At 43.5% G+C, this 144,179-nt stretch overlaps 2 protein-coding genes across 3 annotated transcripts; both read left to right on the plus strand.

Moving 5' to 3' along the window:
- Positions 1-26,654: 26,654 nt before the first annotated feature.
- On the plus strand, positions 26,655-53,042 carry LOC141273136 (gastrula zinc finger protein XlCGF66.1-like). Its single transcript, XM_073684580.1, has 7 exons — positions 26,655-26,887; positions 37,455-37,562; positions 41,105-41,296; positions 43,611-43,710; positions 45,543-45,664; positions 45,779-45,887; positions 50,263-53,042. The coding sequence occupies exons 2-7, from the start codon at positions 37,485-37,487 to the stop codon at positions 51,147-51,149; spliced, it is 1,488 nt and encodes a 495-aa protein (XP_073540681.1). The 5' UTR covers positions 26,655-26,887; positions 37,455-37,484; the 3' UTR covers positions 51,150-53,042.
- Positions 53,043-57,568: 4,526 nt separating this feature from the next.
- On the plus strand, positions 57,569-114,618 carry LOC141273135 (uncharacterized). Of its 2 annotated transcripts, none has more exons than XM_073684578.1 (7): positions 57,569-57,697; positions 75,306-75,451; positions 92,159-92,347; positions 101,762-101,873; positions 108,158-108,252; positions 108,425-108,536; positions 111,036-114,618. In XM_073684578.1, exons 2-7 carry the CDS (start codon positions 75,344-75,346, stop codon positions 111,908-111,910), a joined length of 1,491 nt encoding a protein of 496 aa, XP_073540679.1. In that variant the 5' UTR covers positions 57,569-57,697; positions 75,306-75,343; the 3' UTR covers positions 111,911-114,618. The 2 variants fall into 2 exon arrangements, with proteins under 2 accessions (XP_073540679.1, XP_073540680.1); XM_073684579.1 differs by lacking the exon at positions 57,569-57,697 and adding an exon at positions 57,717-57,854.
- The last annotated feature ends 29,561 nt before the right edge of the window (positions 114,619-144,179 follow it).

The raw sequence follows: 144,179 nt of genomic DNA on the forward strand, positions 1-144,179 counted from the left end.
AGAGACAGAAGTGTAGTTTTGCTGTTCCACGGTAAAAAAATCTCTATTACCCTGCTTTTGGCATTTTTTGCCGTAAAAAAAAAAATTAATAGTGTCTCCCTGATTTTTCAGACACAAATATATCTGTTGAAAATAGTCTGGTGTAGGCCAAAGAGACAGAAGTGTGGTTTTGCTGTTCCACGGCAAAAAATCTCTATTACCCTGCTTTTGGCATTTTTTGCCGTAAAAAAAAAAACTAATAGTGTCTCCCTGATTTTTCAGACACAAATATATCTGTTGAAAATAGTCTGGTGTAGGCCCGAGAAATAGAAGTGTGGCTTTGCAGTTCCACGGGTCAAATCTCTGTATTATCCTGCTTTTGGCATTTTTGCCGTAAAGAAAAACTAATAGTGTCTCCCTGATTTTTCAGACACAAATATATCTGTTGCAAATAGTCTGGTGTAGGCCCGAGAAATAGAAGTGTGGTTTTGCAGTTCCACGGATCAAATCTCTGCATTATGCTGCTTTTGGCATTTTTTGCCGTAAAGAAAAACTAATAGTGTCTCCCTGATTTTTGAGACACAAATATATCTGTTGAAAATAGTCTGGTGTAGGCCCGAGAAATATAAGTGTGGTTTTGCAGTTCCACGGGTCAAATCTCTGTATTATCCTGCTTTTGGCATTTTTTGCCGTAAAGAAAAACAGTAATAGTGTCTCCTGATTGTTCAGACACAAATATATCTGTTGAAAATAGTCTGGTGTAGGCTCGAGAAATAGGAGTGTGGTTTTGCAGTTCCACGGGTCAAATCTCTGTATTATCCTGCTTTTGGCACTTTTTGCCGTAAAGAAAAATAGTGTCTCCCTGGTTTTTGAGACACAAATATATCTGTTGAAAATAGTCTGGTATAGGCCCGAGAAATAGAAGTGTGGTTTTGCAGTTCCACGGGTCTAATCTCTGTATTATGCTGCTTTTGGCATTTTTTGCCGTAAAGAAAAACTAATAGTGTCTCCCTGATTTTTGAGACACAAATATATCTGTTGAAATAGTCTGGTGTAGGCCCGAGAAATAGAATGTGGTTTTGTAGTTCCACGGGTCAAATCTCTGTATTATCCTGCTTTTGGCATTTTTTGCCGTAAAGAAAAACAGTAATAGTGTCTCCTGATTGTTCAGACACAAATATATCTGTTGAAAATAGTCTGGTGTAGGCCTGAGAAATAGAATGTGGTTTTGCAGTTCCACGGGTCAAATCTCTGCATTATCCTGCATTTGGCATTTTTTGCCGTAAAGAAAAACAGTAATAGTGTCTCCTGATTGTTCAGACACAAATATATCTGTTGAAAATAGTCTGGTGTAGGCTCGAGAAATAGAAGTGTGGTTTTGCAGTTCCACGGGTCAAATCTCTGTATTATCCTGCTTTTGGCATTTTTTGCCGTAAAGAAAAACTAATAGTGTCTCCCTGATTTTTCAGACACAAATATATCTGTTGAAAATAGTCTGGTGTAGGCCCGAGAAATAGAATGTGGTTTTGCAGTTCGACGGGTCAAATCTCTGTATTATCCTTCTTTTGGCATTTTTTGCCGTAAAGAAAAACAGTAATAGTGTCTCCTGATTGTTCAGACACAAATATATCTGTTGAAAATAGTCTGGTGTAGGCCCGAGAAATAGAAGTGTGGTTTTGCAGTTCCACGGGTCAAATCTCTGTATTATCCACTTTTGGGCCATTTGTATCTAAAAAAAAACAGTCTGAGTGTGTCGCTCACTGTTCAGCCGCAAATATATCTATTTAAAATTGTCTGGTATACCCCAGTAAACAATAACTGTGGTTTTGCCATTCCACGGTAAAAAAATCTCTATTATTCAGCTTTTGGTATTTTTTCCGTAAAGAAAAACAGTAATAGTTGCTCCCTGATTTTTCAGATTGTTTAAAAGAGTCGGGTATAGGCCAGAGAAATAGAACTGTGGTTTTCCTCTTCCACGGTTCTAATCTACTTTCTATTACCCTTTTTCCATTGATAGTGCGAGTGTAAGCTATTTTACTTCCTTTACAATGGGCAAGGCGAGTGGCATGGGACGTGGAACTGGACGTTCTCGTGATGGTGCGTGCAGAGGACGGGGCTGAGGCCAAGGTGAAAATGTGCCACAACCAACAGCCACATCTTCTCGCTCCCACTTCTTGACCGAATTACTAGGGAAGCACAGAACAACACCAGTATTGCGAACTGATCAGTGTGAACAGGTTATTAATTGGATAGCAGATAATACTTCCAGTTACCTGGGCACCACCACCTCCGGTCTGTCTTCCACACGGTCAACTCTTAGTAGCCGTGAGTCTCGACCACATACTCCTCCTCACACTGATGCTCCTTCCTCCCACCATGCCGAGTGTCGTCAGACAGCAACTGATCCCACACTTGGACACTCTGAAGAGCTGTTCACTGGTCCATTTCCAGATTTGTGCCCCTCGCCTGCTCCGCTTGAAGTGGTGGAAGAGGAGATCCCATGTAGCGATGCCCAAATATTTGAACAGCCATGGCCACAGGAAGTCGACGCTGGCAATTTGTCACAAGAGGTGGACGATGACGAGACCCAATTGCCAGGAAGTGAGAAGGAGGATTGTGGTGCGGAAGTTGAAGAGCGAGGAGGTGGCGGATGATCTAGTAACTGACCCAGTGTGGCAGGAGGACATGCAGAGCGAGGCCAGCAGCACACAGGGTGAGGGAGGCAGAGTACCCCAACAGGCAGGAAGAAGCAGTGAGGTGGCTGCACACAGAAGACAGGCAACAGTTCCCCGTAACACCAACACGAGGGACGTTGCCAGTACAACCTGTAGGTCTTCCAGAGTCTGGAATTTTTTTAAAGACTCTGCTGATAACCCCAAAAAGGCCATTTGTACCACCTGCCATGCCAGCATCAGCAGATGTGACAAAACTACCAGCCTGACCACCACCAGCATGATCAGGCACATGGCAGCAAAGCACCCGACTTTGTGGGGTGAACCCCAGGGTCCATGACCAGTGTCAGCGGGTGTCACCACTGCTTCTTCCGCTGTTGTGCGTGCAATAGAACCCCCTGTTGTGTGTGCAAGGCAATCCCCTGTCCATACTGCATGCAAAGATGCCCCCTCCTCTCAGTCTTCACTTGTTATGGCAGTTTCTCAAGAAACAGCATCAACGTCCACGTCCCACCGCAGCGTTCAATTGTCCATATCCCAGACCTTTGAACGAAAGCGGAAATTTGCAGCCAGCGCCCCACAGGCCACAGTCCTAAATTTGCACATTTCACGACTGCTTGCGTTGGAAATGCTGCCTTTTAGACTGGTGGAGACGGAATCCTTCCGCAACCTTATGGCGGTGGCAGTCCCTCGGTACTCGATCCCCAGCCGACACTATTTTGCCCGGTGTGCCATCCCCGCACTACACAAGCACGTGTCCCAAAACATCTGCCGTGCCCTCAACAACGCCGTTACTGGGAGAGTCCACCTGACAATGGACACGTGGACAAGTGCTTGTGGCCAGGGACGGTACATCTCCCTGACGGCACACTGGGTAAACATAGTGGAAGCCGGGACCCAGTCGGACCTTGGGACGGAACACATCCTCCCCACACCGAGGATTGCGGGCCCTATGTCAGTCAGAGTTGCCCCCACAGTGTACAGCTCCTGCGCATCATCCTCCTCCTCCTCCTCATGTTCAGCCTCCATCTCAGATATCACCACATCAGTTACAAGCTGGAAGCACTGCAGTAATGCCTCCGCCAAGCGGCAACAGGCTGTGCTGAAACTCATAAGCTTAGGTGAGAAACCTCACACTGCTTGTGAGTTGTGGACAGCTGTGAAAGAGCAGGCAGATCTGTGGCTGAGACCTCTGAACTTACATCCAGGCATGGTGGTGTGTGACAATGGCCGTAACCTGGTGGCAGCTCTGAGGCGAGATCGCACACGTACCATGCCTGGCTCATGTGCTTAACCTCGTGGTTCAGTGGTTTCTTAAATCGTACCCCGAGTTGCCAGATCTGCTCGTCAAAGTACGCCGCCTGTCAGTTCATTTTCGCAAGTCGGCTACAGCTTCCACCGCCCTTGCAGTGTTGCAGCAGCGTTTGCAGCTTCCATCACACCGACTGGTGTGTGATGTCCCAACACGTTGGAACTCTACCCTCCACATGTTGCAAAGGATTTGTGAGCAGAAGAGAGCAGTTGTGGAGTACCAGCTGCAACAAGGCCGTCGATATTCAGGTCAGACTCCACACATAAGACCTCAGAAGTGGACCTGGATGTCTGACATATGTACCATCTTGACAAACTTTGAGGAGTTCACCAAGATGGTGAGTGGCGATGACGCCATCATTAGCGTCAGCATTCCACTTATCTGTCTTTTGCAACGCTCTCTGCAGAGAATTAAAGAGGAGGCATTGCAGCCAGAGTATGATGAGATGGATCAAGAAGCCATAGCGGTCGATTACACACAGCCCAGCCTCATCTCATCCCAACGTGCATTGGGGGACAATGAGGGAGAGGAGGAGGAGGAGGAAGAACAGGAGCTTGTATCATGCACTGTAGACAGTAGTACCTGTACAACTGTCATACCGTCGGTTCAGCGTGGGTGGCCTGAGGACAGGGGGGAGGAGGAGGAGGAGGAGGAGAGCATGGTCAGTCGTCATCTTGGTGAGGACACGGAAGTCTTGCCCGTTACCAGTCTGGCACGCATGGCTGACTTTATGTTACCGTCTTGTTAAGCTACTGGGACCTCCACGTCTCTTCTGAGGGGCATTAAAAGCGTCTTGTTAAGCTACTGGGACCTCCACATTTCTTCTGAGGGGCATTAAAAGCATCTTGTTAAGCTACTGCGACCTCCACCACTTTTCCGAGGGGCATTAAAACCGTCTTGTTAAGCTACTGGGACCTCCGCGTCTCTTCTGAGGGGCATTAAAAGCGTCTTGTTAAGCTACTGCGACCTCCACCACTTTTCCGAGGGGCATTAAAACCGTCTTGTTAAGCTACTGGGACCTCCACGTCTCTTCCAAGGGGCATTCAAACTGTCTTCTTAAGCTACTGGGACCTCCACGTCTCTTCCAAGGGGCATTCAAACCGTCTTGTTAAGCTACTGCGACCTCCACCACTTTTTCAAGGTGCATTCAAACCGTCTTGTTAAGCTACTGTGACCTCCACCACTTTTCCAAGGGGCATTAAAACCGTCTTGTTAAGCTCCTGGGACCTCCACGTCTCTTCCGAGGGGCATTAAAACCGTCTTGTTAAGCTAATGTGACCTCCACGTCTCTTCAAAGGGGCATTAAAAGCATCTTCTTAAGCCACTCTGAACTCCACAGCTCTTCCAAGGGGCATTGAAATGTTGTTTTTAATTACCTATAACCTCCACGACTCTTCCAACGGGCATTGCATTTCCTCCTAATTTTAGTCAGCTTTTGCTTTTGAATGCAAAGGTGAAAACTAAGGGAGACCCACTCCCCAATAATGGGTAGAAGGTTTTTAGTATGCTGTAATCCACGTCTGTTTCAAGGGGCATTGCAGTTCCTCATAATTTTTGGAAAGCCTTCCATTCACTGCTTAGGCCAACAGTGTACAGGAGACCCAGTTGCTATAAATGGAAAAAACGGTTTAGTTAAGGCCCTCTGACCTCCATGTCATTACCAAGGGGCATTGGAGTGCCTCGAAATTTTTGGTAGGCATTGCACTCACTGTATGCCCTATAACTGTGTAGCCGAACCGCTCCTTTTGTTACAGAAACATATGCTACAAGACATATGTGGTTGACTGGCCTGATATTGATGTGAATGGTCCCTGTTCCTACTGCTCTTTCTCCTTTGCCACCACCTCATCCATCATTTATCACCTGAAGCTTTGTTTTAACGGGAGTCATAGAACTGGGATAGTAGCAGGAAAACATCCAGCAAACATCCAGCGCCAAAACGCTGACCACCTCATTCCTAGCCGCTACTACATACATGCGCTTGCATTCCAAGAAAATAAAGCAGATGCTAACTTCTATCATCATCATCATGCTCCTCACCTTGGCACTCTCAACTCCCCTGATGGAGAAGCCAGGGCCCACCGGAGGAGTCTGGTTCTCTGGTGGGCTCGTCCAATGCTGCCCTAAAGCAGGCGAGGCTAAGAAAAGTGTGTGGGGGGAAGTTGACAGGAGAAATAGGGGCGGCTGGGGACTGTTCATGCACACCCGGCTGCCCCCAGGCGGCTGGGGACTGAGTATGGATACCAGGCCGCCAACGCAGCCATGACGTGGTGGTCAGATTCCGCCTCCACATGCCTAAAAGGCCAATTTTAAGTGCAAGCAAGCAGTATGGTATTGCAGCCTGGGGGTGGGTGGGTGGCAGGCTGCATACTTGCGCTTGTATTGCAAGGAATGGGAGAGGTACAATTGAACACTGCCCTGGGACAAGGACTTGAACGGGGATAGTTGCAAGTCTGCAACGACAGGTGCAGGGTGGGAGGCATCTTCGCATGTACCATGAACAGGGGTTTGGCATGCACACACTACAGTGGAATAGGCTGTCCTTCCCACTAAATGCACTGGGGAGGGCACAGGTAATGTTTTGGTATGCGCGCTTAATCTTATGTATAAGGCACACCGGGACAAGTAGGGGCTGCTGGGGACTGAGTATGGATACCTCGCTGCCGAAGCAGCCATGAAGTAGTGGCCAGCTTCGGCCTCCTCCAAACTAAAAGGCCCCATTTCAAGTGCAAGCTAGCAGTATGGTATTGCAGCCTGGGGGTGGGTGGGTGGCAGGCTGCACACTTACTCTTGCATTCCAGGAAAACAAAGCAGATGCTAGCTTCTATCATCATCATCATGCTCCTCACCTTGGCACTCTCAACTCCCCTTATGGAGAAGCCAGGGACTACCGGAGGAGTCTGGTTCTCTGGTGGGCTCGTCCAATGCTGCCCTAAAGCAGGCAAGGCTAAGAAAAGTGTGTGGGAAGGTGACAGGAGAAATAGGGGCGGCTGGGGACCGTTTATGGACTGGGGACCGTGTGTGGACACCCGGCCGCCGGGCGGCTGGTGACTGAGTATGGATACCAGGCCGCCAACGCAGCCATGACGTGGTGGCCAGATTCCACCTCCACATGACTAAAAGGCCCAATTTCAAGTGCAAGCAAGCAGTATGATATTGCAGCCTGGGGGTGGGTGGGTGGCAGGCTGCATACTTGCGCTTGTATTGCAAGGAATGGGGGAGGTACATTTGAACACTGCTCTGGGACAAGGACTTGCACAGGGATAGTTGCAAGTCTGCATCTTCTAATGCGGCAAGGATGACTTCTGATGGGCACACTTTTAGGCAGTGACCTGGGTGTCAGAGATGCTTCCAGGGGTCTTCCCCATGCTGTTCCCATGTCTTTTCAGCACTGTATGCATGAGTCACACAGCACATGGCCAGATAAGGTTGTAAAATGTTAAAATTATATTTCCCAGTGAATGCATTTGTCACGGTTGAAAGCAATACAAAAGTGCAAAAACGCTTAAAAAATGCTACTTGTGAACATAGCCCAAGGTGTGGAGGAGTATTTTTTTTTTGATTATTTATTTTACCTTATACACAAGTCTTTACCCTGGAAAGGAACTTCCTTAACATATTTCACAGGAAAGCAGTTTCAGTTTTGTTTTTGAACGTTTTATTGTGAGCCCTTAAAAGTGGCTTAATACCTCTGACCACGTTGTTGACAGCAGTGACCTGGGGGTCAGAAATGCTTCCTGGGGTGATCCCCATGCTGTTCCCATGTCATTTGAGCACTGTCACTATCGTTTTGGGAACTTGTTAGATTTTTAAAAGACTGCCAGGGGTGCCACCGCAAAAATGCTCGGGTCTCCCATAGACTAACATTGGGCTTGTTGCTCGGGTCGAGCACCCGAGTATCACGGCGAGCTCGGCCCGAGCTTCGAGCACCCGAGCATTTTAGTGCTCGCTCAACACTAATCTCCACATTATTTTGAACACCCCCTTTTCAATTAATTATTCAAATAGACAGACTCAAAAACATGCAGATCATGAATGCTGAGTCTGTTGGTTTTCTTAGAATCTACTGCACCAACTAGTAAATTGTTTGACATGTGGTAATATAATTTATACCAAAAACAGTGATTAATCTTATTAGTCATATTGGACTGCTATTACTTTGAACACTACTGTACCACCAGAAATACCTTTTTATTTTCTCCCGCGCTCTCTGTACCGTATTTTTCTAACTATAAGAGGCACCTAGGTTTTAGAAGAGGAAAACAGAAAAAAAAATTGAAGCAAAAAATGTGGTCATGATGCCCTGTTAAGGGGGGAGGAGGTCTGTTGCTGACACTGTTATAGGGGTAATGTCCCCTAATTCTGTTAATATCCCCCACCCTGGTATATATGGCCCTCTCCTTCCTGTTATACGTGGCCCTCATCCCCAATCCACCATCATGGTATGCATGGTACCCCAATCCACCATCCTGATATGCATGGCCCCCTTCATCCTGTTATGTATGGTCCCCCTCACACCCATCCTGGTATGTATGGCACCTTCATCCCTCTTCCTGGTATGTATGGCCTCCTTCATCCCTGTATGTATAGATCCGCTCATCCCTGTATGTATGGCTTCCTTCATCCCTGTATGTATGGCTCCCTTCATCCCTGTATGTATGGCCCCCTTCATCCCTCATCCCTGTATGTATGTGTGGCGCCCTGCTGTGCATTGGTGCCACAGAACCCTGAAGGGTGCATGGATGGACTTCTCCACAAGAGGCCCTCACACATTCACACACCTCCACCCTACCACCTCAGACCAGCAGAGGGAGCCCGTTAGGGACATATATAGGGAGGGTGGAGCCAGGCAGCACAGATTAGTTCCTGCTGAGACACAGAGAGGGACAGAACTCAGAGTGAGCTGAGTGTGTGCTGATGCTCTGAGAGCAGTGAAGAAAGCAGCAAGCTGGCTGCTGTGCTTAGGCGAGCCAAGGCCTACAGCACGTGTGGAAGCCTAGTGAGGGCCTTGAGTGGGCCGAAGGCGAGAGGAGAAGGAAGAAGTAGTGAGGGGGCAGAGGAGCATACCAGGCTCACCCCGATATATATACCGGACACCGGGTCCGCGCCTACAGTGACTATTTATACCCAGTAGGAACCACCGGAACCCCTGGAGGACTACATGTCCCAGGTTCACCAAATGCTGATTGTAGTACCAGGGCTAGGAGTCACGGAGGCCCCAGCATCCAGGGAGAGTGATCTCCAAAGAGAAGGCCCTACCACCAAGTCAGCAGGTGCAAGGAGAGACAGTAACCAAGCTAGACCTAGTTCCAGGCAGGCCAGAAGCTTAGAGAGTAAAGCTCACTGGGAAGAGTCCAAAAGTGTGCCCTTCACCTGGAGTACCCTGGACCGTGCCTGCAGCATCACCAGTAAAGGTACTGAAGCTTACCCCCGTGTGAGTGTCCGTCTTTCCTCCGGAACGGTCCTGCCGTCTCTCCCCTGCACCACCATCCAGTACATCTCCCACGCTGCCCTGAGGCCCGCTCCACCTGTGGGGAGCCATTCCATCACAAGCTGCCCTACCATCTGCCTCAGAGGACAGCTCCGCAGCGGCGGCACCCCGTACCCACATTCCACAGGTGGCGTCACGAATAATCCCAAAAAACCCATATAATAGAAGTTCCCGTTTTCACTGACCGCCCTGGGTCACGGACCGGGCCAGCCACCGTGATATCCCCCGGCAACCAGAGGCCCGGCTGCCGAGTACCCAACGGCTCTGGGGGCGCGTCATATGGCCCCCTCATCCAGGTATGCTTGGCATCCCCTGATCCCCGTCACGCTGCACAGAAAAAAAATAAACAATCATACTCACCTCCTCTCTCCTCCAGCGCTGTGTCACGCTCTGTGGCGGAATAGTCACTGCTCCCCACGCCGGGACAGCATGCGTGGGGGGCAGTGACCATTCATTCTCCCTAATAGCGCGCACGCTGTAGCCGCAGCGTGGCTCCTGCTGCGCTCGGCTGTCAGCGTGCCCGCTATTAAAGGCCATGAATATTCACCACACCCATGGGAGTGGTGAATATTCATGGCCTTTAATAGCGGGCACAGCGCTGGAGGAGAGAGGAAGTGAGTATGAAAGTTTTTTTTTTTTCTGTGCAGCGTGACAGGGATCAGGGGGTGCCAAGCATACCTGGATGAGGGGGCCATACATACAAGGATGAGGGGGGGCCATACATACAGGGTATATAAAGAAGGTGAAATCCGGTGCCACATGCGATAAATCCTTTAATTCCAAAAATAAAAATCACAACATGTCCCTAAGAGGGGAACAACTGGACGCGTTTCGAGGACATAGCCCCTTGACTGACGATTAAGGGGCTGTGTCCTCGAAACGCGTCCAGTTGTTCCCCTCCTAGGGACATGTTGTGATTTTTATTTTTGGAATAAAAGGATTTATCGCATGTGGCACTGGATTTCACCTTCTTTATATATCCTTGCAAGTGTATGCTGGACACTAATCCGTGAGCCTGGGATTCCTGTGAGTATCAGGTGATATGAGCTAATTATCTTTTTTCGGTCTATACATACAGGGTGCCATACTTACCAGGAGGCACAGTGTGCTGGTTATTAAGGAAAATTAATATTCACTGCTCCCCACGCCCATGATCGTGGGGAGCAGTGAATATTCATTTTCTTTCGTATCGGGCACAGTGTAGGTTGCAGCAGTCCTTCCTGACTCCACATACGGCAATCAGATTAGTTCCCTGGATCAACACCCTATCAAGGAATCTAGTATATATAATCTGTAATATTATACGTTTCAAGAAAGGCACCCAGGCCCTTCTTAAATTTTATTAGTGAATCACTCATTACAACATTATGCGGCAGAGAGTTCCATAGTCTCACTGCTCTTACAGTAAAGAATCTGCGTCTGTGATTATGATTAAACCTTCTTTCCTCCAGACGTAGAAGATGCCCCCTTGTCCCCGTCTCAGGCCTCAGAGTAAAAAGATCAGTAGAAAGGTCTTTGTACTGTCCCTTCATATACTTGTACATAGTAATAAGATCACCCCTAAGCCTTCATTTTTCCAAACTAAATAACCCCAAGTGTAATAACCTGTCTTGCTATTGCAACCCCCCAGTCCTCTAGTAACCTTGGTCGCTCTTCTCTGCTCTCGCTCTAGTTCAGTTCTCTCTTATACACCAGAGACCAGAACTGTACAAGGTATTCTAAGTGTGGTCGCACTAATGACTTGTATAGAGGTAAAATTATGTTCTCCTCATGAGCATCTATGCCTCTTTTAATGCATCCTATTATTTTATTTGCCTTTGCAGCAGCTGCCTGACACTGGCCACCAAACGTGAGCTTGTCGTCCACCAATACACCCAGGTCTTTTTCAGGGACAGTTTTGCTCAGTGTTTTACAATTAAGCATATAATTATACATTTTATTTCCTCTGCCCAAATGCATTAACCGTACATTTATCCCCATAAAGCTCATTTGCCATTCATCAGCCCAAGCTTCTAGTTTACATAGATCCTCCTGTAATATAAAATTGTCCTCCTCTGTATTGATACCCTGCAGAGTTTAGTGTCATCTGCAAATACTTAAATACTACTCTGTATGCCCCCTACAAGGTCATTAATAAGTATGTTAAAAAGAAGTGGGCCCAATACTGACCCCTGTGGTACCCCACAGTTAACTGAGACCCAGTCTGAGTGTGTTCCATTAATAACCACCCTTTGTTGCCTATCACTGAGCCAGTTCTTAACCCATTTACATATATTTTCCCCTATCCCCAATTGTTCCCATTTTATGTATCAACCTTTTGTGTGAAACCGTATCAAAAGCTTTTGAAAAGTTCATATACACATCATCCACTGCATTTCCTTAGTCCAGTCCTGAACTTACCTCTTCAGGCTATATGCCCACGATGCAGAAATGCTCTGGATTTTTCCTGAGCGTTTCTGCATCTCCCTGGCAGAAAAAACGCATGCGGATTGTACATGCGGATTGTACATGCGGATTGTACATGCGTTTTTCCTGCCAGGGACAAGCGGATGTGAAGCGTTCTTCACATGCATTTCTGCATGCGGGTTGACAAGAGCTTTCCAAGCGATTTTAGCATCACTTGGAAAGTGCTTGACAACTTGGTCACACTATATAAATCCATGCAAACGGCATGGAGTTATATAGTGTGACCGAAAGAATGGTAATAAATAAATATATACTTACCTTCTGATGGCCCCCGGAGTCCTTGTCTCTGCTTGCTGGCAGCTCGTGGTACATTTAAGGACCTGCCGACGTCAGCGGTCACGTGACCCGTCACATGGCTAAATGACGTCAGTGCAGGTCCTTTAGTCTACCGCGAGCTGCCGGCAAGCAGAGACAAGGACTCTGGGGCCCATCAGAAGGTAAATATAATATTTATTTTTTATTTTATTCTTTTTTTTACAGGTTCTATGGTACCTGGGTCCGGAAGAGAGTCTCCTCTTCTTCAAACCCTTGTACCATCCGCACATTGAAACGCATGGATTCCGCATGTACAGATGCAGTGATGCGGATTCCATGCGTTCCAATGCAAGTCAATGGTGGTGAAAACGCAGCGCTTCCGCAAAATAATTGGTAGTGCTGCATATTTTTCCGCAATGATAATCCGCAGCGGAAATTTCCGCAGCATGTGCACAGCACATGCGGATTATCATTGGGGAACATGGCAGACCTTCAACCAAGCATTTTTTAAGCGTTTCTGCAGCGGAATTGCCACTGCGGAAACGCTTAAAAAACGCATAGTGGGCACACAGCCTCATAAAAGCTGATCAGATTAGTTTTACAGGAACGGTCCCTCGTAAACCCATGTTGATATTGGGTCATGAGGTTATTTTTCTTCAGATACTCTAGTATAGCATCTCTTAGGAAACCCTCCAGGATTTTACCCACAGTAGAGGTTAAGCTTACTGGCCTATAATTTCCAAGTTCGGTTTTTGTCCCCTTTTTGAATATTGGCACCACATTTGCTATACGCCAGTCCTGTGGTATAGACCCTGTTATTATGGAATCTTAAAGATTATAAATAATGATCTATCTATGACGTTACTTAATTACTGCAATACTCGCGGGTGTATCCCATCCGGGCCCGGGGATTTGTCAGGTTTAGTGATTTTTAGACGCCGCAGTCTGCTGGGTTAAGCAAGTGACATTTAATGGAGAATTTTTGTTATCACTGATCATGTTTTCTGTCATGCAATTTTCTTGTGTAAATACTGTTGAAAAAAAATCATTTAGCATATTGGCTTTTTCCTCATCCTCATCCACCATTTCACCCAGACTATTTTTTGGGGGCCAACACTATCATTTTTTAGTTTCTTACTATTTATGTAGTTAAATAATATTTTGTGATTATTTTTACTTTCTCTGGCAATGATTCTCTCTGTCTCAATCTTTGCTGCCTTGATTTGGTTTTTACAGAATTTATTAAATTTTCTGTATTTATTTAATGCCTCATCACTACCTATTTGCTTTAGTTCTCTAAATGCTTTATTTTTGTCACTTATTGCGCTCTTTACAGCTCTGTTTAGCCATAGTGGTTTCCTCCTATTTCTAGCATGTTTATTCCCATAGGGTATATATTGTGCACAGGTCCTATTCAGGATGCTAATAAATGTCTCCCATTTGCTTTGTGTAGTTTTATGTCTCAGGATATCGTCTAAGTTTATTGCACTAAGATCCTCTCTCAACTGTTGGAAATTTGCCTTCCTGAAGTTTAGTGTCCTTGTAACCCCTCTACTACACATCTTATTGAAGGATATGTGATGAAAGCCGGCCGGTGGGTGCAGCTCTCTGGCGCCCCCTTACCTCTCAGGTCAGTCAAGGTACTGCACCTAGAGAAAGTAGTGCCAGGTAGCTGCAACCAGCGCAGGGAACACGGTAGAGTGTTATCCCTTCAACGTCACTAAACCGTAACGTCACTACACAGCACAACTCGCTAGCGCCCTCTTAGCCTCAGGTCAGTCAAGGAACTGCACCTAGGATAAGCGGTCGCCAGGGAGACTGTCCTGTAACCTACTGGGTATCGGGGCCCTCTGTAGTGAGGGCGGTATATATATCTTCCTTGGCCGCGCCAGGAATATATATATCTGAACCTCCGACCGTCACTACCAGCCTTCCCCAATCCCCAGTTGGTATGCTGCCACCAGTCCCTATTTTAGATATACGCCCAGTCCGTGAATGGGCCTATATCGGGTCAGGAACCAACCCTGGGTAGCGTTTTTGGCTTGAGCCGAGCTCACACGGACGTGCGTTCGTTATGCAGAATAAAAGGCAGGCCCACAATTACTTGAGGTAATTGATTATAATAATACACTAGATACACGATATACAACTAAATATACACAGGTATAAGGTCAGGCTAAACTATACAACAATGGAATACAACACACAGAATCACCACAGCATATCAGTTACCGGTTTCTTGATTTTCTTGTGACGCAGGGAGAGGATTCTGCGGTCACAGGCACGGTCCTTTGTTACAGGCTGAGGCCTACCACCGCATGGTCAAACTGCTCCTCCCCTTGGTGGCCTCAGCTGGTGCTCAGATGTTCAGCACCCCACTCTTGGGTCAAGACTGAGGGATCTCTTGTCTGTCCTGCTATCTTACCTGCCCCGTCCCGCCCACTGCTGGTGAGGTCAGCTGGCTCAGTCTCCACCCTCAGGTCTAACTTCGATCAGAAGCCCAAATTCTAAGGAACCCAATAACTTCTTCTGGGATGGTCTCATGATACCCCCAGGGGTTCCCATGGATTCGGGCCGCCGTAACCGACCTTTTGATATCAATTATGATACCATACGGTCCTCAGGAATGGCTCAGCGCTATATCTTGGCTTCCAGAGCACGTACAAACGTCTACCGCGGAGGCTTGTGTGCGCAATGGCTCCGGGACGCCGTGATATTTTTTATTGGCCCATCCCACGCAACATGCGTGTACTATTCATGTTTCTATATCTTATGCCTCCATGCTTGTGACAGACAAAGAAACTAGTCCTATGGGACAAATGGTCAGAGTTACAGATGGACGAAGCACCCCCCCTGCTAGCTGTGTTTCCTCTCGAAGTCTTTGAAGCTCCTAGCATTCAAGTGTTAAGTAGGCCCTGGGGCTTCTTATCTTACAGGAGCCTGGATGGGGGGAAACTATCTAGTTGACGTTTTAACAGAAGGTCCCAAGGGTGGGGGCTGCTGAAGTGTGGCCATCCCTGGATATGATTTATCATTACCAAGATGGCGGCTACGGGTTCATCACAGGATACATGAAAACTTATTATTTTGTGATCACTATTATCCAAGTGCCCCCCAACTCGTATATTTGATATGCGGTCTGGCCTGTTGGTTAATATTAGGTCTAGCAGTGCCCCCCTTCTTGTTGGGTGCTGAACCAGTTGTGAAAGGTAATTGTCTCTCATAGTTGTCAAAACCTATTACCTTTGCTTGAACTACAGGTTTCTGTTCCCCAATGTATTTCAGGGTAGTTGAAGTCCCCCATAATAATGACTTCTCCTTGAGTCACTGCTTCATCTATTTGCTTTATGAGGATATTCTCCGCTGCTTCCATTATTTTTGGAGACTTATAACAAACCCCTATCAGTAATTTGTTATTTTTCCCCCTCCCCTTATCTCCACCCACAGGGACTCTACATTTTCATTAGATTCACATATATTCTCACGCAAGATGGATTTTAAGGATGATTTTACATATAAACACACACCCCCTCGCTTGTTTGTACGGTCATTTCTGAACAGACTATAGCCCTGTAAATTAACTGCCCAGTCATGGCTCTCGTCCAGCCACGTCTCAGATATCCTCACCATGTCATAATTATTTTCCAACAAAATTAAAGCGGTATTCCCATCTCCAGGATCCTATCCCAATATGTAGTAGGTGTAATGATAAAAATATTAGCAAATACCTCCAATTAGAATTGTAGTATAGATTTTCTGATTCGCTATGTCTCTTTCCTCATATGCAGACATTGCAGGACCTTAGGTATCCATGGTTACGATCACTGATAAAGTGACAGTTATCTAGCTGCTAGTGGTCATAACCATGGATACCTAAGGTCCTGCAATGCCTGCACATGAGGAAAGAGACATAGCAAATCAAAAATACTATACTACAATTCTAATTGGAGGTATTTGCTAATATTTTTATCATTACACCTACTACATATTGGGATAGGATCTTGGAGATGGGAATACCCCTTTAATTTTAATTCCTCCATTTTGTTGGTGAGGCTTCTGGCATTAGTGTACATACATTTTATGTATCTCTCTGTACCTCTATTCCTTCTTACTATATTGACTTTTCTAACCTCACGCCCAATTTCTTTATTTGTGCCCAGGTCACTATCTGCACTATCCCTAGTCCCTAGCGTAGAACCTGTAGCCAACTGAGAAGTCGGCCCTGTTCTCCAGGAACCCAAACCCCTCCTTCCTACACCAATTCCTGAGCCACTTATTTATCTCCCTAATCTCCCTTTGCCTCTCTGGTGTGGCACGTGGTACAGGCATTATTTCAGAGAATACATCCTTGGAGGTCCTTGCTTTAAGCTTGCAGCCTAATTCCCTGAAATCATCTTTAAGGACCTTTCACCTACCTCTAACTTTGTCATTTGTGCCAATGTGCACCATGACCGCTGGGTTCTCACCAGCCCCTCCCAGTAATCTGTCAACTCGATCAGCGATGTGCCAGACTCTAGCGCCAGGTAGGCAGCACACTGTTCGACGATCTCTGTCTTTGTGACAGATTGCCCTATCTGTTCCCCTAATAATTGAGACCCCCACTACCAGCACCTGCCTCACATCTCACACAACAGTATGCACCCATGACTGGCAGTTCAAGGATTGCATACATGTGGCAAGATGTACACTGGATAGCATTGTCAATAATGGAGCTCATTTCCTAATGGGGATTGCACTAGACAGAAATGTTAAGTAAACAGAAATGTAAAGAATTAATAAAATACAGACAGCAATTCAATCCAAATTCCTCCCTTCCAAACTCCCTGAATCCAAAGTCACTGAAAAACAAGTCACACACTTACTTCCGTTTGCACTTACACTCCGGTCACACTCAGCTCGTTCACATTTGCTAAGGAAGAAGATTTAAAGAGTTTTTTCCCTTTGGCAGCAATCCAGCCTACAGCTCAATGCACTTCCAAAGGTGGAGGCATTGATTCACACATTAAAAAATTAATGACCCATAAATTGTCTTTCATGCATTTGAAAAGACATAAAGATCAAGCCTGTAAAAATGTAGAAATGGATCATTTGATTTGACTTACAGTTGGCATGACAGGAGATGGCACCCTAGTTAAGTCAAACTTACTACCTCACAAAAGAAGATCGGTGTGCTGAGAGATGGGGGTTATAAAGGCGTGGAGATATAAGCCCGGCCTGAGAAGCGTGCAAGGCCAAACATCATCAAACGTTTGACCGTTGAAAACAGGTGTGTTCAGGTGCTTACTAAGAGTAGCTATCTCCATATATAACTAACAAAGTAGCACTCTGTAGCGCTATAGAATGCAAACATGAAATATCTGAAATTTCAACTGCATAACTGCTCTAGAAAATAGAAATAAATGAAAATGTTTAGTGCATAAATTGGCCAATTCATGAGATGGGTTCCCAGCAACGAGAGTCGCCTACCGTGGCTACCAGGTACACATGAATTGGCCAATTTATGCGCTAAGAATTCTCATTTATTTCTATTTTCTAGAGCAGTAATGCTATTCAAATTTCATGTTTACATACAGGCCCGGACTGGGCAGATGCCCGCTGGGCTGCAGCACTGAACTAAGGAGGGGGCCATCAGCCCCATTTTTAGGCTACGGGCTCTTTAAATCTCGATCGCCGACCCTTTAAGACCCCTGCACGCAGGCAGTGTGTGCGCTGCGCGTTCACTTGCTGCGCGCAGGGATAATGCAAAGTGTGACGCTGACCTGTACCTGCATATGAATATGTCTCTGTGGGCGGAGTTTGCGCCCAACGCCGGTGTGCATCCCCGGCTTGCGACTCTATCGTGTGGCTCCGGCGTGCGTCCATGGCTTGCAACTCCAGCATCAGCGTGTGTCTCCGGTGTGTGTCCCCGTGGGATCTGCTGCTCCTCTGCGCGCCCCGCTGGGGACAATATTGCTGCCTCCGGCGTGGGTCCCCATTGGATCTGCTCCTCTGCGCGCCCAGCTCTGCAACCGCTGAAGCCTATCATCTTCCCTCATCTCCAGGATCTGGGTGCGTCCTGGCTACATGGAACCCTTAGTGTTTGCTGCAGTCACATACATCATATACATATATAGGGGCTATGACTGCAATGTATACATCATATAGACCTATACGCTGCAGTCAGCCCCCTATAAGCCGCAGTCAGCCCCCTACACACCGTATATGCAGCAGTCAGCCCCCTATATGCCGTATACGCAGCAGTCAGCCCCTATATGCTGTATACCCCGCAGTCAGCCCCCTATATGCTGTATATGCTGCAGTCAGCCCCCTATATGCTGTATATGCTGCAGTCAGCCCCCTATATGCCGTAAACGCCACAGTCAGCCCCCTATATGACGTAGTCAGCCCCCTATACGCCGCAGTCAGCCCCCTATACGCCGCAGTCAGCCCCCTATACGCTGCAGTCAGCCCCAATATGCCGTCAGCCCGCTATATGCTGCAGTAAGCCCCCTACACGCCGCAGTCAGCCCCCTATACACCGCAGTCAGCCCCCTATACGCCGTATACGCCGCAGTCAGGACCCTATACACCGCGGTCAGTCCCCTATACGTCGTATACACCGCAGTCAGCCCCCTATACCCCGTATACGCCGCAGTCAGCCCCGTATACGCCGCAATCAGCCCCGTATACGCCGCAGTCAGCCCCGTATACGCGGTATATGACGCACCCCCTGGGCCGTGACCCAGGGCGGTCAATCCAAGGGAAATTATATGTATAGGTTTTATTAAAGAGTCCAACTACGCCACCTGTGGAATGCGGCTAAAGGGGGGGGGCCGCCGCTGCGGAACAGTGCTCTGAAGCTGGTGGTATTGCAGCAAGGATGTTATGACTCCCCACAGGAAGAGTTAGCTTCAGGGCAGGGTGTGGATGTTGGTGGTTGTGCAGGGTGTCGTAGTGCAGTAATAACCACAGAGTCAGTATAGTGCAGTCCCAGGTCTTTACTGATGACAATTAGGCAAGCCTGGATTGGGGTACTGGGAGGGGTAAGAGTCCGGTCAGCCTGGAAGCAAACATTGAGTCCTCCTTGCCAGGTCAAGTTGTAGGCCTCCCCTTCTCACTATACTCTTTGGCTTTGCTGCTTGTAGAGGTGCTATAGCCTACGTCCCTGAGTGTAACGTTCTGTGCTCACCCGTATGGCTTGCAGCTCGGGCCTTACTCATGTGTTGCTCCAACGTAGCGGTGCTGGTCCCTCTGTGCTGCTGAGCCTCCGGGCTTCTGATGGGGCCAGGAGACCTTCAATCTCCTGCCCTACGGTATCTGCTGCTGGGCCTTCAGTGCCCCACAGCCTCGGACTCCGGTGTCCGGTCCTCTGTGTTTCTCTAGCTAGGACGAGCTACCTCAGCTCCAGACCCTAGCTCTTGTCTCCTCGACGTCCTAAACTCAACTCCTCACTAAGACTAACTAACCCCGCCCCCAGATCCCAGTTGCCAAGGGGAGTGGACTCCCCTTGCTGGTCTGGAGCCAGGAAAGTGTTGCATGTATCCCTGACTAGGGGACCCCTTTTTGCTTCCAGGCATGGCATTACCTCTTTTTAGGGAGGCAAAGCCACTGTGGCAACCGGACCCCTGGGGTGCCACATTCCCTCCTAGTTAATTTCAGTACTCCCGGACTGAGAATATTTTTCAAAAGTAACAGATAATAATTTTCTGTGTGCCTTGTTATTGTTAACATTACAGTCTTTAACAGGTTACAGTATAATCTGTAACCAGGTGTCCATTCCACTGAGCAAGGTGCAACTTGAACATGAGGGACCCGTCCGCAAACCCTCAACGTAGGCCCTGGGCGTGGCTGCAGGGCATAGATGATCCAGGTGTTGGACCACATCTTCAGCCACGCCAAACAGGTTTTTATTCTGAGGTCATTTGTTATAATCATAAAACCAATAAGGGGACACTCTAATAAGTGCAACTATTTACAATGGAAAGTTCTTTGGTTATTCACCGTCCATAACCTACAAGTCTTTATACCCTTACCGGGTAACTAAATGCACACATGACCAACTTTTGCAATTCACTTTGAAAACACAACTTTTCTGCTTTACCCTTATGGGTAACTATTTACAGTATACATTTTAGTTTCTCCAACAGGCAGGGAGCTGACCTTTTGTACTCCTGGTCGATCTACGTAGTACACTGGTGGTCACTGCTCTACCCTGGTCCCTTGTGTCTACCCCTGGTGTGGTGGGCTCAGTGTGACCTACTCTACGGGTAGTCTCAGGAAGCGCTCTGTCACAGCCCAGACTACGGCGAGGAACTCCAACTTGAAGGAACTGTAGTTATCGGGGTTCCTTTCCGTGGGCCGGAGCTTCCTGCTGGCATAGGCAATTACTCTCTCTCTGCCCTGCTGTATCTGGGACAGCACCGCTCCTAACCCCACGTTGCTCGCGTCCGTATGGAGTATGAAGGGTTGGCCATAGTTGGGGAAGGCCAGGACTTCGTCTCCCGTGAGGGCCATCTTTAGTCGGGTGAAGTATTCGTCTTCTGGCTTATCCCATTTGAACGGAGGCTTCGGGGTTTGGCCTTCCTGGACTGGCCTACTAGGAGGTCCTGCATGGGTGCCGCTATCTTGGTGAAGCCTTTGATAAACCTTCGGTAGTAGCCTACCAACCCGAGGAACTGTCGCACTTCCTTAATAGTGGAGGGTCTTGGCCAGTCCTTGATTAAGGTGACCTTTTCAGGGTCTGGTGCTACACCTTCGGCGCTTACCACATGACCTAGGTACTGTACCTTGGGCTTCAACAGGTGGCATTTGGACGGCTACACCTTCAGGCCAAACTCAGCTAGGGCTTCAAACACCTCTGCCAGGTGCTTCAGGTGGTCTTCATAGGACTTGGAGTAGACAATGACGTCATCCAGGTACAGCAGGACAGTCTCGAAGTTCTTGTGTCCCAGACAGCACTCCATCGACCGCTGGAAGGTTCCTGGGGCGTTGCAGAGCCCGAATGGCATGCAGTTGAACTCGCTGAGGCCCATCGGCGTTGTAAATGAGGTCTTTTCTTTATCCGCCTCTGCTACAGGAACCTGCCAATACCCACTGGTGAGATCCAAAGTAGAGAAATAATTAGCAGATCTTAATGCAGCTAGGGACTCTTCAATTCTGGGTAACGGGTAGGCATCCTTATGAGTAATGCGGTTAATTTGCCTGTAGTCAACACACATTCTCATTGTACCATCCTTTTTCCTGACGAGAACTAATGGAGCTGCCCAGGGGCTACAACTATCTCTTATCACCCCAGCCTCCTTCATCTCCCGTAACATACTTTTGGCACATTGATAGTGAGCTGGGGGTACAGGCCGGTACCGCTCTTTAATGGGTGGATGATCTCCCTTGGGGATATGGTGTTGTACCCCTTTTACCTGCCCAAAATCTAGTGGGTGTTTGCTGAAGATCCGCTCATACTCCTGGACCACCCGGTATACTCCATGTTTTTGGTGCTGAGGGGTGGAGTCAGTGCCCACGTGTAGCTTCTGACACCAATCCTCCATCTGTCCCTTAGAGCCATTATCCTCCGCCGGTTTGGATGGAGGCAAGGGTTCCACTGCCTTTATAGAGTTGTTACTAACTGTGAATAATTTAGCAAGGGTAGCATACCGGGGTAGATGGACCTCTTCCTCCCCACAATTCAGGATGCGGACTGGCACTCTCCCATTGCGGACATCAACCACCCCACTGGCTGTCAAAATGGTGGGCCTACTGTCAGAGTATACGGGCTCTACCAGGGCCTGGTAATCTCGACCCCTGAGACCGATTGCTGCCCGACACCATATCAACATTTCACTTCTGGGGGGCATGGCAATGGGGAATGGGTCACTCATTCTGACACTGCCAATTTCACCACCAGACAGTTCTACCTGTTGTCTTCTCATCAGGGCTCTGATTTCTCTCTGCAGAACCCGCTGCTGACTGGAACTGGCAGTCTCCACGACCTGCTGTAACAAGACAATAATTTCTGCAAGACAATTTTCTATAACATTAGTGCCTAATCATGGGATGACTTTCTCGGCGATCAATATCAACAATTATCATTCCTTGCAATGGCAACTCTACCTTGCCGACTTTTATGGTCACCTCTTTATACCCCACCTGAGGCAAGGGCTGACCATTGCTGGCATAGATGCTCAGATGCTCATCTGGACGGCGGGTAATGTCCGAATCAGTCCAGTATCGTTTATAAAGAATGTATGGCATAGTGGTCACCTGGGATCCAGTGTCCAGCAACGCGCTCATTGGGATGCCATCAAGCACAACGGGTAGGACCAGCCGTCCTCCCACGTACTTGTCTTGCCAGCTTTGTGGGCCTGGTCGTGTTACTCCTGGGGGTTGGCCCTCTGCCCCAGGTGTTGCCCGATTAAATTGCAGAATCTTGTGTAGTGTGCCGCCTTTTGACAGCGGCGGCAGATGGGTTGTCTGTCCTGGTCGTAGCGATCGCTGTTCCTCCCTCTGATCGGTGGAATCCTTTTCTGTCGTCGCCACGGGACGTCATCTGGACTGGAAGCCAGCTCGATCTTTTCCTGGGGAGACACTTGCAGGGCCTGCACGGTTTTGCTTAACGCGGCCACGCTTTTGGTCAGCTCTTGGACCTGAAGGAGTAAGTCTGCAGACGGGTCATTGTCCAGCGTCTGCGCGTCAGCCTCCACAGGTGTTGGAGAAAAGGATGCCACCTCCTGGTTGTAGGTGATAGCAGGGCGCCGGTGGGATGCAGCGCCTCCTGGTGTTGATTCCCGCAGCACCCTGATGGCTCTATCTTTAAATTGTGCAAAGTCCAGATCAGGTTTTTGCAGAGCCATAATGCGCAGCTGCGTCCTGTGAGCACTGGACAGGAGTCTCTCAATAAACTGTTCAGTTAGCAATCTGTTCTCATCATGCACACTGTCAGGGTCTACCTGTTTGATGGCCCGCAGCGCCTCCTGCATGTTAAGAGCATAATCCCGTACACTGTTCTGTACTCTTTGTTTGCACCCGTAAAACTTCATTTTAATTTCCGCTGCAGTGCGGGTGTCAAAGGTATCCTTCAACCGGGCCAGTATTTCTTTTACAGTGCCTTTGTCTCTGCCCGGCCAGGACTTCACCTCTCTCTGGGCTGCACCGATTAGCAGGCCTATGAGGATGCTGACTTTTTGTTCCTCAGACAGGGGGTATACTTTAAACAAACTGCGCAATCTTTCCTCAAAGTCATTCAGGGTGTGCAACTCTCCTGAGCACTGGGGCAACCATGCCGCCCCCGGTATGTATGGCATTGATAACGGCATTACAGTGGCAGCGGCCGCGCCTGCGGCTGAACCCTCTTCCATGTTGGGCATCTTCCTCCCCCCTAGTGAACCGTGGCCTTCCTTCCTGCTTGTTGAGCCGGCTGCAGTCCCTCGGACGAGAAGAGGAGAACTGCTCGACTAGCAGTTCTCGGTGCAGGACCTGGCGTCTCCTTGCGTCTGACGTCAGGGCCTTCGCTTCCTGGCACAGCGACCTCCTTCCAGGACCTGACGCTGCGTCAGTGCGTGAGGCGGGGCTTGGGCTTCGCGCGCTTCCAGCGGTTACGCCCCTCTTCTTCCCGCGCGGCAACTCGGAAATGGCGGGAAACAGCGGTAATTGGCGCGAAACTTCACCACGGTATGCGACACAGTTTGTTAAGGCGCACAGTACCCGGTGGCAACGGGCACGAAATCCTGCTGACTACGCCAAAGTTGACACGCCCCCTGGGCCGTGGGGTACCCGGTGCCAGGCCGGTAGATGCTGGGGGTTGTAGTCACAGGGGCTGTGACCCGGTCCGTGACCCAGGGCGGTCAATCCAAGGGAAATTATATGTATAGGTTTTATTAAAGAGTCCGACTACGCCACCTGTGGAATGCGGCTAAAGGGGGGGGACCACCGCTGCGGAACAGTCCTCTGAAGCTGGTGGTATTGCAGCAAGGATGTTATGACTCCCCACAGGAAGAGTTAGCTTCAGGGCAGGGTGTGGATGTTGGTGATTGTGCAGGGTGTCGTAGTGCAGTAATAACCACAGAGTCAGTATAGTGCAGTCCCAGGGTCTTTACTGATAACAATTAGGCAAACCTGGATTGGGGTACTAGCTAGAGGTAAGAGTCCGGTCAGCCTGGAAGCAAACATTGAGTCCTCCTTGCCAGGTCAAGTTGTAGTCCTCCCCTTCTCACTATACTCTTTGGCTTTGCTGCTTGTAGCGGTGCTATAGCCCACGTCCCTGAGTGTAACGTTCTGTGCTCACCCGTATGGCTTGCAGCTCGGGCCTTACTCATGCGTTGCTCCCACGTAGCGGTGCTGGTCCCTCTGTGCTGCTGAGACTCCAGGCGTCTGATGGGGCCAGGAGACCTTCAATCTCCTGCCCTACGGTATCTGCTGCTGGGCCTTAAGTGCCCCACAGCCTCGGACTCCGGTGTCCAGTCCTCTGTGTTTCTCTAGCTAGGACGAGCTACCTCAGCTCCAGACCCTAGCTCTTGTCTCCTCGAAGTCCTAAACTCAACTCCTGACACTAAGACTCACTAATCCCGCCCCCAGATCCCAGTTGCCAAGGGGAGGGGACCCCCTTGCTTGTCTGGAGCCAGGAAAGTGTTGCATGGTTAGTATCCCTGACTAGGGGACCCCTGCTTGCTTCCAGGCATGGCATTACCTCTTTTTAGGGAGGCAAAGCCACTGTGGCAACCGGACCCCTGGGGTGCCACATATACACTGCAGTCAGCCCCCTATACGCTGCAGTCAGCCCCCTATACGCCGCAGTCAGCCCCCTATATGCCGTATACGCCGCAGTCAGCCCCCTATACGCCGCAGTCAGCCCCCTATACGCCGTATAAGCCGCAGTTAGCCCCCTATACGCTGCAGTCAGCTCCATAAGGGTTCACTCACACTGCCATATAACACGGCCAACTGATATCTGATGTTTTATCTGATGGCACTTGGCCCATTGTTACACTATGGTGCAGTGCAGATCTGTGATTATTTTTTCATGCCGAATCGGCATAAGAAAACAGTCGCAGCATGCTGCGAGTGCATCTAAGAATCGAATCACATGCACCCATAGACTCACATGCACTCATACAAGTCTGTGGGTGCAAGTGAAACTTCAGACCGCACTCTGATGTCATCCGAGTGCAGTCCAATGTACGCGCCAGAGACAATGGAGAAATTAAGTTCCCTGTCTTCTCCGCACCTGTGATATGATCCTCACATGCGAGAGAATCACAGCACAGTAAGGTTACACTCGGCCCAAACTCTGACAGAGTTTGAGTCGAGTGTCATTAGCATGTGCGGTGAGAACTTTCCCACGGCGCGCCCGCTGACGTCATTGAGGTGAACAGAGTTCATTTGATATGAACTCTGATGACCTTTCTGCTGGCACCGAGAGCGTGAGCAGCTCCTTGTCTCTGCAGGATGGCAGGCTGTGGGGGTCACTTTTGGTAGATAATACTGTGTTGGTGTCACCATTCTTTTCCGGGGGAATTGAGGGGTGGGATACTGTAGGGACATCATACTGTGTGTCTGTGTGGAGGGTAAAGTAGAGGAATTCATTGTGGAGGTATCTTACAGTGTTTGTGGGGCACTTTTGTTGACGTCATACTTTGGAATATTACTTTCAAAGGTTCCAAAGTTGTGAGATATGCTCCTCTGCGACCCCACCAAATTTTTTTTTTCTTTTGGGAGTGGGGGAGTGGAAGGGCTCAATTAGACACCTCTGTTCGGGAGCATCACTATAGGCCTATTATTTTCTAATATAAAAAATGTTGGAAAACCTGTTTAAATTGGTTGTCCCAAGTTTGGATGTTATCCAATCACTGGTGATCTGACCGCTGGGAACCTCACGTTCTTGAGAACTGGAGTAGTGAAGTGCACCATGTAAGTGGAGCTGTGGTGGATCATGCACTACTGCTGCGCCATGCACATGTGGCTCTTGAAATAACTCCTTTAAGAGATCGATGAAGGGCACGAGACAGTATAGGAAAATTCATTGATTGGGGTGGGGAGTGTTATGGTATATGGGCTGGTAGGGTTTGTGTGCCAGGGCGGCCTTTTACGCCCCAGTATGGCCCTGTTTGCATGCTATAGCACTACAGAGTGCTACTTTATTTGTTGGTTTGCATAGCGCTGCATGGACGCCCATTACTGTGCTGAACACATAGGTCTGCTCGGTAAAGCTTTCCTCAGAGTTTGACAAGTGTTTGTTTGTTTTTTGAGTGGGTCTCCATTTGGTATGAACTAGTGTAGGAGAAGGTAAAGTGGACAAACAAAACCAGAGAAAATGTCTGGACCAGTAATCCTATGGTGACTAACCCACTGTGGCACTTTCTCTGTATGGTGTGACAGCTATGCTGGTGGCTTCTACTAAAGCCCATGCATATCCACCTTAATAATGAATGCAGCTTCTTATGAAGAAAAACATTAGGAGGAAACAATAACCGAACACGTTTAGCAGGAGATGAGCGTAGTTCGTGAACCCCCTTAGACAAGAGACCGGAAGCCACAACAAAATGGCGCTGCACACTACACTGTGGTCCTCAGTGTCTTCCTCCTAGAATTATTATTATCCGCGTTGATCTTCTGAGACGTTGCGGCCATATTACTTTCGGTAAAATCTCTCTTAGTCAATGGAGCGGCCCAGGATTTACATATAGCAAGTCACGTGATGCCCAGCGCGCCGGGGTGAGCGCTATAGGGCGTGAAGTGATACCGGTGAGTAGGTGGCCGCTTACTGTGTGCCCTCATAACATCCTGTGTCCTCACCTGCTCCCCAAGTACCAGGCACCTGCTGCAGCAATGTGGTATGGACGCTGTCTGCTGTAGGTGTGTACACAGATGTGCCGGCAGTGTGAACGCGCAGGACGCTGCCCTGTATGCGGAATGTCTGCTGATCACAGTGCTATATGTAGGACTGTGCCCCCCCCCTCCTGTATGCAGGGCCGTGTCCCTGTATACAGCTCCTCCATTCACCCACCCATATAGGATTATATCCTTCCATGTGTCTTCTATATATATAATAATGTAAGACTATATATGTGTCTTCTGACCTCCCCCATATATAAGGCTGTATTCCTTTTTTAGAACACACATGTCAAACCCTGGCCTATAGGCCAATTATATTTGACCTGCAGCGCCATATGGAGGACTATGTGGAGCCCATAATACTGTACGGAGGACTGTGTGGGGCCCATTATTCTGTACGGAGACCACGTGGGGCCCATTGTTGTGTACGGAGGACTATGTGGAGCCCATTATTGTGTACGGAGGACTATGTGGAGACCATTATTCTGTACGGAGGACTGTGTGGGGCCCATTATTCTGTACGGAGGACCGCGTGGGGCCCATTGTTGTGTACGGAGGACTATGTGGAGCCCATAATACTGTACGGAGGACTGTGTGGGGCCCATTATTCTGTACGGAGACCGCGTGGGGCCCATTGTTGTGTACGGAGGACTATGTGGAGCCCATTATACTGTATGGAGGACTATGTGGAGCCCATTATACTGTATGGAGGACTATGTGGAGCCCAATATACTGTATGGAGGACTATGTGGAGCCCATTATACTGTATGGAGGACTGTGTGGAGCCCATTATACTGTATGGAGGACTGTGTGGAGCCCATTATACTGTATGGAGGACTGTGTGGAGCCCATTATACTGTATGGAGGACTGTGTGGAGCCCATTATACTGTATGGAGGACTGTGTGGAGCCCATTATACTGTATGGAGGACTGTGTGGAGCCCATTATACTGTATGGAGGACTGTGTGGAGCCCATTATACTGTATGGAGGACTGTGGGGAGCCCATTATACTGTATGGAGGACTGTGGGGAGCCCATTATACTGTATGGAGGACTGTGGGGAGCCCATTATACTGTATGGAGGACTGTGGGGAGCCCATTATACTGTATGGAGGACTGTGGGGAGCCCATTATACTGTATGGAGGACTGTGGGGAGCCCATTATACTGTATGGAGGACTGTGGGGAGCCCATTATACTGTATGGAGGACTGTGGGGAGCCCATTATACTGTATGGAGGACTGTGGGGAGCCCATTATACTGTATGGAGGACTGTGGGGAGCCCATTATACTGTATGGAGGATTGTGGGGAGCCCATTATACTGTATGGAGGACTGTGGGGAGCCCATTATACTGTATGGAGGACTGTGGGGAGCCCATTATACTGTATGGAGGACTGTGGGGAGCCCATTATACTGTATGGAGGACTGTGGGGAGCCCATTATACTGTATGGAGGACTGTGGGGAGCCCATTATACTGTATGGAGGACTGTGGGGAGCCCATTATACTGTATGGAGGACTGTGGGGAGCCCATTATACTGTATGGAGGACTGTGGGGAGCCCATTATACTGTATGGAGGACTGTGGGGAGCCCATTATACTGTATGGAGGACTGTGGGGAGCCCATTATACTGTATGGAGGACTGTGGGGAGCCCATTATACTGTATGGAGGACTGTGGGGAGCCCATTATACTGTATGGAGGACTGTGGGGAGCCCATTATACTGTATGGAGGACTGTGGGGAGCCCATTATACTGTATGGAGGACTGTGGGGAGCCCATTATACTGTATGGAGGACTGTGGGGAGCCCATTATACTGTAAGGAGGACTGTGGGGAGCCCATTATACTGTATGGAGGACTGTGGGGAGCCCATTATACTGTATGGAGGACTGTGGGGAGCCCATTATACTGTATGGAGGACTGTGGGGAGCCCATTATACTGTATGGAGGACTGTGGGGAGCCCATTATACTGTATGGAGGACTGTGGGGAGCCCATTATACTGTATGGAGGACTGTGGGGAGCCCATTATACTGTATGGAGGACTGTGGGGAGCCCATTATACTGTATGGAGGACTGTGGGGAGCCCATTATACTGTATGGAGGACTGTGGGGAGCCCATTATACTGTATGGAGGACTGTGGGGAGCCCATTATACTGTATGGAGGACTGTGGGGAGCCCATTATACTGTATGGAGGACTGTGGGGAGCCCATTATACTGTATGGAGGACTGTGGGGAGCCCATTATACTGTATGGAGGACTGTGGGGAGCCCATTATACTGTATGGAGGACCGCGGGGAGCCCATTATACTGTGCGGAGGACCGCGTGGAGCCCATTATACTGTGCGGAGGACCGCGTGGAGCCCATTATTCTGTGCGGAGGACCGCGTGGGGCCCATTATTCTGTGCGGGGGACCGCGTGGGGCCCATTATTCTGTGCGGGGGACCGCGTGGGGCCCATTATTCTGTACGGGGGACCGCGTGGGGCCCATTATTCTGTACGGGGGACCGCGTGGGGCCCATTATTCTGTACGGGGGACCGCGTGGGGCCCATTATTCTGTACGGGGGACCGCGTGGGGCCCATTATTCTGTGTTGGGGTCGCCATACTTTGTGAGGGGGGGCTACAGTAGAATCATCTTACCGTACTCTAAGGGTATCATCCTGTTTGAAGGGCACTTTTGTTGACACCATACTTTATGGGGGCAATCTAGGGGATTCTGTAAGGGCTGCAAAGGTGTGAGATATGTCCTTATGTGACCCCACTGAATATTAAAGGGAATCTGTCACCCCGCTGGCACTTATCTGACCTCTAATATGGGCATACAGGTGATAGAAATGTGAATCTATACTTACCTGTATGCCTCATATTAGAGGTCTTGTTGCATTTAAATTAAGAAATTTAGGGTTATAGTGACGTTTTTGTATATACTAGTGCTTCTCAAAACTTTATAACATTGGGACATAAAAATGAAACATTTTAACAAGATGTAATCGGAAGAAATGGACCCCGCCATTTCTTCCAAGTACAACCGTACCCTACATGTGGTCAGAAACTATTGTTATGTGCATACGGCAGGGCTCGAAAGGGGCAAATTGCTGTTTTGCTTGGAGCACAAAGTTGCCAGTTATAATTTGCTGGCTCCCCTTCTAGAAACCTCCCACCCAAAGTGACCCTATTTTGGAAATTACATTGTTTTATGCTATTCACTATGCAAGAAATAATTTTTATTTCTATAGCGCCGACTTATTCCGCAGCACTTTACACTTAACAATAATCACATAAATCATCAAATACCAGGTGGAGTGAGGGCCCTGCTCGCAAGCTTACAATCTATGATGAAATAGGGGGGACATGAAAGGTGGATGGTAACAATTGCTTCTATTGGTACGGTCACCCATCAATGTAATAAATAGGGTAATCACATAATGCTGAATGAACCAGTCACCAACCAGTATGTCGACAAGTACACAACATAAGACGACCCTATTCTTTGTCTGTACAATTACAGCGACACCAGGGCTACATAGTATTTTTATAATTTGCTACTTTATAAAAAGTATTTGTTTTTGCCTCACCATCGGAGAGCTTTAGCTTTTTTTTTTTTTCTAGCCGTCAGACATGTATAACTTTTTTTTTTTTTTTGTGGGATGAGTTGTCGTCTTTTGCTACCATTTTGGACTACTTTTTATTGCTATTTATTTTTAGGTGGCTGAGTGAAGAAAAATCAGCAATTCATGAATTATTTTTTTTAGTTTTTATTATCTATCGCCATGATTTGCGGATTTTTTTTCCAGCAAAGCCATGTGAGGACTTGTTTTTTGTGGGACAAAATTATTTTTTTTTCAGTGATAAAAATTGTATTTATATATGACTTTTTAAATCATTTTTTATTTCATTATTTCTGCATCAGTATGATGAAAAAAGCTAATGTGATCTTTTTTTTGTTTTTGTTTTTTTTTTAGATCAGGTCGTTTCAAACGCAGCTATGCCAATTATTTGTACTTTTTGTTTTGTTTTTAGTGGTGCTAGTACTGATCGCGATCAATGATTTATAGCTGCACCCATTGATGATTTTATCGGTTTTGCATGTGTGCCAAAATCATTGCCCCAGACTAGTATGGTGGGTGTTGGAAAGGGGATAAAATTAGACAGATTTATGAAAGAACATGAACATCTATGGTAAAACTAGTGCTTTTTGAGGCTGTCTAGTTGGTGTGCACAGTCTAAGAATTAGAGGGCATTGATAAATCTGCCTCGATGTCTCTTGTGTGTATAAGATACTTCAACCGTCCCTGTGTATGCCGACGTCTCACTTGCTCTTCTGTATGCAGAATGCTTTTTCTGCCGCCCTATATACTGGTAGCCTCTACTGTCTCCCCATATGTACAATGGCCTGGAAAACACCAATCCCCTGCAGGTAAATGGCGTTACAATGCTTCCTGGCCAGCAACTGACACTGAGGTTCAGTTGCTGCTATTAACCCCTTAAATGTGGATGTCAGATTGCTAGCTAGTTTAAGGGTTGTGGTCTGGAAGTTGCACCATTCTGTGTACACATAGATGCAATCGTGGGGTGCTGATGGATTTCCATTTCAGTTGGGGGCCTGCTTTGTACTTTTGTACTTTATATACTTCAATACTTGTATATTGCAGGATACAGAACAATCAATCAAATTATTACAGGTTCAAGTCCTTTAAAAAATAAAATAAATTACTCTCCATCCCCACCTCCCAATAAAGATCCAATTTATCAAAATACAAAATTATTTAAGCCATAAATGCCATAAAGCAAAAAAATCTAACCACCAGAGTTGCTGATTTTCAGTCGTTACGATATTCGCGGTATCGGAGTTCCGATATTTTTACAATATCGGATACTAGAATCGGAAGTTCCCATAATGCCTGCGCTCTGCAGTGTCTCTGAAGGATGACAAGCTGGATGGCAGCGCTCAGCTGCGATCCAGCCTGTCATCTCAATGCCATCCCAGCGTGGGAGAATTCTCCTGATTTGTTTAAAAGCCGGTGGCTTTTTACCGCCCGCCGGCTTTTAAACAATCACTCAGCCCCATACTGCTTCCCCGCAGCCTCCCACCCCGATCCTCCGCTCCCCTCGCCACCTCCCATCCCGATCGTAAGTTAGGACCGGGCGGGGAGCACAGCACCAAGGAGCGGGGAGCGAAGGACCCGGGCGGGGAAGCCGGCAATGAAAAGACTTCACCGCCAGCTTTCCCGTTCTGTGCTGCGCTTTCCCGCCTGTTATTTCAAATGAACAGCTGAGGTATCAGGTGATGCCGATCAGCTGTTCATTTGAAGTAGCCGCGGTGCCCTCAGAGGGTTCATGTGAGTTCATGCTTGACTGCATTGCATGAACTCACATGAACTTTCCCACGGCCGCACAGGTCAGCCTCACCTCCCAGACCATCAGCCCGTCATGATTGTTGTGTGCGTGCAGGCAGACATAGGCCGATGTGACACTACTACTCCCATCGGCCTATGTCTGTCCCCCGTCCACTCGTGCCAGCAGGATCAGCTCGATGGGAGCAGCAGTTCCCATCAGCCTGATCCTGCTATTTAAATTGCCCTACTGTCTCCCCAATAAATGTTAAATACATTTCATTGGTGGCCAGTGGTTACCTAAAATAAATTAGTTTATACATTACCTGTCCCCGCCGATCGCCACCTAAAATAAAGTAAAAAATAAAAAACTACACCTATACTCACCTAGACACCTAATTCCCCGAAGCCATCGATCTCCTGTAATAAAATATAAAATAATAAACCACAACCTTATCCTTACCCCTCCGTAGTAGTCCACGAGTGTCCCACGATGATCTCCAGTTTAGAGCAGCCACATAGAATGTGACCGCTCTGAACCGCTGCCGCCGCTAGAATGACGGGACCGTAAAGCAGCCCCGTCATTGCATAAGCGGGTTCACCGGAGTTCAGGCAGCGCTGCTTTGGTCAGCTCCTTTACCGCCCTGCTGTACCGTGAGAAATTCCCACGGTACAGCAGTGCCGTAAAGGAGGTCTCCGGAGCTGCGCTGACTGAATGCACTCCGGTGACCTCAGTCAGTGGCTCCCGCTGCCGGGAGCAGACGTGTTCCCGGCAGTGTGAGCTTACAGCAGCCATGCACAGCTGTCACCATCTCCAGATGTGACAGCTGTGCATGGGAGATCAGCGCAGGAACGTGGACAGGTAACTATTTTTTTTAGTAAACTAAGAATTAAATAAAATGGTGTGTTTTATTTCAAATAAATTATTTTTTTCTGGGTGTAGTGTGTGTTTTTTCTTTTTAACACTTTGTAGGTTAGTAATGGGGGTGTCTTATAGATGCCCATCATTACTAACCTGGGCTTCATGGCAGCTGGCGCTGACATGAACTCCACCACTATTTTTACGCCCTGCCACCGCACCAGGGCAGTGGGAAGAGCGAGGCTAAGTGCCAGAATTGGCACATCCTATGGATGCGCCATTTCTGGGGCGGCTGACGGCTGGTGTTTCTAGCCTGGGAGGGGGCCAATATTCATGGCACCCTTCCTGGGCTATTAATATCAGCCCCCAGCTGTCTGCCTAGCCTTTGCTAGCTATTAAAATAGGGGGGACCCCACGTCATTTTTTGGGGTAGGTCCCCCATTTTAATAGCTAGGTATTCAGCTGGGGGCTGATATTAGTAGCCTGGGAAGCTCCGTGGGTATTACCCCCTTCCCAGGCTTCAAACATCTGCCCCAGCTGTCTGTTTAACCTCCGCTAGAGACTAAAATTATGGGGGATCCCACTCCAATTTTTTTAAAATAAATCCTTTATTTTAACACTAAATGACACTTGAGGGGTTAATAAAGATGCAGTCCCTAAATTATTATTTATTTTTTAATTAATTTTTCCCAAAAATTTTGACGTGGGCTTTGCCATATTTTTGTATGCCAGCCAGGTACAGAATCCAGGAACGGGCTGCCCCCAACTCCCAGCTGCCTATTTGTACCTGGCCGGACACAACAATATAGGGAAGCCCTTTTTTTTTTAATTATTTCATGAAATAAGTTTAAAAAAAAAAAAAAAATACGTGGGGCTTCGCCCTATTTTTGTGTCCAGCCAGGTACAACTAAGCAGCTGGGGGCTGGAATCCACAGCGCAGGGTGGCCCAAGCTTTGTGGGGCCCCCCTGCTGTGAATTGCAGTCCGCAGCCACCCCAGAAAATGTTGCGTTCATAGAAGCGCCATCTTCTGGCGCTATATCCAGCTCATCCAGGGCCCTGGTGCGGTGGCTCACTGGGTAATAAAGGGGTTAGGGCCAACTTTGTATTATCCGCTGGCCCTAAACCTGAAATTCATGGGGTCACGCCAATATTAGACATGACTGCCATGAATTTCTAGTAAAGTATTTTAAAAAAACACAACACCCAGAATAAAGTCCTTTAATTGAAATAAACACACAATTCTTTATTGTTCTAAATTAAACTCTACTTACCGTCACGCCCATTCCAGCTGAAGCCAACGATCTCCTGCAATAAAAGTAAAATAATAAAGCAACTTCATCCTTACCTTTCCATGGTTCCCAGGACAGCTTCAGCTCTGCTACATCGAGATGACAGGCTGGATCGCAGCAGAAAGCTGCCATCCAGCCTGTCATCCCGCAGACACTGAGAAGCGCAGGCATGCTTGCGCTCCTCAGTGTCAGGCTGTGACGGCATCCCGATGAGCCGAGTCTCTCACGCTCACCGCATGCGCAGGAGAATTCTCCCACGCTGTCAGTGACGTGCATGAGGTGAGCCGAGTTCATTGGACATGACCTCGGCTCATCTGGATGCCGTCACAGCCAGACACTGAGGAGCGCAAGCATGGTGGTTTAATTTAGAACAATAAAGAATTGTCTTTATTTCAATTAAAGGACTTTATTCTGGGTGTTTGTGTTTTTTTTTTTTAACTTTGACTATGGGGTTAGTAATGGGGGTGTCTTATAGACGCCTCTCCATTACTAACCTGGGCTTGATGTCAGCTGGCATTATAAGCTGACATGAACCCCAGCCCTATTACCCCCTGCCACCGCTACAGGGCAGTGGGAAGAGCGAGGCTAAGTGCCTGAATTGGCGCATCCTATGGATGCGCCATTTCTGGGGCGGCTGACTGCTGGTGTTTCTAGCCTGGGAGGGGGCCAATATTCATGGCACCCTTCCTGGGCTATTAATATCAGCCCCCAGCTGTCTGCTAGCTATTAAAATAGGGGGGACCCCACGTCATTTTTTTGGGGGGGTCCCCCATTTTAATAGCTAGTAAAGGCTAGGTATTCAGCTGGGGGCTGATATTAGTAGCCTGGGAAGCTCCGTGGGTATTACCCCCCTTCCCAGGCTTCAAACATCTGCCCCAGCCGTCTGCTTAACCTCTGCTAGAGACTAAAATTACGGGGAACCCCACGCCAATTTTTTTTTTTTAATAAATCCTTTATTTTAACACTAAATGACAAGTACAGTAACCAACACTGTACTTATATATGTGATTGACATGTTTCTATCTATCTAATCTATGTGTGATGCTCTATCTTTCTGTTATAAATTGTCGGGTACCGCTGCTGAATTGCCGGCCGGCTTTTTTAAAGAGACGGTGCATGAAAACACTATTATTTTTTTAAATAAATCCTTTACACTAAATGACAAGTACAGTAACCAACACTGTCACTGTACTTCATATATATGTGATTAACATGTTTCTATCTATCTAATCTATGTGTGAAGCTCTATTCTGTCTGTTCTAAATTGTCGGGTACCGGTGTATGCCGCTGCTGAATTGCCGGCTTTCCATGTTTCACTGTGAGCACTGTTCCCATCGATTTGGGCAACCACCTCCCCCAATACATTCTACATTATTTTTAGTTGTTTTCCTTCATGTAGAATTAACCTACAAGGAAAGAAAGGGTTTATTTTCATTCCGATATTTGTGTCCCATTGACTTGCATTGGTTTCCGGTATCGGAATCGGCGATATCCGATAATTTTTGGGTATCGGCCCGATCCAATCCGATCCGATATTTCCTGATATCGGAAGGTATCGCTCAACACTAGTCGTTACACTTCTGCAAAAATAGTAATGCCCTAAAGTGATATAAATAAAAATATCAACTTGCCTCGCAACAGCCCAGTGAACTAAAAAATAAGTGTTACAGACTTCAGAAAAAGGTGATGCTAACCAAAATATTTTTTTTCTTTTACTCACTTCTGAGTTTTTTTTTTTTTTTTACACTATAAAGGTAAAAAAAGCAAAACAAATCTTTTTATAAGTTTGGAGTCCCAACAATTGTGCTGACCTGATGAATCATGTTTCCAGGTAACTTTTACAACACAATGCTGTAAAAAGAAAACCCAAAAAAACAATTCTGGAATTACAATTCTACAACTAGGAATTTTTTTTCTTTTCCAGTATATTTTATGGTAAAAAAATAAAATAAATGGCGTCATTCAAAACTACAGTTAGTCCCGCAAAACTAAACCCTCAAATTGCTATGTCGATGAGAGAATAAAAGTTATACCTCTTGGAAGAAAGGAACAAAAATCACAAAAAAAAAAAAAAAAATGGCTGTAGTAAGAAGTGGTCAATAACATACCATATTTTTTGGACTAGAAGATGCACTTTTCAGCAAGAAAAGATCTTGCTAATAAAAAAAAAACCGTGTGTGTCCTATAACATGGAGGCAGCAGCCTATGATGGAGGATAACACTGACCCAGCATCCTTCCCGATCACTGAGAACTATACAGAGGCACAATTCTCTCTCCTTCAGCCCGACCGTGATAGTCTGATCGGTGCAGGGCAGGAAAATGGCTACAAGGACCTGTACATCACTAAACCAGCTCGGATGCTGCAGGTGAAGAACCTTTCAGTTCATGTGATCAGTCAGGTGCCATGAGCAACTTCAAAATATGGCAGTGTATACACTCAGTGTGTGCTTTGATGATTTAGTTGAGCTGTGTGTATATATACAACAGTGCTGAGTGTGCATGTACTGTACATTCAGTAGTGTTGTGTAGTATATATTGATTAGTAGGAAATGGTTTTCCTATTTTCTGCTGTGTAAACCTGGGGTGTGATTTACAGTCCAAAAAGATATGGTATTATGAAAGCTGGGGTCCATTTCTTCTGCCTATTACTCCTACAACACAGCCCTGGCCTCTTTCCCTCTATATGCAGGATGTCTTCCCTGCTCTCTGTAAGCAGGCAGCAAGTACCACCCCTCTGCAGGACATTGTAGTGTCCCCCTACATACAGGACATGTTGGATGCCTTTAATGCTCCCTTTGCCAAAGAGCTTACATCTTCAAAGCATGTAATATGGGAAGATAGCAGAATAATACTGCATGAAAATGTGTACATGTTACTATTTAGTAATGTTTCCTATATATGATAATTGGATGGAGGGCAGTAGTTACAGTAGCCCCCATCCTGCTTGTGATCCTAAAATTCATGCCACCTTCTTCCATTTCATTAAAGGATCAGGCCTCCTGCACTGATTTACCAGGCATGGATGTAGACGGAAAAGAAATAGCTGAGAGGATCTTAAACTTCACCCTGGAGATCATCTACCTGCTGACTGGAGAGGTGAGGGAACCTGTAACATGACATCACACTTGTCTCTGCTAAATCCTTCCTACATCGCAGCCTTAAAGGAGTATTCCCATCTCCAAGATCCTATCCTAATGTGTAGAATGTGTAATAATAATAATTTTAGCAAATACCTTCAATTAGAAATGTAGTATAGTTTTTCTGATTTGCTATGTCTCTTTCCTCATGTGCAGACATTGCAGGACCTTAGGTATCCATGGTTACGACCACTGATATAGTGACAGTTAGTTAGCTAGGTGCTAGTGGTCGTAACCATGGATACCTAAGGTCCTGCAATGCCTGTACGTGAGGAAAGAGACATGGCGAATCAGGAAAGCAACTAGATTTCTAATTGGAGATATTTGCTATTATTATTATTATTATTATTATTACATCTACTACATATTGGGTTAGGATCTTGGAGATGGAAATACTCCTTTAAGGCATCATGTCTACCTGCCTATAAATTTGTGGGTGTGATTTCATTTTGCTGTGTGTGACTTTTGGGTGTCCTATCATTTCTTGTCTTCCATGTCTGTACTTTTTATGTATGCATCCTGTGAATGGTAGAAGCCACCGTACTGAAAATCAATATTTTGTGGTGCCAGTAGAGAAAGAAGGAAGATGTGCCAACCAAATGTGGACAGGGAATAAGTGCATTTAGTAAGGACTCATTTAGATGCACATGTTTCACACACATGTGTTTCATAGAAAAATAGTATATGCAAATTGCCTCTTCAGAGAAAAAGAGGACTTGAACTGTATAGCGCGACCTATTGGAAGTAGCAATCCTACAAGTCACAATCAACCCTTTAACGAGTCGTGCAATATGACTTAGGATAAAAGCCAAATCAGAATCTCCGTTTGCAGACACGATGTTTCGGGCTGTTAGCCATCGTCAGTGCAAAGTATGAGATCTGATTTGGCTAGATGAGGCTCTGGACTGGATAGAAAAATAGAACACTTTCCCATCTTATTTTGCAAAAAAACAGTTCTTACAGACCATAGCACAGTCAAGATCTACCATAATTCTTCAGCCTCATTTTCCTAGCAATTCAAACACTAATTTCTCAGTAAAAGAGGAATGAACTGTCCATGTAAAGGTATTGCTGGACTTGTCTTTGAAAGCTACGTAAGCTAAGATAGAAGCAATATGAACATACAGTACAGACCAAAAGTTTGGTCTGTACAGACCTCATTTAAAGATTTTTCTGTATTTTCGTGACTATGAAAATTGTACATTCACACTGAAGGCATCAAAACTATGAATTAACACATGTGGAATTATATACTTAACAAAAAAGTGTGAAACAACTGAAAATATGTCTTATATTCTAGGTTCTTCAAAGTAGCCACCTTTTGCTTTGATGACTGCTTTGCACACTCTTGGCATTCTCTTGATGAGTATATAATTCCACATGTGTTAATTCATAGTTTTGATGCCTTCAGTGTGTATGTACAATTTTCATAGTCATGAAAATACAGAAAAATCTTTAAATAAGGTGTGTCCAAACTTTTGGTCTGTACTGTATACCCAGCTATATGTAAGTAAAAGGCAATAATGCATATACATCACATGGGGTACTTGGTAAACACTGTTTTTTATTAAAAAATAGCGTAAAAGCCATCCCACCAGAGCCAAGATGTACCCAATCGGGACAATTCTAACCTTTAGTATTAAAACCTTACCATGTGTCAAAAATGACCTCAATGTGTCTGTTTAATGGTCAGTGTGAACATGCCCCTATACATTGCATGTACAGTGGGTACGGAAAGTATTCAGACCCCTTTAAATTTTTCACTCTTTGTTTCATTGCAGCCATTTGCAGTGTGTAGCAGAAATGCTCATCTGCTATGAACACCGACCGCTGGGCGGTGCTCATAGCAGATCGGCTAAGACAACCAGGGGTCTTTTGCAGACGCTAGGTTGTCATGCCAACCCATTGGCGTCCCGCGATCATGTGACGGGCGGGTTTTATGACGCTCTTCCTGTGCGGCCATGTTGAGTGCCGCTTTCGGAGATTGATAACGGCATTTAACATGTTAACAGCCACGGGTGGCTCACGATTCCACTCGCGGCTGTTATGTCATGTGCCTGAAACGATGCAACCTCAGCGCCGGAGCCCGCATGAAGGAGAGGGGACATTTGACTTGTGTGTGTGTGTGTGTGTGTATATATATATATATATATATATATATATATATATATATATATATATATATATATATATATATATATCATATGTCATGAAAGAGTTAAAATGCCAATACCGAGGAATCATGCTAACCCTAATGCCCAAGGGCTCGTATACATGACCACTTATATTGGATGAGTGCTATCCGTGGTTATTTATTATTATAGCGCTATTAATTCCATGGTGCTTTACATGTTTAAAAGGGGTATACATAGCAAACAACAAGTACAATAATTTGAACAAAAACGAGTCACCGAATGGCACAGGAGGAGCGAGGAGGACCCTTTCCGCGAGGGCTCACAATCTACAGGGGATGGGTGAGGATACAGTAGGTGAGGGTGGAGCTGGTCGTACAGCGGTATGGTGGAGCGAGGGTTACTGCAGGTTGTAGGCTTGTCAGAAGAGGTGGGTCTTCTGGTTCCTTTTGAAGATTTCCACGGTAGGCGAGAGTCTGATGCTTTGGGGTAGAGAGTTCCGGAGTAGGGGGGATGCACAGGAGAAATCTGAGATGAAGACATAATTAAGGTCGTGATCCGCAGATTTTGCATATTTCCCGGACAGCCCGAATCCCCTCAGCCGTGCATATATGAGTTGTGGATTTTCATTTAATATGACCTCAGGTCCGATACCCAAACTTTCCATCACGCCGTGTCGGAAAGGCTCAATGACGACGTCGGACTGCTTACATAACATCTTCAGGACGCCGATCCCTTCAGGGGTCTTCAGATTTAAAGCTATAGAAATTTTACCCTGCGTCGTTGTGTTGTCCTTATCCACCTGGATAACGGTTTTCACGGATAGCACTCGTACCCATATTCTATGAGGCCTGTGCATATGTTTGACTTTGAGTGTTGGATCAAAATCTGCAGTGCAAGTCTTTGGGCCCGTGGAATACATCAGACCGTGCTTGGATAACATTCAAGTGCAGTCTGATTTTCATGGGCTGACAAAATGGAGAGGATGGAGAAACCTTTCTTTTTTTTTTTTTTTTCTCTCCACCTCCGAGAAAAACTGATTCCACTCTGATCTGAAAAATTGGACTGTTTCTCGGAAGGAGAGAAAACTGTCACAAGCACCCACCCTATCACTGAATGTTGCTGCTGAGGATTGTGTACTGTGTACATACAGTACCCATAGAAGTCAGCTATGCATCTACATACTGAAAACAGGTAACTCGTGACTGTTGTTTTCTTATGTGTAAACTCATACTCCAATATTATTATTATTTTTTTCTAACAGGGCTTCCAGGTATGTGAATTAGGGCCTGTAAAGAGTGTAATGCACCAACTAGTCTAAATAGATAATGGAAATATATATACAGTGATGTTCACTCTTCACACACAGGATTACATAGTAGTGAAGAAGACGGCAGGTAACAGTGTTACCCCAGGCAGTCATCGTCACATCTCAAGAGGATGGAACAAAACTCAAAGACTCGACTTGGAACCTCCTTCTCTTTCCCTTATGCACGAGAAAAACAATGATGAGAAGATCCTAGACCTCACCAACAAGATCATTGAGCTGCTGACTGGAGAGGTGAGCGCTGCTGGGAGTACTGGGACATTATATGGTAATGCAAGGGATCATAAGGGAATTTATTAACCCCTTCCCAAAATCCACCATACATGTGCGCCGCAAATCGGGAGCAGGTGTATGGAGCAGGCAGTTCATGGTTGTTGCAGCCAGGATCTGGCTCTTAACAGCTGTGGGTAGCATAGTTCTCTGCCCATGACTGTTAACCTGTTAGATGCTGTTGTCAATCTCTGACAGTGACATTAACGGCAAGCCGACATTAGGGTGCATCATTTTATGTGCCTATCGGGGCGCCGATAGGTTGTTACGACAAACAATTTCCGTTCAAGACCTCTGTGACTACCGTCACAGAGCTCCATTGAAACCCAGCCTGTGGGTGGGCTGCAAACTAGACTGTGATTTTCACTATATACAGCAATATTGTGTTGTATTGCTGTATATAGAACAAACGATCAGATGCTCACAGGTTCAAGTTTGAATCGCCCCATCTTTTCCCCCATTAAAAATAAAGATATTAAAAGTCTGATCTATCAAAATATATTGTGTAAAATCAATTAACCCAATCAATAAATGCTGTAGAACAGAAAAATTAAAAGCTACAAAATTGTGGGGGTTTTTTGGTCACCACCACACCACAAAAACTTGCAGTATAAAGCAATCAAAATGTATCTGCTGCCCCAAAATGGTGTCAGATAAAAATATTGGCTCGTCTCGCAAAAATAAGCTCTCAAAAAATGTCCACACAATCAGATATTTTTTAATTTTTTTTACAAGATTACGATTTTTCTCTCACCACTAAAATTATAATGAAAAAAAAATGGACAAATTTGGTATTGCCTTAATCGTAATGTAAGATTATTTTTACCGCACAATGTACATCCTAAAAACAATTCCACCAAAAATGTCAAAATTGCATTATTTTTTGCAATTATGCTGCAATTGTAATTATTTCTCCTTTTCTGCAGTACATTATATGGTGAAATGAATTGTGTCATTCCAAAGTACAACTCGTCCCACAAAAAACAAGCCCTCATACTTCTATGTGGACGAAAACATAGAAAAGTTCTGGGTCTTGGAAGAAGAGAAGGACAAAAATGTAAATTGGCCATATCTGGAAGGGGTTAATCGAAACCAGTCATGTCTAAAAACTCTATCTATCTCCATGTATAAGGGTAATCTGCAGGTAAATGGCATTACAATCCTACCTGGCTGCCTTACTGGAGCAATGGCTACAGGGAGAAAAATGCTTGCTTCCAGTCCTAGGGGCGGTGCAAGGAAGGGATACAGTCACTACACACACACTGAGCACTGCTGTCATTACTCTTGGGCAATTTAACTGCCTGCTATGAATCGTGTGTGTGCAGAGCGGACTGTCAAAGTATCGGAAAGTGTTTTACAGCACGCTCGTTGTGTAATGACTAAAAGCACCATGCACCGCCCCGATGACTGGAAGTTAATAGCTAGAGGGAGGATATATGTTAATGTTCTCCCTGTAAATGCTGCTCCGAGAAAGGAGCCAGACAAGATTTTAACACTTTTTTTACCTGCAGGTTAACCCTGTATCTGCAGGTAAAAAAAACAAACATTTTGGACATAATAGGTTCACTTTGAAGTCTTTGCGCCACTTACATTGCGTATTTAAAAAGAAAAAAAAAAAAGTAGTAAATTTTGGTTCAGGCTTTTTTGTATAATGTGTGACACAAGGACAATGCAGCCTGTCTCTATGCTATAGAAAGATGAATTGTGAGAGTCAACGAAGCTTAAATCGCACCAGTTCCTGGCGGGTGTCGGCTGTACAACACAGCTGGAAACTAACTGCCTTTTATAGCTCCTTTTTGAGCTCACTCCATACAACTCAGTTATTATTCGGATGTCAGAGGGTTAAATCATTTCCCTTTTGTGTAAAGTATAAAATAAACAAATCTCTTTTTATAAGCCCACCCATACAAATTAGGTTGAAGCTGGCCAACCCCACAAGGATTAGATGACAATGTAACATGTATGGCGGACTCCCAATTCTTCCCTGATGGATTTGGGGGGGCATGAGGGTGGGGGGTTAGAATTTAAACACCCGACCCTTTCATTGCCTGGGTCACCAGAGATGTCTGCCAGAGACTTTTTCTACTCTTACAAATGCACATGCATTTCATCGGTATGTGGGAGTCTGGAGAGATAGCTGTCAACCAAATGACTGACATCTATCGCTTGTGGCCAGCTTTAGATTATATAATGCCAATGAACATTTGGACATCCAAGCATATGAGCATTCTTTATAAGGCTTCTGCTCTCCCAACTTTTTGTTGACATATTTCCTTAGGGTGAAGATTTGTCAAGTGTCAAAGTTGAGGTAATATCAGAAGAAGAAGATGAGACTCCGCTGTGTAAGGAGGAGGAAATTCCTATAGATATCAGTCCAGGTAGGTAAAATTCTGTTTATGTTCTTCTTTACACTTCATGTAGACATAACGGGTTAAATATACTGAGGAGACATGCCCTTTAAATCCATGTTTACACTGACTGTCTCCAGGTCAGCTTCAGTACCTGTTAGCTGACTGACACTGACAGCTCTCATCTTAGAAGTGAATACAGATTCTAGATCAGGAGCAGCACAGAATTCTCCCTGATACTTTGCTGCCGCGTACACTTTAGGAGGTGAGGTTGTCTCACAGAGCATTGCCTAGCCTAAAGATGACTGTATCCTTCACACTGGTCTTGATAAGTGCTGAGACTCTCGTGAATCAGGAGCACTGACGAGTGGTGCACATCTCTCTGTGCCCCTCACCACAAATTCTACCCCAGCCCATGCAAGAAATTGCAAAATTTAGACACCGGTCCAAATTGCGCCTAAATTTTGCGACTTTTCAAAGCTTTGAATTCTGCCATAAAAGCTTTGTTGCATCAGGCCCTTAAATTTTAAACTACAATTTTAAATATTTTTTTTAATAAGTGGTAGGCACAGAAATGCTTTTTAAGTCGTTTGGGGTCTGGGACATGAGATTTCAGGTACAGACGTTGAGCTCAGGAGGCAGAAGCAGGCTGCTCTTGTATGGGCACAAGCACTGAGCGGTGTAGCGGCTCATAAATCCTACAAGAGAAGTAGAGCTGTACCAGGATGCTGTGGTTAAGGGTATGTGCACACGATGCAGAAATGAAGCAGAAAATTTCTGCATCATTTCAGCATCTCCCTGGCAGAAAAAACGCATGCAGATTGTACATACGTTTTTCCTGCGGAATACATGCGGATCCACATGCGGATTCACATGCGTTTCCGCATGCGGATTGGCAAGTGCTTTCCAGGCGATTTTAGCATCACTTGGAAAATGCTTGTGACAACTAGGTCACACTATATAAATCCATGCAAACAGCATGGATTTATATAGTGTTACCCGAGAGAGTGGTAAAAATAAAAAATAATGTATACTTTACCCTCTGATGGCCCCCGGTGTCCTGCTTTACACTCCGTTCTCCCTTGCCAGCAACATTGAATTGAAAGACCTGCCGACGTCAGCGTCACGTGACCCGTCACGTGACTCTGACGTCAGCGCAGGTCCTTCAACTCACTGCAAAGTGCCGGGAACCAAGCAGGAGCAGTGCGCGGGCCGACAGAAGGTAAGTATACATTTATTTTTTATTTTATTCTTTTTTTACAGATTTTTTAATGGTACCTGAGTGTGGATGAGAGTCTCATCTCCTCCACACCCGGGTACCATCCGCACATTAGAACGCGCCAATAACGCAAGTACAGATGCAGTCTTGCGGAATTGGCGAGTTCTAATGCAAGTCAATGGCGGCGAAAACGCCACGTTTACACAAAATTAATTGACATGCTGCGGATTTTTGAGCGCAGCGTTTACGCTGCGGAAAAATCCGCATCATGGGCACAGCACATGCGGATTTCAATTGGGGAACATTGCTGCCCTTCTACCATGCGTTTTTAATGCGTTTCCGCAGCTGCAAAAACGCCGCGGAAACGAATTAAAATCGCATCGTGTGAACTCAGCCTCAGAAATCCCTCCCTTTGTATTGTTTCCACCATCTTAATAGAAATGTGTTCTTTCTTTTTCTGTTGTGTTATTTACATGGAACTGGAAAATGTATTTGAAGACATTTATTCAATACTAAAATTTGAAATAAAAAAAATCCCCAAACCCTTAAATTTCCTGGGAGCAGTTTTGAAGGTCACTCAGACACCTTTCATCACATTGACAGACATCATTCATCAGGTTAAATATATGTGTGATTCCTACAGATGGACCATGTGAGACCAGTACATCAGAGAGAGGCTCAAGTCCTATATATTCCCAACGTTGTGAAGAGGAAAGTAGCAGTACCTCACAGGATGGAGCTGACTTCTTACCAGATACTGGCTATGTGGGTCTCCTGTTTGAGAATTTTTTTTTCATCTTGTTTTGTTTTTTACTTTTTTTATTGGTTTTTCATTGCTAATTGTGTTTAGATTTTGTTTTTTTTCAATTCTAAATCTAGGGTGAAGATATAGCTGAACCGAAGATTGAGGCTATACAATTTGAAGAGGCCTATATGAGGGATGATCAGCAGTGCAAAGATGAACAAATTCTTGTAGGTTCCAGACCAGGTGAGTAATGATCACTAAACACCAAATAGTCTTAAAGGGAACGATCACATTGTTCCTGCTGAATGGGAGACTGTTTCCTACATTACAAACTTGTTGTACAACAATTTGAATGCAGCTGGGCGCAAGGTGACTAGTCCAAGAGGTGTGCCCTCGCCCGCTCACTCAGGTCTCTCCCTATAGAGACAAATGGAGAAGCTTGTCAGTCTAGTTGAGTTGGCAGGGACATGCCTCTTGGACTAGTTACCTTGGCCCTGGGTGTGTTAACAACTGTTTCTCCCTAATACTCCTCAGCGTGTCAGAGTAGGACATATATGTTTGTAATCTGGGAGTCCGTCTCTGATTCATGTTGCCTTTGGTTCCAGCCGCAGGAAGCAGCTGACAGGTCCCCTTTATAGGACCTGTGTCCAGTCCTTTAAAACAACCTCTCTTCCCTATGATATTCACATAAAATATATTGAAACATTTACGTGTTAAAAACCTGATTTTGTACTCAATATGTAAAAGCCATATACGAGTATTCTGTGTATTAGAAGTTGGAACAGCAGCCAAAGTAAACCCATTTTCTCTTATTCAACAATCCTTGGATTTTATATCTTTATTTCCTTGAGAGGAAATTGCATGACAATTTCATTAAAGGCTAGGTCACGAGAACTGTTTTACTTGGTAAAGAAGCACTCCTGGGAAACTTTGTGACAACTAGTTCTAACTCGGTAGCAATATTCCCGCTGTGTGATTTGCTTCACCCCAGCTCAGTGGCATCCATACGTTCTGAACCCTTCCATTATCAACAGCTGTGTCATATGATCAGACCAGCAGTCCAGTGCTTTCTTTTCTGCACAAACTGTGAGCTAGAATTCCATCAACATCTATCATATCCATCCTGGCAGCTCTTTAAAGGGGATATCCGGAACTTTGTGAAAAACAAAAAATGTGCCTAAACACTAACAGGCAGGTAGTTGCTACTTCACTGCCTGTTGTGCACAGTGCCAGTGCTTCCCCTGCAGAAAGAGGTCACAGACCGCTTTTTCTAGCAATTCAACTTCCTCTGCTGACATCACATCGACAGAGCGGCGGCTTCTTTTCCGCTCTGCTCTGTCGACAAGGCAGGACTTCCAACATCATTCTGATTGACAGCCGGATTCCCGCTGCCTTTACTGGTGGAGCAGACTCTCAATCAGAATGACATTGGAAGTCACACCCCAACGACAGCGGAAAAGAAGCCGCGGCTTTGTCGACGTGACTTTAGCAAAGGCAGCTGAATCGCTAGCAAGAGCGTTCTGTGACCGCTATGAGACTGGAAAGAACGGCGCTCTGCACAACAGGCAGCTAAGTAGCAACTACCTGCCTGTTGGTGCTTAGTCACATTTTTTGTTTTTCACAAAGTCCCTGATAATACTCTTTAAATACACTCCACTCCACCCTCCTTGTTTTGCTGAATGTCTCCCTAAGGGCTCTTTCACACGTCAGTGTGTCCGGTATGTGTGGTGACAGTTTCCACACGTACTGGAGACACTGACACACGCAGACCCATTCAAATCTATGGGTCTGTGCACATGTCAGTGTGTTTCCACAGACCATGCGTCTGTGGGCAAAACACGCTGACGTTTTTTTACACACTGCACGGTCCAGCAAAATGCCTTACGCTGAACATACGTGGATGACATCCATGTGTCATCAGTGTGCCTGGGAATCCGTTTACAGTTAGCGCTGTTCCCAAGCGTCGGGTGTTGAACGCTGCCCTCATCATTGCCCCTTGCTCGCGCTGTGATCAGCACAAGCAAGGGACAATGTTGGGAGTAGTAGTCTGCTCTCGCAGTGGCCATGTGTAAAAATAAGAATAAAATTCTTAGGTCATGGCTCCACTATCAGTATTTGTTCAGTATGCGGTCAGTATTTTTTCTCAGGAGTGGGAGCCAAAACCAGGTGAGGAACAATCAGAGAAAAGATATAATAGAAACAAGTCACCAATTCTGCATTTATCAACCCCTTTAAATATAAACTAAAGCAGGAATAGTAGTGTGCAAAAGTTTTAGGTAGGTGTTCGGGGGGGGAATTGCCGAGCAAGAATTTTTCAAAAATAGAACTGTGGGTATAGTTTTATTTTTATCAATTAAAGGGAATTTGTCAGCAGATTTTTGCTACCTTGAGAACAGCATGATATAGGCAAAGAGAAACTGAATCCAATGATGTATCACTTAGAGAACTGGGTGCAGCAGTTCTGACACAAACAGGAGCTTTTAGATTTATAATGAAGCAGAGCTGAGAAAGCTGTCTTCACCCACACCAGGCTCTGTATATGCAATGTCTATAGACAATGACCTGCTTATCACAGGAGGGGGTGTTGCCAGACTAACTTAGTGAAAAATCCTTCACAGTTAGTAAATAGTATGCACTTTGACAAGTGACACATCCCTGAATTGTGTCTCAGCCTCTATTTCCTGCTGTCTGCCGATTGCATAACAAAAACCTGCTGACTGATTCCCTTTAATTCAACCCCAGGTTAATTATGAAAAGTGAAATTTAAATTAAATCATTAATTGGTGTGACTACCCTTTGCCAAAAAAAATCAGTTCTAGGTACACATGCATGCCGTTTTTGAAGGGACTCTGCAGGGAGGTTGTTCCAAATATCACAGAGCACTAACCCCAGACCTGTAGATGTAGGCTTGTGCAAATCCTCCTGTCTCTTCAAGAAATTACAGACAGATACGATGTTGAGATCAGTATTCAATTATCACTTCCAAGACTCCTTGTTCTTCTTTCTGCTGAAGATATTTTTTTAATGATATTGGCCATATATTTGGAGTCATTGTCCTGCTACAGAATTAATTTTGAGCCACTCGGGTGCTTCACTAATGGTATTGAATGACGGATGAGTAACTGCCTGCATTTCTTAGTATTAATGATACCATTAATCTTGACCAAATCCTTAACTCCATTTGCTGAAATACAGCCACAAACTTGCAAGGACCCTCCACCATGCTTCACGGTCACCTGCAGACACTCATTATTGTACCACTCTCTAGTCTTTCACATTTTGACTTCAGTCCAGAGCACCTGAGCACCAAGAGTGTGCAAAGCAGTCATCAAAGCAAAAGATGGCTACTTTGAATAACCTAGAATATAAGACATATTTTCAGTTGTTTCACACTTTTTTGTTAAGTATATAATTCCACATGTGTTAATTCATAGTTTTGAAGCCTTCAGTGTGAATGTACAATTTTCATAGTCATGAAAATACAGAAAAATCTTTAAATGAGAAGGTGTGTCCAAACTTTTGGTCTGTACTGTATCTGCACCAGGTTCCTATATCTTCATGCATAGCTGAATCACTTGGCCTTGATGTTGAAGGTATGGCTTTTTGGCCACAATTCTTCCATGAAGACCAGACTTCTCTGAACAGTATATGGGTGTAGCTGGGTCCCATTGATTTCTGACAGTTCTGAGTTGATGACACCGCTGCACATCTTCCAATTTCAAAAGGATGTGTGCATCTGGAGCACTAAGTTTCCTTGCCGCCCAATGAGTCTGTGGTCCTCAATGTTGCCTATTACTTGGTGTCCCCAATATAAAGGCAGATACTCCAAGTTGCCTTGTTCTATTGTTCTTTCTCCACTATATCTCACTCACAGCACCTGCCACCAACAGCTGCTAGTTAAAATTCATTCTCCTTTACATCTCTGTTGCGATTAGACTTGATAGCGCCAACAAATTCAGCTACCCCTTTGCTGCACTTGACATACTTCTAAACAACTTAAAAGATTGGCCCTTTAGGTTGCCTTAAATGGAGACTGTAGCACAAAATGACTGTTATGCCAAGGGTGCACCTAGCGTTTGTGCTTGGTTTGATCAAATAGGTCAGTGCACCTTCCTTCCCACTTGTTTTGCGTCTATCTCTGTTCCTCTCTTCCTTGATCAACAGCTCTGGCTTTACAGGATTCAGAGAACACCACAGATCTATAGAATAGGAGTAGGTGGGAAAGGTGCACTGAACTGTTTGCTCATGCACCATGCTCTTGTGCTCAGTTTGAACAGACATTTTGTTCCAACAGACTAACGTTAATTTATTGTATCTGTTACAATGATACCATCCTGTATAGAGTTAATGCTTTTATTCACTGCAAGTACGTTTTCAGTTATGGTCATATATGATAAATGATTGCAGATGAGCATTTTTATATTTACTTAAACCTACATATTGCTGACAAGCTGCCTTTATAGTATGTGATTATTTTTGTGAAGGTCTTATGATAGAATCTCTGTGGTAATATAAACTTCATGAATGACATTTGTGACGTTTTGTAGTACAATTGTAAAAAAAAATGTTATTCGTAGTTTGGTGGAAAAAAAGAAAACTAATGAATTATTTTCACCAGCTAACTGCATCAGGAACGCAGAACACGCTTTATATACAGATAAAGGAGCTGAAGATATCGCACCAAATAAATGTGGAGTACACCTTGCCTATGCCAAAAAATACCCAGCCTGTAACAGCAGAGAACAGTCATCTGATGCTTTCCATCCCAAGGAACATTTACCTGTCCCATCACAGGTTAATGAAAGCACTGATAAAATATTTGCTTGTTCTGATTGTGGGAAACATTTTAAAAAGAACTTGAGTCTTTCTATGCACAAGAGAATTCACAATGATGAGCGGCCATTTTCCTGTTCAGAATGTGGGAAGTGCTTTACTAAGAAATCTGTTCTTGTGGAACATCAGAGAATTCACACAGGGGAGAAGCCGTTCTCATGTTCAGAGTGTGGGAAGTGTTTTACCCAGAAATCATCCCTTGTTGAACATCAGAGAATTCACACAGGGCAGAAGCCATTTTCATGTCTAGAATGTGGGAAATGTTTTATTCAGAAGTCAGTTCTTGTGAAACATCAAAGAAGTCATACAGGGCAGAAGCCGTTCTCATGTTCAGAGTGTGGGAAATGTTTTACACAGAATTCAGACCTTGTTAAACATCAGGTTACTCACACAGGGCAGAAGCCATACTCCTGTTTGGATTGTGGGAAATGTTTTGCACGAAAAGATTACCTTGAGAGACATCAGAGAACTCATAAATTTAAGAAGCCATTTGGATGCTCAGTATGTGGGGAGTGTTTCCCACAGGTATCAGATCTTGTTGACCACCACAGAATTCACACTTGGGAGGGGTCATTTTCATGCTCCGAATGTGGGGAATGTTTTACTCAGATCTCAGAACTTGTTGACCATTACACAATTCACACAGAGAAGTCATTTTCAAGTTCGGACTGATGGATATCAGTTCTCATTGGATATAGGAAAAGTCCCACTGCAATGACACCATTTCCATATTCTGTTGGTCACCTCTTGTTGTATGTCAGAATACTCACATAACAAAAGGCTATTGTTCAAATTGTGACAAAAAATATGAACACACAATCAGACTTTACACTTGATACAACTCCCCTATACAGCAACTGTTAAAGTGTTTTTTTTGCATGTTTTGGCTTAAATTATTGCAAAATGATGTAATATGCATTTGTACGGTAAAAGTTTTCTTCTTATAATGCATAATGTAGTCCCTACCAGGGCTGTGGAGTCGGTATAAAACTGACCGACTCCGACTCCTAAAATATATAATAAATTGGGTACAGTAGTTCAATGCAGTTTGTGGGGAATATTTTTTTCATAAGAATTTGGGAAAGTTATGAAATGTCCTATAAATGTCTGTCCTATTCCTGATCTCAGGTTCTAGACTTTTAGCTGAGATGAATCTGTGCTACAGTAAATTTATCACTTAAACATGAGCTGTGTATGAGGGAGTCGGAGTTGGAGTCGGTGTCATGGAAATTGAGGAGTCGGAGGTTTGGCTTACCGACTCCACCGCAACGGTCCCTACAAGGTTTGTCATGCAGTCAAAAATGACAAATCTTTATTAGGAGGTGTTCAGACTTCAGCTCTTATTTTTCAGAGGTATTTTTACAAATTTAAAGTAACAATCTGATTGGTTGTTACATGCAACACTCGCTTTTCCTTTGCACTAAACTTGATTCCCTACACTCCGCATTAGCTTGTCCCTTTTATTACAAGACATCTAGTGAGAGGAAGGCACTATTTTACCACTCCATGAAGCATTGATGCAGCTGTATTTTGATTTTTTTGGGCATCTGCAAAAAAATATTGGAGTGGAACAGGAAAAAAGTTCAGAGAAGGGAAATTAAATTTAATGAGGGGTTATGGGAGAACCAAAATATATTTGCTGTAGAGAAAGCATGCATAAAGAACAGAAGCCGGAGCCTTTCACCCCTTGAGAATCAATTTAGTTTCACTACCAAAGGATGGAAAAAGTGGAAATGAGTTGAACGATTAAAGGAGAGTAATGAACGAATGGGATGTGGCTAGACGCCAGAGAGAGCAGAAAAACCGAGGGCAGTATAGAAACCCCAAACCAACTAGAGGCAGCCACAGCATCTTATTATTAATCACCTGTCCTTGCTCCAGTGCCTGTGTATGAGTCTTCATTCCCTGGCAGTCAGCTCTCCTCTCTAACAGTCCTAAGTCTTTTAAGGCCAGCTAATGTGCCTGCACACCATCCGTGTATTCAAGTACTAAGCGCACATTGCTATCATGTGCCTATAGCAATGCTTGGCTATGCTATGCCTAGATAACTGCCTACCAGCTCAGTGCTGCTGTTCCAAGATGTTGTCTGTACACTCTCCTCTAAAATCTCAAGTTGCCTGACTACCCACTCAGTTCTACTACATTAAGATGCTTGTCTACCAACACTGTTTTGCTGTTCCAAGGTTCCTTACTACTTAAAAGGCCCTGATGCTCCAAGGTGCTGTGCATACATTTAGCTCTGCTAAATCAAGGTGCCTGTCTACCACCTTGGCTCTATTCCATGGTGCTGACGGCAGAATCAACTCTGCTGCATCAAGGTACCTCTCCGTCCATATGGCTTTGCTGTTCCACAAACTTTGCTTTGCTGTACCAAGGTGCCTGACTACATACACAGCCCTAGAAATAGAAAAAACTGACCGGCACTTCCAAAACAAGAAATAGGTGTGAACAGGTGCTTACTAGGAGCAGCTGCCTCCATATGCAACTAACAAACAAAGTAGCACTCTGTAACGCTAAGAATGCAAACATGAAATATATTAAATATGAATAGCATTACTTCTGTAGAAAATAGAAATGAATGAGAAATCTTAGCGCATAAATTGGCCAATTCATGTGTACCTGGTAGCCACGGTAAGGCATCTCAAAATACCAGGACCCTATCAATGTGAATACCTCACTAAGGGACATCAGTATATGGTATTTTGAGAGACTCCTTATCGTGGCTACCAGGTACACATGAATTGGCCAATTTATGCGCTAAGATTTCTCATTTCTATTTTCTACAGCAGTAATGCTATTCATATTTCATATATTTCATGTTCACATACTTAACGTTACTTTTCCCAAGGTAATACGAATACCAGATACCTCTTTTTCTTTTTTTACCTTTTCCTGAAAATAAAGGGTTCTTTGATTTATGTTCAGATTTTAAGTAGAGTGCAAATGGTTTGCTTGACCTACTATAAATTCACATTTATTTCCTATGACCCTCCAATCTTTCCCCAACCATATTCCCTTGCCTTCCCTTTCCTACTGACCTTGTTACTTGCGTGTTTTTAATCCCATCATGTGTATTATATTCTCCCCATTAAAAAAAACAATAAAGATAATTTGAAGAAATACTGTAAGGACAATTATACACTAAGTGGAAAAGAATTGGTAAATAAAAAGATTATACAGAGATCAACAACGTAAGGATGAGATTTCTAGAGCCAACATTTAAATACTTAATAAATGCCAACAAAATGCTTCAGCATGAAATTAATGACTACATGAACGCCACTATTGCTGCCCGCACAAATGTGAGGTACTTCATTTAAGTTTAACATAATGGAGTGTGAGCGGTAATGGGGAGATTAGTACATAGGTGTTTGGGGAGAAGCTCATAGTAGAAAGCCATGTGGAACAGAGTAATGTGTGTCCCCGCATCCCCAACACGCGTTTCACCCTTTTTTTTTCATCAGGGAGTATAAGAGAGAGAAGTCAGGAGGGCTAGGGTCCATCCATGAGGTACACCTTGGCGTGGTTGGGTGGCTGATACATTTTTTTTTTTTTTATCAAAAACGGTTTCTATGTGACAATGAGGAAAAAATTGAAATGCATTGACAGTATCAATGGAAAAAAACCTTCTGTCTATAATCTTTTTTAAAGTATGAGAATAAATGATCAAACATATAAATAATTATATTTAGTACTGTCCTAATGCCCTGAATAAAAAATTGAACATTCTATTTGGCCAGTAGTAATGAATGTTGTAGAAAAACAAAATTGAAAACATTTAATAATTGTAAATGCTTTAGTTTTTCCATCTTTGCTTTTCAAAAGCAAGCAACTTTGTTTTTCATTGTGGTTTGGTCCTGATGTTTGAAAACCTTAAAACGCGTTGACATAATAAACCGCATTCATGCGTCATCTTTGTGTGTGATTGTACCTTTGAACCTTGGGCAGCGCAGACATTGAACCACCATATTCCTCATTTATCGCAACGTATCCCATTGGATGTCCTGCAGCAGCCTTTACATGCTTCTATAGGAGTTGTGACTGTGACAGCCCCATCAGGTGAGCGTACCTACCTATAACATTTTATACCACTTGGTTATCAGATAAGACCCTATTTGTGCTTTTTGTCTTTCCAGTTCTACCATTTGTTCAACTTTTTTTGTCACCGACATAGCTATGGGTTTTTTTTGCAGGCCAACTGTTATTTTGTAATGATTGGTACTTGTTACGGACAAATAATTTGCCTTTCTAAAGGACCATTAAAAATGGGTTATTTAGGGTTAACTGCTGCTGGCTTTATGGCCATCAATGCTGGAAACTTGGGGGTGATCGTTTCACTTAGGAAAGGTATGAAAAGAAGCAGATTGGTAGGCAACTGTACACAGGTGGTCAGCCGCCTTTTATTTAATATTTATGGGAGCCTTAAATAAAGAAATGGGTCGGTCTAAGGCTTGAATACTGTTTTTTTTTTCTTTTTACAGAGCACTAGTGTAGGTGGTGCACATGTGTGTCTTATGACTGCTGAAGCGGGTGCTAACTTGTCTAATGATAGACAAGTTTCTCCTCTAATGGCTGGGGTCAGAAGAACATCATTTATCTGCCGTTAAACCCCATAGCTGACTTGGTCTATACTGATCTCAGCACCTAAGCGGTTTATAGAGGTAGTAAGTACCATCTTGAGTATTTGGTCAATATTTTATCTCAGTATTTGTGAGCCAAAACCAGGAGAGGAACAATCAGAGGAAAAGTATAATAGAAACAAGTCACCACTTCTGGATTTATCACCCACTCCTGGATTTGGCTTCCAAATACTGAGGTAAAATACTGACCAAATATGCAACGTGGGACGTGGCCTCAGGCATGTACACTACCGTACTCATGTCGGGGCATCATACGATGTGCGGGGGAATTTATTTTGGGTGCATCATATTGTGTCTGAGTGCCTGTTGGTTTATCATACTGTGTGTGAGCAGCTCTAGAGGGTCTCCTACTCTGTGAATGACTGTGTGGGGGCTTAATACTCATGGTGAGCTGTGGGAATAATGCTGTGTGTAGGATACACTTGTGGCATCTTATGTGTGGCTGGCTGTGGAGGCATACTACTGTGTGTGGGGGGAAATGTACTGGGAGGGCATCATTTTGTGTGGGTTGCTGCTGGGATACCATATGATGTATGAGTAGCATCATACTGTTTTTGGGTGGCTGTAGGGGCTTCACACTCTGAGTGGCTGTGGGTAATGTACAGTGTGGGCATCATATAGTATAGAGGGCACTGCGGGGACATCATACTGTGTGTGTGGGGGGCGATTGGCATCATATGGTATAGTGGACACTGGAGATATCATACAGTGGGGGGGATGGAAGAATGTACAGTGTGGCTGTGGCACCCTGCTATTACAGGTACCATAGGACCCAAAAGGGTGCATGGACGGACTTCTCCACAAGAGGCCCTCATTCCATAACAGACACCTCCACCCTTCTACCTCATACCAACAGAGGGAGCCCTGGTAGGGATATATATACTGGAGGGTGGAGATAGGCAGTCAGAGAGTGTGCTGGCACTGGAGATCAGTGAAGAAGCAGCATGTGAGCTGCTGTGGTGAGGGCCAGCCAGGGCCTAAAGCACGTGCTGAAGCCTCAGGGCCGGAGGCAAGGAGAAGAGTGAGAGGAGTTATGGGGGCAGAGGAGCATCTGAAGCTCACCCCAGAACACAAGCCGGACCCCGGGTCCGCGCCTACAGGGTCCTCTACGCCCAGTAGGAATAACCGGTATACCAGGAGCATTCTAAACCCCTGGTCAACCTGAAGCTACAATCATTTAAAGAACTAGGAACCATGAAGGCCCCAGCGTCCAGGGATAGTGGTAGCCAGGAGAAAGTTCTTACCACCAAGCATGCAGGTGAGGAGAGTGAAAGAGTACAGAAACTAGGCCTAGTTTCAGGCTGGTCTAAAGCTTCAGAGAGAGAGAGGAAGAAACGGATCAGGAGGCCTTATACCTGCTCACTGGGGAGAGTCCAGAAGTGCACCCTTCCTATCAAGTACCCTGGACTGTACCTGTCGTCTACACCAGTAAAGGTACTGAAGCGAACCCCCTGTGTGCGTGTCTGTTATTCTACCCTGGCCTGACTGAGCCACCTCTCACCTGCATCCCTTCCATCAACCCTGCCCCGGGGGCCCGCTCTGCCTGTGGGAGCAGAAACATCTCAGCTGCCATCCCATCACCACCGGAGGTCTGCAGCAGCGCTGATACCCATTACTGGGAACCACAGGTGGCGTCACGAGACAAACTGTTAATAAACCCCCTTTTAAAGAGTGACCCCAGAGTACAGGCCCAGGAGCCGACTGCCGTGACATCCCAAGGAGGTAAAGGCCCGAGTACCGAGTCTCTCCCATATCCCCCTGGGCGAGTCATGGGCACTGTGGGGACATCATACCATCTTTGGAGGTGTCTGTGGCAGCCACAAGTGATACTTTGTGGGAATATTTCTGTGAGGACACATAAAGAAACTGGGTGAGATTAGGGTCATGGTTTAGTGTAAAATAAATATTGCCGTGTATCCCCCTTCTCCTCTATCGTGGTTGGGAATCATGGGGTCACACGTTACATGGTTTCTGCCAAAGCTAATATGTGATGGGTTGTGGCAGCATGTGCACCCCTGCTGCTGATTGTGCCTGCTGGGACCTGAATGTAACGGATGCCGCTTGGTGTAGGCATTCAGGCGTTGTGGCTCTTAACAGCTATAGAGATCACGGAGATAAAGGGGTGCAAGGCTCTATCGGGGGTTACTTATCACTGGGGTAAGCTTAGAGGAAGCCACCGAACAGAGCGCAGTGGTACAAGGACTTATACCACACAGGGACATTAATTGGCCTAAACCCCCTCCCTTTAACCTTTTATATTGTATATTATATTTGAGCGCTATTTTGCCAAATAAAGGCATAAGGATCCTAATGCTGCCTACTGCTTCTTCCTTAGAAACGGAGACCTCGACGTCTCCAAAATGGCCGCTGCACATACTACAGGACTACAAAACAATGGCGGCGATCACCTTAGCAAGCAGTGCAGTGGTCATGGCAACAACTTTACCACCTTGTGGGACTCGTAGTGCTCGGCAGAGGGCGCGATTCTTAATCACATAGCAAGTCACGTGGGTTCTAGAGCGCACTTCGGCTCGGGGGAAGCACAGAGAAGACGGACTAATTACTTCCGGCGGCGGCTCAGTGAGTGCTCAGTGTGTATTGCGACTTGTGTGCTTGTGCTGGGAGAGAGACTACAGACGTCCGCCATAACATCCCGTCTCCTCCCGCCTTGTGCAGTATCTGGTGGAGCCGCCATGGATGCCCGACACCTCCTGCTGCTCGTAGCGGCTGCTCTATGGTAGATGGAGAGTGTTACAGAATCTGCCCACAGCCATCTGTCACAGAGACTCCTGTGTACTGGAGGCGTCTGCTGGCATCAGCCACGATACCCCTACAAGTAGGACCCCTCTAGCAACACCCATGTATCACACTATGTAAAGAGATGCCTCCTCTACCTCTGCCCCACATCTATAGACAGGAGGGCTCCATTATACTGGCTACCTCTGCTGTCATCACCAACCATTTCCCAGTGAAAGGACGACCGCTCTATCGTCACCCTTATATACCACCTCTGCCTTCTATAAAGAGCTAACACTCAAGATACCTGTTCTGTTTTCTCCCTACATCTATAAACAGGAGGGCTCCACTGACCCCATAATACTGGAGGCCTCTGCTGGCATCAGCCATGATACCCCTACAAGTAGGACCCCTATATCATCACCATTATCTAACGCATCCTCTGCTCTATATAAAGAGATTCCCCATTCTATTCAAGATGCCTAATCTGCCCCCACCCCTCACCTATAATCAGGGTGGCATGTCTTCGCTGCCACCTATATAAAGAGATAGGAGCACCCAGCCATAAACCTGTAGCAGATCCCCTCTATATAGCTGTAGCAGTTCACCTCTGTATACCTGTAGCAGATCACCTCTATAAATCTAGCAAATCACCTCTATATGCCTGTAGCAGATCACCTCTATATGCCTGTAGCAGATCACCTCTATATACCTGTAGCAGATCACCTCTATATACCTGTAGCAGATCACCTCTATATACCTGTAGCAGATCACCTCTATATACCTGTAGCAGATCACCTCTATAAACCTGTAGCAGATCACCTCTATAAACCTGTAGAAGGTCGCCTTTAAATCTGTAGCAGATCACCTCTGTAAACCTGTAGCAGATCACCTCTGTAAACCTGTAGCAGATCCCCTCTATATACCTGTAGCAGATCCCCTCTATATACCTGTAGCAGATCCCCTCTGTATACCTGTAGCAGATCCCCTCTATAAACCTGTAGCAGATCACCTCTATACCTCTATATACCTGTTGCAGATCACCTCTATACCTCTATATACCTGTAGCAGATCCCCTCTGTATACCTGTAGCAGATCCCCTCTGTATACCTGTAGCAGATCCCCTCTGTATACCTGTAGCAGATCCCCTCTGTATACCTGTAGCAGATCACCTCTATAAACCTGTAGCAGATCACCCCTATAAACCTGTAGCAGATCACCCCTATAAACCTGTAGCAGATCACCTCTATACCTCTATATACCTTTAGCAGATCACCTGTATAAATCTGTAGCAGATCACCTCTGTAAACCTGTAGCAGATCACCTCTGTAAACCTGTAGCAGATCCCCTCTATATACCTGTAGCAGATCCCCTCTGTATACCTGTAGCAGATCCCCTCTATAAACCTGTAGCAGATCACCTCTATACCTCTATATACCTGTTGCAGATCACCTCTATACCTCTATATACCTGTAGCAGATCCCCTCTGTATACCTGTAGCAGATCCCCTCTGTATACCTGTAGCAGATCACCTCTATAAACCTGTAGCAGATCACCTCTATAAACCTGTAGCAGATCACCTCTGTATACCTGTAGCAGATCACCTCTATACCTCTATATACCTGTAGCAGATCCCCTCTATATACCTGTAGCAGATCCCCTCTATATACCTGTAGCAGATCCCCTCTATATACCTGTAGCAGATTACCCCTATAAACCTGTAGCAGATCACCTCTATACCTCTATATACCTGTAGCAGATCACCTCTATAAATCTGTAGCAGATCACCTCTATACCTCTATATACCTGTAGCAGATCACTTCTATATACCTGTAGCAGATCACCTCTATATACCTGTAGCAGATCACCTCTATACCTCTGTATACCTGTAGCAAATCCCCTCTATATACCTGTAGCAGATCCCCTCTATATACCTGTAGCAGATTACCCCTATAAACCTGTAGCAGATCACCTCTATATACCTGTAGCAGATCACCTCTATAAATCTGTAGCAGATCACCTCTGTACCTCTATATACCTGTAGCAGATCACCTCTATAAATTTGTAGCAGATCACCTCTATAAACCTGTAGCAGATCCCCTCTATATACCTGTAGCAGATCACCTCTATATACCTGTAGCAGATCACCTCTATACCTCTATATACCTTTAGCAGATCACCTCTGTAAATCTGTAGCAGATCACTTCTATAAACCTGTAGCAGATCACCTCTATAAATCTGTAGCAAATCACCCCTATAAGCCCTATATATGTGTATATATACTTGTAGCAGATCCCCTCTATTTTCCTGTAGCAGATCACCTCTATAAATCTGTAGCAGATCACCTCTATACCTCTATATACCTTTAACAGATCACCTCTATAAACCTGTAGCAGATCCCCTCTATATACCTGTAGCAGATTACCCCAATAAACCTGTAGCAGATCACCTCTATATACCTGTAGCAGATCCCCTCTATAAACCTGTAGCAGATCACCTCTATATACCTGTAGCAGATCCCCTCTATAAACCTGTAGCAGATCCGCTCTATATACCTGTAGCAGATCCCCTCTATATACCTGTAGCAGATCACCTCTATATACCTTTAGCAGATCACCTCTATATACCTTTAGCAGATCACCTCTATAAACCTGTAGCAGATCACTTCTATAAACCTGTAGCAGATCCCCTCTATATACCTGTAGCAGATCCCCTCTATTTTCCTGTAGCAGATCACCTCTATACCTCTATATACCTGTAGCAGATCACCTCTATACAGTGCTGGCCAAAAGTATTGGCACCCCTGCAATTCTGTCAGATAATACTCAGTTTCTTCCTGAAAATGATTGCAATCACAAATTCTTTGGTCTTATTCTCTTCATTTAATTTGCTTGCAAGGAAAAAACACAAAAGAGAATGAAGCAAAAATCAAATCATTGATCATTTCACACAAAACTCCAAAAATGGGCCAGACAAAAGTATTGGCACCCTCAGCCTAATACTTGGTTGCACAACCTTTAGCCAAAATAACTGCGAATAACCGCTTCCGGTAACCATCAATGAGTTTCTTACAATGCTCTGCTGGAATTGTAGACCATTCTTCTTTGGCAAACTGCTCCAGGTCCCTGATATTTGAAGGGTGCCTTCTCCAAGCTGCCATTTTGAGATCTCTCCACAGGTGTTCTCTGGGATTCAGGTCTGGACTCATTGGTGGCCACCTTAGAAGTCTCCAGTGCTTTCTCTAAAACCATTTTATAGTGCTTTTGGAAGTGTGTTTTGGGTCATTGTCCTGCTGGAAGACCCATGACCTCTGAGGGAGACCCAGCTTTCTCACACTGGGCCCTACATTATGCTGCAAAATTTGTTGGTAGTCCTCAGACTTCATAATGCCATGCACACGGTAAAGCAGTCTAGTGCCAGAGGCAGCAAAGCAACCCCAAAACATCAGGGAACCTCCGCCATGTTTGACTGTAGGGACCGTGTTCTTTTCTTTGAATGCCTCTTTTTTTTTCCTGTACACTCTATGTTGATGCTTTTTCCCAAAAAACTCTACTTTTGTCTCATCTGACCAGAGAACATTCTTCCAAAACGTTTGAGGCTTTCTCAGGTAAGTTTTGGCAAACTCCAGCCTGGCTTTTTTATGTCTCGGGGTAAGAAGTGGGGTCTTCCTGGGTATCCTACCATACAGTCCCTTTTCATTCAGACGTCGACGGATAGTACGGGTTGACACTGTTGCACCCTCGGACTGCAGGGCAGCTTGAACTTGTTTGGATGTTAGTCGAGGTTCTTTATCCACCATCTGCACAATCTTGCGTTGAAATCTCTCACAATTTTTCTTTTCTGTCCACATCTAGGGAGGTTAGCCACAGTGCCATGGGCTTTACACTTCTTGATGACACTGCGCACGGAAGACACAGGAACATTCAGGTCTTTGGAGATGGACTTGTAGCCTTGAGATTGCTCATGCTTCCTCACAATTTGGTTTCTGAAGTCCTCAGACAGTTCTTTGGTCTTCTTTCTTTTCTCCATGCTTAATGTGGTACACACAAGGTCACAGGACAGAGGTTGAGTCAACTTTAATCCATGTTAACTGGCTGCAAGTGTGATTTAGTTATTGCTAACACCTGTTAGGTGCCACAGGTAAGTTACAGGTGCTGTTAATTACACCAATTAGAGAAGCATCACATGATTTTTCAAACAGTGCCAATACTTTTGTCCACCCCCTTTTTTAGGTTTGGTGTGGAATTATATCCAATTTGGCTTTAGGACAATTCTTTTTGTGTTTTTTTCATTGAAGACAAATTAAATGAAGAGAATAATACCAAAGAATTTGTGATTGCAATCATTTTCAGGAAGAAACTGAGTATTATCTGACAGAATTGCAGGGGTGCCAATACTTTTGGCCAGCACTGTACCTCTATATACCTGTAGCAGATCACCTCTATAAACCTGTAGCAGATCACCTCTATACCTCTATATTCCTGTAGCAGATCCCCTCTATAAACCTGTAGCAGATCACCTCTATATACCTGTAGCAGATCCCCTCTATATACCTGTAGCAGATCACCTCTATACCTCTATATACCTTTAGATCACCTCTGTAAATCTGTAGCAGATCACTTCTATAAACCTGTAGCAGATCACCTCTGTAAACCTGTAGCAGATCACTTCTATAAACCTGTAGCAGATCACTTCTATAAACCTGTAGCAGATCACCTCTATAAATCTGTAGCAAATCACCTCTATAAACCCTATATATGTGTATATATACTTGTAGCAGATCCCCTCTATTTTCCTGTAGCAGATCACCTCTATAAACCTGTAGCAGATCACCTGTATATACCTGTTTCAGATCACCTCTATAAATCTGTAGCAGATCAGCTCTATAAACCTGTAGATCACCTCTATATACCTTTAGCAGATCACCTCTGTAAACCTGTAGCAGATCACCTCTATATACCTTTAGCAGATCACCTCTGTAAATCTGTAGCAGATCACCTCTATAAACCTGTAGCAGATCACCTCTATAAATCTGTAGCAGATCACCTCTATAAACCCTATAACTATATATATAATCGTCTTATCCCGTCTGTCTGTCCAGGAAATCCCGCGTCGCTCATTGGTCCGGCCGCTGTCTGTCCAGGAAATCCCGCGTCGCTCATTGGTCCGGCCGCGGCCAATCAGCGACGCGGGATTTCAGAAAAAAGATGGCGGACGTTAGCGGCTGATCTGCCGGATGGAGGTCAGCGGCAATGCAGCCGGGAGATGAGCGGTGCTAGCAGCAAAACTACCCCGACCTGCAGCGCCGCTGACCTCCATGCGGCTAACGTCGGGAGATCAGCGGCTAGGACCGCTGATCTCCCTACGGCAAGTGTGAACGGAGGACCGGGGAGCGGCGCTGCCAGTCGGGATGCTTCTGCTGCCAGCAGCCGCTCATCTCCCAGCTGCTCGCAGCGGAAGTACCCGCACAGGCAGCGCCGCTCCCCGGTCCTCGCTAATACGACGCTGATTGGTCGCAGCCGCCGGACGCGACCAGTCAGCGATATGGGCGGCAAATTTAAATGCCGCTCGGCTGATTGGTCGCGGCCGCCACCTGCATCCAATCAGCGATTTGGGCACTAAATTTAAACTCGCTCTCCAGTACTCACTAACACGGTTCGCTGATTGGTCGCGGCCGCGACCAATCAGCGATATGGGTGGCAAATTTAAATGCAGCTCTGCTGATTGGTCGCGGCCGCGACCAGTCAGCGAGATTGGCGCCAATTTTAAACAACGCTATGCTGATTGCGCCCGGTCGGCCGCATACATATTCTAGAATACCCGATGCGTTAGAATCGGGCCACCATCTAGTATGTGTATATATATTTACAGCCCACTATAAGCCATACCATTAAACCACACACCTAATATTTTATATTCTCCTTCTGTTTCTACATGAATTTGTGCAGTAAAGAGGAACTGGGCCCCTGGGATCTCCTCTCTAGTAACTTGTGGGGCCCCCTATGATCAAATACTATCTATTCTGTGCTTGAGTGATGCACGTCTATTGTAGGAGAATCTTATACTGCTATTAGTGTAATGGAGTTATTTTGGATATTCTTTTCTACTATATCACATATATACTGGATTGAATTGAGGTTTGGGGAATTTGTAGACCTTGACAACGCCTTAATCTCTTTTCAGTGTTCACACATTCTGTATTTGGTCAGTATTTTATCTCAGTGTTTGTAAGCCCAAACCAGGAGAGGAACAATCAGAGGAAAAGTATAATAGAAACACGTCACCACTTCTGGATTTATCACCCACTCCTGGTTTTGGCTTATAATACTGATGTAAAATACTGACCAAATACTCAGTGTGAACATGGTCTTAGGATATGTTCACACTGTGTCTCTTTACATGGACCCTACGCCAAAATAAAACTATAAAACGCTCAAAAGAATGAACAAATTAATTTCTATGTAAAAATGACTTGCTCTTTACATCTTCAGGCTTTTGAGTTTCCACTAGGAGGAATATGATCACTATACTTTCCACTACAAGTCAATGGGAAGACTAAGAAGACCTCTGGAACACACCTTGGCATCTATTTGCCCCTTTTTTCAGCATTTCTTCCACAAAAAAAGCTGCCATTTTTCAATTTTTTTATGGATATAAAAAAAATGTGCAAAAAAAGCCAAAGATGCTACAAGCTTGCAAATTTCCAGAGAAAAGAGTTTACAGATGTGTCTTCTATTTGAAAAATCAATGTCTTTGATAGCCTGAAAAAGACGCAGTGTGAACATACCCTTAAGCTTCAGTTAGTCGCGCGCACCTTGCTGTAGCACGTGTACTCGACGGCGCGTCTCGCATTTCACTGAGGACGGAGTGGTGCCTGAGCTGGGAAGCTACCGAAACGGACAGTTATCTACCATCCATACTTGTGGAAATATGACTAAAACAAACCTGCTTGGGGTCCAGTGGACCCCATGTGACTAATTAAAGAGGGGTTTTCCATGATCAAGAGTTCTGTTCCCATATTGTCTTATACTTCTAAAATATCAAACACAGATTTTTACTCTCCCAGGGTTCAGCCTTTCTTCAATATTTTACTGGCTGTAGTGCTGGCTTCCATACTATAGTGCACATCTGCTCTGCAGCCAATCACTGGGCCGTCTACATTAGCAGAGCTGCTGAGCTTAGTGATTGGCTGCAGCGGTGATGTCCACTGTAGTCATGAAGATACCAAAGACTGGAGCAGCAACACAGAGGCCCCACTGGACTCCTATAAATAATTTGTTACCAGTTTTTGCATTATGGCTGTGCAATATCCTGCTGGAAGAGGCCACTGCCATGATGGGGTGTAATTGGTCTGTGCAATGTTTAGGTTTTGGGTAGTGCCCATATAAATGCCAGCTCCCAGGGTTTTTCCACAGCCAAATGCTGAACTTCTATTTGATTGTCTATGTGTTGTACTAGTAAACTGGACCCAGGTCTGTTGAGGGCGACTAAGATGATTTTTTTTCCAAATGCCACTTAAGGCCACATTCACATGTTCAGTATTTGGTCAGTATTTTACATCAGTATTTGTAAACCAAAATCAGGAGTGGAACAATGAGGCTACGTCCACACTATCCGGAGCAGACTGCGGCCCCGAGCCTGCGGACGATCCGCCTCCGGCTTCCGCTCATTATGTAAATGCGCGGCGGCCGTTTTTTTTTTTTCTCACAAGCGGGCTTTCCCCATAGAGATTAGGTCTATGGGGAAAGCACGCATGTGCACCCACAGGAGAAATTGACATGCTGCGGTCTGGAAAGACTCGCCACATGCCAGAGTCTGCGGGTGATCCGCAGACGTATAGTGGGCATGGAATTTGTATAAATCCCATCCACTATGCTGTAACATCTGGTCACTGCGGATTGCACGTGCGCTGCGTTCAATCCACAGTGAACACTGATCGTGTGCACATACCCTCAGAGGAAAAGTATATCAATAAAGTTCAGTGAAATCAAAATACAATTAAGTTTCAAAAACAACGCAGCTTTATTTAAAGAATGACACCCCAAAAAGAGACAAAAATCGCAAAAAAATGATAAAAAAACGCAATGAAAAAACGTAAGTGACCTAATTTAAATAGGTGTAGAAATGGTGCAGAATTTCTGCAACATCAAAAACTCACCGTGGGAACGTAGCCTAGTAAAGCATAAAAAACCTATATAAATTTGTTATCACTGTGATCGTGCAGAACCAAAGAATAAAGCTGTCTTATCACTTTTATCGCACAGCAAATAGTGTAAAAAGAAAAACAGTTCCTGATTTTCTGTTTTTTGTTCTTTCTATGTCCGAAAAATCTGTATAAAATCAAAGACTGTTATGTTCTCCAAAAATGGTATCAATACAAACTTCAACTTATTCTTCAAAACAAGCTGTTTGCCCCAAAAAAATAAGTTTTAGCTGTTAGAATATAGAGATGAAAACTTTTTTTTTTCCACAAATTGTTTTTAGAGTGTAAAAGTAGCAATACCTTTTAAAAGGGGGGAAAAACCCTGAGTAAATCTGGCATCGCTGTAATTGTACTGACCAAAAGAATACAGCTGTTTTATCACTTATACCGCATGGAGAGCGACAAAACCATGAAACCAATTCTTGACCTGCTGTTGATTTGTTCATTCTGCCTCCCAAAGATCAATATAAGGCTCGGTCCACATTTATCTTGCTCCCTACGCTGAGGACTTACATCTAGGTTTCTTTCTGAATCCTCAAAAATCATAATTTAGACGATCTCCCTGAATGAACAATTTACTATAAGGGGTAGATGGAGACTCTGGCCTCTATGCCAGTGGTGTCCATCTTTTTAGTACACGAAAGTGGTCACATAAACATGTGGATGTAAATAAAAAATGGGACACCACTGAAATAGAGGACAGATGGCTCAGTGTCATTATAGTGAGTGGTTTTCTCAGAATATCATTTTTTGGAGGGATTAGATGGAAACCCTGACGTAAGTGCTTCTGCATTGAGCACAAAATAAATGTGAACCAAGACTTTAAATAGATCCAAAAATGTTATGTTCTACAAAATGTCACCAATAAAAACTTCAACTCATCCTGTAAAGAACAAGTCCCTACTCGGGACAGTCATGTCAACGGAAAAATATTTTTTTCCATATTACTGGAGAAGGCTGAAATGCTCTGAGAAAGTGCTATGCTACCCCTCCTTCCCCAGTGAAATCTGTGCTCCTAAATCCAATTGCCCCCCTCCCTGCGGAGCTCCACAATGTGCCACAGTTAGCATCCATAAGTATGGCAGTGTTGTAGTAGGAAAGACCCACTTAAAGTAGCACTCCACTTATTTTAGCGCTTGAGTGGTGCTACTAACAAGAGTTCCCTGACCCTAGTCTTATACTTAAAAGCTGCTGTCTTCAGCTACTCCTGGCGCCGCTCATATTCCGCACTGCAATCTTGACTGACTGTATGTCAGAGGTAACGGTCACAAGCTCTCAGTGTAAGTCTATGAGAACCACGTCCTGGCTTTTGTAGACTTACATTGAGTTGTGACTTTCGGATCACCCATCAAACACTGAAATGATCCAGCAGGTCACAACGTGCAGAAGGCGACCGGAGCGGCACTGATAACAGTGTCTGGTAAGTATATTACAAGGTATATTACAAGGGGCTGGGAATTTAAATTAGTGGCACCACTCCAGTATTGCAATAAAAATACTGGAGTGGAGCTTTAAAGCGCACCTGTCAGCAGGATTGTGCTCCGTAATCTACATACACTGCCATGTGGGCGACATTACACTGATTAATACGATACCTTGGTTGATGAAATCTGTCCTGTGGTCTTGTGTAATCTTTACTTTCAGTTTGGAGATAATAATATGCTCGTGCTTTGGGGCGGCCTGGGGGGGGGGCGCTCTACTTACATATTCATCTGTATGGTCTTATGACAGCTCACTGTGCCTTCACTGACCTGCCTCCTATTTTACCTAGCCCTGCACTACTAGATGCATTATGTAAAATAGGAGGCAGGTCACTGAACAATCATTGAGGTGTCATAAGAGCATACAGATGAATATGTAAGCAGAGCACAAGATAGAGCGCCGCCCCGGAGCACGAGCATATCATTATCTCCAAACTGAAAGTAAAGATTACACATGAACCACCGGATCAATTTCATCAACCAAGGTATCATATAAATCAGTGTAATGTTGCCCTCCTGACAGTGTATGTAGTTTACTGAGCACAATCCTGCTGACAGGTGTTCTTTAATTTACAGGGCACGTGACTACAGAAGAAAAGCTCGGCACAATGTATTGGCATATTTGCAATTTTCACTCTGCTAAATCCAATGTGTTCATCCTATAAAAAGCCTCATGAATATAGACGGCACTTCCCTATGAACAATAACATCCTATAATTCACTGGAAGCAAAAGCCAATTTGATAAAGAACTCAGATTAAAAAAATATTATTAAAAAACAATAAATACAAGGGGAAAAATACTAGTTGAAAGTTCAAAAACTGCTGACCCCAGCTGTTCATCTACCCAGGTCATATCTGTTGCTCTCCTTACTTCACTCTATGCATTTTATATTCTTTTGATACAATGACTGATTATTTGAGATTTCATGCACTGGCACTATATTAAATTATTGGTTGCTTTATGCACTTTATGTTTAGTGCTTTCATTATGAATAGCATGTATATGCACTTTGCTAAATACTCTATGCCCTCTTATGCATCTCTCCTCACACGTACACCATTAAATAAACAACTCTCTTCTCAAGAATTGAACTCATGGCCTCCATGTTCACAAGCAGCAGCTCTAGCTATGAGGCACAGACCACAATGATAAACATAGGAGAATTTAGTAATCTTGAGCTGTATTGCAGGCAGTAAACCCAGAAACATATTATACAAGTGTATAGAGATACAGCTGTACATAGCAGTGCATTTCTATGTCCCTGTATTTTAGAGGTGAAGAATAAGTCAGATTTTTTTTCCCTATACAACTACTAAAAAAATAATTAGAAACAATTACAAAAATGTTGTTTTCTCTTTTTCTTTGTAAGTCTCTGTTATGCACACGCCCGGACTGACTGGCGTGTGCGGGTGTTGTGGTTCCACTGGACCATGGACCGGAGAGTGCCTGGAGGGGCGTGACTAAGTATCTGGCCGATCCGACCAAGGTGGCACGACGGCATACGACGCCAGTGCACCAGGGAGAAACCGGGCAGAGGGACCAGGTGCTACTCCAGGTCAAACTCCGGACACGGGGGTTGACCCACGCTGGGATTACTGGAACAGGCAGGTTAGGCTGGCACAGACTGGTGGATGTAAGCAAACACGGCAGGTATGCAGATGGGTGGATACAGGCGAGTATGCAGGCAGGGAGGTACTGGCCGAAAGGACGGGCTGGAGCACAGAGAGGTTAAGACCCAGTACAGACTGGGTCACAGAACCGCAGATGCGGTAGACAACCACAGCAGAGAGGGAACGCCCGAAGCGGTGGGCAAGAACAGAGCAGGACGGGGCTGCAGGAGCAGCGAGCACAAGCAGGGCAGGACAGGACTGCCGGAGCAGCGGGCAGAAGCAGGGCAGGGTGGAAACCGCAGAAGCAGTAAGCAAGATAAGAGCAGAGCAGAAACCGCAGGAGCGGCAAGCAAGGCAAGAGCAGAGTGAAAACCGCAAGAGTGGCAAGCTAAGCAGGAGCAGAGCGGACACCGCAGAGCTGTAAACAAGGCAGGAGCAGAGCAGAAACCGCAAGAGCGGCAAGCTAAGCAGGAGCAGAGTGGACACCGCAGAGCGGTAAACAAGGCAGGAGCAGAGCAGAAACCGCAAGAGCGGCAAGCTAAGCAGGAGCAGAGCGGTAAACAAGGCAAGGGGATAGGACTCTGTTCACAAAGAACAGACGGAGAAGGAAAGGCAGAACCAGAAGCACGCACAGTACTTACATAGAAGTAGCGAGCGTACACTAAATTCACAACAGAGGTACAGAGACGACGAGAAGGAATTTAGGAGCGAGTTCAGACTCTGCAGAAAGACGCAGAAAACAGACATAGAGGGAAAAGGGAGACAAGGTTAAAGTAGAAACGAGGCACAGACAACAGGGAACAGAGGAACGGGAACAGAGACAGCAAGGCAGGAACACAAACAGGACTCTGTTCAGACGGGAACAGATACCGCAAGGCAGGGACACAAACAGGACTCTGTTCAGACGGGAACAGATACCGCAAGGCAGGGACACAAACAGGACTCTGTTCAGACGGGAACAGATACCGCAAGGCAGGGACACAAACAGGACTCTGTTCAGACGGGAACAGATACCGCAAGGCAGGGACACAAACAGGACTCTGTTCAGACGGGAACAGATACCGCAAGGCAGGGACACAAACAGGACTCTGTTCAGACGGGAACAGATACCGCAAGGCAGGGACACAAACAGGACTCTGTTCAGACGGGAACAGATACCGCAAGGCAGGGACACAAACAGGACTCTGTTCAGACGGGAACAGATACCGCAAGGCAGGGACACAAACAGGACTCTGTTCAGACGGGAACAGATACCGCAAGGCAGGGACACAAACAGGACTCTGTTCAGACGGGAACAGATACCGCAAGGCAGAGACACAAACAGGACTCTGTTCAGACGGGAACAGATACCGAAAGGCAGAGACACAAACAGGACTCTGTTCAGACGGGAACAGATACCGAAAGGCAGAGACACAAACAGGACTCTGTTCAGACGGGAACAGATACCGCAAGGCACAGACAGGCAGATCTAGGAATACGGCCCCTAGAAGGCGAAAGAACAGGCAAGAAGCGTGTTCACAAGAACAGACCACAGTTCAGACACAGAACTGGAAAACAGGCAGGAAAACAGGATAGGACCTGGCATGTCAGAGACAAAAAGCCAACTGACAAGAAGCAATGCTCAGGCACCATCTTGAGGAAGAAGGTGGTATAAATACCCAAAGATGGACAGCAATAGGCTGAAGGTGCAACAGGGGCGTGTCCGCAGCAGGTACAAGAAACAGAAAGTTCAGCGGGCGTCGCCCTATGCAGCCAAAACAGACAAACAGACAGCAAGGAGGGAAGCCAGAGAGACATTCTGGACTGGAGATCAAGTGCGCGCTCTTGCACAGTGGGAGATGGACCACCATGCAAGGACGCCGCCAGGTATGTTACAGTCTCCTTTGGGACTTGAACCCACAACCTCTATAATCGCTAACAGCTAAAGCATTGAGCCACAGGCTCCAGTGATGTCACTGGGAGAGTTTTGTTTACATTTGTTTGCAATCCACTTCTAGAGTGCTTGTTTTGCCAATCAAACACTAACTCCACAGGCAAATTACGCAGTGTATTGCTATGTCTCTGCATTCTAGAGAGAGAATGAAGGAGAGATTTTTTTTTCTCCCTATAAAATTAATAAAAACTAATAAAAAAAACAGTTACAATAATGTCATTTTTAATGCGCTTTTTTTTTTTTTTTTTTTTTAAAAATGACAAAAATCTGCAAATAATAGACATATTTGGTATCCCTGTAATCGTAACGACCCGCACAACATTGCAGTATGATCATTTATGGTGATCTGTACATGGTGTAAAAAATGACGCTCTTGTTTTTTTTCTGTATTATAGCCATAACTGTGAAGCAATGTTCACACGTAGTGTAAATGCTGCATTTTTTTTTACTGCTTTTTTTCTGCACGTTTTCTCCAGGTGTCTGCACGACATGACGCATTAAGAATATTCTTTTGATTATTCCATGTTTGCTGTGTTTCTTTTATGCATTTTCCACCATATTTGACGCTATTCGGTGCAGATGTGAATCCGCTTTTTAATACTATAGAAAAGCATTCATTCTGCGCTTAAAAATGCAGCAGTATTTTTTTTTTTTTTTTTACATGCGTTTCTTTCAGGCGCTACATAGAAGCTTATAGAGAAAAAAAGCACCAAAACTGCACAGTTTTGCAATGGAAACCAAGCTAATAATAATAATAATAATAATATATAATCTATATTTAACTTTAGACAAACATTTAACAAAAAATATTAAAAAAGGAGGGTGGACCAGAATGTCCCCATTTCCCCAAAGAAGATATTGACTCACAGATGTTGCACAGATATGGATATAATGCTATACCACCATAGGACAAAAAATCTATATATGACCACCTATTTAATATTGATAATGTGGGCAATTAAGTCCTAAATGCAGTTACTATAGTGTCTATATAAATGCTACTAGAAAATAATTAAAAAAGGTCCACCCTCCTTTTTTAATATGTTTTTTTAAATGTTTGTGTAAACATGAACAGAGATTATATATTATTATTATTATTATTAGCTTGGGTTCTATTGCTTCAATTTTTTTCAGATTTGTTGGCTAGTTGGGAGTTACCCCTCCATAATATAGAATTATTTTGGGCGTTTATTCAAATATTTATGTTCACATGTAGCATAAATGCTGCATTTTTTCTGCTGCTTTTTTCACAGAAATTCTGCTGTGTTTAACTGTCCAAGCAAAGTAGATGTGATTCCATGAAATCTGCGCCCCCTGTGGTCTAAAGACGCTGCTGAACTGTGCAGTTTTGCTGCTTTTTTTTCCTCTAGAGGTTTTTTACTATATGGAGCATAAAAAAGCATGTAAAATACTGCAGTTACTTTTTTAAGTGCAGAATCAAAGCTTTTCTGTACTATAAAACACACTTAAAAATGCTGCTCCACATCTGCACAAAAAATGCATCAAATAAGGGGGAAAAGGCAGCAAAAATGCAACAACCAGAGAAGATTGTCATTGTGTAGTTTGGTCCGGACTCGTGCAGAAAACAAAAAACACAGCATTTATGCAATATGTGAACACGACCTTACAGACTCAAAAAAGCCAGATGTCATATAGTAAAGCTAAAGTGGGGAAAATAAGTACTTGATACACTGCCGATTTTGCAAATTTTCCCACCTACAAAGAATGGAGAGGTCTGTAATTTTTGTCGTAGGTACACTTCATCTGTGAGAGACAGAATCTAAAAAAAAAAATCCAGAAAATCACATTGCATGATTTTTGCATAATTAATTAGCATTTTATTGCATGAAATAAGTATTTGATACAATAGAAAAATAGAACTTAATATTTGGTACAAACACGGTGAGTGGAGTTGATACCAAAAAGTTCTATTTTGATCTCATCTGACCACATGACCTTCTCCCATGCCTCCTCTGGATTATCCAGATGGTCATGGACATGTGCCTGGACATGTGCTGTGTGCCCTGCAGGATTTTAATCCATGACGTCATAGTGTGTTACTAACGATACTGTTAGAGACTGTGGTCCCAGCTCTCTTCAGGTCATTGACCTGGTCCTCCCGTGTAGTTCTGCGCTGATTCCTGACCTTTCTCAGAATCATCCTTACCCCACGAGGTGAGATCTTGCATGGAGCCCCAGACCGAGTAAGATTGACAGTCATCTTGTGTTTCTTCCATTTTCTAATAATTGTGTCAACAGTTGTGGCCTTCTCACCAAGTTGCTTATCTATTATCCCAGCCTTGTGCAGGTCTACAGTTTTGTCCCTGGTGTCCTTAGACAGCTTTTTGGTTTTGGCCATGGTGGAGAGGTTGGAGTGTGATTGATTGAATGTGTGGACCGGTGTCTTTTATACAGGTAACGAGTTCAAACGGTTGCAATTAATACAGGTAATGAGTACAGAGTAGGAGGGCTTCTTAAAGAAGAACTAACAGGTCTGTGAAAGACAGAATTCTTGCTGGTTGCTAGGTGATCAAATACTTATGTAGTGGAATGCAAATATTAATTATTGTAAAGTCATGCAATGTGATTTTCTGGATTTTTTTTTAAGATTCTGTCTCTCACAGGTGAAGTGTACGTATGATAAAAATTACAGACCTCGCCATTCTTTGTAGGTGGAAAAACTTGCAAAATCAGCAGTGTATCAAATACTAATTTTCTCCACTGTACATAAAGATGAGAAAGTTCTGTCTGCTCCGACTATGAATGAATGATCAAAAAATAAATCCATAAGTCCCAACTAGAGATGAGCAGGACACACAGATGACGTCACACCTGCCCTGGCAAATCAAAAGCCGGAAGGTAAGAGGGAGGGCGAGGGACGCCGGAAGGTAAGAGATTCGCAGCCTCCCATTCAGTCACCAGGTACTACTGATCTGGACACCGTACCAGAGTCCCGTGAGTCGATCCGATCATCTCTAGTCCCAAACATCCTTGATACAGCGGAGAGTCCAGGATTTGAGTCTACGTCCTGCAGTCTCAGCTGTCTACTGAATGTCCCTCACTGCCAGCGACCCTCTGACATCTCCTTTTGCCAGTGTAGAAAGAAATGGTAAATAGGGTTGGCTAAGGGTATGGTCAAAATTTGCAACGGAGCGCATAGCATTTGTGTGTATAGTAGTATTATTTGTGTGCACAATAGTCATTTCTTTTTCCTTAGAGGGCACTAATATAGCAACTATATTCTAATCTATAGACTAGTCTTTATAACGGTAATATTTTTTTTGTACTTAAGAGGCAGTATTATAGGAGCTGTACAATAACATCTCTGCTAGACCCACTGTTGCCTCAAGTGTGTAGCACTGTGATTCTTCAGACCAGACCACCTTCTTCCATTGCTCTGTGCTGTGCTGATGCTCATGTGCCCATTGAATGTGCTCTTGGAGGTGACCACTCTGTGGCTACACAAGCCCATAGTCAGCAAGTCGCAATTTGTGCCTCAGTAGCTAATAAGGATAGGACAACACATGCTACCCTTCACTTCACATGTGCATCCATAAACCTTGGAAGCCCATGACCATTTCCTTCATTCTTTGACTTTCTTTGGTAGGTTCTAACTACTGAACCCTTACTGCAAAATACCTGCCAATTTGGAGATGCCCTGACCCAGTTGTCCAGTCGTCATGGTCAGGGCTGTGGAGTCGGTAAGCCAAACCTCCGACTCCAATTTCCATGCTACCGACTCCACGACTCCGACTCCTCATACATGGCTTATGTTTAAGTGATAAATTTACTGAAGCACAGATTCATCTCAGCTAAAAGTCTAGACCCTTAGATCAGGAATAGGACAGACATTTATAGGACATTTCATAACTTTCCCAAATTCTTATGAAAAAAATATTCCCCACAAACTGCATTGAATTACTGAACCCAATTTATTATATATTTTAGGAGTCGGTACATTTTATACCGACTCCGATTCCGACTCCACAGCCCTGGGCATGGCCCTTGTCAAAGTTTCCCATATCTTTACACTTGAGCCTTTTTCATGCTTTTTTATATAAATTTCAAGACTGCCCCATATATCCTACTCTTCTATAAGTGGCTTTGTCACAGAATAATCAGTGTTTTCTTTACGCTTCATGTTATGGCTGATCAAAGCATGTAAGTCTTATATCAATCAGAATATTCAACTTAATATGAAAAATCTATTTTTGTCTCTTCAGTAAAAGATTTGATCTGCTGAAGTCCCCTCTACGAGATAATGGTCCTTTTCCTGTCTGATCGACTGAGGATGGACAAGGACAGAAAAGAACTAGCTGACAGGGTGTTAAACCTCACCCTGGAGATCATCTACCTGCTGACTGGAGAGGTGAGCGAGTCTGGACATTGTCACATAACATCACAAAGCCCTTACTGTACCACATGCATCTGTGATCATCATCAGTACAGCCCACTGGCAAGGGCAGATAATTTTTTCTGGAATTATTGTTGGCAGCACATTTTCTGTTTCCTAGGGGGTAAATACTGCCCACAATGATGATGCTAATGTCCGCATCAAGTATGTATTTAAAGGGAACCTGTCACAAGAATCATGCTGCCCGAATACATCCAGCATAGCTCAGAGCCTGGCAGCACGATTGCAGCCTGGAATGTTTTACTCTGAAACTGAGGAAGCATAGTTTGAAAAGCAAGCTGGCTCCTCCCCGGCCCGCTCCCTAGGTACACGCATGGGACATACAGTGGTGCTTGAAAGTTTGAGAACCCTTTAGAATTTTTACATTCTTCATAAATTAGACCTAAAACTTCATCAGATTTTCACACAAGTCCTAAAAGTAGTTAAAGAGGACCAAACTTAAAAAATGAGTCAAAAATATTTGGCTTTGTAATTTTTTAAATGAGTATGATGACCTAATATCACATGTCTGTGAACCTTTCAGTATCTGGTGTGCCTCCCTTGTACAGCAATAACTGTATCTAAATTTTTATCCAGTAATTATTGATTAGTCTGCACAGGGACTTGGAGGAATTTTAGCCTATTCCTCCTTACAAAACAGCTGCAACTCTGTTATGTTGGTAGGTTTCTCCTATCAACTGATCGCTTCAGGACCTAAAATAATAAAAGGATGAAGAACTTTAATAAGGTGGGGGGGACAGGAAAGTTAGGGGAGGAAAGAAAATCAAGGGGAATAAACTGTTAAAAAAGGTGAAAAAACAAGTGTACATTAACCCCTTTACAACCCAAGGTGGTTTGCACATTAATGACCAGGCCAATTTTTACAATTCTGACCACTGTCACTTTATGAGGTAATTACTCTGGAACGCTTCAACGGATTCCCCTGACTCTGAGAATGTTTTTTCGTGACATATTGTACTTCATGATAGTGGTAACATTTCTTCGATATCACTTGCGTTTATTTGTGAAATCAGAGAGATATGTCACACAAAATAGTTAATAAATAACATTTCCCACATGTCTACTTTACATCAGCACAATTTTGGAACCAACATTTTTTTTGTTAGGGAGCTATAAGGGTTAAAAGTTGACCAGCGATTTCTCATTTTTCCAACAAAATTTACAAAACCGTTTTTTTTAGGCATCACATTTGAAGTCACTTTGAGGGGTCTTTATGACAGAAAATACCCAAAAGTGACACCATTCAAAAACTGCACCCCTCAAGGTCCTCAAAACCACATTCAAGAAGTTTATTAACCCTTCAGGTGTTTCACTGGAATTTTTGGAATGTGGAAGAAAAAAATTTACATTTAACTTCTTTCACAAAAATGTTAATTTAGACCCAATTTTTTTATTTTCGCAGGGGTAACAGGAAAAAATGGACCCCAAAATTTGTTGTACAGTTTCCCCTGAGCACGCAGATACCCCATATGTGGGGAAAAACCACTGTTTGGGCGCACGGCAGGGTTCGAAAGGATAGGAGCGCCATTTGACTTTTTGAATGTAAAATTTTCTTGAATAATTAGCGGACGCCATGTTGCGTTTGGAGAGCCCTTGATGTGCCTAAACAGTGGAAACCCCCCACAAGTGACACCATTTTGGGAACTTATTTTGATGTGTGGTGAGCACCTTGAACCCCTAGGTGCTTCACAGAAGTTTATAACATTGAGCCATAAAAATAAAATTTTCACATTTTTCCCAGAAAAATGTTTTTCAGCCTCCAATTTTGCATTTTCATAAGGGTAACAAGGAGAAATTGCACCATGCAGTTTGTTGTGCAATTTCTCCTGAGTAAGGAGATACCCCATATATGGGGGCAAACCACTGCTTAGGCATACGGCAGGGTCCGGAAGGGAAGGAGCACCATTTGACTTTTTGAATGTAAAATTAGCTTGAATAATTAGCGGATGTGCCCCTGATGTGCCTAAACAGTGGAAACCCCCCACAAGTGACACCATTTTGGAAACTAGACCCCTCAGGGAACTTATCTAGCTGTGTGGTGAGCACCCTGAACCCCCAAGTGCTTTACAGAAGTTTATAACATGAAGCCGTGAAAATAAAAAAATCAAACTTTTTCCACAAAAATGATGTTTTAGCCCCAATTTTTTTATTTTCACAAGGGTAAGAGGAGAAAATGGAACCAAAAAACTTTTGTCAAATTTCTCCTGAGTACGCCAATACCCCATATGTGGGGAAAATTCAGGGTTTGGGCGCACGGCAGAGTTCAGAAGGGAAGGAGCACTGTGTGACTTTTTTTTGTCCGCGAGACTCGAGCACCCGTGATACTCAATGCATACCCGAGCACCCGATGCAAACTCAAGTAGCGAGCACTTGCGCTCAACACTAGTTGCCATATCGTCATCTTTTTTTTTTTTTACTTTTGAAAAAAATCCCAACCCTAACCCCAAACCCAACCCTAACCCCAACCCTAGCCCAACCCTAACCCTAGCCCAACCCTAACCTCAACCTTAACCCTAGCCCAACCCTAACCCGAGAGTTTATTTTTTACGCCGATTCTCGTGCGGTATAAGTGATTAGACGACTTTATTGTTCGGGTCGGTGAGATTACAGTGATACCAGAATCATATCGGGTTTTTATGATTGACAGCTGTCACACACTAAAAGACGCATTTTTTGTAAAATCTAGTTTTTGCATTGCCATATTTTGAAAGCTATAATTTTTCCATATTTTGGCCGACAGTCATGTGACGGCTTGTTTTTTGCGGGATGAGTTAACGTTTTTATTGGTGCCATTTTCAGGCACGTGATATTTTTTGATCGCTTTCTATTCCTATTTTTGGGAGGCTGAATAAACAAAAACCAACAATTCAGGAATAGGTTTTATGTTTTTTTTTTATGCTGTTCCACGTGTGGTAAAATTGATAAGGTAGCTTTATTCTTCGGGTCAGTACGTTTACAGCGGTACCATATTTATATAGTTTTTTATGTTTTGGCGCTTTTACACAATAAAAGATATTTTATCGAAAAAATTTATTTTTTGCATCGCTTTATCCTGAGAGCTATAACTTTTTTACTTTTCGGATGATAGAGCTGTATGGCGACTGTTTTTTGCGGGACAAGATGGTGTTTTCACGGGTCCCATTTTTATTTATATTCGTCTTTTTGATCTCGTGTTATTCCATTTTTTGTTTGGCGGTATGATGATAAAGCATTGTTTTTTGTTTCGTTTTTTTTTTTTTTTTTTTTACCGTGTTCACTAAAGGGGTTAACTAGTAAGACAGTTTTATAGGTCAGGTCGTTCCGGACGAGACGATACCAATTATGTGTACTTCTATTGTTTATTTTTTTTTTTTTTTTCATAATAATATTTATTGATGGGTACATTATATTTTTATTTTTGGTGGATTCTTTTTTTTACTTTCACTTTTTTTTATTCTGATTGCCTGTATAGCACAGGGATGGAGCACCATCCCTGTGCTATACAGGCTGTCACCGCTGCAGATGCAGAAGATACTTTGGTCATGCACTGCGCATGACCAAAATATCTTCCTGCTGTCTGGTGACCTGGATCTTGTCATGACGACATCGGGTCGTCATGGCAACATCCGGGAAGCTGCAGCAGACAGCGCTGGAGGCCGGCAGGAGAGGTCAGGATCCCGATCACCTCCCCTTGCCCCCGCAATGCTGCGATCGACTTCGATCGCAGCATTGCTGAGGTTAATGTGCCGGGAGCGGTGCGGGACTGCTCCCTGCACAGAGCACCGGGTGTCAGCTGTGACAATCAGCTGACACCCAGCGGCGATCACGCCCGCACAGCGTGTGTGCGGGCGCGATCGCAAAGACGTACTAATACGTATCAGGCTCTTAATGTTATGATCTGCAACAAGTACTAAGGAAAGAATGGGAAAAGCTGTCCCTACAGTATGACTAAGCTGAATCCCTACGATGTAGTGGGCTGCCTGTTCCTTGCGAACAGACCTGCCTTAGTCCTCGGCTAGTCTGAACAAAGACCTATAGCATAAAAGGAAGGGGTCCCTAATAGAACTAAGGACTGGAAGAAAAATGGGACACCTCCTGAACAGAGAAGGTTGTTGCAGAAAACAAAAAGATAAATTGACAAAAAGGTACTAGAGGTCCCAGAAGGACCAAGCGAACTAGCAAAACAGTCAAACAACACTGAAGTCCAGCACTGCCAAAAGGGCGGAGCTGGAATATAAAGGCAGATGGTCACATGACCGCAAAACACAAGATGGAAAAAACAAACAGGAGGGTTCTAACAGTACCCCTTATTTTATGAGGATCCTCCAGGCCTATCTGGAAATCTCTTGTGGAAAGCTCTAACAGGCCTAGGAGCAGAGACATCATCCGCCCTTACCCAGGAGTTATCTTCGGGACCGAAACCCTTCCAGGAGACGAGATACTGTAATCTCCCTCTGTGCCATCTAGAATTCAAGATACGAGAAATTTCATATTCGCCGTCTTCCACTACAGGAGGAACTGTGACAGTGGCGTCCCTATCAGATACATCAGCCTTTTTCAACAAGGAAACATGAAACACCGGATTAATCTTCCAGGAAGTAGGGATATCCAACCTAACCGCAGATGGGTTAACAACCTGAAGCACTTTAAATGGACCCACAAACTTAGGACCCAGTTTTTTAGAGGGAATCCTCAACCGCAAGTTCCTTGAGGACAACCAAACCATGTCACCGACAGTAAACAAAACCTCCTTACGTTTCCTGTCAAACTACTTCTTGGACTTCTTGTTAGCCTCTTGAAGGTTGCAACGCACATTAGTCCAAACTCTCTCCAAATCACCGGAAAAATTCTCCTCCCCCGGCACCACCGACCCCAATTTGGAGAACGAACCAAAAGGTGGATGTCTCCCACTACAACAAAAAAAAGGAGAACACCCAGCTGAGGAGGATGTATGATTGTTAAGAGCAAATTCTGCACAGTGAACTCACATTTCTCCAGCTTAGCAAAGAGTGAATTATCACTCAATAACTGCAAAACTTCATGTACACTCTGCCAATGGGACTCCAGATCTGGCGAATAAATCAAAATGTCATCTAAATACACAACCACATTCTTACCAATCAAAGGTCTCAGGATGTCATTAATAAGGTTCTGAAAAAATGCAGGTGCATTGGTAAGACCAAAAGGCATCACCAGATTCTCAAAATGACCTACCGGAGTGTTAAAAGCAGTTTTCCATTCATCACCCTCCTTCACTCGTAACAAATTGTATGCCCCCGGAGATCAATCTTAGAGAACCACTTGGCCCCCACTAACTGGTTAAACAAGTCAGGAATTAACGGCAATGGGTAGGAATTGCGTATGGTAATCTTATTAATTTCACGAAAATCCAGACATGGACGTAAACCCCCGTCCTTTTTTTTAACAATGAAAATCCAACTGCCACAGGCGACTTAGAAGGTCTAATGTGACCAGGAGCCAGGCTAGTCTCTATGTACTCCTCCAAGGCCTTTCTTTCAGGGATAGTTAGATTAAACAAGTGACTCTTGGGAAGAGTAGCTCCCGGAACAAACTCAGTGGCACAATCATAATCCCTATGAGGAGGTAAAACTTGCGACTCCTCCTCCGAAAAAACCCTCCAAAAATCTTGACTAGGTACAGGTAATTTTTTCACAGCCGCAATGCGACCATTACAACATTTATCATAGCACTTCAGACTCCAAGACTTAATCTCATTAGTAGACCAGTCCAATAAAGGATTGTGCAGTTTTAACCAAGGCAATCCTAGAACAACTGGAGAGGGTAAATTATCCAAAACAACCAAGTCCAAAATTTCATGGTGAACTCCATTGATAGTGAGGGGAAATGCAGCAACCTTGTGAGTAATACATTTCAAGGGAGTGTTATCAATTGCAATCACAGAAAAAGGTGATGACAAAATCAATCAAATTTTCCTGCAAAGTAGTACTCCCTGAAAGAAATACTCCTGCAGAGCGTAAACAAGTATACGGGCATACCTGACCTTTCTTTTTTCTTTACTTAAACGAAGCTCACAATACTTAATCAAATGGTCAGCTTTACCACAATAAAGACACAATCCCTCGGCGAACCTCCGGTCTCTTTCCTGAGAGCGGAGCGACATTGCCCCAACCTCCATCGGTTCTCCTCCGTCTGAGCAGATTTTCTGGGGACTAGGACCTGGCATTACAGGAGTCTTTACCTCAATCTGCCTAGATCTCAGCCTCCTATCCACACGAACAGCTAATTGCATGGCATCCTGCAAAGTCTCAGATGCGGGAAATGCAATTAGCAAATCCTTAACCCTTTCACTCAGACCAGCAAGAAATAGACATTTCAGAGCAGGATCATTCCATTTGACTTCTGAAGCCCATCTTCTAACGTGTGTGCAATAATTTTCAACATCACCTGACCCCTGATTCAAACGCCTGAGTTCTGCCTCAGCAAATGAGATTCGATCAGGATCGTCATATAATAGACCCATAGCAGAAAAAAATTCCTCCACCGACCTTAAGCATGGATCATTAGGTTGGAGAGAAAAGGCCCACCCTTGTGGTTCATTGCGCAAAAGTGACATAATAAAACCAATGCGCTGTGATTCATTCCCAGAGGACCTTGGTCTCAAACGAAAATATAACAAACAAGCATTTTTAAAGGAAAAAAAATCTTGCTGTTTACCATAAAAAACATCAGGCAGACCTACCTTGGGTTCCACAAAATGCGCTCCAGAACAGCTACGCACGTGTTCCTGGAGCTCGGCCACCTCCAGAGACAATCCCTGCAAGTGTTGAGCCAAATCCTGGACGGAAGCCATACTGATCCCCGAATTTCTTTCCTTTTAGTTTATTTGGACTGGACTTACTGTTATGATCTGCAACAAATACTAAGGAAAGAAAGTGGAAAGCTATCCCTACAGTATGACTAAGCTGAATCCCTACGATGTAGCGGGCTGCCTGTTTCTTGCGAACAGACCCACCTTAGTCCTCGGCTAGTCTGAACGAAGACCTATAGCATAAAGGGAAGGGGTCCCTAAAAGAACTAAGGACTGGGACAAAAATGGGACACCTCCTGAACAGAGAAGGTTGTTGCAGAAAACAAAAAAATAAACTGACAAACAGGTACTAGAGGTCCCAGAAGGACCAAGCGAACTGACAGAGAAGCACCTGGCTAGCAAAACAGTCAAACAACACTGAAGTCCAGCACAGCCAAAAGGGTGGAGCTGGAATGTAAAGGCAGATGATCACGTGACCGCAAAACACAAGATGGAAAAAACAAACAGGAGGGTTCTAACACTTAAAGCCCAGGGCGCAGATACGTATTAGTACATTTTGGGCTTTAAAGGGGTTAAGGTTAAGTGCCCACGATGCAGAAATACTCCGGATTTTTCCTGAGCGTTTCTGCATCTCCCTGGCAGAAAAAACGCATGCGGATTTTACATGCGTTTTTCCTGCCAGGGACTAGCGTAAGTGAAGCGTTGTTCACATGCATTTCCGCATGCGGGTTGTCAAGCGCTTTCCAAGCGATTTTCGCATCACTTGGAAAGTGCTTGACAACTTGATCATGCAACTGGCATGGATTTGTATAGTGTGACCAAGTTAATAGTTGAAAAAAAGATTAAAAATGGTAAAACAACAAACAAAAAACATTATACTTACTTTCTGATGGCCCCCGGTCTTTTCTCCGCTGCGTCCGGTCTCTTGTACAGCTTGCGGTGGTGTGAAAGGACCTTCCATGACTTCATTTAGTCATGTGACAGGTTACGCGACCGCCGACGTCAGGGGTCGTGTGACCCATTACATGACTAAATGACGTCATGGCAGGTCCTTTTAGACCATCGCGAGCCGTACAAGAGACCGGACGCAGCGGAGAAAAGACCGGGGGGCCATCAGAAGGTAATTATAATGTATTTTTTTATTTTAATTCTTTTTTTTTTTTACAGGTACCATGGTACCCAGGTGTGGAGGAGAGTCTCCTCTTCACCAGACCCGGGTACCATCCGCACATTGAAAAGCTTCATATCCGCATGTGCACATGTAGTCATGCGGATATTATGCGATTCAATGCAAGTCAGTGGCGGCGAAAAAGCTGCCAGTACGCAAAATAATTGGTAGTGCTGCGTTTTTTTCCGCAATGATAATCTGCAGCAGAAATTTCCACAGCATGTGCACAGCACATGCGGATTATCATTGGGGAACATGGCAGACCTTCTACCATGCATTTTTTAAGCGTTTCTGCAGCGGAATAGCCGCTGCGGAAACGCTTAAAAAAACGCATAGTGGGCACACAGCCTTATAGTATCCTAACTCACAAGTGTAGCATGGTCAACTGAAAATAAATCATTGTCTATGTAAGGTAATATATGAATACAGGAGGAAAAAGGTTAGTAAAGAAAATACAGCAAAATCAGTGTATTTGTTGCTTATGTATTCTTGCCAAGGTCGAGATGTTACAATTTTGACCTTGGGGGGGGGGTAAAGGTTTAGTATTTCCGTAGATCTTGAAGTGAGTCTCCGTGTAGATCGATTCATGTTGCAATCAATGTTTATAAGATGTCCTAAAGGTTTGACTTAAAAGTAGCGATAGCAGAAGAAAGGTTAGTCACATATACAGTAGAGACCAAAAGTTTTGCATTTTTTTTAAAGTGTAATTGCTTCTGGCTGGTTGTTGTGATGCCATTTTCCTGGTGATGAATTGAAAGTGCCTGAAGTTGTCATCATGCAAGACCTTAATTTTAACCAAAATGCTTTTGATTATAGGTATGGCTCACAACATAGAGAGTAATTAATTGTTTACAATGCCATAACTTAGTATTTTGTAGCATAACCTCTTGCTTTAATTAATGCACCACACCGACGGGGCACTGAAACAACTAGGGTATTCAAGACATCTTGAGGGATCTTGCTCCATTCCATTTGCAAATCTCTAAACAATTCATCTTTATTGCTATGGGTACGAGCCCCAACTCTTCGCCCCAACTCGTCGCCCTAACTCATCCCAAAGGTGCTCTATAGGGTTAAATCAGGTGATTGGCATGACCATTGCAACAGGAGAACATTTTTCTTTGCTAACCAATTTTTGACTAAATTGGATGTGTACTTAGGATCATTGTCTTGCTGTAATTTCCATCCCCTGCCTACTTTGGTTTTACCATGTGGCAGCATTACATTATCCAGTATATCCTTGTACATGGTAGCATTCATATTTCCATCAGTTCTATGCAGAGGGTCAATGGCAGATGCAGAAAAGCAGCCCCAAACCATGACATTGCCACCACCATGTTTCACTGTAGGTGTTTGGTACCTTACATCATTCCTTTTGGCGGTATGTATAGTGCTTGCCATCACTACAAAACAGATTGAAGTTGGATTCATCCTACCACAACACCTTAGACCAATCTGTCTCTTTCCATTGGCTGTGTTCTTTGGCAAACTCAAGTCGGACCTTCTGGTTCTTTGCAGAGATGAAAGTCTTCTTGACTCATGCATTCAACCCTACTGCTATTACCCATCGCACCACAGTTTATCGACTCACTTTGACTCCATATTCTTCGTTCATTTCGTGCAAAATCTGTACAGCACTTTTATGGACAATAGATACTGACTTTTTCTTAATAATGTGATCAACTCTGGGGGAAGTTTTCGGTGGTCGTCCACTTCTAGGTTTGACAGCTGTTCCATAACCTTCTTTTTCTTTCTTTAATATACACTACCGTTCAAAAGTTTGGGGTCATTTTGAAATTTCATTACTTTTGAAAGAAACGCACATTTTTTTTCAATGAAGCTAACATTGAATGAATCAGAAATATACTCTATACATTGTTAATGTGGTAAATGACTATTCTAGCTGCAAACGTCTTGTTTTTATTGCAATATCTACAGATGTATAGAGGCCCATTTCCAACAATCACCACCCCAGTGTTTTAATGGTACATTGTGTTAGCTAACTGTGTAAGAAGGCTAATGGATGTTTAGAAAACTCTAGAAAACCCTTGCACAAGTATGTTAGCCCAGCTGAAAACGGTTTGGCTGATTTGAGAAACTATAAATTTCACCTTCCTTTGACCTAGTTGAGAATCTGGAGCATTACATTTGTTTGTTCTATGAAACTATCAAAATGGCCCGAAAAAAGAGAACTTTCATGTGAAACTCGACTGTCTATTCTTGTTCTTAGAAATGAAGGCTATTCCATGCGAGAAATTGCCAAGAAACTGAAGATTTCCTACAACGGTGTGTACTACTCCCTTCAGAGGAGAGCACAAACAGGCTCTAACCAGAGTAGGAAGAGAAGTGGGAGGCCCCGCTGCACAACTGAGCAACTAGACAAGTACATTAGAGTCTCGATGCCTCACAGCTCCTCAACTGGGGGCTTCATTAAATAGTACACGCAAACTGCCAGTGTCAACGTCTACAGTGAAGAGGCGACTCCGGGATGCTGGCCTTCAGGGCAAAGTGGCAAAGAAAAAGTCTTATCTGAGACTGGCTAATAAAAGGAAAAGATTAATATGGGCAAAAGAACACAGACATTGGACAGAGGAAGATTGGAAAAAAGTTTTATGGACAGACAAATCAAAGTTTGAGGTGTTTGGATCACACACAAGAACATTTGTGAGACACGGAACAACTGAAAAGATGCTGGAAGAGTGCCTGACACCATCTGTCAAGCATGGTGGAGGTAATGTGATGGTCTGGGGTTGCATTGGTGCCGGTAAAGTGGGAGATTTGTACAAGGTAAATGGGATTTTGAATAAGGAAGGCTATCACTCCATTTTGCAACGCCATGCCATACCCTGTGGACAGCGCTTGATTGGAGCCAATTTCATCCTACAACAGGACAATGACCCAATGCACACCTTCAAATTATGCATGAACTATTTAGGGAAGAAGCAGGCAGCTGGTATTCTACCTGTAATGGAGTGGCCAGCGCAGTCACCAGATCTCAACCCCATTGAGCTGTTGTGGGAGCAGCTTGACCATATGGTGCGCAAAAAGTGCCCATCAAGCCAATCCAACTTGTGGGAGGGGCTTCAGGAAGCATGGGGTGAAATTTCTCAAGATTACCTCCTCAAATTAACAGCTATAATGCCAAAGATCTGTAATGCTGGAATTGCTGCAAAGGAGCATTCTGTGACGAAAGCAAAGTTTGAAGGAGAAAATTATTCTTTCTAATAGAAATCTTTATTTCTAACCTTGTTAATGTCTGGACTATATTTTCTAATCATTTTGCAACTCATTTGATAAATAAAAGTATAAGTTTTCTTGGAAAACACAATTGTCTGGGTGACCCCAAACTTTTGAACGGTAGTGTACGTGAAACTTGACTCTGAAAACAGTTGAATTCCATAGCTCCTCTTTTTGGCTTTTGCCTGACTTCATTCTCAGAATAATAAGCTTCTTGACATCTGGTGTTAAATTTGACTTTGTCTTTGCCATGTTTTAACCTCAAACACATGCAAAAAAGTAAAACATTTTAGGCAAAATTTGTCTACCCATGACAAAATATGTAAAACATTTGGCCCAGCAAACATTGAAAACTAACACATAAAGGGATAAAACAATGTCGAACACAATTTTATTCTTTATATCTGACAACCATTTGCTTCCAGTTTACTAAAATCACCAGGAAAATGACATCACAACAACCAGACAGAAGTGATCACACTTTTTTAAAAAAAATGCAAAACTTTTGGTCGCTACTGTAGTCATGCCGGCAATTGTAATCCGATAAGGTAAGTAGGGTGCCTTGTCTCTCTTTAGCTTATTTAAGTTTTAATTGCTCTAGTAGTCCGAGTCCTTGGTGATGTATTGGAAAAGGTTTTGTTTCCCTGAATAATTTTAGCTGAATGAATCCAATGGTATATTATTACTGCATGTTGGAGAACTTTGGTGGCATCGTAGAAAGACCTTCTTGATCGCATAGTGGCCTTAGATATGTCCTTAAGAAGAAGAATATTGTCATGGGGAGCAGAGGGTTTTTTTTGCATTCCTTGTCATAGCTAGATGTTTGTTCCTTATTAGTGAGGATTGGAAGGGTATTATTGTATCTCTTGGAATTTTGGGAGCTATGTAAATTTGTTTTGGAATTTGGATGCTTTTATAACCAAATTGTCCGTGGAAAAGTCAAGTATGATGTCGGTTGTCATTTTTGATCTATAGTTTTTTAGTTGAGGGGAGTTATTGATTCAGGTAACGCCCTTATCTTTAACATATTACTCCTTTAGAATGTCTTCATAACTAGCAATTTGCAATTTAAGGGGCGTTATTTCTTTTTGTATTGTGTTAAAGGAGTTGGACATAGCTTTTTGGTTCCGCTGCATATCTGCGAGGTCACTTTCGTGTTGCTCTATTCTTGATTTTGTAGTTGTGATTGTTGATGAAATAGTGGCAATTTGAGATTTGAGTAGCTGCTGAATTGATAACCCCATTCCATCTATTGTTCTTTTGATGAACATCTCTGAGGCTGGTGCATTGAACTGAAGGATATTGTTGGTTATAGTCTTCTCTTGATCATACTTTCATTGTTCAGGGTTTTGTAACGCTAGCCATGAGAGGAATTACACTTTTATCATCCTTTAAACATCTTTTTTACAAACTACAGGAGCATTGATTCCATCATAATCACAATTAGTTATCTAGCTGTTTGACTTAGAGTTTTTTAAAATTAGTATTATTAAATTGTTCTTTCCTACCCTTGATGAAGTTCGTAGTAGGAGGCTCCCAATGAGTAGAAAGGGTGTTCTGAAACTTTTCCTGCTGCTCCATGACATTAGTATTGTCAGCACTGAAGTTCTCCATGTCCAGGGATAAGCCTACCCTGAGTGTAAATCCTTATGAGTAAAGAGTGAGTATAAAACTTAGAGAAGGATTATTCCCATCTTGTATATTCAGTGCTGGACCCGTAGGAGTTGTAGTGCAGGCTTGTTCTTCATCTATGCTTGTATTGGAGTCGGTGAGCGACTGAGTCTTATTTGTCATGTAACATACAGGAATTTTCCTTTTGATGATGAGCTGGCTTCTCCATATCTAATGGTCGCTGGATCAGGATATAAGCTGTTCTCCTGCATCGTCTTTTCAATGGGGATGACAGAGACGGAGACCGAAGCATCATATGGTCACCTGTTCTTTTTAATGTCGGCTTCTGTGTCATAGCAAGCGAGTGGCACGGTCCTCAGAGTAGTGCAGCGGATCGCTCCTCTTCTCTGACTCTTCGATGTCAGGGACTTATCAGTCTACAGTGAAGTCTTCTGATAATAATTTTGGTTTGATTTGGTGACAGCTGAGATCACGGCTGCAGAAACCACAGTCCTCCGCTTCTGATAAGGAGCAAAGCCTCCTTTGCAATGTTTTTCTTCTGTTTGGAACTCGCTGAGCCTCAGGGATGTCACTCCTTGGATTCTATCATCTTGATTCCTTTGAGGCGCGATGGTCTGTACAGGTAACCGCGTTTTCAGTGAAGAACAAAGGTTATTCTTCTGCTTCATTGATGTCGCAGTTTGTTTAGCAGTGTTCAGGCTTGCGCTGTTGGGCCACTTCCCAGGCTGGATGGTTAAAGGCAAATATTTCTTGTTGCCATCGATTTTCTTCTTGAAGTTTGTCCAGGCATGATCCTGATGTTCTTTTGTAGCAAATGTGTGGAAATAGTCCACATACAAGTAGATAAAAGTAGCTTTTTAGAAGGATAGCTGAGAAGTTCTGTAAAATGTAGCCGCTCCCGTCCTACAACAAACCACGTACCCCACTTTCTTCTTGTTTAACCATTGTTGTGTAGCACAAGGTTTTTACGTTTTAATGTAGTGTTTCTCTCTCTAAAAAAAATAACGCTTCTTGTTTCATCCAAAAAGCTCTGGTCTCATCCGTCCTCTGAACCTTTTTGGCGTGTCCAGGTGATCTACAGCAAACTGCAGACTGGCAGCAATGTTCTTTTTGGAGAGCAAGGGGTTTCTCCTTGCAGTGCTGTCATGTCCACAATTGTTGTTCAGTGTCTTCCTGATTGTGGTAACATGAACATTAGTTAATGTGAGAGAGGACTTTAGTTTCTTAGGGGTTACAATGGGTTCTTTTGTGACCTTGCAGACTACTATACACCTTGATTTCTCTGCTTGGGAGGGTAATAATGGTCTTGCGTTTTCTCGATTTTTACACAATCTGTCTGACTTTGGTTTGTTGGAGTTCGAAGTCTTATGAATGGTTTTGTAACCTTTTCCAGCCTGATGAGCATCCGCAACTCTTATTCTGAGGTCTTCAGAAATCTCCTTTGTTTGTGCCATAATACACGATCACAAACGTGTTGTGAAGATCAAGACTTTGATAGATCACTGTTCTTTAGGTTAGGGCTACTCAGTGATTTTGGCCGTGACAGCCATTGTACGACCATAGTTCACTCAGTGCCACTGCTACATCATGACACTTTAATTTGGGACAAATATCAAAAGACTGACCGTCACTTCCAAAAACAGGTGTGTTCAGGTGCTTACTAAGAGTAGCCATCTCGATATATAACTAACAAAGTAGCACTCTGTAGCGCTGTAGTATGCAAACATGAAATATCTGAAATTTTAATTGCATAACTGCTCTAGAAAATAGAAATAAGTGAGAAATCTTAGTGCATAAATTGGCCAATTCATGTGTACCTGGTAATTCATATATACCCATGTGTACTTTAATTTGGGAGGCCTCAGGCTGTTGGATCACTTGAGCTTGGCAGTTCTGCTCTATCCTGTTTTATTTGGATTAGGTGTCTACTCTTTCCTCAGCATTAAAATAATGACTGTCAGCTAGGGGCAGAATGTGGCAAAGCATGTACGGAAAAGTCATCATAAATTATACTACTAAAGTGGCATCAATTGCAGGTGCTGGTGAAAACTTCTGGAGAAGATGCAGGGCAGTTGTAAGCGGGGCTAGGCGATTAATTCATTTAATTCGCCATTGGAGATCAGCTTGATTGTGAGGAACCCGGCAGCACTGTCTCTTCTCATTAGTGGAGCGCTGCCCTGCGGAGCTTAGAGAGCGGAGCAGCTGAAGCTCGAGTGGGAGCTGTGCAGGGAGAGCAGCAGGAGAAGCTGTTTGATCATGGAGGGACACCAAAGAAAATGGCCAGGAGTTGAGGCCAAAGGCATGCTCAGCTCTCTAGGTTGCAAAGACATTGCTTGCATTAACCCCTAACAGCCAGAGCATAGCTCAGAAAGCTTTTTAAATATCTGGAGTGCAGCAAGTGAGAACTGTAGTTGTTGCATCACTCTCTCTGTTCTCCTTCTGTATGTAAGAGGGTTAACCCCTTCCTTCCCTCTTTTATCCATCTTGTTTTTTTGTGTTGTCTGTCTTGTGCAGGGGAGGAGGTAAGGGATAACCCCCACACATGTGCCCCATTCTGTATCTCTTGCCCTGTGTCTTATTAGCTACACACCTTGTCTTCCATAAACTGCAACAAAGTGGATTTCTGACCCTTGGCGTTCCTCTCCATTCCCATTTACACTGTGGAACTTATTGATCAGTCCCAACAACCCCTTCACCACCACCCCTTCAAAAGCAAAAAGTAGTATGATGTGTCATTAATTTTAGGCAGAATCACCAAACCCTAGTTGTAAGATGCTTCTCATCATTTAGTAAGGGGCATAATTCAGTAAGAGGTGCATTCCCATCTTACTCCAGTGCTGCATTCATTAAGACTGGAGAGCCAGATTAAATGCATCAGGGCTTATGTTTTCTCTGAAATACCATGGTGTTTCACAGGGCTGTGGAGTCGGAGTCGGAGCCCATTTTGGCGGAGTCGGTATAAAACTGACCGACTCAGACTCCTAAAATATATAATAAATTGGGTACAGTAGTTCAATGCAGTTTGTGGGGAATATTTTTTCATAAGAATTTGGGAAAGTTATGAAATGTCCTATAAATGTCTGTCTTATTCCTGATCTAGGGGTCTAGACTTTTAGCTGAGATGAATCTGTGCTACAGTAAATTTATCACTTAAACATGAGCCGTGTATGAGGGAGTCGGAGTCAGAGTCTTGGAGTCGGTGACATGGATATTGAGGAGTCAAAGTCAGAGGTTTGGCTTACCGACTCCACAGCCCTGTTTCACGGTGAAACATATCTAGCTGTAGTCACACTGCCAGGATCTGATTCATGCGCTTTATTCAGGCAGTCTGAATCTAGTAACAGATTCCTTTCAAATGGAAAATGTCAGCAGGTTTTGCAATATAATCCAAGAACAGCATAAAATTTGGGCAGAGAGCCTGATTCGAGCAATGTATCACTTACTGCGCTGTTTGCTGTAGTTTTGCTAGAATCCTTGTTTTCTTTGCTGTAGATGTAGCAGTGTCAGAATGCTGAGCTGTGTATAACCCCGCCCACACTCCACATAGGCAGCTTCCTGTGTACACTGTCAGCAAGCTGCCAATCAGTGGTGGGGGCGGGGTTATACAGATTAGCATGCTTGTGAGACCTAGTCATGTAGTGATAATCTCCTGCTGATAAAATACTGATTGTATTGAAAATACAACACACAGCCTAATAAGTGACACATCACTGGAGTCAGGGTCTCAACGCCTACATTATTTACTCTCAGATTTAATAGCAAAAATCTGCTTCCTTTTAATAACACAAGTATATTACTGGAGGGATTCTGGGAATATATATAGTGATGTTCTATAATATTCTTCCTCATTACACAGGACTACTCAGTAGTGAAGAAGACATCTGGAGAGGGTGTTACCTCCAGAAACTATCCTCATGTGACAGAAGGACGGAGTATTACTCAGACCCCCATCACAGGGCCTATATCTAACTCACTGATACATGAGGACAATGACCAGAGGATCCTAGAACTCGCCCACAAATTCATTGAGCTGCTGACTGGAGAGGTGAGCGCTGCTGGGATGTTATAAGCCATGGGATAATCGCTGAGAGTTAATGAATCTAGTGAAAAGCAGTCTTCTTGCTCCAATCTCAATTAATATTCTCTAATATGTATCTTGTATCTGTGTTGTTTTGAAATGTGTGGTTTGACTGTTCCAAAGTGTATGTATTACTGGACATGGTAAGAAGGGGTTAAGCACATGACAAACTTAGATGCAGCCTGTCTGAGCTCAAAGAAACATTATTGTGGTAGACTTATTGTATGGTGACCAAGCGCTGGAAATTTACAGCCCTGGTTCTTTGGCTTTAACCCCATACGGTTGTAAATTTACAGCATGAGGTTAAAGCTCCTGCAATTTAGTAGCAGCAGGTCTGGAGTTTGACAGTCAGTCGCTCTGGGGAGAAGACAGAAGTGGTTTATTACCGCTTCTGTCTTTTCTTTGGCCAATTACATAGCTCTTAGTGAACGCTATGCAGCGCACAGAAGCATCAGCATTGCCAATGGTCTTGGAGGACCTGGTGATCGACCACTAGGTTTTTGCCAGCACAGCAGAACTGCTGGGTCCTATGAGACCCCGATCAACTCTTCCAGCTACGCCAGGCACAGCAGGGTCTGTTTTCTGTTTTAGGTCCCTCAGTTATAGTGGGCGGGAAATGAACAATACAAAAAAATGTTCCCCAGAGATTTGTATGATCTATTGCGAGACAAATTATGCTAGAGATAAAACATGTACAAAATAATAATAAATGGAAAGTCTCCTTGACAATAAATAGAGAAAACAGACATTAATTTATATACTCCAAAACAGCGCTACAAGATATTACAATTAGTCACATCAGTGAAAAAGTAGTAGAGCAAAAACAAAAAGAGCTCATTCATAGTGGGTTTCTAAAGGGCTAACACAACATTTTAGACAACGAGAATTTCCATTTTCAAGAAACAACATGGTACAGGCATGTAATGCATTAAACTAGTCCTTACATTGGACTTACTGGTATTATATAGAACGGGCTCAGAAGCTGAGCCCGCCCCATACCTGGCCGCTGATAACTGTTGGCTCTGGTCACTGCTGTTAGATGCAGAAGCTGGCTAAGCTGCAATCGCTGCTGTTAACACCTTAAATGCCACTGTCAGTCTATATTAGCAGCATTTTAGGTGCACGGTCCTGGAAGGAGGGGGAGCACAATTTCATGCACACATCAAGATGTGATTGCGGAGTGTCGTTTGGTTCCATTGGCTGCTGGGTGCCTGACTAAGGCCCTGTACCTACTGTGTTGATAATCCTGTGAAGCCCAGCGACAGTCCAGGCTTCCTAGGAGTCTGAGATTGTTTAAATGCTGCATTTTACTGTCCTAGCAAAGTGAATGAGATTTCTGAAATCTTATGCACATGCTGCTTATTCTTTTTTCAAATCTGCAGCATGTCAATTCTTTCAGCATTTTTGTAGCGTTTTTCACCCATTCTAATGAATGGGGAAAAAATCATTAAAATAATGCCAAAAAACATATTTTTGAAGCAGAAATGTCTGCAGCAAATACTTAACGTGTGGTCATACCCTTATGTGGTCATTCGTGGAGTTGGAGTCTGTGTCCTTTTTGGTGGAGTCGGTATAAAATGGACCGACTCCAACTCCTAAAATATATAATAAATTGGGTACAGTAGTTCAATGCAGTTTGTGGGGAATATTTTTTCATAAGAATTTGGGAAAGTTCTGAAATGTCCTATAAATGTCTGTCCTATTCCTGATCTAGGGGTCTAGACTTTTAGCTGAGATGAATCTGTGCTACAGTAAAATAATCACTTAAACATGAGCTATGTAGGAGCTAGTCGTGGAGTCGGAGTCGGTGTTATGGAAATTGAGGAGTCGGAGGTGTGGCTTACTGACTCCACAGCCCTAGGTAAAAGTCGTAAAGATCAAAAAATCAAAACCCCAGAATTGTGATTTCTTTGCTTTTTGGAACTCCACCAAAAAATGCAATAAGTACAGTCAGTTTACCACACAACTTAGGTTATTTTTACAGCACAACCCCCCCCCCCCAAAAAAAAAAAAATATTAGTGGAATTGCTTTTTTGTTCTACTTTCACAATTTCACTGCACTTGGATTTTTTCCCTTTTTTCAACTATATTGTATGGCAAATTAAATGGTGTTATTCAAAATTACAACAAATCCTACAAAAAAAAGTAAACCTCTTACAGCTATGTCAATGGAAAAAATAAAATGACTATTAGAGCAAAGGGAGAAAAAACGTAAGCACAGAAAAAAGTGGAAAAACAACTGGTAATGAAGGAGCTAAAACAGGGGTGGGGAACCTCTGCCCCCCCGGGCCATAAACGTCCTTTTCTCCAGGTCCTGGGTAGATTTCCAGAGACCACAATGCTCAGACCTGCAAGACGGTAAAATGCTTGCCCTTTTGCCCCCAGCGTCTCTTATGATGTATATGCCTCCAGCCCCTCCTGTGATGTATTTGCCTGTCATCTCATGTAATCTATGTGTCTCGAGCCCCTTCTGTGATGTACGTGCCCCAACATCTCATGTGATGTACAGTGGTGTGAAAAAGTGTTTGCCCCCTTCCTGTTTTCTTATTCTTTCGCATGTTTGTCACACTTAAATGTTTCAGATCACAAAACAAATTTAAAAATATTAGACAAAGATAACACAAGTAGACACAAAATGCAGTTTTTAAATTAAGGTCTTTATTCTTTAGGGAAAAATAAATCCAAACCTACAGGGCCCTGTGTGAAAAGGTGAATGTTCCCGCCTCTTAAAATGTAAATTAACTGTGGTTTATCACATCTTTGGGAAGCTGAGTTCAATTTCCCTATCCACACACAGGTCTGATTACTGCTACGCCTGTTCTCAGTCAAGAAATCACTTAAATAGGATCTGTCTAACAAAGTGAAGTAGACCAAAAGATCCTCCAATGCTAGACATCATGCTCCTATCCAAAGAAATTCAGGAACAAATGAAAAACAACGTAATTGAGATTTATCAGTCTGGAAAAGGTTTTAAAGCCATTTCTAAAGCTTTGGGACACCAGCGAACCACAGTGAGAGCCATTATCCACAAATGGCAAAAACATGGAACAGTGGTGAACCTTCCCAGAAGTGACCTGCCAACCAAAGTTACCCCAAGAGCTCAGCAAAGAGGTCACAAAAGACCCCACAACAACATCCAAAGTACTGTAGGCCTCAGTTAAGGTCAGTGTTCATGACTCCACCATAAGAAAGAGACTGGGCAAAAATGGCATGCATGAGTTCCAAGATGAAAACCACTGTTTAGCTTAAAGAACGTAAAGGCTCGTTTCAATTGTGCCAGAAAACATCTTGATGATCGCCAAGACTTTTGGGAGAATACTCTATGAACTGACCAGACAAAAGTTGAACTTTTTGGGAGGTGTATGTCCCATTACAGCTGGCGTAGGAAGTAACACAGCATTCCAGAAAAGGAACATCAAAGCAACAGTAAAATATGGTGGTGGTAATGTGATGGTCTGAGTCTGTTTTGTTGCTTCAGGACATAGAAGACTTGCTGTGGTAAATGGAATCATGAATTGTGGTGTCTACCAAAAAATCCTGAAGAAGAATGTCCAGTCATCTGGTCGTGACCTCAAGCTAAAGCTCACTTGGGTTATGCAGCAGGACAATGATCCAAAACACACCAGCAAGTTCACCTCTGAATGGCTTAAGAAAAACAAAATGAAGACTTTGGAGTGGCCTAGTCAAAGTATTAACCTTAATCCAATTGAAATGCTGGGGCATGACCTTAAAAAGGCAGTTCATGCTTGGAAACACTCCAATCTGGCTGAATTACAACAATTTTGCAAAGATGAGTGGGCCAAAATTCCTCCAGAGTGTTGTAAAACACTCATTGCCAGTTATCGAAAACTCTTGATTGCAGTTGTTGCTGCTAAGGGTGGCCCAACCAGTTATTAGGTTTAGACGGCAATCACTGTTTCACCCAGGGCCCTGTAAATTTAGATTTCTTTTTCACTTAATAATAAAGACCTTCATTTAAAAACTGCATTTTGTGTTTACTTGTGTTATTTTTGTCACACTTAAATGTTTCATGTCACAAAACAAATTTATATATTAGACAAACATGCAAAAGAATAAGAAATCAGGAAGAGGTTAAACACTTTTTGACACCACTGTATGTGCCCCCTGCGTCTCCTATGATGTATATGCCCCAGCGTCTCCTGTGATACAGTACAGACCAAAAGTTTGGACACACCTTCTCATTTAAAGATTTTTCTGTATTTTCATGACTATGAAAATTGTACATTCACACTGAAGGCATCAAAACTATGAATTAACACATGTGGAATTATATACTTAACAAAAAAATGTGAAACAACTGAAAATATGTCTTATATTCTAGGTTCTTCAAAGTAGCCACCTTTTGCTGTGATGACTGCTTTGCACACTCTTGGCATTCTCTTGATGAGCTTCAAGAGGTAGTCACCGGAAAAGGTTTTCACTTCACAGGTGTGCCCTGTCAGGTTTAAGAAGTGGGATTTCTTGCCTTATAAATGGGGTTGGGACCATCAGTTGTGTTGAGCAGAAGTCTGGTGGATACACAGCTGATAGTCCTACTGAATAGACTGTTAGCTGCTTTTTTCTTGCCATAATACAAATTCTAAGTAAAGAAAAACGAATGGCCATCATTACTTTAAGAAATGAAGGTCAGTCAGTGCAAAAAATTGGGAAAACTTTGAAAGTGTCCCCAAGTGTAGTTGCAAAAACCATCAAGCGCTACAAAGAAACTGGCTCACATGAGGACCGCCCCAGGAAAGGAAGACCAAGAGTCACCTCTGCTTCTGAGGATAAGTTTATCCGAGTCACCAGCCTCAGAAATCGCAGGTTAACAGCAGCTCAGATTAGAGACCAGGTCAATGCCACACAGAGTTCTAGCAGCAGACACATCTCTTCAACAACTGTTAAGAGGAGACTTTGTGCAGCAGGCCTTCATGGTAAAATAGCTGCTAGGAAACCACTGCTAAGGACAGGCAACAAGCAGAAGAGACTTGTTTTGGGCTAAAGAACACAATGAATAGACATTAGACCAGTGGAAATCTGTGCTTTGGTCTGATGAGTCCAATTTTGAGATCTTTGGTTCCAACCACCATGTCTTTGTGCGAGGCAGAAAAGGTGAATGGATGGACTCTACATGCCTGGTTCCCACCGTGAAGCATGGAGGAGGAGGTGTGATGGTGTGGGGGTGCTTTGCTGGTGACACTGTTGGGGATTTATTCAAAATTGAAGGCATACTGAACCAGCATGGCTACCCCACAGCATCTTGCAGCGGCATGCTATTCCATCGGGTTTGCGTTTAGTTGGACCATCATTTATTTTTCAACAGGACAATGACCCCAAACATACCTCCAGGCTGTGTAAGGGCTATTTGACCAAGAAGGAGAGTGATGGGGTGCTACGCCAGATGACCTGGCCTCCACAGTCACCAGACCTGAACCCAATCGAGATGGTTTGGGGTGAGCTGGACCGCAGAGTGAAGGCAAAAGGACCAACAAGTGCTAAGCATCTCTGGGAACTCCTTCAAGATTGTTGGAAGACCATTTCCGGTGACTACCTCTTGAAGCTCATCAAGAGAATGCCAAGAGTGTGTAAAGCAGTCATCAAAGCAAAAGGTGGCTACTTTGAAGAACCTAGAATATATGACATATTTTCAGTTGTTTCACACTTTTTTGTTAAGTATATAATTCCACATGTGTTAATTCATAGTTTTGATGCCTTCAGTGTGAATGTACAATTTTCATAGTCATGAAAATACAGAAAAATCTTTAAATGAGAAGGTGTGTCTAAACTTTTGGTCTGTACTGTATATGTCTCCCGTGATGTCTATGCCCTGGCGTCTTGTGTGATGTATGTCCCCCCAGAGTCTCCTGTGATGAATATGCCCCTGCCCCATTGTCTCCTGTGATGTATATGCCCCAGCGTCTCCTGTGATGTGTATCTCCTGTTATGTATATGCCCTGGCGTTTCCATAGATGTACGTGCCCCCAGTGTCTCCTGTGATGTATATGCCCCAGCGTCTCCTGTGATGTATATCTCCTGTTATGTATATGCCCCAGCGTCTCCTGTGATGTATATCTCTTGTTATGTATATGCCCTGGCGTTTCCATAGATGTACGTGCCCCCAGTGTCTCCATGTATATGTCCCCAGCTCCTCCTGTAATGTGAATGTCCCAGTCCCTTTAATGTATGTGCAGCAGTATATCCTATGTGATGTATATGATGTAACATGAGCAGTGATTTCCCCCTTTGAGGAGACATGGATTGTAATATATATCTTACTTATTGCTGCGAGTTGTTTTCATTATTCATCGCAAAGAGTTTCCTGTGCTCTAGACTGACGCAAACCTGGAAAAGCAGTTGTGAATAGCAACATCATCCATACCACCTAACATCACACAGTTGCACCAAAGAGGAGCATCTCTAGCCATCACATTAGGGGGAGGTAATTAAATGTTTGATGAAATTTATTCTGCTACAATTGAAGTTGATAATTTTGTACGGCCCCAAAGTGATGGTATAAATATCCAAATGGCCCCTGGCAGACAAAAGGTTCCCCACCTGTGAGGAGTTGGCACAGACTAAAGACTATTGTATCAATGGACGTAGAGTGGGATCCACGGCTCTTAAGGGATACGGACTTTTTCCAGAACGGACCACCCGTTACATCTATCTTATTGTTGTGTTATATTAGAGATTTGCTTGCTCGTCAGTTTAAGGTGCACAAATCTCTCCTGGAAAGTGTTCAGCCTCAGAAATCAATGTTTCCATTCAGTGACTGTAAGCAAAGGAAGATGTGCGTGCTGGATCTTATACATAAGGCCTAGATTAGCAATTCTGTCCTGCATTTGGTGGGGGCATGTGCGTCTTTGTTCCTCTTTTCAGGGGGAATCCCTAATAGACAACCTGCAGGCAGGCTGGAGACTGGGCTTCTGGAACATTCTTCATACTTTGAGCTACCTGCAGCAAATGTTTAACCCCTTACTGGCCTGGGGCGTATTAGTACGCCCCAGGCCATCACCCCCGATTCAGTGAGGGCTCCGGCGGTGAGCCCGCACTGAACCGGGCACATGTCAGCTGATTCTTACAGCTGACATGTGCCCGCAACAGCCACGGGTGGAATCGCGATCTACCCGCTGCTGTTAACATGTTAAATGCCGCTGTCAATCTCTGACTGCGGCATTTAACATCGCCGTGCAGGAAGCGCGGCGTTAGCCCCGCCCATCGGTGACCCCGACACGTGATCGCGGGTCACCGATGGGTGGGCATGACAACCCTGGGTCTGCAGCAGACTCCAGTGGTTGTCATGTAAAGATTACTATGAGCGCCACCTAGTGGTCGGCGCTCATAGTACAGGACCATTTCTGCTACCTAGAGGTGATCTGCTGATCACCTTTATGTAGCAGAGGCGATCAGACAAGTGCTGCTTCTAGTCTCCTATGGAGACTATAGAAGCAAGCAAAAAGTTTAAAAAAATGTTTTTAAAAATATTTAAAAAAATATAAAAGTTTAAATCACCCCCCTTTTGCCCCATTCAAAATAAAATAAAAAATAAACCCCACATACACATATTTGGTATCGCCGCGTTTAGAATCGCCCGATCTATCAATATAAAAAAATAATTAATCCGATCGGTAAACGGCGTTACGAGAAACAAATTCCAAACGCCAGAATTACGTTTTTTTTGGTCGCCGCAACATTGCAATAAAATGCAATAACGGGCGATCAAAACATCGTATCTACCCCAAAATGGTATCAATAAAAACGTCAGCCCGGCGCTCAAAAAATAAGCCCTCACCCAGCCCCAGATCCCGAAAAATGGAGACGCTACGGGTCTTGGAAAATGGCACCATTTTTTTTTTTTTTTTTTAAGCAAACTTTGGAATTTTTTTTCACCACTTAAATAAAAAAGGACCTATTCATGTTTGGTGTCTACGAACTCGTAATGACCTGGAAAATAATGATGGCAGGTCAGTTTTAGCATTCAGTGAACGTGGAAAGAAAAAAAAAAAAAAAAACAACTGTGGAATTGCATTTATTTTGCAATTTCACCGCACTTGGAATTTTTTCCCGTTTTCCAGTACACGATATGGTAAAACTAGTAATGCCGTTTAAAAGTACAACTCGTCCCGCAAAAAAAACGCCCTCACATGGCCACATTGCCCAAAAAATAAAAAGGCTATTGCTCTGGGAACAAGGGGAGCAAAAAACGAAAATGCAAAAACGGAAAATCCCAAGGTCGCGTAGGGGTTAAAGGGGTGGGGTGTTAGTATCTCAGCCAAACCAGAGGGCTGATCCCAGGAGAGGTGGACAATAAGACACGTTTAGTGAGTGAGTTGGTGTGGTATCGTCGAGGGGCAAGGAGTCCTGGTGCCCGTGTGGATGGACTATGGAGATTGAACGTCAGTTGCTGGCTTGAGCCGGATACATGTGCTATTGTCTTGGTATCTGTCGTCTGGATTTAAGGGACTATCCTAAGGACTGTTGTTGCTGGCTGAAGCTGGATACACGTGCTATGGTCGTGGTATCCGTCATCTGGAGGAGCATAGGCTGTGACTGCAGACTATATCGGCAGAAGATACCAAAGCTGTGGGTCAACCAAAAGTTGGGAGACAGTGAGTATCGCCTGGTACAGGGGCATTAGAACTACCGGCCCCGGGTTGGGATCTAGTGGACTGGGGGCATTGTATTTTGTCCATCTACCCGGAGTTGCTTTAAGACCATGGACGTGAGAAATATAAAATAGATGCATTGTTAACCTGCCTAGGTTAATATTACAACCCACAACCTCAGATCCTCACACCACCCCTGGCTAAAATAACAAAATACTGCTGCTTACTTATTGTAATCCTTGCCACTCCAATGCCATCTCCCCTTTGCTCCCCAGCGGTCTTTGTATAATGGGCTTCAGTTGTAACATCCCATCTATAACAAGTGGCTATGTGTTGTAGATGGGACACAGCAGGGGCTTCAGTAGGTAAATGGCGCAATATCATTCTGTCCACCAAGCTGAACAGCTGGTAACACTATACTTGAATTCACTGTTAGCCATGTCGCAATCCTAAAAATCTTACACATGGATTAAAATGCTTATGCAGGACAGTTGTACTGATGGCATAACCTTAGTGTAGGTCATCAATATCAGATCAGTGGGGGTCCATCACCGACCGGTTGTTTTCTGATCCAGTGCTGTCAAGTGTAAACAGTGAACAGAAGCGAACAGCACAGCACTGTTTACTGTGTAGTGGCCGTTCCCAGGTACTACAGCTCCACACCTATTCATTCCAATAGGAGTCATATACATGTTACCAGCAAACTTTTCCAGTCTTAACTGGAATCATCTTTTTCTCGCTTATTAAAATTGTCCTTCCCCAAATATCAACTTAGGGTGAAGATGTGAATGATATTAAAGTTGAGGTAATCAAAGGAGAAGAAAAGAATATGCGCTGCAGTCATCAGTGTAATGAAGAGAAAATCCCTGTAGATATTATCAGCCCAGGTGAGTAATAGACACAAAATTTTCGCTTTTCAGGAAATCACCTCCTCCTATAAGACTGGATTCACATGAACGATTATGTACCGCATAGCAAAACTGCATTCTATACTCTACTACTGTATTGCAGTGCCATTGATCATACAAATTTTATATGTGAAATACTTTTTTTTATTTAAACTCCCTGAAGCCTATTGACCTTTCTGAAAGAACCCAGTCATGTATTCATAAAATCACTGGCTTTATTTATATAGAGCCATCATATTCCGAAGCGCTTTACAGACACCATCATCACTGTCCAAACTGGGGATCATAATCTACATTCCCTATCGGTATGTCTGGAGTGTGGGAGGAAACCCAGGCAAACACGGGGACAACATACAAACTCCTTGCAGATGTTGTCCTTGGTGGGATTTGAACCCAGGACCCCAGCGCTGCAGAGCAACAGTGCTAACCACTGAGCCATACTTATTCTGACTCCAGTCCCTTTATAAAACTACATTCACTAATCTGTGTAAGTGTTACCATCTGAGAAAAACTGACCATTTTTTGTTATTTTTATACCCTTGGTATCACCAGTATTAGATCAGAATGGCAATGTGGACAGCAATGTGAGCATCCTCTTATTACCTCCAGACACCTGGTATCTCCAGTATTAAAGCAGAAAGACAGTATGAGCAGCCTTTTCTTATGTCACCACTTCTAGTTAATCTCTATGGGTGATGATGAACAAGGTATTGATCCAAAAATTACAAGTTCTCCCAACTCACTAATCAATATTCAGTAAGCAAAATATAAGTATCTATTAAAACAGAGCTTGTAATAGGTTATCCATTAAAACAATAATATAAAATCCAAAAAAAACACTTAAAATATTACCCATACAGCACAGCTATAAACCTTATCCTACTATGCTTTTTGAACACGACAGTATTCCAGCAAAGTAAATAAATGGTGGAGAAGACAGTGGTCAAATCCACTAATATCAAACTGAAGCCAGCACTGAGATAAACCCAGCATTGGTCAGGTCCCCAATTAGCACTTAAGGAAACCATGTTGATATCTGACGAGAGAGAAAAAAAATTGGAACTCCATCACCCATTTCAGTGCATCCAGGGGAAAGTTCACCATACAGAGCATCAATCCTGTCCACACCAGTCCGATTTCATAGCTGGATTCGGAGAAAACAAAAATATTTTAAGTATGTTTTTTGGATATTATATATTGTTTTAATGGATAACCTAATAAAAGCTATGTTTTAATAGGTACTCACATTTTGCTTACTCAACATTAATATCTATGAACCGGACATAGATCTCCCTGAGAATCTGCCTCCAGAGCTTATATTAAATGAAAGCGAGCGCTACCAGCGTGAGACATGTAATGACTGACAGAAGGAAGGTGTTGATTTGGGTATAATTAATCAAAAACGGGCAGAATATTTCATCCCTGAGTATCTACTTTTTCCAATCTTTCATGCCCTCCCAAAGACACACAAACAAAAGTTTCCCCCACCTCTTAGACCTATTGTGTCGGGGGCTGGATCTCTACTTGAACACTTGTGTCAGTGGCTGGATGAGAGACTCCAGCCGATCGCAGTAATTGCACCAAGCTACATCAGGGATAGCAAGCACATACGTAACATCCTGAATAGTATGAACTGGTGTAAGAACTACATTTGGGTTTCATGTGATATTAACTCATTATATACTGTCATCCCACATAACTTGGCTACGGTAGCTGTATCAGATCAGTTGAAGAAGTATTCCAACTTTCTAGCGATCTTATTGAATATATATTGCAGATCATGACTTTTCTATTAACACACAATTATTTCTCTTTTTTGGGAAATTTTTATGTTCAATGTCAGGAATGTGCCATGGGGGCCAAATTTTCACCAGCCCTTGGAAACGTTTTTATGAATTGGTGGGAGGAGAAGTTCATTTATAATGTCTTGAATCCGTTCATTTCATATATATATTGATACGGACGTTTCATTGATGATACACTAATTGTGTGGAGTGGAGATGAATTATTAATACAGGAGTTTGTAACTTATATTAATAACAATGACTGCAATATTGGGTTTACCTACCATTTTGATCATGAAATAATTTCCTTCCTTGATATTCAATTATGTGGGGATGTAAAGGAAAAGAGAGTTTTTTGCAGCTTGTTCAGAAAACCTACAGCGGGGAATACATTACTTTACGCTACAAGCTGTCATCCAGGACATGTGATAAATAATTTGATGTGGGCGAGTTTGTCAGAGCAAAACGCAGGTGAACTTTACAGTCTAATTACCAAGAGGAATGTGTCAAAAGTGATTCTCGCTTCAAAAAGAAGGGGTATTCATCCCAAATACTAAATAGGGCTAAAACGAAAACTAATACTAAAACTAGAGAGGAATATTTGACACAAGATAAAATACAAAATAATATTGAACTCTCGAAAAATCCTTTAATTTTCTCCACAAACTATAGCACAAATTATCACCAGATAATAAATATTGTCAGGAGGAATTTACCTATTTTGTGTACGGATAAAAATGTGAGGAATATCTTGGAAGGAGGTTGTAAATTTGTGTCTAGAAGGGGAACCACTATAGGCAATATGGTGTCTCCCAGCGATCACACTAACACTGGGACAGGAGCAACTACTAGTTGGCTGTCTGTGAAAGGGTCTTACAGATGTGGACAAAAAACATGCGGCTTATGTCCTTATATGCTGAATACAAAGAAATGTGTCTCCACTAGTGATCAAAGGGAGAACTTGATTTATGACTTCATAAACTGCAATAGCACTTACGTAGTTTATGTTATCTCCTGTGAGAAGTGTATGCTGCAGTATGTGGAATGTACCACACGCCCTTTAAAAAGACGGATCTCTGGACACATTTATGATGCCCAAAATATTCCTGCTCGTAGTCTATCTCGTGCATCAAAACAGTTCTTACATCCTTACTTCTTACATTCACATAAGGGAGATGTTAGCTGTTTAAAGGTTAATTTGATTAAGAGCGTTCTGCCTCCAAAAAGGGAAGGTGATAGAACACGTACTTTAAAGTTTAAAGAAGACTCCTGGATCTTAAAATTAAACAGCAGAATCCCGAATAGGATGAATATTAAATCAGATTATATATATATTTATTAATCATGAGAATATCATGTCCTTTTTATGGAGTTTTTTTCTGAATCATTGTTATTTCAGGATATACGTCAATTCCTCTTACACCCCCCCTTTATTTACTTTATTTAAGAAACCACTTGGCGCACAGACTCCATGCATACTTGGAGTAAGAACTTTCATAGTTCGAAACGCGTCAGTACATCCATTTGATACCGCGCTTGTTTTTTTTTTATCCAATATGAATTTTTAATCTATTTTTGCAATAGAGGTTGTTTTTTAATTTTTTCCTGATTTTTCCATGGTTGGGTGCTGGACTAAATACCCTTTTTTTCCCCTTGTATGTAATGACTGACAGTCTGCTCTCCTGAACCAAATGATTCACATTGGTAACGCCCCCTTTAATTTAAAATAAAACTCTGGTTGCAGATTCTCAGGGAGATCTATGTCCGGCTCATAGATCTTAATAGCTCATTTACATAGAAGAAAAATTGGGATTTCTCTGGAATAAAACATCAGATTGCAGATATCAAGGTATCATTTTATTCTGCTTCCTATGACCTGCATGTCCATATAGACGGATTAGGAGGGTTGATCCTACTAACAGATTCCCTTTAACCCTTTAACAACCTTGAGATTTTCCGTTTTTGCGTTTTCATTTTTTGCTTCCCTTCTTCTCAGAGCCATAGCCTTTTTATTTTTCGGTCAATATGGCCATGTGAGGGCTTATTTTTTGTGGGACAAGTTGTACTTTTAAATGCCATCACTGGTTTTACCATGTTGTGTACTGGAAAACAGGAAAAAAATTCCAAGTGCAGAGAAATTGCAAAAAAAATGCAATTCCACAGTTGTTTTTTAGTTTTTTTTTACCATGTTCACTGGATGCTGAAACTGACCTGCCATTATTATTCTCCAGGCCATTACTAGTTTGTAGACACCAAACATGTATAGGTTCTTTTTTATTTTAATGGTAAAAAAAAAAAAACCTTTGCTTTGATGACTGCTTTGCACACTCTTGGCATTCTCATGATGAGCTTCAAGAGGTAGTCACCGGAAATGGTCTTCCAACAATCTTGAAGGAGTTCCCAGAGATGCTTAGCACTTGTTGGCCCTTTTGCCTTCGCTCTGCGGTCCAGCTCACCCCAAACCATCTCGATTGGGTTCAGGTCTGGTGACTGTGGAGGCCAGGTCATCTGGCATAGCACCCCATCACTCTCCTTCTTGATCAAATAGCCCTTACACAGCCTGGAGGTGTGTTTGGGGTCATTGTCCTGTTGAAAAATAAACGATGGTCCAACTAAACGCAAACTGGATGGAATAGCATGCCGCTGCAAGATGCTGTGGTAGCCATGCTGGTTCAGTATGCCTTCAATTTTGAATAAATCCCCAACAGTGTCACCAGCAAAGCACCCCCACACCATCACACCTCCTCCTCCATGCTTCACTGTGGGAACCAGGCATGTAGAGTCCATCCGTTCACCTTTTCTGCGTCGCACAAAGACACGGTGGTTGGAACCAAAGATCTCAAATTTGGACTCATCAGACCAAAGCACAGATTTCCACTGGTCTAATGTCCATTCCTTGTGTTCTTTAGCCCAAACAAGTCTCTTCTGCTTGTTGCCTGTCCTTAGCAGTGGTTTCCTAGCAGCTATTTTACCATGAAGGCCTGCTGCACAAAGTCTCCTCTTAACAGTTGTTGAAGAGATGTGTCTGCTGCTAGAACTCTGTGTGGCATTGACCTGGTCTCTAATCTGAGCTGCTGTTAACCTGCGATTTCTGAGGCTGGTGACTTGCATAAACTTATCCTCAGAAGCAGAGGTGACTCTTGGTCTTCCTTTCCTGGGGCGGTCCTCATGTGAGCCAGTTTCTTTGTAGCGCTTGATGGTTTTTGCAACTGCACTTGGGGACACTTTCAAAGTTTTCCCAATTTTTCGGACTGACTGACCTTCATTTCTTAAAGTAATGATGGCCACTCGTTTTTCTTTACTTAGCTGCTTTTTTCTTGCCATAATACAAATTCTAACAGTCTATTCAGTAGGACTATCAGCTGTGTATCCACTTGACTTCTGCACAACACAACTGATGGTCCCAACCCCATTTATAAAGCAAGAAATCCCACTTATTAAACCTGACAGGGCACACCTGTGAAGTGAAAACCATTTCCGGTGACTACCTCTTGAAGCTCATCAAGAGAATGCCAAGAGTGTGCAAAGCAGTCATCAAAGCAAAAGGTGGCTACTTTGAAGAACCTAGAATATAAGACATATTTTCAGTTGTTTCACACTTTTTTGTTAAGTATATAATTCCACATGTGTTAATTCATAGTTTTGATGCCTTCAGTGTGAATGTACAATCTTCATAGTCATGAAAATACAGAAAAATCTTTAAATGAGAAGGTGTGTCCAAACTTTTGGTCTGTACTATATATATATATATATATATATATATAGTTTTTTTATATTTTTTAAAACATTTTTTCTACATTTTCTATTTGCTTCTATAGTCTCCATAGGAGTTGTCAGATTGCTTCTGCTGCATACAGGTGATGAGCAGATCGCTTGTATGCAGCAGAAATGCTCACTTGCTATGAGCGCCGACCACTGGGTGGCGCTCATAGCAATCGAGACATGACAACCACAGAGGTCTGCTGCAGACCCCGGGTTGTCATGCCTACCCATCGGTGACCTGTGATCATGTGACGGGGTCACCAATGGGCGGGGCTAATGCCACACTTCCGGCGCGCGGATGTTAAATGCCGCTGTCAGAGATTGACAGCGGAATTTAATTTGTTAACAACCACGAGTGGATCGCGATTCTACCCGCAGCTGTAGAGATCAACTGACATGTGCCCGGTTCAGTGCGGGCTCAGTGCCGGAGCCCGCGCTGTACCGGGGGTGATGGCCTGGGGCATACTAATACGCCCCAGGCCAGGAAGGAGTTAAACAGTTGGCTTGTCTTGCTGACTTCCTCAGGCTCATACGTCATACATTTAATGTGTATGGGCTCCTTTAGATGGATCTGCCGATGTTTGAGAATAGCCATTGTGCGCAGATTGCTGGGTAAGAGGAGACTCTTTTATTGATGAGCAGGGAGCAGGTTTGACTATGGAATAGTTTAATTCATTTTTGTAATGTGTTCAGCCACCTTGTGTTTGTATTCCGCAGATGGATGCAGTGACGGCAGTGCTCTTGAGCGATGTCTGTCTTCTCTCTCGGATGAGAGTTGGCAAGAGAATTCCAGCTTACCGCAACATTGTCAGGTAAATGAAGCTGAAGACTAACCAAATCCCCTTTTTGATATTTAGGAGCTGTACTGAACAACTGCACATACTAAGCTCATTAAATGTGACCTGTTATAATGAAATTATCACTTGGGGTTTTGCTCCTACAGCTAGCCTGATGTGCGCACTATTTTTGTACATGTCAAACTAGGGTGAAGACCTGAAATGTATTAAAGTGGAGGTTGTAGCAGAAGAAGATTGTGAAGAAGATTGTGACGCTTATTACTCTAAAGTGGAGGAAATGCCTGTAGATATGAGCCCAGGTGAGTACCAACCAATAGTGACCTTTTCCCTACATTCAACTACTTACATGTTTCGATCATTAAGATTTTTATTAAACATACTGGAATACTATAATGATAAATGGTTAACGACATAGAAAGGCATCCAAATACCGACTGACACAGGTATACATACAGATAACATTTATGTATATTAATGGGGATTCCCAAATGATCTCTTAAAGAAATTGTGCAAAGATTTGAGAAAAAATGTATTCTAGAAAAATAGAAACAGTGGTTGGCAAAGATGAATGACGACACTGCCCAGAAATGGTAATGAGCCGGGGAAAGTTGTATTAAGATAAAGAGGCGGAATGTAAAAGTGATAGTACGATAGAATAGTAACAGCAGTAGGCGGGACACATGCAAGTGAGAAGGCAATATGTTATGATAATAGAATAGTAATATCTCGTAGAGCTAGAATAAATAAGGCCGAACCACCGACGGGATCATTGAAGTTAGTCATTTTGAACTCTGTCTGACCTCCTTTACAGCAGTTTCGTGACTTTTGGAGGCAGCACAAAAGCATGGTAGACTCAGAAAATGGGTAGGCTGTCTGATTCTGAGGCCTCCACATATCAGTTTTTTACATGCGAGTAACTATGGGGCTGTTCACATGTCAGATTTTTTCCTCTGACCGAGTAGTCCGTGCAGAATCGCTGAGACCTGTCCAATATTGATGCAAGTGTCGGATCAAAATCGTCTATGGGTTCATGAAAAAATCTGACAGCACTCGGATACCATTCATGTGCTGTCTGTTTTTCACTGACTGATGGGAGAAACTTCTTTTTTTTCATCATCAGTGAAAATTACTGATAGAATTCTGATAGCAGACTGCTGAAGTCCCTTTTGTCTATCATGACGGTTCTCCTGTGAATGCCAGATTCTGGCTGGTGTTCATAGGAAATCATGCTTTTTTTTCTATACAGTCATGGATGAAAGTGTTGGTACCCTTAAAATTGTTCCAGAAAATGAAGTATTTCTCCCAGAAAATTATTGCAATTATATATATTTAGGCATACCACAGCTCCTGGTAGAAAAAGAGTATACAGGCAGGACAGCAAGGGACCACTGATTCTTTTTGTGAGGTAAGGCATTTCCCTGCCTGTTTTTAAGCAATGTTTTACTTCAAAGAAAGAATCATCTGTGATCCCGTGCTGTCCTGTCTGTATACTCTTTTACTTCCTCCCCTGCCCAGGAGCTGTGGTATGATCAGACCGTGTCCCTGCACGGTCAGACACAACCATTACTCAGTACAAACCAGGGGCACATTTATAAGATTATCTCAGCACAGGAACATTTTATCTACACACATCCAATAGTGGAAGTTATTATTATTCCAAGATCTATAGATTAAAATTATTTTTTTCATGAGACAGCCTCTATAAGTTTTCGTGAAATATCTAATATTTTCATACCTTGTTCAAGGTTTTGCACTATTTGACGCTCTTCAGCAAAAGTGAATTCCTTTTTCTTTCCCATATTGCTTGAAATCTGTGGCTGCTTAATAATGTAAAAATCCTTCTTATTAGTTTTCCTTTAATTGAGCTCACATGGCAAACTAATTATCACATGTGTTTGAGATTGATTTCAGTGAGACACAATATCATCCATAAGCAAAAAGTTACATTTTTATGACCCGTAAATCCAATTTACATAATAATTTGTACACTGGTCTTCTCCATGGCATGGAGAATTTGTGCGTTTCTGAGAAATGTTGCTCTGATTGGTTTTATAATATATGTATATGATTCACAATATGTAATGGTTTTAGCTTCTTTTGTCTGATACAAAGCTCCAGTGCTCCTCATTGACTTCACACAGACATATATTTGGGTAGTAAAGTAAAGCATATTCAAGAGCATTTTTATGTATTTTTTTTTTTAAATATTTTCTATACTTCCATAAGGATATATCGTGAGATTATAACTTTTTTATACACATTTTATAGTGTAAAAATTCAGTATACAGCATGACTATTTGTAATTAATTAAATAAAACGAAAACTGACCAGCATATCTTATAGTGTGAACACGTGCCTGCTGCAATGACTACATATAGTGCAAACGAAACAGAAAGCGCAGCAGTACTCTATAAAGGTCAAAATATATGAAGACATTGGAAACTTTAAATCTAGACTGTTTGTCACTCAATGAAACGTACTTACAAAATGAAGATCCTTAGCACATAAATTGGCCAATTCATGTATGCCCATCAACCGCGGCAAGGTGACCTCCTTCTGATGGGTCCTACCTACTTGATATGCCACTCTTGGACTATAAGCCTGCATTTAAATAGACAAACATGTCTCTACTGGGCTATGAGCCTACAATTTCAGAGCTGGTACAACTGATTTATATAGAACTAACATATCTAGGGGTAGTAGTAACTTTCTTTTGTACATGGCTTTATGATAGGATTGTAATATATAAAAACACTGTTTTGGCGGAATGCAAAATAATACATTGTTTTCCTGGACAGATAACGTCACAAGAGACAAGGAAAGACCTCTTTTATCTCCCGATGTTGAAGCAAAAGACAACAATATCGTCGAAGAGTTCCCCGGTGTGTCCCCAGTCTTTCATAGCAGAGAGCCATCGCAGAATTACAAGAAGCCTACTCCTTATCTATCACCTATTGTTCATGAATGTTCAGATTATAATGGAGGCAACATTTCTGCAAGTTGTGAACATGGAGAACATAAAGTGAACTTGAGTCTTCCCATTAACTTGAGAATTGGTAAAGATGAATGGCCATTTTCATGTTCAGAATGTGGGAGACGCTTCAAACGTAAGGATCACCTGAAGAGACATCAGACACTCCACAAAGACGAGAGACCTTATTCCTGTTCTGAGTGTGGGAAAGGTTACAACCACATGTCGGTTCTTGTCGAGCACCAGAGAATTCACACTGGAGAACGGCCTTTTCTATGTAATGAATGTGGGAAAAGTTTCATTTATAAATCGGCTCTTTTTATCCATCAGAAAATTCACTCGGGGAAAAGGCCATTTTTTTGCTTGTATTGCGGGAAATGTTTTACTAGGAAATCAGTTCTAATTGACCATGTGAAAATTCACACAGGGGAGAAACCGTTCTTATGTCAGGAATGTGGAAGAAGCTTTACCCAGAGATCAGCATTTGCCAAACATCAAAGAGTTCACACAGGGGAGAAGCCGTTCTCATGCTCGGTGTGTGGGAACTGTTTTGCCCAGAAATCATGCCTTCTTTTACATGAGGAAATTCACACAGGGGTGAAGCCATTTTCATGTTCTGAATGTGGCAAAAGCTTTATTAACAAAAGAGCTCTTGTTAGGCATGAAAAAATTCACACAAAGCAATTGATTTCATTGAATTGATTTCGGTGGAATCATTTTCCTGTTAGACATGTGGGAATTTATTTTTTTTTAACACGGCAATCACATTTTGTAAATGAGAACATTCACAAGAGAGCAGAGCAATCGGCATGATACAAGTTCCTGTAGGGTGGAAAATAACAAAAAAGAATATTTTCTGTATAAGTAATCCACTATTAAAATGTAATAAATGCTCTATACAATGGTGGGTCAGTTCTAATTACATGTAGTCACAAACTGTAACCGCATGCAGAATTAAAAGGGATTTAGACTCTGGGATCAGATTTTGATTACCTAATGTTAGGATAGGCCTTCAGTATGAGATCACCGGGGGTCTGACATTCAGTACCCCGGCCAATCAGCCGTCTGAGGAAGTAACCCTTGTACAAGTACAGTACAGAGACCCCTCAATGTTTATATTCCCCTCCTGCACACCACCTACTTGGGAGCATCTCAGCCACTTGACTAGCGACGATGCATGAATCCAATCCCGACAGTCTGATATTGATGGCCCATCCTAATAGGCCATCAATATTTTCATCCATGAAAACTATTTCATAGGTTTCATTTCTCCATTGCGAGTTTGCAATTTTTCATTTCATCCTTGAACTTTTCTCAGGAATTGTAAAATTCTCTGCATCTCAGCACAGCTTTAGCACTTTTGTCATGATCCATGCAGGAAGCTCAGTGAATATGATGGGTCATGCTTTCCCCCTCAGCCATTCTCACCCACCACAATATTCAATAGCTTTGATGAAACTACACAGTTCACAACACCTATTTTAGAAGAGACTGATGTACAAACGTTACTGATGCCTAGATTTTACCAACATCTTAGACCGTACTCTACTTTGTCTCGTCAGTAGAATCTGGAAATTCCCTCTTTCTCTTAGTAAGTCACCTGGCTGTAAATCCAACCAATGTCTTCACATCAGTGCCGATGGGGCTCACGATCTAAATCCCGGAAATGGGGATAATCTCATGATAAAAATCCTTTTTTTTTATTACAGCAAAAGTGCTAAAGGAGTAAGAGCAGAGAGGACAGAACGGACTCGGCCTACGGATTTTTCATGTCTTCAGATATCTGCTCAAACGAAGCAAAATGGCTGTAGGCTGAGTGCATAGACTTTTGTTGATCAGCGAGCCAACTTATAACTGAGAAGTTGCCGTGGTGCACCTTCTGGATTTTATGCATAGTGGCTGACACCAGTGAGTAGTGCCAGACATTCATCTTTTTTTGTGCAAATGCACAATTACAAACTGCGACCAGTTTTATTGCAGCCAATTAATAAGCATGCTATTAGATTGTAGGCATGCATGGTCAGGTTTGACTCTGTGACCCTAATTTTGCAAGCACTATGCTGATAGCGTTGGCATCACACCATACAATGCAGAAACCTCCAGCAATCACATCTGCATCTCTTGAGAGCCCTACAGAAAAAGGAGTTTAGGCTGAATCCACACGCACAGCTTTTAGAGTGTAGGTTCTAGTTTTGATTCAGCTTTTGCAGTATATAAGATCTCTGGCCCATTTTTTCCACTAATCTAGTAGTCTAGAATTTGTAATATTCCAACAAAGACTTACACAGCTACAGTTACCATACAGAGTTACTTTGCTGAGAAATCTTGGGTCCACTGAATAGTCATAGGAAATGAAGGCCATAAGAGTAAATTGTGCAACCTGAAGGACCCAGAGACCTTAATATATGCAGTTAAAGGAAATTTATCAATCAAAGGTTTAGTGTGTCCTAATTTTCTATTGTTAAAAATTGTTAAAAGGCTGGACACAGTTAACACTTGATCTATCATTTATAAGTGGTCGATAGGTTTACAAAGCCCAACCCTTCCCTCTCTGCAATGTGACTTCTGCACAGAGCACAAAATATAAAACCCATTAGATGAAGAGGTTATATAGGCCAAGTGAAATGTATTTATTACTTTGTTGTTTAAAATGTTGGCTTTCCTGCCCACTATGTTTGCCTTTTCTAGGCTTAATTATTCTTTAATTTTATTGCTGTACGAGTCTCTTTAATCTAATGACATTTTGATTCCCGAGATGCTTTTATAATCGTTGAGACTATTAAAGTTCTATCCTCAAGGGAATCTGTCACTAGATTTTTGCTACCCCATCTGAGAACAGCATGATGTGGTGATAGAGACCATGATTCCAGTTATATGTCACTTACTGGGCTTCCTGTTATCATTTTAATAAAAACACAGTTCTGTCTGCTGCAGATCTCCAGTCCTCTGAATATTGTGCTCTGTATAACCCCACACACCACTGATTGGTAGCTTTCTGCCCATGTACAGTGTACACAGAAACCTGCCAATCAGTGGTAGGGACAGGGTCATAAATATGGAGGACTACAAGACAGCAGGCTTACTAGTTCTTTACAGATAATCTCCTGCTAATAAAATAATTGTTTTATCAAAACCAACCACAACAAGCAACTCAGTAAGTGACATATCGCTGGAATCAGTCTCTCTTTGTACTTATATTATACTGCTCTCAGATTAGGTAGCAAAATCTGGTGAAAGATTCCCTTTTAAGCATTTGTGGTGTCTAGTTTTCAACTAGTTTTGTTTCCTGTGAAAAAGTTATATTCAACAAGACATTCCTTAGATTACCCTAAACTGACTTAGAAGATCAATCCAAAGTCACAATGAGAAGTGCATTTCTAAGTGATCGGGTCCATTCCTAGTTTTATTGTTGGGAGCCACAATGTGGCATGAAATAAGACAATAACAAATTTGTTTTCTTTGAGTTACTTTTGCAAAATAAAAACTTTGTTTAAAACTGTCATGTTGTAATTTAAATTTTTCCAAAACTGGAGTAAAAAGATCTTATTGATCAACTTGTGTCTGTTTTTTTAGTTCCTAAATTACTTTTAAAATGTCACTGCATAGTAGAGCAGCTATATGCGATTGGGCTGGCAGTTGGGAGCCGGTTTACCGAGCTCCCCAAAAGAAGTTTATAACCAAATCTGTCCTCTCTATCGCTATGTAAAGAAGTCTTTCTTGAAGAATGGAAAAAGATAATTTTGCAATATTATCTTTTTCCATTCTTCAAAAAAGACTAATTCTGGCGCTTAGCCTCAGCTCTTCCCAGTTGCCCTGGTGCGTTGGCAATCGGGGTGATGGTTATGGGGTTGCTGTCATCTGTGTAATGTCTGCTGACATCAAGCCCAGGGGTTAGTAATGGAGAAGCGTCGGTCAGACACCACCATTACTAACCCCGTAGTCAAAAGAAAGAAACACACACAAATGTCCTTTATTTTTAAAAAGCACTCCCTGACAAATTCCCTCTTTTACCCTTTTATTACCAGAAAAAAAATCACTGGGTCCTCCGTAATCCAAATGGAGGTCCCACGACGATCCCCGTCTTCTTCATCCAGTCTATGAAGCCCCTTAGACAGGAGCTGCAGCCACTGACGGTTCTCACGCTGCATTGCACTGTGACAAGTGGTGACGTCACTAAGGTTATCACAGTTCACAGCCACTGAACTGCGGTAACCTTACTGACGTCACAGCTCGCTGCCTGAGAACCTACTGACGGTTCTCACGCTGCCCATTAAGTTCTCACGCTGTGTCATAGAAAATGTTAAGAAAACTCTCCTTCTGAAGGCCCTCTCACCCCTCCCCATTTGTCAAAGGAGAAGAGCTGACAGTCTCAGAAGTGGCTAATATGCAAATTAGCAGTGTACAGGAGAGGTGGCAAGCTCAATTGTCCATTCTCATTAACATAGGAAAGTAATTCCTAGTAGCACAGGCCTGTGATAAATAGACACCTGAGCATATGGGATTGAAGGACAGAGGAGACAGCTCCTTTAAACTAAAAAGGAATGCTATCACACGCCGTACAATAGCAGGGACATCCTCATTTGCAAACTCCCTTTGCTGAACAGAAATCTGCAGCCTGGCAGGCACCGACATGAAATATGCAATATTTGCGGGGGGTTAGCTAAGGAACAATACGCATATTTTTCCGTATCTGTACGCCCCGCCGGTGAGCTATAATGCAAAGGTACAAAAATAACAGTCGCAGATATGCCATGTCTAATCTCTAAAGAAAGGTAAATTTGTAATAAAAAATATGGTATCACTTGCGAGCTTCTGTGATCAATCAGCAAGGAGTTATCGCAGAAGTTAGACTTTTTAATAAAAACATGAAAGGTGGAATCCAACCCACGTGATGTCATCATAGGAGAGTGTGTGAGCAGGCCCCCCTTCGGCATAAAAGACCCAGCCGAAGATGGGTCAATAGTACGGGTCCCGTTCAGTAACCGCCAGAATTGGAGGCCTCCCCTCCAGCTAAACTGAATCGTCTCTGCGATTTGTATCGTAAGTTCTTCTTTAATCCCATTTATTTTCGTGTAACTGCATATGTATCGTATTGTCTTTCTTTATAAAACCTTTTGTATATTTTTCATAAACACTGCCTCCCTTTTGGATTAAATATAAAATTTAATAGTCCTGTTTCTTTTGCTCTGTAATTGTTCCTCCCACGAAGACAGAAAGAAGGCGTCCAATCAGCCCTGTATTTCCAATCTGATCGGTGGTGGCAGCGAATAATATTAATTGGGTTATCGTGAAGCTGACAGCGATCGTACGGAGGCATATACACATATTCTATGTTGGAATTTGGAGGTGTATACGCCATACGCTCACTGCGCCCTTGCCGATACCTACATATTGAGTAATCAGGATTGTCTGTGTGTGCGAATCCTGACACGCTGTGAGCTATGACGTCGTTAAGGTTACTGCAGTTCAGCAGCTGTCAACTGCGATAACCTTACTGATGTCACAGCAGCTGGGTTCTTTCGCTATGCACCGTGAGAACTGAGAGTGGCTGCAACTCCAGTCTATGGAGCTTCGTTCTCTGGACTACCCTATGGATTATTTTTTTCTGGTAATAAATGGGTGAAAGAGGTAAAAGAGGGATATTTGTCGGGGAGTGCTTTGTACAATTAAAGGACTTTGCATGTGTGTGTGTTTCTTACTTTTGACTATGGGGTTAGTAATAGGGGTGTCTGACAGACGCCTCTCCATTACTAACCCCTGGGCTTGATATCAGCGGAAAATACACAGCTGACATCAGCCCAAAAACCATTACCCCTATTGCCAACGCACCAGGGCAATTGGGAAGAGCCGAGGCTAAGCGCCAGAATTGGTGCATCTAATGGATGTGCCAGCCATTTCTGGGATGGTTGAGGGCTGGTCTAATTAGGCGGGGAAGGGGCCAATATCCATGGATCTTCCCTGCCTATTAATATCAAGACACAGCTGTCATCTTAACCTTTGCTGGTTATTAAAAATAGGGGGGACCACCACATAATTTTTTTTAGGATCCCCCTTTTTAACACCTTTCCAACGTGTGCCGTAATAGTAAAACACACGTTGGATCCCCCTGTTTGGTGCGGGCTTAGCGCAGTGCGGGCTCATCTATACAGCTGACATGTGCCTGCAAAAGCCACGGGTGGAATTGCGATCCACCCGCAGCTGTTAACTAAAATGCCACTGTCAATCTCTGACAGTGGCATTTAACTCGCGCTTTGCTGTGCTACACACAGGCAGTGATCAGCAGCTTCAGGCAATCAGACAATTGCAGCTTCAAGTCTCCCATGGAGACTATTGAAGCATGCAAAAAGTACAAAAAAATGTTTTTAAAAATATTTAAAAAAATATGAAAAAGTTTAAATCACCCCCCTTTCGCCCCATTCAAAATAAAACAATAAAAAAATATAAATAACATACACATATTTGGTATCGCCGCGTTCAGAATCGCCCGATCTATCAATATAAAAAAATAATTAATCCGATGAGTAAATAGCGTAACGAGAAAAAAATTCAAAACGATAAAATTATATGCTTTTTGGACGCCGCAATATTGTAATAAAATGCAATAACGGGCGATCAAAACATCGGACCTACCCCAAAATGATATTCATAAAAACATTAGCTCGGTGCGCAAAAGATAAGTTCTCACCCGGCCCCAGGTCCCGAAAAATGGAGACGCTATGGGTCTCGGAAAATGGCACTATTTTTTTTAAGCAAATTTTGGATTTTTTTCACCACTTAAATAAAAAAGAACCTATACATGTTTAGTATGAACAAACTCAGAATGACCTGGAGAATAATAAAGGCAGGTAAGCGTTAGCATTCAGTGGACATGGTAAAAAAAACAACAACTGTGGAATTGCACTTTTTTTGCAATTTCACCATGCTTGGAATTTTTTCCCATTTTCTAGTACACTATATGGTAAAACCAGTGGTGTCGTTCAAAAGTACAACTTGTCCTCAAAAAAATAAGCCCTCACACGGCCATATTGACCGAAAGATAAAAAAGTTATGGCTCTGGGAAGAAGGGGAGCAGAAAATGGAAAATGGCCCGGTCATTAAGGGGTTAATAACCAGTATAGGCAAAACAGACATCTTTGAGCTTATATTAGTAGACTGGGAAGCTCCATGGTTAGTGGCCCCTTCCCAGACTAATAAGACCAGCTCACAGTGGTCAGTTTTCCCTTAGCTGGTTATTAAAAATAAGAGGGACCCCATGGCATTTTTTTTTTCATTTATTTCCTTATTACCTAAATATATGTAAACTACAGACACGCTACACTTATTATATATCTCACTGACATTTCTATCTATCGACATATCTATTCTATTCTGACAGTTCGGGCTGTGAATTTACTGTACTTGTCTGATGAAATGTCGGGTTATCTTTGAGATGTGTGCGTTAAAATCGGACGGCACACGCATGGTCCAATACCTTCCCTGATGAAGCTGTGTTTTCACAGCGAAACGCTGTTTAGGTGCCGGAATTGCCTTTCTTCCACCCATAATGAGTACCCCCTGGTCCTTAGTATTGTCTTTGGAAGGAATAAGTCATGTGCTAGTCGTTTGTACTGACCAGACATATATTTAAACATGTAAATGAGATCACCTCTTAGGTTAAGTGCACACGTAGCATTTTTGATGCATTTTCGTTGCGTTTTTTCCACGCTTAAATGCATCAAAAATGCTAAGTAATCCGTCTGCCAGTTAATGCAAGGGCAATCCTGATGTGCCGTGCACATGATGCAGAAATCTCCGCTCAGGATTGTCATTGCGTTAAAATACGCAACATGCCCATTCTTTGAGCGTTTTCGGCGGGCAAAAATGCTCAAAGAATAGTACCCGGGCCGGGAAGAAGATTACTTCTCCCATCATCCGACTGCCCTCCCGCTGATAACTGCGAGAGCGGCACGGTTGAGGTGAGAAATAGTGTCCGAATCTCAGCCGAGCCGGCGCCTGTGCTCGCTGTGTGTAAAAAAAAAAAAAAAAAAAAAAAAAAGTAAAAAAACACCTATCCTCACCTGTCTGACGCCCCTCGGTGACCTCGCAATGTCCCCCCGGCATTCTGATCCCTCGGCGGCCGGCGGTACACTGGAGAGCGCACGCTCGCTCCCGGCAGTGTACATCGCTGCGCTGCCAGGACCTGAGGTCACGTGAGCTCTCAGTTGAAGATCAGCTGATGAGCTCGGGACCTCACTTTACAGCACAGGTGCTGCATGGGAACTTTCTCAAGAATGTTCTCACTTACCACTGATGCTAAGGTCACTGGGGCTGATCTTCAGCTGATGAACCCAAGTGACCACACTCCTGCAGCACAGCCATGTACACTGACAGGAGTGATTTTACACTCCTGTTAGTATACAGTGCTGTCCTCTACAGCAGTGACATCAGTGATTGCTGATGTCACTGCTGTAGAAGTGACCCGGATTGCTGAGGGACAATCTGGATTACGTCATGACGGAGGACAGGTGAGGGATATGGTTGTTTATTATTTTTTTACAGAAGAACGAGGGATTCGGGGACTGGGCGTGTAATAAAAAAAATGATTAAAACCGTGTGTCATTTTATTTCAATAAAAGACTTTATTCTGGCAGTGTCTTTTATTGAAAAAGTGCCAAAAACTTTACTATGGGGTTAGTAAAGGGGGCGTCTTATAGATGCCCTCCATTACTAACCTGGGCTTCATGTCAGCTGCCAATACAAGGCTGACATGAACCCCAACCCCATTATCCCACTCGCCACCGCTACAGGGCAGTGGGAAGAGCGGAGGCTAAGCGCCAGATTTGGCGCATCTTATGGATTCGCCATTTCTGGGACTGCTGAGGGGTGATATTATTAGCTGCGGAGGGGGCTAGTAGTCATGGCCTCTTCCCTGGCTATTAATATCAGCCCGCAGCTATCTGTTTGGCCTTTTCTGGTTAGATTTTATAGGGGGACCCTACGTCAATTTTTGGGGGGGTCCCCCTGTAATCTAGCCAGTAAAGGCTAAGCAAACAGCTGTGGGCTGTTATTAATAGCCAGGGAATATTTTTGGCTAATGGCCCCTTCCCCGGCTACTAATATCAGCTCCCAGCTGTTGGCTTTACCTCTGCTGGTTATGAAAATGACGCGGGAGCCCACGCCATTTTTTTTTTTAAATTTTAGGCTATGTGCCCACGATCGGGACGTAGCAGTGCTTTGGACGCAGCATATTTTTGCTGCGTCCAAAAGGTTGCATTTTATTGAACGCAGGTAAATCCATATGTGTTCACTGAACCATGTGGATTCACCTCATTCAATACATTCTAGTGGTCAAATTTCTGTTGCGGAGACTAGCGACTCCGCAAGAAAATTTGACATGCTGCGGTCCTGAAAGACGCTCCGCATGTCAGTGACCGCGGGTGATCTCCAGCCACAGATGCACGCATAGTGGACATGGGATTTCTAGAGATCCCATCCACTATGCTGTGACATCTGGACGCTGCGGGTTTGACTCTGTATAAACACGCAGCGTCAAACCTGCAGTGGCTCCTGATTGTGGCCACATACCCAAACTCACCCGCAACATGTCAATTTCTGTAGCAGACACTCTAGTCTCCGCTGCAGATTTTGACTGATTGAAGTGTCATTATATGCGGTGGATTCACATGTACCGACAACAAAAGTGTGGCATTAGAACACAGCGTTTTGGACTCAGCAAAAATACGCTCCGTCCAAAGCGCTGCTTTTTGCTGTTCTTGGGGACATGGCGGCTAATTAAACAGCTGTGAGCTGTTATTAATGGCCTGGGAAAATGTTTGCTTAATGGCACCTTCCTAGGCTAAAAATAGCCGCTCTCATCTGCCCTAGAAATGACTTGAATAGAAATGCTAATGAAGATTGGGTATATGGAATTAGCTGACACTTAGCTCTTTTTTTGGTGATGAAAAGGTGTCAATCAGACCCTTTCAATACCAAACCTAATTAAACTAAAGTAAAGAGTTAAATAAACACACAGACACAGAGAAAACGCTTTATTTGAAATACAACAGACACATTCTTTAATCATTTAAATTAACCAATATACTCACACCAATTCTGACAGTAATCACAGGGTTAAAGCACTGTCCCACGTTTCTTTTTTCAAATAACTTTATTTAGCTCCAAAAAGCATTCATTGATGTACAAAAATGCACTATAAAAAATGCTTCAAAAACATGTCAAAATCGCAGCAAAACCCGCGGATTTTTCTGCAGCGTTTTTCCCGCCAAGGAGATGCAGAAACACTGCAGAAATTTCTGCTTGAAATCCTGAACGTGCGCACATAGCCTGAGGCGTCATTTTTCTAAGCTAAACAAGCTCAACTCTTTCAACCTTTCATCATATAAGAGGCCTTCCATCCTTTGTAGTAATTTAGTTGCCGCCTTTGAACTGACTCTAACTTCTGAATATCCTTTTTAAAATGTGGAGGCCAAAACTGGATCCCTTATTCCAGATGTGGCGTCACCAGTGATTTATAAAGGGGTAACAATACATTGGGATCGCGGGATTTTATTTCTCTTTTTATACATTCTAAAATATTGTTTGTTTTTGCGGCTGCTTCTTGACAGTGAGTACTGCTGCTCAGCTTACTTGTAACCAGAATTCCCAAGTCCTTCTCCTGTTCTGTAGTCCTGAGTATACTCCCATTTAATGTATATGCAGCAGTAGGATTACTCCGTCCCAGTTGCATTACTCTACATTTATCTACATTAAATCTCATCTGCCAAGTGTTTGCCCATTCAGTCATCTTATCCAGATCGTTCTGCAATATCGTAATGTCAAGATCAAATTTTAATATCCTGCATAGTTTGGTATCGTCAGCAAAAACTGACACTTTACTCTCAATCCCATCCCCCAGGTCATTAACAAAGAGGTTAAAGAGAATTGGTCCTAGCACAGATCCCTGCGGCACCCCCCACTGCTGACTATGTCCCATTTAGAGAATGTACCATTTATGACGACTCTTTGTTTCCTATCATTTAGCCAATTCCTTACCAATCTACATATAGTTCCCCCAAGTCCTTGCTTCTGTAGCTCCAGTATAAGGCTGCTATGTGGTACAGTATCAAATGCCTTTGCAAAGTCCAGATAAATCACATCAGCCGCATTAATATAGACTTAAAAATAGTCTGGGTGAAATGGTGGATGAGGATGAGGAAAAAGCCAATATGCTAAATGATTTTTTTTCAATCGTATTTACACAAGAAAATCGCATGACAGAAAACATGATCAGTGATAACAAAAATCATCCATTAAATGTCACTTGCTTAACCCAGCAGGAAGTATGGCGGCGTCTAAAAATCACTAAAGTTGACAAATCCCCAGGCCCGGATGGGATACACCCGCGAGTACTGCAGGAATTAAGTAACGTCATAGATAGACCATTATTTATAATCTTTAAAGATTCCATAATAACAGGGTCTGTACCACAGGACTGGCGTATAGCAAATGTGGTGCCAATATTCAAAAAGGGGACAAAAACCGAACTTGGAAATTATAGGCCAGTAAGCTTAACCTCTACTGTGGGTAAAATCCTGGAGGGTTTCCTAAGAGATGCTATACTGGAGTATCTGAAGAAGAATAACCTCATGACCCATTATCAACATGGGTTTACGAGGGACCGTTCCTGTCAAACTAATCTGATCAGCTTTTATGAAGAGGTAAGTTCCGGACTGGACCAAAGAAATGCAGTGGATGTTGTGTATATGGACTTTTCATAAGCTTTTGATACGGTTCCACACAAAAGGTTGATACATAAAATGAGAACAATGGGGATAGGGGAAAATATATGTATGTGGGTTAAGAATTGGCTCAGTGATAGGAAACAAAGGGTGGTTATTAATGGAAAACATTCAGACTGGGTCTCAGTTAACAGTGGGGTACCACAGGGGTCAGTATTGGGCCCCCTTCTTTTTAACATATTTATTAATGACCTTGTAGGGGGCATACAGAGTAATATTTCAATATTTGCAGATGACACTAAACTCTGCAGGGTAATCAATACAGAGGAGGACAATTTTATATTACAGGAGGATCTATGTAAACTAGAAGCTTGGGCTGATAAATGGCAAATGAGCTTTAATAGGGATAATGCACTTGGGCATAGGAAATAAAATGTATAATTATATGCTTAATTGTAAAACACTGGACAAAACTGTAACTGAAAAAGACCTGTGTGTAGTGGTGGACGACAAGCTCACGTTTAGTGGCCAGTGTCAGGCAGCTGCTGCAAAGGCAAATAAAATAATGGGATGCATTAAAAGAGGCATAGATGCTCATGAGAAGAACATCATTTTACCTCTATACAATTCACTAGTGCGACCACACTTAGAATACTGTGTACAGTTCTGGTCTCTGGTGTATAAGAAAGACATAGCTGAACTAGAGCGGGTGCAGAGAAGAGCGACCAAGGTTATTAGAGGACTGGGGGGTCTGCAATACCAAGACAGGTTATTACACTTGGGGTTATTTACTTCGGAAAAACAAAGGCTTAGGGGTGATCTTATTACTATGTACAAGTATATGAGGGGACAGTACAAAGACCTTTCTACTCTGAGGCCTGAGACGGGGACAAGGGGGCATCTTCTACCTCTGGAGGAAAGAAGTTTTAATCATAATCACAGACGCGGATTCTTTACTGTAAGAGCAGTGAGACTATGGAACTCTCTGCCTCATGATGTTGTAATGAGTGATTCACTACTAAAATTTAAGAAGGGCATGGATGCCTTTCTTGAAAAGTATAATATTACAGGTTATATAGACTAGATTCCTTGATAGGGCGTTGATCCAGGGAACTAGTCTGATTGTCGTATGGAGTCGGGAAGGAATTTTTTTCCCCAATGTGGAGCTTAGTGTTTGCCACGTGTTTTTTTTTTGCCTTCCTCTGGATCAACATGTTAGGCTATGGGTTGAACTAGATGGACTTAGTCTTCCTTCAACCTTAAAAACTATGTTACCTACATCCAGATTTGCACTTACCTCCTCATAGAACCCCAACATGTTGGTTAGACACGACCTATTTTTCATGAATCCATGCTGATTATCATTTATTATATTATTCTCTGCGATATAACTCTGCAGGTCATCTCTTATGATGCTCTCAAAAACTTTGCACACTACTGAAGTCAGACTTACTGGACGGTAGTTACCTGGATCCACCTTCTTACCTTTCTTAAATATCGGTACCACATTGGCTATCCTCCAATCCTGTGGCACTACCCCTGTTACAAGGGAGTCTAAGAATATGACATACAGCGGTTTGTCACTTACTGAGCTCAATTCCCTCAGTATCCGTGGATGAATACTATCTGCGCCAGGGGATTTGTCAATGATTAATTTGCTGAGACGCAGGCGTACTTCTTTTTGTGTTGAACTAGTTATATCAGGTGGTGAACTTTGATTTTTGCCCTGTTGAAAGATTCTTGGAACAGACTGTTTGTTGGTGAACATGGATGAAAAGTGCCTGTTTAATATCTGAGCCTTTTCTTTGTCCTCTATAATTATCTTGTTATTATCGTCTTTTAAGGGCCGATACCATCTGATTTTCTTTTTTTGGCATTGATGTATGTATAACATTTTTTAGGATTTATTTTAAAGAAGTTGTCCACTACTTTCACATTGATGCCCTATCCTTAGGGCATCAATCCCTATCATTGATGCCACTACAACTTGACGGCCATGTACCGCAGGAAAGAACTTCCGGCCGGCGGCCACTGCCACCGGCGCCGATCACAGCTGATCAGCGGGGTTGCCGCATGTGTAACCCCGGCCGATCATACATAGATGCCCTATCCTAAGGATAGGGCATCAATACGAAAGTAGTGGACAATCCCTTGAATATCCCTGGCGATTTGTTGCTCTGTAGATAATTTTGCTAGCTTGATTTCTTTTTTACATTTCTTATTTAGGTCTCTATACTCTTGAAATGCTATTTCTATATTCTCGGCCTTCAAGATTTTGAATGCCCTTTGTTTGAGCAGTATTTCTGAAAACACCACCTTGGAGGTCCTGGCTTTCAGCTTCATTCCTAGTTCCCTGTAATCATTTTTAAGGACCTTCCACCTCCCTCTAACTTTGTCATTAGTACCGATGTGTACCATGACCGCTTGGTTTTCCCCAGCCCCACCCAGCAATCTGTCTATCTGATCCACAATATGTCGAACCCGAGCACCCGGCAGACAACACACTGTTCGGCATTCACGGTCTCGGTGGCAGATGATCCTATCTGTCTGCCTAATTATAGAGTCCCCAACCACCACCATCTGTCTGGCCTTTGCTGCACTCCTATTTCCCTCCTCCTTACAGCAGTCGTCTTCCTGGTTGCTAGGAACAAATGTCCTGATGCAGTGATCCTAATCCTGGGCTTGTATTCCTAATATCAGCCAAACAGGCATATTTACTAGGTTGTGCCAAATCAGGACTGAGCTCCCTGGCACTTTTCCCCCTAACCTTTATTCTAACCCAGGTACCTACTTCTGAGTCCTGATCTTCCCCACCTCCACCCTCCTCCATATCACTGGCCCTAGCCAGAGCCGCTCAGTGAGCTCTAGACTCCTCTCCAGGTTTGCAATGCTCCTGAGTGTTGCTAGCTGCACATTTAGATCCAGTATCTGGGCTTCCAAACATGTAACTCGCTGACATTGAGCGCAGACATATTCACCCACAAATGGCAGTTCAAAGCATACACACATCTCACAAGACGCACACCTGGTAGCATTGTCCATGGAGCACATATTTAATGGGGATAAACAATACAGGTAAAAGCAGAAAAACAAAACAAAATAAGGGTAGCAAGGAAAACACCAAACTATGCTTTTGCGTTAAACTATGTACTTTTGTGCCACCTTTGTACTTAACTGCAGCCTCTGGGACGCTCAGAAGCCTCACTGGTTGGTTTTTAACTTGTAGTGCTTGCAATCAGTCCCGCACAGGTGGAAGATTCAGAAACAAATAGCCCTGCACACACACAGTGGGTCACATGGACCAGTCAAACTACCCCCCCCCCTTTTTTTTTTTCTTCCTCTACTTTATTCAGCAGAAACCCACCACCAAGACAAATAGATAAACTCTCAACAGTTACACCAGCTAACACAAGCTATGTTATTGCATTTAACTATGTACTTTTCTGCCATCTTTGTACTTAACTGCAGCCTCTGGGACTCCTGACCAGAGCATGACAGCTTCATATATTTCTATGAGGCTTTCATGCTCAGGTCGCGAGACCCACGGCCAGTCCGTGCATTGCAGTCTGTGATCGGGCCAATATCCAATGACGTCTGCATAAGCTCTAAGTGACAGTATTGAAGAATGGAACCACTACATATTCAACATTTTTCATAGCTTTAGCTAATGTTTTTATGTTAGAATAAATGGTTGCATTCAGAAAACTGATCATATCATCTGGGTCTCAATTCTATCTCCGGTGGGCAGTCTCATGTGTATATGACTAGAGCACCAGCATCATTGCAGGTGGACATGCAGTTGACATACCCACAGACATATACTTTACCCAGGCACCAGATATATTTTCACAGAGGCTGTAGGCCTGGAGAAGATATAATGATGGCCAGGGCCGGGATAGGCATTGGGCAAATCTGGCAAGTCCAGCCGTACGTTGCATCAATCACGACACTATTAACAACATCAGTGTCCTGAGCTGTTAACAGCTGTGGTGGAGCTCAGAACCATTCCTCTGTGCTCTGTCACTTACCCCACCAGCCTGCAGGATATATGCAGCCTGATGGAGGCCTCTGCCATGCAGGGGACATTGATCGGCGCAATGGCATCTCAGCAATGCACCGCCTGCATCCACTGCTACAAGCAAGAGAAGATAGAGAAGACTGAGGGTGCGGCTGAATTAGGAGTATAAGATTTTGTTTTGTGGGCTGTGGGGGGGCCATGATATTGTATCGGGTTGTGGGGGACCATCATACTGAGTGGAGGGGCTGGGGAGGCTATCATGCTGTAGGGGGACAATCATACTGTGTGGGGGCTATGGTGACCATCATGCTGTGTGATGGGACTGTGGAAACCATCATGCTGTTAAGAGACCATCCTACAGTGTGGGGGGGCTGGGGTGACCATCATACTATGTGGGGTTTGCGGGGCTATCATGCTGTGTAGATAGAGGAATATGGGAACACCATTCTATATGGTGGTATTTTTTGGAGCATTATCCTCTATGGGGGCCATGGAAGGGCTTCATAGTGGGTAAGAACACTAAGGGACTTTCAGTAGGGGCAAAATAACTGTGCGAGTCTGTCAAAGAGTTGGTCACTTTTCCGGTTTTTCCATCTGAGCCAGACCGCCATGAAAACTTCTCCAGCAGAGACTCTTCTGCAGAGTTTACAACAAAGACACATTGAACTTCTCACATTTCCAGAATTGTCCCCATCTGTTGCCAACCTACACAGACTCTTCATCCTACTGATACTCCAATGCTGAGCCACTGCTGCTGTATGTGTCCCTATTACTACACCTTCTCCTCTTAGTGGCCACATAATAATGCCCACCACCGTACCCCTTACAAAGTAACATATCTTCTTTGTGCCCTCTAGATGGTGTAATTGCCCCTAGAAAATATTAATTCCCCGTGAAAGATTTCTCACACTTATGGAGAGGAACGGCTGCTCATGGTCAAGGGCTCCATAGCCTCCATCACAATTGCATTTGCCTCCTTGTACCTTCCCAATTCAGGTAAGGACAAAGCGCTTTACACTTACTTAGATCAACTAAACGCATTTGCAGAAGGTACACTGAGGGGTTATCTTAGGGGGGGGGGGGGACTTTAACACAGCCTTTGTCCCATCTATGGATAACCCTAGGAGATCTTCCCTCTTGCATAGCCCATGCAAAAACACATTCTAAAATGCCTGCAGGAGCATTGACAGATACTTGGCGCCTGTTGACAAATCATATACTCACCCACTCAATCTAATCACACATAAAGGGAAGCAATCATCAGAAAATGAACTTGTGTTTAAAAACACATGTAACACGAAAACCTGATTTATACAATAGTTCATTTTCTGATGATAGCTTCCCTTAACCCCTTACAACATCTGGCATATATGTACAGCGAAAGTTGGTAGCGGGCCAATGGGGTGAGCTCGCCCCATACGTGGAAGTTAATGTGTGTTACAGCCAGGATCTCACTATTACAGCCGTGGGTGGGGCAGAGCTGCTCTCCTGATCTCACTGCAGAGCTGTGTGTGATTATAACTGACACATCTGCAGGTTCCTCTCAGTGCTTCAGCTTCAATCTCACAGACATACAGGGTTGCAATACAGTAGAGCTGTGAGAGCTGGAGCTGCTAACATGTTTGTTATGATACAAAGTTCAGTTCTACTTTGCTGTGTTAGTGTTACATGTCTTACTGGTAACTTCCCCTTTCATTTATAACAACTAGTGTTGAGCGAACGAGCTCAGATAAGGTTAGGTGCTAACAGAGTATCTTCGGCGCGCTTGAAAAATACAGTGACAAGCAAAAGGGTAACAAGGTTATGAACTTTTGATTTTCAGTTTCTATATCTCACCATCCATCCACTACTGCTTCGAACGTGAGACTACCATCATTTTATAGACAATCATCTTGGCTATCTCATTCATAAATTTGACTTGCATCCATTTAGCATATGATTAGTTATGCAGATTCTTGTCATGTCACTGCATTGTTACTGTTTTGCTCCTAACAATCTAAATTTTAATTTTTATTATTTTCTAAATTCACCTTTTGGCTTTCAACACTGCCAGAATCCTTCTCTCAATCAGATTCAAACATATCTTGATTGAAATCTGATCCTCGGTCTCTTCTACACATTTCCAAAGTTGGGAATCCCTGTATGTGTTGCAGCTAACAGCCGCAAGACATGCAGCCGCGGCAACGCCAACATATTTTTTGAGCACGCCGAAGATACTGTGAGCACCAAAGCGTGCTTGGATAACATCTTATCCGAGCATGTTCGCTCAACACTAATAATAATAATCTCAGAGTCTCATGCAGATCTGTGTCCGACCCATAGCCCTTAACAGCTTATTTACATATAAGAAAAACATGGATTTCTCTGGAATAAGAAATATGATCTCAGATATCATTTTATTCAGCTATAGTAGTAAGTAGAGCCCAAATAACAAGAATCCTGGCACTATCACCACACTCAGGTTGAATAAAAATGGCATCCGGCAAATACCTTCGGACTCGTATCGCCATGTCTTGCGGTGCTCTACTTGACAATTAACTTCTAAATACCAGTAAAATGTAGGAAACAAGGAAATCTGAAGTATAAACCACTTTTTTTGGTCACAGGATAGAAAACAGAGCCATCAATGAAACAAGCAACAGCTGTGTAGAGTGAGCTCTTCCTTCTTCTGGCTCACACTGCACAATAAGTGTAGCGCAAATTGTAATGCTTCACATATAAAATCAGTGCAAATTGCATTATTATGGTTATCACACAATCTGCGTCTTTTTACTTGCCAGAGCAAATACATAGTATATTCAATTTTATGTGACTGCAGTAAATTTTACATTGGTAAAACTATTTAACCGTTGCACAAATGCATTAGTGAGCATGTACGCTCACTGCAGTCGTGATAAGATTTTCTCTGACTTATTATCCATATGAGACAGGTTCACAGAGGGGATCCTGAGGTTACATTTTATAATAATAATAATTTTTATTTTTATAGCGCCAACATATTCCGCAGCACTTTACAATTTTAGGGGGGACTTATACAGACAATACTGACGTTACAGAATAAGCATAACTCATATCAAAAGAAGTGAGGGCCCTGCTCGCAAACTTACAGTCTATGAGGAAATATGGGGGACATAAAAGGTAAAATGTACAAATATTGTATAATACAGCCATAATATACTAAATAGGGTATGTACATAACACTACATGAACTGATTGCCAGCCAGTATGTGTACAGTACAGACAGAGGCTATTAAGTGCATGGATGGTATGAACATGATTTTGAAGAACATTTTAATATGGGCCAGACTAGGACAGTTAGATAAGTATGTTGAGGCGATAGGCCAGTCTAAATAAATGGGTTTTAAGGGCAGGCTTAAAACTGTGGGTACTGGGAATTAGCCCACTCAGCCATCTTACCATTTGAGATGTGCACATGCTAGCTTCCTTGTAATAAGTGAAGCACATCTGACTATTTTAAAAGTTTTGGCTGTAGGGAAATTAGGCAAATCACCAGGAAAAAGAATGATTCTCGAACCAGTGGAATTAGAACCCTCAGCTCGCAACAGAACTGGAGCCTTAAACCAGGGACTTAGCCCACTCAGCCACCTTATCATTTGATCTCTGAGCAAGCTAGCTTCCTAGTAGTAAGTGAAGCACATCTGACTATATTAACCGGTTCCCGACCGCCCACTGTAGATAAACGTCCGCGCTGCCTGGGCTCTGTGCAGCACGGATGTTTAAAAACGGTGGGTGGTCTCGCAGAGCTCAGGACCCCCAGGGTCCTGCAAGCGCTGTGGGAGCGGTGCAGAGCGATAGCTCTGACAGGGAACATCATCGGGACCTGATTAGATCAGGTCCCAGTGATGTTAACCCTTTGCTGTCTTCTATATACCGCGATCTATAGTGATCGCTGCATATAGAAGACAGCAGGAGGAGAGGGGGTCGTCCACTTACCTCTCCGACGACCCCTGATTCCTTTCAGGACCTGACGTTGCTATGGCAGCTGGAGGTCACATGACCGCCTCCAGCTCTGCCATATATGGTGTCCTGCCTGGCTCAGCCTGCAGCTAAGCCAGACAGGAGACTCTGACTGTGTGAAGATCTCATGTAATGTAATATATGTCTATTACATTTCATGAGATCAGGGATCAGAAAAATAAAAATTAATGTCCCATACAGGGACTAAGTAAAAAAAGTTAAAAAAAATGTTTTGAAACTGTTAAAAAAAAAAATACAAAATAAATTAAAATAAATAAATAAAATATTAAACCGATAAATCCATATATTTTTGCAAAAATAAGAAAAGTACACATATTTGGTATTGCCACGTCCGAAACAACCCGAGCTATAAAACTGTCACACTAATTAACTCCTTCTGTGTACACCGTAATAAAAATAAATAAAAAACGGAGCAAAAAACTATGCTTTTTCCTCATATCGCCAAACAAAAAGTGGAAAAAAATGCGATCAAAAAGCAAAATGGAAATAGAAATGGTACCACTGAAAACGTCATCTTGTTCCGCAAAAAACAAGCCGCCATACAGCTCCATCAGCCGAAAAATAAAAAAGTTATACCTCTCAGAATAAAGCAATGCAAAAAAAATATTTTTTCTATAAAATTGTTTTATTGTGTAAAAGCGCCAAAACATAAAAAAATACACAGTACGTGTAGTATCGCTGTAAACGTACTGACCCGAAGAATAATGCCGCCTTATCACTTTTACCACACGCAGAACGGCATAAAAAAAAAACTCAAAAAACAATTCCTGAATTGTTGGTTTTTGTTAATTTTTCCTCCCAAAAAACGGAATAGAAAGCGATCAAAAAATGTCACGTACCCAAAAATGGTACCAATAAAAATGTCAACTCGTCCCGCAAAAAAACACATGACTCTGTCGGCCGAAATATGGAAAAATTATAGCTCTCAAAATATGGCGATGCACAAACTAGATTTTGCAAAAAAAAGCGTCTCTTAGTGTGTGACAGCTGTCAGTCATAAAAACCCGATATAAATCTGGTATCTCTGTAATCGCACCGACCCGAAGAATAAAGTAATCTAATCAGTTATATCACACGAGGAACGGCGTAAAAAAATAAATAAAACCAATTCTTCACCTGCTACTGATTTGTTTATTATGTCTCCCACAGATCGCAGTAAGGCTCTGCTCACATTTATCCTGCGCTCTGCGCTGAGCACTTATGCCAGAGTTTCCGTGTAAATCTCTGAAATATGTGATTCAGCTGGAACCCATGATGGAAGATTCCCTGTAATGAGGCAGATATAGGCCACTGTGGATGCTGTCTGGCTTGTGATCCCACGGTGTCATTTGTTTTAGGCATGCATAAAAGTGCGGTTGGCCACTGTTTTGTGCACTTCTGAAAAAAAAGGACACCGCTAAACAGAGGCCAGACGGAGTCCAGAGTAACTTTGCTGCCTCATTACAGTGAATGGATCCCGCAGGGGTTTCATCTGAATTACATCACTTGGAAATTTAGATGGAAACCCCGATGTAAGTGCTCAGCCTAGAGCGCCGGATAAATGTTACGTAAAATGTTCCCAATAAAAGCTTCAACTCAGTCCTCAAAAAAAGCAAGTCCCCACTCAGGTCCATCATCTGTTAAAATTATAAGGGACTTCCAAGTTACTGGTAGCAGAAAGGCACTGGAAAAGCAAAATGGTCCTTGCTCCCCAAAAGAAATTCAGAAAATTTTGTGCTCCCAAATCCAAATGCCTATTCTACAATAATTTGTTCTCCAATTGTCAAATAGCGCTCCGTCCCCCCCAGATCTCGCCGTATGGCTGAGTGGTACGATACAGCCACATATGGGGTATTGCCACTTTTAGAAGAAATTGTGTGACACATTTCGGCATTGCCATTGCCCTGTGTGAAAATGTAAAATCTGAGGGTAAAACATTCTTTTGTGGTAAAAATATAATTATGCTTTTTTCACTGCCCAATGGTATAAATTTAAAAATTAAAAAATACTCACTACTTCCCTAGATGAATTCCTTGAGAGGTGTAGTTTACAAAAATGGGGTCACTTGTGGGGGTTTCTGCTGTTTCGGCATGTCAGCGACTCTTCAAATGTGACATGGTGTCTGCTGCCTATCCCAGCCAACATAGCGCTCCTTTCTCTTCCGAACCCTGCCGTACACCAAAGCAGTGGTTTTCCCCCACATATGGGGTATCGGCGTGTTCAGGAGAAATTGCACAACAAATTTCATGGTGCAATTTATCCTGTTACCCTTATGATAATGCAAAATTAGGGAATGAAAAACATTTTTTGTGGGAAAAATGTGAAAATTTTATTTTTATGGCTCAATATTATAAACTTCTGTGAAGCAGCTAGGGGAGCAAGGTGCTCACCACACATCTAGATATGTTCCCTAAGGGGTCTAGTTTCCAAAATGGTGGCACTTGTGGGGGGTTTCCACTGTTTAGGCGCATCAGGAGCTCTCCAAACGCAACATGGCGTCTGCTAATTATTCAAACAAATTTTACATTCAAAAAGTCTAATGGCGCTCCTTCCCTTCCGAACCCTGCAGTGCGCCCAAACAGTGGTTTTCCCTCACATATGGGGTATCAGCACGCTCAAGAGAAATTGCACAAAAAATTTTGGGGTCCATTTTTTCCTGTTACCCATGTGAAAATAAAAAAAATTGGGTCTAAAGTAACATTTTTGTGAAAAAAGTTAAATGTTAATTTTTTTCTTCCACATTCCAAAAATTCCTGTGAAGCACCTGAAGGGTTAATAAAGTTATTGAATGTGGTTTTGAGCACCTTGAGGGGTGCAGTTTTTAGAATGGTGTCAGTTTTGGGTATTTTCTGTCATAAAGACCACTCAAAGTGACTTCAAATATGATGTGGTCCCTAAAAAAATGTTTTTGTAAATTTTGTTGGAAAAATGAGAAATCGCTGGTCAACTTTTAACCCTTATAGCTCCCTAACAAAAAAAATGTTGGTTCCAAAATTGTGCTGATGTAAAGTAGACATGTGGGTTATTAACTATTTTGTGTGACATATCTCTCTGATTTAAGGGCATGAAAATTCAAAGTTTGAAAATTGCAAAATTTTCAAAATTTTCGCCAAATTTCCAATTTCTTCACAAATAAACGCAAGTTATATCAAAGAAATGTTACCACTATCATGAAGTACAATATGTCACGAAAAAACAATCTCAGAATCAGGGGAATACATTGAAACGTTCCAGAGTAATTGCTTCATAAAGTGACAGTGGTCAGAATTGAAAAAATTGGCCCGGTCACGAAGGCAAAAACAGGCTCTGGCGCGAAGTGGTTAAAGTTTTGGCAGTAGGGAAATAGGCAAATCACAAGGAAAAATAGTGATTCTTGAACCAGTGGGATTTGAACACACAGCTCCCAAGAGAACTAGAGCCTTAACCAAGGGAACTAGCCCACTCAGCATCTTATCGTTTGAAAGTTGCACATGCTAGCTTCCTTGTAGCAAGTGAAGCACATCTGACTCTATTAAAATTTTTTGCTGTAGGGAAATAGACAAATCACAAAGAAAAGTAATGATTCTTGAACCAGTGGGACTCGAGCTCACATCTCCCAAGTGACCTGGAGCCTTAAACAAAGGAATTAGTCCACTCAGCCATCTTACGACTTGAGATTTGCACATGCTAGCCTCAGTGTAGTAAGTGAAGCACATCAGACTATATAAAACATTTCGCTGTAGGGAAATAAGCAAATAACAAGGAAAGATAATGATTCTTGAACGAGTGGGATTCAAACCCACAGCTTCCGAGAGAGCTTGAGCCATAAAGCAGGTAATTAGCCAACTCAGCCATCTTACCATTTGAGAAGTACACATGCTAGCTTTCTTGTAATAAGAGAAGCATATCTGACTATATTAAAAATTTTGGCTGTAGGGAAATAGGCAAATCACAAGGAAAAGGAATAATTCTTGAAACAGTGGGATTCAAACCCACAGCTCACAAGAGAACTGGAGCTTTAAACCAAAAAATTAGCCCACTCAGCCATCTTACCATTTGAGATCTGCAGATGCTAGCTTCCTAGTAGAAAGTGAAGCACATCTGACTATATTAAACTTTTGGCTGCAGGGAAATAGGCAAATCACAAGGAAAAATAATGATTCTTGAACCCGTGGGATTTGAACCCACAGCTCCAAAAGAGAACTAGAACCTTAAACCAGGGAACTAGGCCACTCAGCCATTTTATCATTTGAGAGCTGTACATGCTATCTTCCTTGTAGTAAGTAAAGCACATCTGACTATATTAAAACTTTTGGCTGTTGGAAATAGGCAAATATCGAGGAAAAAGAAATGATTCTTGCACCAGTGGGACTAAAACCCACACTTCCAAAAAGCGCTGAAGCCTTAGAACACGGAATTAGCTCACACAGCCATCTTACCATTGGATGTTTAAGCATGCTAGCTTCCTTGTAGTAAGTGAAGCCCTTATGATTATATTAAAAGGTTTGGCTGTTGGTTAATAGTCATATCACCAGGAATGATTTTTGAATCAGTGGGATACAAACCCACACATCCCAAGAGAACTAGCCCTTTAATCCAGGGTACTAGCCCACTCAGCCATCCTTCCATTCGAAATCTTTACTTGCTAGCTTCCTTGTAGTAAGTGAACTACAGCTGACTAGATTAAAACATTTGGCTGTAGACTCAACCCAGGTGCAATAGCCCACTCAGCCATCTTACCATTGGAAACATTTTGATGCTAGCTTCTTTGTAGTAACTGAAGCACATCTGGCTATATTAAAGCTTTTGGCTGTTGAGAAATAGGCAAATCACCAGAAAAATGGAATGATTGTGGCACCAGTGAGATTCAAAACCACACTGTTGAAGAGAACTGGAACCTTAAACCAGAGTATTAGCCAACGCAGCCATTTTACCATTTGAAACTTGCTTATGCTAGCTTACGTGTAGTAAGTGAAGCACATCTGACTATATTAAAAGTACTGGCTGTTGGAAAATAGGCAAATCACATGGAAAAATGTATGATAGTGGCACAAGTGGGATTTAAACCAACACCTCCAAAGAGAACTGGAGTGTTATACCAGGGAATTAGCCCACTCAGTCTTCTTACCATTTGAGATTTGCATATGCTAGCTTCCTTGTTGTAAGTGAAGCACATCTGACTATATTAAAAGTTTTTGGTTGGTGGGAAATAGGCAAATCTCCAGGAAAAGGAGTGATTCTGGCATCAGTGGGATTTAAACCTCCACCTATAAAGAGAACGAGAGCCTTAATCCAGGGATTTATCCCACTCAGCCATATTACTATTTCATATTTGCACATGCTAGGTTCCTTGAAGTAACTGAAGCACAACTGACTATATTGAGCAGATCTGAAATGGTAATATTGCTGAGTGAGCTAATACCATGGTTTAAGGCTCTAGTCCTCTTTAGAGGTGTGGATTTGAATCTCACTGGTGGCAGAATCGTTCCTTTTTCCTTTTGATTTACCTATTTCCCAACAGCCAGAAGTTTTAATATATTCAGATGTGCTTCACTTACTACAAGGAAGCTAGCATATGCATTTATCAAATGGAAATATGGCTGAGTGGGCTAATACTCTGGCTTAAGTCTCAAGTCCTCTTTAAGGTGTAGGTTGGAATACTACTGGCTCCACGATGATTCCATTTTCCTTGTAATCTGCCTGTTTTCCACAATCAAGTAATTTAAATATAGTCAGTTGTGATTCACTTACTAAAAGGAAGCTAGCCTGTTCAGTTTTGAAATGGAACTATGGTTGAGTGGGCTAATGCCCTAGTTTAAGGCTCTCGTTCCTCTTTGGAGGTATGGGTTAAAATCCCGCTGGTGCCAGAATCATTACTTATCCTGGTGATTTTTTCTTTATTCAAACATCCAGTATTTTTAATGTAATCACATGGGCTTCACTTACTACCTGGAAGCTAGCATGAGCAGATTTGAAATGGTAATATGTGTGAGTAGGCTAATACCCTTGGTCAAGACTCCCAGTTCTCTTTGGAGATGTGTGTTCAAATCTCACTGGTGCCCCAATCATTCTATTCTCCTGGTGATTTATTTTCCAACATCCAGTACTTTTAATATAGTCAGTTGTGCTTCACTTACTACAAGGAAGCTAGCATATGCAGGTCTTGAATGGGAATATGGTTGAGTGAGCTAATACCCTAGTGTAAAGCTGCAGTCCTCTATAATACCCTGGATTAAGGTTTCAGTCCTTTTTGGAGGTGTGGGATTGGGTGCCCCAATCATTCCTTTTTCCTGGTGATTTGCCTATTTTCCAACATTAAGTTTTAATATAGTCAGTTGTGCTTCCCTTATTACAAGAAAGCTTGTGTGCACATATGTCTTATGCTAAAATGGCTGAGTGGGCTACTATCCTTGTTTAAGTTTCTGGTGTTCTTTGGAGGTGTGGGTTTGAACGTCACTGGTGTCAGAATCGTTCATTTTTCCTGGTGATTTGCCTATTTCCCAACAGCCAAAAGTTTTAATATAGTCAGATGTGCTTCACTTACTACAAGGAAGCTAGCATATGCAGGTCTCATATAGTAATATGGCTAAGTGGGCTAATACCCTTGTTTAACGTTTCGGTCCTCTTTTGAGGTGTGGCATTGAATCCCACTGACGCTACAATCATTCTGTTTTCCAACATCCAGTAGTTTTAATATAGTGAGATGTGCTTCAGTACCTACAGGCAAACTAGCATGACTAGATCTCAAATGTTAATATGGCTGAGTGAGCTAATACTTTGATATAAGGGCATTGTCCTCTCTTGGGGCCAGAAGCATTACTATTTCCTTGTGATTTGCCTATTTCCCAAAAGCTTAACTTTTTAATATAGTCAGATGTGCTTCACTTACTACAAGGAAGCTAGCATATGCAGATCTCAAATGGTTATGTGGCTGAGATGGTTAATTCTCTGGTTTAAGTCTCCAGTCCTTTTTGGGGGGGTGTGTTCAAATCCCACTGTTACCACTATAATTCCATTTTCCTGGTGATTTGCCTATTTTCACTTGCTACACAGAAGCTAGCATAAGCATATCTTAAATGGTAATATTGCTGAGTGAGCTAATACCCTGGTTTAAGGCTCTAGTCATCTTTGGAGGTGTGGATTTGATCCCACTGGTGCCAGAATCATTCCTTTTTCCTTTTGATTTACCTATTTCCCAACAGCCAGAAGTTTTAATATAGTCAGATGCGCTTCACTTACTACAATGAAACAAGCATGAGCATGTCTCAAATGGTAATATGGCTGAGTGGGCTAATACCTTGTTTTAAGGCTCCAGTCCTCTTTGTAGGTGTGGGTTTGTGTGGCGCCCCTGCTGTGCATGAGTGCCACAGATCCTAGAGGGGTGCATGAACAGATTCCTCCACAAGAGGCCCTCACAGCACACACACACCTCCACCTTCCACCTCAGACCACCAGAGGGAGCCCATTAGGGATATAAAAAGGGATGGTGGAGCTAGGAAGTGAGTCCTCTGAAGAGTTCCGGCAGTAGAGAAGCCTGAGAGAGGTCAGTCTGCAGTGGAGCTCAGTCTAGTTTAGAGAACTCAGCTAATAGTTCAGCAGTGGAGCACGAGGCTCCTGCTAGCTAGATTCAGGGAGCTCAGTTAGAGCTTAAGGTGTGCTGACGCCATAAGAGCCGTGAAGCGCGGCAAGCTGCTGCTAGTGTGTATAGCCTAGTGAGGGCCTCGAGCGAGGCCGAAGGCTAGAGAAGTGAGTAGCGTTGGGGGCAGAGGAGCTGTACAAGCTCACCCAGGAAAACATATACCAGACACCGGGTCTGCGTCTACAGGGCCGTATATCCCCCTGTAGAGACAACCGGAGACCCAGAATCACCCAAGAGCTGATACGTAACAGAGCCAGGAGCCAGGAGTCACGGAGGCCCCACAAGCTGGGAGTGTGTACTCCAAGAGAAGGCCCTATCACAAGGTCAGCCGATGCAGGACAGAGACAAAGTTAGGCCTAGCTCCAGGCAAGTCAGAAACTTACTACACAAAGGCAAGAAACAGGAGGCCCTACACCTGCTCACTGGGGAGGATCCTGATGTGCACCCTTCACCCTACAGTGCTCCGGATTGTGCCTTGAATACCACCAGTAAAAGGTACTGAAGTGATTATCGTGTCTTTCCCTGTTCTTGCTCTGAGCCGGCTGGGTCCCATCTGTCCTGCATCCTTACATCCCCGCTGCCCTGAGGCCTAGCTTCACCTGTGGGGAGCTATACCACGCAAGCTGCCTTAACACTGGCCTCAGTGGGCTGCCGCAGCGCTGGTGATCCTCACCAGACACCACAGGTGGCGTCACAAACTTATATATTTTATTATTCTTCCCTTTAAGGGAGAGGCCCAGGGTACGGGCCCAGGAGCCAACCACCGCGACATCCCCTAAGGTCAGGCAACAAGGCCCGGGCGCCGAGTCATCCCCATCCCCTGGGCACGACATTCGAATCCCATTGGTGCCACAATAATGATATTTTCCAACATCCAGTACATTTTATATAGTCAGTTGTGCTTCACTTACTAAAAGGAAGCTAGCATATGCATATATCAAATGGTAATATGGCTGAGTGGGCTAATACCCTTGCTTATGTCTCAAGTCCTCTTTAGAGGTGTGGTTGGAATACTACTGGTGCCATGATCATTCCATTTGCCTGTTTTCCACCATCCAGTAATTTAAATATAGTCAGTTGTGCTTCACTTACTAAAAGGAAGCTAGCATACTCATTTCTGAAATTGTGATATGGTTAAGTGGGCTAATTCCCTAGTTGCAAGGCTCCAGTTCCTCTTTGGAGGTGTGGGTTCAAATCCCACATGTGCCTCAATCATTCTATTTTCCAACACCCAGTACTTTTAATATAGTCAGTTGTGCTTCACTTACTACAAGGAAGCTAGCATATGCAGGTAATAAATGGTAATATGGATGAGTGAGCTAATTCCCTAGTGTCAAAGCTGCAGTTCTCTTTGGAGTTGTTGCTTCAAATCTCACTGGTGCCAGAGTCATTCTATTTTCCTAGTGATTTGCTTATTTTCCTAATACACAATCTCTCCGTCCCTGTACTCTGACTTTGTTGTGTGTCTTCAGCTCTGAAAAGAGATATTTTTTGGTGGTATTATGGAGCTAGTGAGCGGCTCCTTTAAACACTAACCTAGTATACACTGCAGGTAGCCCTTGAAAGGGCTTTTGTTTTATCAAGAGGCCTAAACACTCTCCCTAGCAGCTCAGCCATCTCTCCCTATGCTTATAGAATGCAGGCTCCAGACGCAATGTGCACAAAATGGCGGCGGCAGGGCTTCAATAGACCCTATGACGCTGGGCGGCCAGCCAATCACAGTAATGCCACAACCAAGATGTCTGCGGCATTACTGTGATTGGTTAAGAAGTCCAGCATGTTTAGTGGCTGCAAAGGAGGCGCCAAAACTGCAGGGTGGGACATTCGAATATAGCGAGGCGAGTACACAAATACAATATAACGAGTAACCCGAATACCGTACTATCCGTGTGAATAGCTAATAGTAACGAATACACTCGCTTATCACTAATAGTCAGTTGAGCTTCACTTACTAAAAGGAAGCTAGCATATGCTCACTCCAAATGGTAATATGGCTGAGTAGGCTAATACCCTGGTTTAAGGCTCTACTCCTCTTTAGAGGTGTGGTTTTGAATCCCACTTGTGCCAGAATCATTCTTTTTTCCTGTTGATTTGAGTATTTCCCAACAGTCAAAAGTTTTAATAAAGTCAGATGTGCTTCACTTACTACACGGAAGCTAGCATATGCAGATCTCAAATGGTAAGATGGCTGAGTGGGCTGATACCCTGGTTTAATGTTCCAGTCCTCTTTGGAGGTGTGAGATTGAATCCCACTGGTACCACAATCATTCCATTTTCCTGGTGATTTGCTTATTTCCCAACAGCCAAAAGTTTTAATGTAGTCTGATGTGCTTCACATACTACAAGGAAGCTAGCATATGCATATCTCAAATGGTAATGTAGCTGAGTGGGGGAATGCCCTGCTTTAAAGCTGCAGTCCTCTTTGGAGGTGTGGGTTCAAATATTTCGGGTGCCACAATCTTTCCATTTTCCTGGTGATTTGGCTATTTTCCAACATCCAGTACAGTATAATATAGTCAGTAGTGATGAGCGATCATACTTGCAAGTACTCGGTACTCAACCGAGCATCTCAGTACTTGAGATGTTCGGGCGGATGCTTGGGTCCCCTCCCTGCATGTTTGGCGCTCTTTAGAGAGCCAATCAACATGCAGGAATTGCCTGCCACTCACTGTAATGCCACAGCCATGTTGGTTGTGGCATTACAGTGATTGGCTGGCCGCACAGCGTCATCAGGTCTATATCAGACCAGGCGCCACTTTGCACGTCAGTCTACTCCGCAATCCGGCAGTGTAGGGAGAGGTGCTGCTGAGCTAGGGGGAGATTTGATTGTGTATTAGGTACATAGGCGGATTATAATGAGGGCAATCTGGGCTACCGCCAGGGGCACCGGGGTGCCCATGGCCAGATTATCCTCATTATAATATGTGCGGCGCCAATGCGGCACACAACGGCAGGCAGAGGCGCGGGGGCCCCCGGACCGCTCCCCCAGCAGCTGCGCAGTGCCCCTGCTTCTTCTTTGGCCGGGCCAGCACTGCACCTGTTTACTTCACTGTGTGCTTGTCTGGCCCAGCCGCGTCACAGCTAGAAGACACGGCCCTGTGCGCGGCCGTGTCTGCTAGTGTGACGTCATGCAATGTGCGCCCTGCACTGCTACTTACCATCGGAGAGGAGCTGGACGACTGGAGCCGAGCCGGGGGATGGTGAGTGACGTGTGTGTGTGTGTGTCACAGTGTGTCTGTGTGTGCAGATATCATTGTGTGTTGTCTGTTTATGTGTATTTTTGTGTTTCAAATGTGTTTGTGCGTGCATGTACAATACAGACCAAAAGTTTGGACACACCTTCTCATTTAAAGATTTTTCTGTATTTTCATGACTATGAAAATTGTACATTCACACTGAAGGCATCAAAACTATGAATTAACACATGTGGAATTATATACTTAACAAAAAAGTGTGAAACAACTGAAAATATGTCTTATATTCTAGGTTCTTCAAAGTAGCCACCTTTTGCTTTGTTGACTGCTTTGCACACTCTTGGCATTCTCTTGATGAGCTTCAAGAGGTAGTCACCGGAAATGGTTTTCACTTCACAGGTGTGCCCTGTCAGGTTTAATAAGTGGGATTTCTTGCCTTATAAATGGGGTTGGGACCATCAGTTGTGTTGTGCAGAAGTCTGGTGTATACACAGCTGATAGTCCTACTGAATAGACTGTTAAAATTTGTATTATGGCAAGAAAAAAGCAGCTAAGTAAAGAAAAACGAGTGGCCATCATTACTTTAAGAAGTGAAGGTCAGTCAGTGCAAAAAATTGGGAAAACTTTGAAAGTGTCCCCAAGTGCAGTTGCAAAAACCATCAAGCGCTACAAAGAAACTGGCTCACATGAGGACCGCCCCAGGTAAGGAAGACCAAGAGTCACCTCTGCTTCTGAGGATAAGTTTATCCGAGTCACCAGCCTCAGAAATCACAGGTTAACAGCAGCTCAGATTAGAGACCAGGTCAATGCCACACAAAGTTCTAGCAGCAGACACATCTCTTCAACAACTGTTAAGAGGAGACTTTGTGCAGCAGGCCTTCATGGTAAAATAGCTGCTAGGAAACCACTGCTAAGGACAGGCAACAAGCAGAAGAGACTTGTTTGGGCTAAAGAACACAAGGAATGGACATTAGACCAGTGGAAATCTGTGCTTTGGTCTGATGAGTCCAAATTTGAGATCTTTGGTTCCAACCACCGTGTCTTTGTGCGACGCAAAAAAGGTGAACGGATGGACTCTACATGCCTGGTTCCCCCTGTGAAGCATGGAGGAGGAGGTGTGATGGTGTGGGGGTGCTTTGCTGGTGACGCTGTTGGGGATTTATTCAAAATTGAAGGCATACTGAACCAGCATGGCTACCACAGCATCTTGCAGCACATGCTATTCCATCTGGTTTGCGTTTAGTTGGACCATCATTTATTTTTCAACAGGACAATGACCCCAAACACACCTCCAGGCTGTGTAAAGGCTATTTGACCAAGAAGGAGAGTGATGGGGTGCTACGCCAGATGACCTGGCCTCCACAGTCACCAGACCTGAACCCAATCGAGATGGTTTGGGGGGAGCTGGCACTCAGAGTGAAGGCAAAAGGGCCAACAAGTGCTAAACATCTCTGGGAACACCTTCAAGATTGTTGGAAGACCATTTCCGGTGACTACCTCTTGAAGCTCATCAAGAGAATGCCAAGAGTGTGCAAAGCAGTCATCAAAGCAAAAGGTGGCTACTTTGAAGAACCTAGAATGTAAGACATATTTTCAGTTGTTTCACACTTTTTTGTTAAGTATATAATTCCACATGTGTTAATTCATAGTTTTGATGCCTTCAGTGTGAGTGTACAATTTTCATAGTCATGAAAATACAGAAAAATCTTTAAATGAGAAGGTGTGTCCAAACTTTTGGTCTGTACGGTATATGTCTGTATATGTTTGTGTGTGTGCGTGACTGCATGCGGCCTCTTCCCGCTGTATCTGGGGGGCTCCGTGCAGTCTCCTCCCGCTGTATCTGGGGGGCGCCATGCGGCCTCCTCCCGCTGTATCTGGGGGGCGCCATGCGGCCTCCTCCCGCTGTATCTGGGGGCGCCTCCCGGCCTCCCACTGTGCATAGATGGCTACGTGCGGCCTCCCGCTGTGTATAGATGGCACCATGCGGCCTCCCGCTGTGTATAGATGGCACCGTGTGGCCTCCCGCTGTGTATAAATGGCTACGTGCGGCCTCCCGCTGTGTATAGATAGCTACGTGCGGCCTCCCGCTGTGTATAGATGGCTACGTGCGGCCTCCCGCTGCATATAGCTGGCTTCTTGCGGCCTTCTGCTGTGTATAGATGGCTACTTGCCGTGCGACCTCCTGCTGTGTATAGGAGGGTTATGTGGCAGCTCATATTGTGTGTAGGGTCTCATACTGTATATAGGGGATGTCAGCATATTTAATTGTGCTCAATATTAAGTCATACAATAAATGTAAAAAAAATGATTATAATATAATAATATTGTGCCAAATTAATTTCACGTGAACTATCACATGATCTATCAAAGGAGATCATGTGACATGTCACATAATACATCAGGTGTGGGGGGGCCACGCCTTCTAAACTGCCCGGGGCCCTTGCTA

The sequence above is a fragment of the Phyllobates terribilis genome, unplaced genomic scaffold (assembly GCF_046119375.1).
Source record: "Phyllobates terribilis strain yellow unplaced genomic scaffold, ASM4611937v1 Scaffold_5__5_contigs__length_657084704, whole genome shotgun sequence".
NCBI classification, from domain to species: domain Eukaryota; kingdom Metazoa; phylum Chordata; class Amphibia; order Anura; family Dendrobatidae; genus Phyllobates; species Phyllobates terribilis.

What these genes read in the sequence shown, in the direction of transcription:
- LOC141273135 (XM_073684578.1), top strand. Translation starts at nt 75,344, where the DNA reads ATGGTCCTTTTCCTGTCTGATCGACTGAGGATGGACAAGGACAGAAAA. An exon ending in TTGAGCTGCTGACTGGAGAG is followed by an intron (nt 92,348 to 101,761) that starts GTGAGCGCTGCT and finishes ATATCAACTTAG; the next exon opens with GGTGAAGATGTGAATGATAT. An exon ending in GCCTGTAGATATGAGCCCAG is followed by an intron (nt 108,537 to 111,035) that starts GTGAGTACCAAC and finishes TTTCCTGGACAG; the next exon opens with ATAACGTCACAAGAGACAAG.
- LOC141273136 (XM_073684580.1), top strand. Translation starts at nt 37,485, where the DNA reads ATGGATGTAGACGGAAAAGAAATAGCTGAGAGGATCTTAAACTTCACC. An exon ending in TCTACCTGCTGACTGGAGAG is followed by an intron (nt 37,563 to 41,104) that starts GTGAGGGAACCT and finishes CTTCACACACAG; the next exon opens with GATTACATAGTAGTGAAGAA. An exon ending in TTGAGCTGCTGACTGGAGAG is followed by an intron (nt 41,297 to 43,610) that starts GTGAGCGCTGCT and finishes ATATTTCCTTAG; the next exon opens with GGTGAAGATTTGTCAAGTGT.